The 138,889-nt window shown below is 43.1% G+C and overlaps 4 protein-coding genes, 1 non-coding gene and 1 pseudogene across 10 annotated transcripts; 2 read left to right on the top strand and 4 right to left on the bottom strand.

Annotated features, from left to right (window-relative positions):
* Positions 1–15,445: 15,445 nt before the first annotated feature.
* GTSF1 (gametocyte specific factor 1) lies at positions 15,446–31,987 on the bottom strand. Of its 2 annotated transcripts, none has more exons than XM_016165516.2 (9): positions 31,876–31,987; positions 29,993–30,037; positions 25,713–25,813; positions 23,725–23,851; positions 23,217–23,300; positions 22,696–22,759; positions 21,475–21,569; positions 20,507–20,539; positions 15,446–18,524 (listed from the first exon to the last, which is right to left on the bottom strand). In XM_016165516.2, exons 2-8 carry the CDS (start codon positions 30,006–30,008, stop codon positions 20,523–20,525), a joined length of 504 nt encoding a protein of 167 aa, XP_016021002.1. In that variant the 5' UTR covers positions 30,009–30,037; positions 31,876–31,987; the 3' UTR covers positions 15,446–18,524; positions 20,507–20,522. The 2 variants fall into 2 exon arrangements, with proteins under 2 accessions (XP_016021002.1, XP_016021003.1); XM_016165517.2 differs by having other exon boundaries at positions 31,821–31,912.
* On the bottom strand, positions 28,820–28,926 carry LOC118614430. The gene has a single exon (XR_004956036.1). It is a non-coding gene; the product is annotated as a U6 spliceosomal RNA (small nuclear RNA).
* Positions 31,988–37,758: 5,771 nt separating the features above from the next.
* On the bottom strand, positions 37,759–37,900 carry LOC118614423 (annotated as a pseudogene).
* Positions 37,901–45,720: 7,820 nt separating this feature from the next.
* On the top strand, positions 45,721–87,483 carry NCKAP1L (NCK associated protein 1 like). 2 transcript variants are annotated; one of them, XM_036236501.1, is made up of 31 exons: positions 45,721–45,893; positions 46,938–47,048; positions 47,777–47,863; positions 51,853–51,909; positions 52,403–52,545; positions 53,466–53,556; positions 53,646–53,783; positions 54,573–54,621; positions 54,718–54,874; positions 58,523–58,579; positions 58,869–58,965; positions 59,512–59,621; positions 59,793–59,925; positions 60,272–60,353; positions 60,550–60,608; positions 60,804–60,949; positions 61,967–62,099; positions 62,382–62,501; positions 64,658–64,803; positions 65,098–65,229; positions 67,924–68,142; positions 69,642–69,772; positions 72,456–72,553; positions 72,681–72,774; positions 72,928–73,010; positions 73,306–73,386; positions 75,852–75,945; positions 76,867–76,983; positions 77,319–77,428; positions 79,241–79,330; positions 82,811–87,483. In XM_036236501.1, exons 1-31 carry the CDS (start codon positions 45,792–45,794, stop codon positions 82,940–82,942), a joined length of 3,399 nt encoding a protein of 1,132 aa, XP_036092394.1. In that variant the 5' UTR covers positions 45,721–45,791; the 3' UTR covers positions 82,943–87,483. The 2 variants fall into 2 exon arrangements, with proteins under 2 accessions (XP_036092394.1, XP_036092393.1); XM_036236500.1 differs by having other exon boundaries at positions 45,722–45,893; positions 47,771–47,863; positions 82,811–87,481.
* A 1,181-nt stretch (positions 87,484–88,664) lies between these two features.
* PDE1B (phosphodiesterase 1B) lies at positions 88,665–113,752 on the top strand. Of its 3 annotated transcripts, none has more exons than XM_016165470.2 (16): positions 88,665–88,793; positions 88,881–89,007; positions 103,330–103,443; positions 104,348–104,530; positions 104,700–104,766; positions 105,115–105,231; positions 107,518–107,658; positions 108,054–108,154; positions 108,260–108,385; positions 108,511–108,612; positions 109,586–109,706; positions 110,016–110,097; positions 110,445–110,553; positions 111,070–111,200; positions 111,700–111,819; positions 112,327–113,752. In XM_016165470.2, exons 2-15 carry the CDS (start codon positions 88,898–88,900, stop codon positions 111,801–111,803), a joined length of 1,608 nt encoding a protein of 535 aa, XP_016020956.1. In that variant the 5' UTR covers positions 88,665–88,793; positions 88,881–88,897; the 3' UTR covers positions 111,804–111,819; positions 112,327–113,752. The 3 variants fall into 3 exon arrangements, with proteins under 3 accessions (XP_016020956.1, XP_016020954.1, XP_016020957.1); XM_016165468.2 differs by having other exon boundaries at positions 111,700–111,820; positions 112,332–113,752; XM_016165471.2 differs by lacking the exons at positions 88,665–88,793; positions 88,881–89,007 and adding an exon at positions 98,098–99,059 and having other exon boundaries at positions 111,700–111,820; positions 112,332–113,752.
* A 953-nt stretch (positions 113,753–114,705) lies between these two features.
* PPP1R1A (protein phosphatase 1 regulatory inhibitor subunit 1A) lies at positions 114,706–122,597 on the bottom strand. 2 transcript variants are annotated; one of them, XM_016165475.2, is made up of 8 exons: positions 122,303–122,588; positions 118,577–118,637; positions 117,511–117,548; positions 117,112–117,175; positions 116,375–116,530; positions 115,350–115,447; positions 115,017–115,068; positions 114,706–114,838 (listed from the first exon to the last, which is right to left on the bottom strand). In XM_016165475.2, exons 1-7 carry the CDS (start codon positions 122,384–122,386, stop codon positions 115,060–115,062), a joined length of 510 nt encoding a protein of 169 aa, XP_016020961.1. In that variant the 5' UTR covers positions 122,387–122,588; the 3' UTR covers positions 114,706–114,838; positions 115,017–115,059. The 2 variants fall into 2 exon arrangements, with proteins under 2 accessions (XP_016020961.1, XP_016020962.1); XM_016165476.2 differs by lacking the exon at positions 115,017–115,068 and having other exon boundaries at positions 122,303–122,597.
* Between the last annotated feature and the right edge of the window lie 16,292 nt (positions 122,598–138,889).

Here is a 138,889-nt window from a genome sequence, read left to right as displayed (position 1 = left end):
CAGCCAAAGCAGGAGCTCCTCCCTCTCTACAACATACACACACACAAGGAGGTTGTACTCCTGATTCTAGCCACTTTAATGGTCACAGAAATGTAGGCAGAAGGGGTAGGGTTGGGGTGGAGGATAGAGTGCTGTGACTGTATGGAGAAGGGCTCAAAACAAGTGAGCATCTAGTCCCTTTACCGGTGCTGGCTTTGGGGCCAGGATGAGGGCCTGGGGCCCGCTCTTTGGACTTGGCTGAGTGCCCAGGCCTGGCCTCTGTCTACAGAATCAGACAGGGGCCTTTCCCAATAAGGAGCCTCCCAACTCTGGGACCTCTCCCCTGCTGCCCCCACTCCTCTCCCCTCTAACAGCTCCTCTGCCCTAAAATGGCCATGTTTTCCTTTCCTTCCTCTTTCCCTCCACCATACCTAGGTTTGGGTCCTGGGGGAGACAAGGGGGCTGGGTAAGGGTAAGACTGAACAGGTGCCAGATGGGCGGGTTTGGAGAAGGGTAATGGGATCTCAGGAAGAAAGGGAATAAGGCCACATGACCCAGGTTTGGATGGGGGTGGGGATAGAGGCATAGCTCCCTGGAGTTATATCTTTCCTATAATAATAATAATAACAGATTATGCTATCATACTATTATGTAATAGAAATATACTATTGCACATATTATTATACATATAATACATACTATGTATTCTAAGAGCTTTATCTGTATTAATGCATTTAAATTGGCACTGTCACTTTATGAGGAAGGTACTGTTGACCTATCTGGTAAGATGAGTAAACCGAGGCAGAGAGGTTTAAGTAACTTGCCCAGGGTGAGTGGAAGAGCTGGGGTTCAAACCCAAGTAATCTGGCTTCACTTTAGGGGAATCCAACCCACTCTCTTTGTCTATGGAGTACTTGAGCTTCACTGTCAGAGGTATAAAAAATGCCTAAGTGGCTTATGGAGTGGTGATGCTCAGAGAAACTACCAGTCAAATATGACCCACTATGGATGGGTTTTGGCATAGATTCAGGCTAAAGACACCTAGAGAGCCATCGATCCATTAGAACAACAACAACAACAACAACAACAATTTAAAATAAATCTATTGTTCAGCGATGCGCAAATGATATACAGGTTAGCACAGAAGCAAATAAGTGTTATTGGAGGGAAAGTGGAGGGAATGCAAGAAGGGGCCAAAATAAGACTTAGGGAAGATCTGGGAGAATGAAGAAGAAGAAACTGTAGAGAATGTGTAGAGGGTCTTCCTTGTGCCATTTTCCAGCCTTTTCTTATGTTCCAGGCAGTTAAAAATAGTGATAGTGATTTATTCTACCCAGTGAGGGTGAGAAAAAAAGAAGGGGTTGAGAATTCTTCTAGTCTTGACAGCAGACAAGATCCCCCTGGGATGGATTCAGGTACTTGCTGTGGAAGTTCCAGCTTGAGCAAGACTCGGCCCTTTTCTGGCTCTCAATTTTGTCTTTTCTAAACCAAGGGAGTTGAACTAGATGAGTCCTGAGGTTCCATCTCCAACACATTCAGATTCCTATATAGGAACTCAGTGGGGGAAAACCAGCATGGGGGCTGGAGTCCTTGTGTGGGGTCAGGACTAAACAAACATTTGGTAACTAGGATGAGCTCAGGACTCTGGGGGGAAAAGCTCTGTGTGGGGTGATGGGAAGGAAGCCAGGCCTGGCAAGTCCAGGCCCAGAAAAGTGAATGAATGGACTCATTCATTTGTTCAACTATGTACCTTCAGAAATTAAAACCTAGGAAGGGCAAACTCTCAATTCCCTCCCCAATTCTTGAGGAATTATGGGGAAAATTAGCATTTGAAGATATGTGCCAATGTCACTTGACAAGCACCAAGTACAGACTTAAGCATTTCACACATATCACCTCATTTAACCTCAAACAATTCTGAGGCATTTTATATATCCTTCATATTCATTTCCCTATTTAATCTCAGCAATCCTCTAAAGCTAATAAGACTATTTGATTGATGAGGAATTTGAAAAAGCAGGAAAAGGGGAAATCAGATTTTTGGTAGGATTTTCTGACTGGTAAGGGTGGGAGACCCTGGAAGGAGTTAGGGGACTCTCACTTCCTAGGAAGATTTTTCTTGGTTCTGGGTTCAGGTTTGGCTTAGCTGAAGGGAGAGTGGATGCACTTTTCAGCCCTTGACAGATGGAAGAGGAAGATATACACTAACATCACCAGACATGTTACAAGTCAGGAAAAAATGACTCTGATGTCTGAAACTGTTTTTCAGAAGTCTTTAGTGAAACAATCATAGGGTTTGGGATTACCTTTTATCTGCAAAAGGATCTGGAGAGGCCAGAGGCAGAATTCTGAGTGAACTAGCTGTCATTTGTTTCCACCAACTACTGGCTCAACAGCAGGAGATAAGGAAATTAGATATGGAGTGGGACTTCCCTATTGTTTGGTACTGATAGGGGAACCTTACCTCCTGCGGGTGATTGTAAAGTTAATGCATTCTTCAATCTCCAGTCACCAGGAGGTGGAGGTATGAGTGGTAATGGTGGTGGTGGGGAAGGGGATGGTAGTGGAGATGGGGTGATTGCCTGGTTGACCACTGACCAGCTAGAGGAGCATGAGATTTCTGAGGAGAAAATTTGCCAAAAGAGCACTTGTGGGAAGGGTTCACGAGTTGGGCTCCAGCCGGGGGTGAAGTCAGAGACATAAATCACACCGCCTAACTGCCCATTTCCGCTTTGAGCTCAGTTCCCAGCCAAAAGCCCAGCTATCCTGCCAGAGGAGTGTGTGTGGGTATGGGGGAGGGACCAAGGAGCTGGAAATGGGTGGTTAGAAACTGGAATTAGTGAGAATTATCTGGGAATACTAATCTGGGCTCATTGGTGGCATGAAATGGGCTCAGGCTTGGTAGGGCAGGGATCACAGAGATCTTAACAGTACTGAGTTGTAGACCCCTCATCCCACTTGGGACACACCCACAGCCACACCCGGTCTGCTGAAATCTCTCCCACAAATAACACATCTGGGATGTGCCTAGAGGCACAGACACCTATGTAGACACACTCCTCCCTCTTTCCTCATCCAGCTGTTGCTCACTTTTGCCAGAAAACCCCAGATCTTCTTGCATAGTAAGCTGCTCTAGGAGAAAGGAGTGGAGACTGAGAGATCTAGTGTATCCTGGATCTTCATTAAGAACCATCCTCCTCTAGTGAGCTCATAGGCCCTTATGGTGTCATTTCTTTTGCTTTTCCCCACTGGAAACAGATCTGGCCTATTTTCCTTCTCGCTTTAGAAGAACTTTGGTGGTCTATGGTCCTCCTGGTGTGCAGTACCATAGTGATGGAGGAGATGGAGCAGGAGGCATGAGATGGAGTGTGCATGTTGCGTGGGGTAGGTGTTTGAAGGCAGGAAATTAAGAAAGCAACTCAGACAATGGTGTTTTCCGCTGGCTTGGGTCCAGGTTGCTGGGTTCTGTCTGACCCTAACAGCACCTCCTACTTCCTCCTTTGGTCAGCTTCCCACTCAATGATCATTTGTGGGGAAAGACAGAGGAGGCAGGGTTCCTCTGGAGGAAAGGTACGCCTTCCATCAGTCCTTTTCTAGATGACTGTTCTGGACTGACTACAGGGATGTGGGTGTATATAAGTAACCTCATCCAGCTTGGGACCATCCCACCCATGCCTAGTGTTCTCTTCTGTGTAAAACAGTTTGTCATGGTTCCATTGTGGCATAACTATAAGCATGTTGACATTTAACAGGATCCATGATGCTTCGGTTTAGGGCTAAGTTTGTCCATTCTGTTCTCTGAATTGTGTGCATCCCCATTAGCTTGGAAGCTTTAATGGAACAAGGATTGTGTGTGTGTCAGTTGGTATAGGCTCCACCCAGACCAGCATTAGGAAAATAATATATGTTTCTTGATATGCAAAGTGACAATATGGTAATATTGGAGGAGGGGAAATCTTGAGAATGTGGAAAAATATTTTTTCCAAGAAAAAGGGGTGGGGTAGGGCCACTTAAATAAGGGTAAACTGACATCAAGGCTTACCCACTCTCTCACCTCTGAAAGCCAGAAAAAGCTTCTTTCTAATACATCCTCTATTGCAGTCACTTGAGTCTCAGTTTCAGTACTGTCTCGTTGATGTGCCCAGTTTAGCTTGCCTCCTGTGATTCCAGCATCCGGAATGCGCTGTTCTCTGTATCATTCATCAAGGCCCACCCAAGCCCTGCATATGGTTCCCTAGCTCATTCTAACTTTCAGTAATGGTCCCACTCTTCTAAATTCTTGCACTCGTAGTCTGGACTACATAGTCTAACACTTAATTATACAGGGTATTTACAAAGTCCTTGTGCAACTTAGAAATTTAATACATTTGGATATATGTATGATAGAAGTAACGATATTTCATGAAAACATATTCCATAGAATTTTTAATGCTAACGTTTGCTTTTTTGTTAATGTGCTTTTAATTTGCACAGGAAGGGTGTATGTTATAATGGAAAGAAGACCTGGGTTTCAGTGCTGCCTCCCTCACTTAATAGATATGTGACCTTGGCAAGTTACTTAACCTCCCTGGTCTCAGTATTTTCATCTGTAAAATGGAGATAATACATTCATAGATTTGTTGGGAGAATTAAGCTAACATATGTACAATTACCTACCACAGTGCCTGACAGCAAATATTAAAGCTTCATTTAGTCTGTCTGATGAATCTGAAATCTATACAAAGTCTAATGCGTTCTCTGAATGGAATGTATTTTTCGGGTCAGTTCTTAGCAAAGACATTACTTCCTCCAAGAAGCGTTCCTTAATCCCCCACCCAGTACTCCAGATTTCACTAGTCACAGCATTTATTCCACTGCACTGTATTTCCTTGTTTAATGGTCTCCCCAACTGGACTCAGTTTTGTGAGGTAAGGATCTTGTTTTTCTTTTCCGTGGCCTAGATCGGTAAATATTATTTGAATAAGTTGAGCCTTTTTTAAAATAAAGCAATGGTAAACATAACACACTGATTTCTGAACTGTATGACAAATAATTTAAGGCTTTTGAACAAGGTAGTCTAGTAAGATAGCACTTCTTGCTATTGTGCTTTTAATGTACAGTTAGTTCTTGAAATATATCTGGAAATGTGGTGCAATTACTTGTGAACCTTTGTCACCAAACTTGTCCCCACAGAACTACATTTTGTAGGTGTGGCAGAGATCACTGTCTTCCAGCATCCAGTCTCTTCTTCCGCTTTTTAGTAACATGACCCCTTCCACCCTGCCACCCACACACTGAGTTTTAGCAGAGGACATGGCTACCAGCGAGATACTACTCTGCCCAACTTCTCTTGCATAATAAGTTTTGGTCAATGGGATGTGAGTGATGCATTGTGTGTAACTTCTGGGTCATGTTCTTAAAAAGGAAAGCTGATTGCCTCCTAATTCCTCTTTTTTCCTTCTGCTTGCTGGGCCATGGTGACAAATTAAGCAAGCCACCTTGGTCTAAGAGATGCAAACATTCTCTACCAGTCAAGGATTATCTACTCCATCTACTTCTGCACTATTTATTTGAACCACTCTATTTATGGGTCTCTTCGTTATGGCAGCAGGGACTACATTCTTTGAATAAAGATTAAGATCATGCAATTCATGAAATCTCTCAGTCTACTCTGAAGACTAATGTTTTCAAGGCACTCAAAAATAAAATTAGACCAGGTTTCAATGGAAGTAGAATCTGCTGAAGTCTAGTTTATTTAATGGCATTTTGTGAAAAACTTAAATTTATTCTATCACAAACATATTCAAATTTCCTGCAGGTTTATAAATATCCTACCTCTTCCATTTGGCATAATATATTATTTATGATAACTTTGAAATTCCAGGTGGATTATATGGTAGCCAGTCTCCAAGATGGTCCAACGAGCCTCACCTCCTGGTATTCATGCCCTTTCTGTGTTGCCTTCTTATATTGAATCATAGCTGGCCCATGTGATCAACACGATACCATGGAAGTGGCATATGTAACTTGGCCAGGCTAAATCATAAAAGATGTTGCAGTTTCCGCCTTAGTCTCTTTCTTGGATCACTTGCTGTGAGGGAAGGCAGCTGCCATGTCATGGGGACACTCAAACAGCCCTTTGGAGAGGCCTGTGTGGAGAGGAACTGAGGCCTTCTACCAGAAGCCGGAATTTGCCAGAATTTGAGTTCACTTATGTGAGTCAAGGTGGCCAACCCCAATCAGATTTTTAGATAACTACAGCCTCAGATGACATCTTGACTGAAACCTCATGAGAGACATCAAGCCAGAGCCACCTAAGCTGCTTCTAAGTTCCTGACCCACAGAAACTGTGAGAGAGAATAAATGTTTATTGTTGTTTTAAGTCACTGCATTTTGGGGGTAATTTGTTATGCATTAATAGATAACTAATATAGACTAAAAATTCCTTGAAAGTAGGATTCATCTTATTTTACTTTGAGTTATTGTATCAACCACTTCCCTGCCCCCTGCCTCGTAGATTAGAGCATACTAAAACATTTGGTGGAATGTGAAAGGTGAAATGACATTGCCCTTGAAATTCAGCATAATGCGACTGGGTGAGAAAAACCAAGATGTTAGTCTATTCTGACCATTTTTCTTCCTTGGGGGTATTTAAGATTCCCCAGGGTGGAAATGAGGACAAGGAAGTAGAACTCAAGTCTCGGATGAGTAGTTATTCATTATTCATGAATTTCCCAAAACTCTCGGTTCTCAATTCTTAAGCGGAATATTTTCTTAAGTCTTGGTGTATAGGGAAGCTTTCGTAAATTTGGTAAATAAGGAATTTCCAATATCCTGTGGAAATTCACCTGGACAAAGGAAGTGAGACAATGCCTGGAGGAGAAATAAAGGGATGACTTTCTTCACAGGGTAAATTCAGGCACAGGTCCTTTCCCAGGAACCAGGGGAACACTGAACAAGCAGCCAGAACCAACAGTCGGCTGAGAATCTGAATGTGCAGGAAGAGACCTGAGCGAGGATGGGCAGTTCTGGGGCAATGGAGCTGAGATCAGAGACAGAACCCCGTCAACCCAGTCTCAATATATAGTAATACAATGGATGTTACCCAGATGAGCATCATTTTCTTTTTGACACAGTAGCTTTAGATTCTCTTAGTTACAAGGTTGACTAGAGCTTTCAGTCTTTCAGTGTATAGAGGATTAGGAGCTCTGGACCTCTGACCTTCAAATCTCTGTGGTGGTGGGTGCCTAGCATGGGAATGGAAATAGTGAAAGTAGAGACATTGGGAACTCAGAACTTTCACTTCCCCCACTCCTTAATACATGGTTCCCTTAGCTTAGACATAGTTTATGCCTGGGATCACATGGGGCTTTGTGGCTGCGAGGCTGATCATCAACAAGGGAGTCAATCGCTTCTCAAAATTGAAGAGCAGATGTTGGAGGAGGAAGATAGTCTAGATAGCATCTAATGTCCTCATTGTATATATAAGGAAACCGAGGCCCAGAGAAAATAAATGACTTGCCCAAAGTCATACAGTTAATGCGAGATAGAATCCAGGTGTCCTTATTCCAAATTAGTGCTTTCTACTATGCCACATTTGCCTTCACTCTACTTCCATCATATATTCCATTTTATCCCACTAACTGCTGACTTCATTCTGGGTCATATTAGGAAAGGTCCATTTCCAGATTTTTTTTTTCCCATTAGAAGGGTGAAGAGCCTCTGCTTTTGTTTTTAGGTAAAACAGAGCATTATTCCCTTTTCTTGTCTCCCTTTCTCCTGTTGCTCTCAATCAGGAACTGAGTCTATTTCTCCATACACAGATGGGTTCTCAGGAGTTCTGGGCTTCATTCAGTCTGTGTCAGAGGAAGCCGATGGCACATTGCCTTGGGCTGTGGAAGCACATTGGCAGGCTGATTGTACTCAACTGGTAGTCATGGCTTAGTGCCTACTGGCAAGGAGGGTGCCTATCCATGCATTCACTTGATGCCTGGCATCTGTGGATGCCAAACGACTGACTGGCTGGTTACCTATTCAGTATTTTGCCTGGTCTGTTGGTCCTGGTTTGTGTTATTTTTAGATTTGTATATGTGCGGGGGTTTTAAGAGGGTGGTCCCCCAATAATTTAAGATACTGGCATTTTCAGACTGCCAACCTAGAATCTGTGCTAAACAGCACAGTACTGGGACTTAAGATAAGTGCTTTGAATGTCTCTGTGACTCCCCCACTTCCCATCTTTCTTCCACCATAGAGTTCTTGGTATCACTCCTTCCTAGTCTGATACCAGAAGCTGAAAGGTCACAGTCTCAGGTCAAAGGTTTTAAGAAAAGGAAGAGAAATGGGGTATATGTGGGTTAGGAGTGGGAACTAGAAAGCAGGAAAGGCACCCTGCATACTCTTTAGAAAACTCTGGAAGCTACCTATTTCCCAATAATTTCCACTGTGGTCTCGGCAGCCTTAGTATGTATCTCCACCTGGTGGTCACCAAAGAGATCAACAACCCTGTCTCAGCTCTTTAGAACCTAAGAGACCAAAACTTCACCAATACTCCACCTTTATTTCAAGATTAAATTCTTCCTTCTTAGAATCTGTTGAGGTTACAGTTTGCTCTCCTGGGAGATTGCCTTTTTAGGAGACTGGATAGTAGCAAGACCTGGGTACAATTTCCCCCATACTTGGTCCTTTTTGTATCAAAACACTTCTCAGAGGCTCACTTCCTTGCTATAGTTGCCCTAGGTGTAGGGTGGTCGAAATCTATGCCCCTCCTCATACTGGTTAACTATGTCCACGAACAGAAGCAGCAGGTAGGTGGGGTTACACTTGGGCATAGATCACAGGGTCTGTGTTAGCCTGAGGGGCAGGAAGAAAGAAATCTTAGAGAAAAAATTGCTCTTGTCTGTCTTCTGTCTGATTCAGATATGGGAGAGCCTCAGGGTGTCCTCTACTATTCTCTTCATACTCAACATTCTCTTTATTCTCCTCTTCCCATCCCACTAGCAAAGACAACTTCATTAGAAACCATGAGAAATCAATCATTCGGTCCATGTTGAAACCATGGCCTAGGGAATTCCCTAGAGTCCCTGGGCTCTATCTTCAGAAGTAAAGGTCAATTATAAGTAGTGACTGCTCTCAAATGAATTCTTTAATAGTGAAATGGGACAATGTCAATAAATACCCTCAAAATTGGTCAGAACATACAATAATATCAATTCATGGAGGTTATAGAGTTAGGAAAACAATTCAGATCCAGAAATTTACTCTTCTTCCCAGCTGATACTGTAATCTACCCAGGTTGAAAAAAAAGCAGTCATTAAAAAAATTTGTAGATGCCTGACCTTGAATGAAAGGATGTCTTAAGTATCTTTCAAAGTGTCTTATATGTATTTCGATTTTTTGTTTAAAAGGAAGTAGTCAAGAAATTAAGACAGTGTAGGGATAATCTTATGCTGCATGTACTTCATGTCACCTGTGTTAGGTATCTTCAGTGTATTTGTTATAGCTAAAATGTATGGTTTACTGTTAACATTCTTAAAAATTTGAGTGCAATTTTTTCCCATCTATATCTTTAAATCATCTAGTAATTCAGGTACTATGCCTTTATTATCCTGTTGTTCTAAAATACTACTGTTATACTCTTTACTTTGTGATTCGTGTATAGACTTTTTAAGGACCTGCTTGAGCCCTTAAAAACAAATAGTGTAATTATCTTCCTGGTAAATTCCTAAAAAGACTTTACTTACTCAAAGTGATAAGTGGTTTCAGAAACTTTGTGCATAATTGTATAAGGTATATTATAAAAAATAGATTGTTTGCTGTTTCTAGATTTTCCAATTCAAGAAATCTGGACCAAAGCCTGGGAATTTGCATTTTAAAATAAGTACCCAAGTAATTATGATGTAGGTGATATTTGGATTATGCTTTGACTGCCTGAGGATAGGGCTGTAACTATAACAAATCTTCATGTGAACATCCATTTAATTTGGCTGCATGTAGCAATAGATGTAAAATTGGGGTTTGTATCATCCTTGGCTAAGAACTAAACTCTGCTCATTTATTTTGATCTAATTTATTTTTCTACACCAAGGAGAGGCAGCCCTGGGGCCTCCCTATTTGTTAGAGGCCCTTAGAAAAGCGGCTATATTATACGTTAAGTGGCCTCTTCTTTTGCTACATGAAACATCTCTGTGCAAAGGTTTGATGAAGGCTGTATAATTTTGACATATTGGCCCTGGTGATTCTGCAGTCTTCACTAGAGAGGGCAGAGAAGAAGCTGTTATTTTTCTCTGTCTTTTCAAAACACAATACTAGGAGGGGGAGTAAAGAAAGGGGAGTCAGGGGGTAATCTAGAGATGGTAAACAAGCTTTGAAGCAAACCAAGAAAGTGTATTAGCAGGGGAGAAATGAAGGGCAGCACACAGCTCCTTAACACCACAGTGTTCTCTGAAGACAGCACCAGTTACTGCTGGCTGTCTCCTATTTTGAATGAAATAACAACAACAAAAACAGTATTGGCAAACTGACCCTCAGCTAACATCTGAAGGGTTGTCTGGAAATGGTGTTCTGAAAAGCAGTTTCAGAAGGGAAAAAAAATCAGGCCAAAAAATATAGCAAGCACCACAAATAGCCCGAAGGAGGCTGCAGGGACCTGGTGAAAACTATTTAATCTCTGGCCTAGAGGACACTTTTAATGCACTTTTTATAATAAGACTTGCTTTTGAGGTTATGATGAGCCTTCTAGTTCCTAGAATCAGTGATGATTCTTTGAAGAATTTCTTTGCCTTAACTAAAATCCCAAATGAGGAAATTAGGGAACTCCGAAGTTGCTCTGTGTGTTTTAAAAGACTACATTTAATTCAATGTGAAAGCAGAAAACCATTTCACTTTCTAGGTTACTTTCTTTCCCCATTGCTTCTTTCACCTCACCTGATGGCCTCAGAGAATATTTTCAGGTTGACAGGAAAATTTCACAGAATGGTCAAAAGCAAAGAACTACAAATGTTGCATAATCTTCCTTCTCTTTATTTAAAAATGTTTTTTTTTTTTTTTTTCAATTGAATAGAAAAACACAATTTTAGGGTTGGACTAAATCTTGGAGGTCATCTAGTTCAAACTTTCCTTTATAGAATGAGGCACAGAAAGTTTAACTGATGTTTCCAAGGTCACAGGGCTGTTTGTAGACTGAACTCTACTGACTCCTAGTTCAATGTTACTTCTCTTAACTGCTTTCATAAACACTTTTCTCAAGTAGTTTTCACCTAACCCTGACCTCTTAGTACTCAAGTATTATAGTAACAAATATTTGGCTTTTTTAGGGGGAGGGTGGAGAAGTTGGCACATGGTACTTTTTTCTGTGAACTTTGAGAGTAACTGATTTCCTCTAAAAAAAAAAAAGAGAGAGAGAGAGAGACTGACTTCAATCTTATTACAAAAACAAACATTCGAAAACCCAACGGACCCATGAGCAAACTCTCAATGCTCCAGGTACTGATTATCCAGTTTCCCTTTTCCTTCCTCTGCTGACCATGCATTTGAATGTTTACATTAGTCAGGAATTCTGCAAAAAGTCTGATACTATACATGTTGTGGGATTGTTTGTGGCAGCTTCCTGATCCCTGGATTGTAGCTGTGGTGCTATGTTCTCACACTCAATATTCCAGGGGCTGGAGCTCCCTTGGTGGGTTAGTTTGGTAGCGTTCTAGTAGTCATTCCTAGAGGGCCAATCTACAGTCTGCTCCTTGAGCTAGTCAAATGATTTTGTAAGCACTTAATTCTTAAATTTGCTTTCTGCTTAAAATATACTGAGATACTGAGAGTGGTTTCTGTTTCATTTTAAACCCTAATACAGGCATTTAGAAGAGAATTACAACTCAACTCAGTAAGTGCTGTTAAAAATAGTATGAACAAGAACAGCAGGAGCCTAGACCAGAGAGCTTGGAAAAGTTACCCAAGGAGGTAACATTTGAGTTGGAACTTGAAGATGGAATATGCTAAACAGAAAAGTATTGGGAAGGGGTAGGAATTCCTGTATTTTAGGAAGCAAGGCATGCTATGGTATGGTCATTATAGAACACGACGCGTCAGAGGATGGTAAGTTCACCATGGCTAGACCATGAACAGGGCTGGAAGGGATGATATGGAAGCAATTACGAAATGCAGTGGAATTAAGAATATTGCCTTTAGGGGTAGCAGACCTGACTGCAATTCTATTTCTTCCATATAGTAATTTAGTAACTGTGGTCAAAACCTTGGATATTCTATGGTCCTGTTTCCTCATATACCAAATGGGGACTTAATAATATCTTCTTCATGGGGTTATGTGTAATTAAATTGACAATGCATATGAAGTACTTTGTACAGTGCTTGGCATATACCCAAGTGCTCAAAAAGCCTTTGCTATTATTATTGGGTAAACTGGGAACAGATTACCAAACATCTTGAATGCTATGCTAAGGCAGGTGGAAGATAAACTAAAATGGGGAAAACCTAGTGGCTAAAAGACTTGGGAGGTTGCTCTAATAGTCCAGACAGAGATGTCTGAAATAAGCCAGTGGCAGTGGAAAAAACAAATAAATGGTTGGTTTTAGAACTTAATTGAATTGTCAGGATTTGTTAACTGAAGTGAGAGAATTTTGAAAAGATTGAGTGAACAGTGACATCATTAATTAAGTCATGTATGAGGTTCTAGGTGGTAGCTGAAGCTAAAGGCTCTAAGTGCTTCCAAGTCCAAGGCCTGTTTGAAGAGAGGAGTCTTAAGTAATTTTGTGCATAACATTAATAAGGCTCCTTCTGCAAGCATCATAAGAAACCTGCTGCTTTCTGAATGCCCTGGGGAGGAGGACTAAAATAGACCACTGGTATGGCAAATTAGGAGGTTGAGTGGAGACACTGAGAACAGAGGCAGATTGCAATGAATTAAGGAGTAAGCAGGAACTGGAGATCAAGTATAGACAATTCTTTCAAGAAATCTGGCACCTAAGAAGCAATCGAGCAATAGCTCGAGGGAGTGTAGAAGGTTTTATGTATTGGTTTACTGAACATGTACAATCTTCTAGTATGCAGAAGGTAGAAAGCTAAAAGCTACATTTCCCACATTCCCTTGTAACGAGGGTTCAGATATAAGTTTTGCCAGTCAGATTCAATAGTGTATCACTTATATTCTGAAGTCAGCAGGGGTTAAGTCAGGATGCAGGGCATCCATTTGGGGCTGCTGACAGTAGCAGAGGTAGTGTGCTTCTTGAACTGGCAGCTGCAGTGGCAGCTTCCTAACTATAGTAGAAGTGGCAGCTCCCTGAGCAGTCTTTGGGAGTTATTTTTGGAAATTCAGTCTGGAGTTTGTTTCTTTAGCCTTCTCAACAATTCTGTGATGCCCTGTAACACATCTCTTCCTGCTTAGACAAGCTCCAAAAGACTGTTTTCTGCAACTGAACCCTAATTGATACAGAGGACAGGGTATGCATCTTTTAAAAGAATGAATATAACCTTGTTATTTTTGTAGCTTGAGGTGAAACATTAAAGAAAACCTATTTTTTCAATGAAATATAACACGTATAAAGAAAATGTTAGAGAAATAAAATTAAGGTAAAGAGGAAAGAGAGAATAACTTATAGAAGATATTGGAGGATAGAAAAAATTGGATGTGATAGCCAGCTTTCAAGATGGCCCCCATGATCCTTGACTCCCGGTATTCATGCTCCTGTGAAGTTCCCTCCCACAATGAAAAGGCTCACTGGCGGAACGAAGAGCATACTGTGGAAAAGATGGAGCGTGACTTCTGAAGTTCATAGGTCATAAAAGAATTTACAGCTCCTACCTTGCTCTTAACTTACTCTGAGGGAGGGCAGCTGACATGTTGTGAAGACAATCAGAGAATCCCATATGGGGAGGAACAGAGGCCTTCTGCCATCAGGCAACACTGACTTGTCAAACATGTGAGTCACTTTAGAAGCAAATCCTCCAGTCTCAGTCTTCGGAAAACTGCAGCCCTGGCTGACATCTTGACTGCAACCACATGAAGGGCCCCAAGCCGGGATTATCCAGCTAAGCCACTCATGAATTCTTTACTTATAGAAACTATGAGGGTAATAAACGTTTATTATTTTTTAGCTCACTATGCTTTGGGGAAATTTCTTATGCATTGACAGATAACTAATTCACTGGGATATAGTATAGGAACAAGGATGAGTTAGCCTTGGCGAGAAAGTATACCTCTGAGATAAAGGAAAAGATGTATGCTGTAAGAGTTAAGTCTAGAAATAGGAAAAAGAGGAAGTTAAGTTTGATGACCAGTATTTTCTCTAGAGAGTAACAGGCAAAACCATTGGCTGAAAGTAGGGGTGGGAAGTAGGGACTATACAATTGAGAACAATAAAAAGGGTGCAATGGTAATCTGAAAAAGCCAAACAGAAATGAGTTCCTGAAATCATACATCTGCGGTAGAGTCCGTTGACATATTTATGTGATTTTCTAACATTGTGCTCAATAACCTTGAAGAAACAGAGTAAGAGATAGTGGGTTTCACTTGACTTGGGATTGGTGAAGCGGAGACATTATAACAAAGTGGGGTCAATGGAACCCAAGGTGCTAATTTAGGCCACTAAAGTGACTGACCATGGAGTCCAAGCTGGTAGACATGGAAACAACTTCAGAAGAAAACTCACAGTCTGAGAGGTTGAGTACAAAAGCAACATTTAGGGAAGTAGGATGGTTAGAGAAGCCAAATGCAGTAAACTAGAAAGCAGAAGTCTCAGGTTATGGTGACAGCTCACTACTAACAAGCTGTGTATCTTAAGCAAAGATAAAACTTTCAGGGCCTGTTTTTCCCCCACTCTGGATTAAAATATGTAAAATGTTAAGTAAGAACAGTGGATTGCCTACAGTAAACATGGCACAATTTTAGCCACTATTCTTAAATGTTTTAAAATTGTATATTTAATACATATATAAAGCACTGTAATAAGATAAACACTGGGGAACCCACCACCCAACTTACTAAACAGAATACTACTACACTGTATTTTTTCCTGATCCTAACCCCCTCGGCTTCTCTTCCAGAGATAACCACTATCTTGAATTTTGTGTTTATTCTTCTCTTTTAAAGAAATGTCATGTTGCATATACGTACATGGCCTACTTCTTCATACGTAAATGAAGTTTTGGATTATGTGCTCACTAAGCTCCCTTCAAGCTCTAAGAGCATATGAGATACTCTACATGGGAATCAGTTACGCACTTAGTAGAACCATATCAATGTTTATTTTTCAAGAGTTTTGTAAGGCTAAAACACTGACTCTTCTGTTGAAATCTCCAATTCAACAAAAGGATATCTCAATGGAGCTTTCAATCTCAAGATCAAGACTTTCTATCACTTTCAATTTGCACCTCTGCTGTTATGTTCTACTCTAGAGAAAACCAACACAAGGAGCTAAATATCCTGACTGTCCCAATGAAAACCAGAAACCAAAACCTGAGGAAGCAGAATCCAAACAGATGAACTGGAAAAGCATACTTTATTTCAGTAACAAAATTAAGAGGCACGGTTGGGTTCATACAGTTTTTCATACAACCTGGATTCAACTGTTTGTGTGTCTATATAAATAAAATAAAATAAAACCACCAAACTTGTCTACTTCATGTTTCCTCAAAGGCTCTTACACTATTTTAGTTTTATATAAAACAGTCTTTAAATAAGGTAAACACAAATGCAAATCTGCTGACCATATGGTTGTTCTCTAGGGTTGCTGTTGGCCTAGGATGTTATTCTTCCTAGCTAATAACAAACTTAGATTTTATATCTCACCAGTTACCAAGTTTATAAGAGTTAAGTGAGTTGGACCAGGCAGTGGAATAGCCAGGTAAAGGACAAATGCCCTGTTCATACAAAGGTCTGCATTTTTCAGACCTTAGTGTGGCTGGAATAGAAAAGTCAGCTAAGACTGCTGGTATGAGGTAACAGGTTAATGTGCCTTCAAAGGCTATCACTGTAAAGTAGGATGTTCTGAAGCTTAACAGTACCAGGAAGACAGTGATCAAAAGAATGAGCAGTCACTACAGTATTTTTCTCATGGAATTTAGGTAGTTTTCCTTATTCTGTACATTGTATTGGCACAAGAAAATGAATATTTTCTTAAAGATCTCTTCTTCCCAAGGCCAGTCCTGCTTTGATGATTTAAAATACAGTATATGAATCACCTTGATTTTTAAGATTTCTTTAAAAATGGTAATAATAAGGTATAATTATCTCCTTCGTTTCTTTTTAGTTTAGAGCTTAATGTGAACTGTGAAAAGTACAACCAAAAGACTCTAAGAATGCCAAAACAGGTATATATGTTTTGTCTAAGACACTAACACAAGCAGCTACTGTTATGTCTCACCAATGAAAGAGTACTGTGGAGCATTATTAGAAATCAAATCTAAATATTCTCCTTGTTTAGCTCAGGTACAGCTACCAGGATTGCTAAGCATCATTACCCTCATTTGTTTATTCCTGGTGAGAACATTTGCAAATCACAATGGCACTTCTAGAATCCCTACAGAGAAAGGCAGTCTCCAAAGAGTAAATCTCCCTGGGGTAGAGTCTGGAAGCCCTGCATAAGATTCAATGCAGGACTCAAAGGCTCTCTGGGTTAAGTTTTCGAGAAACACCTCTCCATTTAACCTTTAACTATAACACTTGACTTTAGCTGAAATTAAAATAGAATATTCAGCTGTTTCCCTTCTACTGTTCACATTCCAAAAGGAGGGTATCCTTTGAAAAAAGAGGGTTTCAAAGATGAGTAAGCTTCTCCTCCCAACTTCTGACATAAGAAGCAGAGTCAGTCACTTCTTTGTTCCAGTTTTTGGGAATCTCTAAAAATCTCTAGTAAACAAAGTCCAGACCAGTGAATCCTAGGCCCAAGAAAAATCCCAAAGTAGTCTCTGAAAGCTCCTGGATCAGACAAATTGGCTGCTTTAATCATTCGGTTACTAAAGAAACAACAAGATTATCTATTTTGTGAGTGAACAGGCAGGCATTTTCCTATGTGAATGGCACCCACACTTTAAAAGGTCAGATGTTTTGTGATTAAGTTCTAGTAATCAGGAGCAAAGAGGTGTCTTCCTAAAATAACAATAAGGTTTTTCATTTTTTTCATAAATGATAGATGTTAGCCTATTTCACCCCTCTATTTAAAAAAAAAACAAAGTAACTATTTTCTGCTTAATTCCTTTGTTGAGTTGTATTCAATCAGCTAATTCTTTGCAACGAGACTCATGCCTCTGCTTGTTTTTCCTAAACTAGGCAGTTCTGTCGATACAAAAACATAAATGACCAAAATTAGGGGCATAAAGGGTGTTTTTCCCCCCTTCTCAATACATTACCCATTTTCTCCAGAAGAAATGATCTAGTCAGTCACTTAAGATCACACAGCTAAGAAGCAGAAATACTTTTGTACTGGGGCTTATCTTGAACCTGTTTTAAGAGATTGGAACTAAATAAACAGATACCTATGCTTCATCAGGGGAGAATCCTGTTTTGTGTAAAATTCTTGGAAAAAGGCGCTCCACAGAAGCCCACTCCCCCTTATCTGTTACTCACAAAGCTCGAGAGATCATTTTTTCAACTGTCAGTATGCTTCACTCAAGTTTCTATCTATATCAGATCCTAAATCCCTCCCCAAGCCAGACAGTTTTAAAACCAAACCAAACCAAACTTGAAAACATTCACACAAAAAACAATCCAAACAAACAAAAAACTGTTCTGGGGAGATTACGAAGTCTCCTTGTAAGGGCCAAAAAGATGCTAGGATAGCAAGAGCTCTGGATATTTCAAAATCTAACTTATTATACACATGTCTCACAGTAGTCAGCAGCGCTCTCCCGCATTTAAACTTTGAAACAAATCGAATTTCACACGCAGGTAGAAAACCTATCTCTTCTCCAAGTATATTGGTTCTTCCACTCCACGCCAATCTTCACTCCTATTAATTCACATATAGTTTGACAGCTACTATAATTTCTGGCTGGATGTGGATGAGATAAAATAAATAGAAGAAACCTACCCTAGGTTGGAAGTATTTAGGAAGCAAGATATCCTAAAGATTCTAAACAATAATGGGGTATTTTGCTCTATAAAAGCTATCAATATCTTGGAGACTGGATAAATACATGCACCATTCAGAAAAGGCTCATTCCTACTAATGGTAAAAAGAATTTGGTCCATGTGTGTTAGAGAACACAAATACACAGTTACTTTTTCTAACCCAAATTTCTTGCTTGCTTTAGCTGGATTCTTTAAGATTACTTTAAATATGTTTCGTTAATGTGGAATGGGATGTGATTTCTGATCTTGGGGCTGCAGGTACTTCACCAAATTATCAAGCTATCTATATCAATGGTTTATTTGAAACAGTTCTTCTAAGTATGAGGGTTCTTTCTTGCATCAAATTAGTGAGGGCTCAAAAGGGGGGAGGAAAAAAAGGTACTTGTCAGTTTGAAAGTCACAGTTTATCTTTCTATAATTAGATTAGGAGAAAAACGAAGAACCCACTAGTAGCAGGAAGAAGCAAGAGTCTTCTTCTATGGTCAGGCATCTGTAAGGAAATGAGAAAAACAATTTTTAGTTTCTTTCAATGACAAAAGCACCAACTATGACAATGACCCACAAAACCACAACCCAATTAAAATCTCTTGGGCTGCAGGAGGAATCTGCTGTTGTTAATGGCAAAACATCAAATACCTTCTGACCCTTATCTCTTCAGTACCACTAAGCACATAGAAACCTGTTAAATGAATTAAAAGTATTCTATACAGAAATCAATGTACACTCCTTGTGTCAACAGTTTCATGAGTATGGAGAAAATCAGAATTGACTATACAGGCAATTGACTTCTACAGACAATTCTGGATTAATTCCAATTAACTTATATTGATCTTTTTCTCTTCTCATACACTCTACTACTTATTAATTCAACAATATTTTTTTTGAGCTGTTACAGTGTATCTTAGGTAAACATTAAATAAGTATTACCTACTTTTGAGGCACTTATCTAGTAAAGAGTGAAGGTACTGATAAACACAAATGGGACAAAGCATATTGAGTGCAAGGTGAACAAACTCTTTTCACCATGTGTGCATTCAAAAAATTTTCCACCCACACTTACTTTCCTTAAGGGAATAAGGCATGTCTCCTATTTCTTTTGTATCCTTCGAAAGAAAGTAGAGAATTCTGCAACAATAAGCATTCAAAAAATGATGCTTTATTTTTATTAAGAGGATAAGAAGGTCTGTGGCTGTTTAAGGATTCTTACCTAACCTAGGATAATTTTTTTTCCCTGATTCTTCAGGGGTTACACAGAAAAATAAATTTTCAGCATATAAGGAGTTGAATAGTAAAGAGTTAAGTTTCAAAAGAGAGGAGTGTCTTAAGTGATAGAGAAGTTTTCCTAGTCTTTCACCTTAGAGAAGCCATTTTTATTAGAGAGCTATTCCTACTGTATGAGCACCAAGTATTTTGTATAGTGTGTCAGAGAAGGATTCGAAGTTCACCATTTATCCAGATTTGTGTGTGCTTTCCTGACACACCCCAGTGCTATTGTGTCTCTTTCCCTTCTTGGGGCCAAATGCAATTTTCTGGCTTCCAGATGTATTTAACAATTTGATATCAGAACCTACCAGGATAAATGGCTGGAATCTAGAAGCAACTGATAGATATTGTTGTTCACAGCTAAGGGGTGTTTGCTTTTACAATCTCTTTTTCTACTTCTCACCAGAAGAAACATCGGTTTTTGTACAAAATATACCTTAACTCACAGAAGATCCATCATTATCCAGAGGAAGTGAGTGAACTGAAATTACTCATTCATTCAATAAATATTCACTGAGGGCTGACTATCTGCAAGACAGTGGGGATATAATCCCATCCAAGCCTTTATAATATTCTTTTTGCTAGGAGCAGGTGGCTGGGCAGCCTAAGTCAAGGCGACATTTGAAGCATCAAACCTGGCTCTGCCATGAGTACATAAGGTAACCTCAAGGAAAGGCTTTGTCTATGAAGAGTAAAAGATTTTGGTCTCTTCGTATAGATTTTGTGAAATTCTGTTAAATCAAATATTCAGATAAGATCGACAGTACAAGACTCTTAGAGACCCGAAACTTATAAGTGCTCATTAAAAAGAATACGAATGTTTTGATGAGTGTTAAACTGTACTGAACAGCGAAAGAATTGCAGAGCAGTGAAGCACAGCTGTCTGATTAATCTCAGTCCATTAAAGAGGCGTGATAGATCTAGAATGCAACTTTGATAAAAAAAAAAAAATAAGAAAGAAAAAAGGCAGTGTGTACTAACATTTGAGAAAGCAACTTGGCATGTTAACCGAATTCTAATTTAACAAGTAAATGCCTATTCATTAGTATGTAAAGCCATAATAGAAGTTATATACTTAAAAAACACAGGCACATACAAAGCTTTAATTTGGTACCATAATCTGAAAGGAAATTGGACCTAAACTGCTTTATGTCCAGTTAAATCTTGCTACCATCTGAAGAGATAGTGAAATAAAACTGAAGCACTTACTTGATGAGATATTCAGTTACTGTGCATTTCCATCTACAGAGTAGAAATATTTCAAAATAAATACATCACGTCAATTGAAACTGACTCCATTCCCTATTCTTACTAAACACAAATGACTTATTCTGGGGTGTATTGAATTACAATATAAAAGTAGAAGAATTTAAAATTAGTAATTGGATTCCACTCAAGAGCATGAGAAAAGAAAATAGCCCTTTACTTATCAAGCCTTTTGGCATATGATTTGGTGATCTCATGTTTTGGAAAATACAAGTATCCAAAGGGAAATTTTAAAAAGGGAATCCTCTTGCCATCTGAAAATAAACACTAACAGTAGCAAAGACTGAAACCAAGGGAATCTGAATTTGGGGCAACATTAGGAAAAGAAAGTTTATATTAAATAAAAATGACAATATCCTGGATGTTCCATATGTTAGAATTTCTTTACTAGGCTGGTATGATACAAATTTAGTATCTGTTTGCTCAGCATGGTCTCTGACATCTAAGAAAGACATCCAAATATTCTTCTTATGCTGGTTCTTATGACTTATAACTTTCATTTCTCTCTTCATTTTCGTTTAGATCCCTGCAATCTAATTACTAATCACAATTCCCTACTGACATTATGCCCTGAAAGTCAGGGATGACTTCCTCCTAGCTACAATCAATAGCCTTTTTATTGGTCCCCAAATTTACTCATGGTATTTGATGTCAGTTCACCCCATCTTGAAAATGTTCTCTTGGTTTCTGTGATCTTGTACTTTCCTGTTTATAATTTCCTGTTACCCACCAGAGCTGGCACTAGGGTAAAGTGAGTGAGGTGCTTAGGGTTCAAAACTTAAGGAAGTATCTACTCTAAGGGTTATGGGAGTGGAAGGTATTCAAACTAATCATGTCTCTGGATAATCAAGACTAACTGTATGTATTAGCACAAAGAAAAGAATAAAAGCATTTTGCCTCATCTCACTTACTGTTTTTCCATGGCAGAACATAAGGCAGAGACTTGGGAACGCGCATGCCTGAAGCCAGGTTACTCTTATGTTCCATAACTATGTTGCTTGCAGGGCTGCAAAAAGAAAGATGAATTTGACTATGCCAGCATATCTGTATTCTCCAGGCAGGCACACACTAAACAATCAAAATGTGTGTATGTGTGTGCCTTTTTTTTTTTTTTACTTTGGAGGGAAAAAACCCTACCTTCTGAAATGTAAACACATTTCCATCAAAACATTCTTGCAATTAGAATGATTATCACTTCTCTGGAAAGCTCACTGTTCTTTTCAGGCATTAAGAGGGGTCTAAGCATTTTCATTTTCTAGAAATTGAGATAAACGGCAATGCCATCTACTGTTCAGTTTATGACAGGCTCATCAACTTACTCAATAAACATAAGAGATAAAATACCAAGAAAATCAAACCCAAGGCAACAAATCTCATAAAGCTAAGGCAAAATTAAAATTGTATCAATGGAATTCATCTTTAAGTTTTTCTATCTTAGTGTACGCATAAAATATGATAAATTTACAATTACTGACCTCAGAAATTAAGAAATAAAAATTGATACGCATTCTATTTGGGGAAAAAAATGAAGTCTAGCATCTCATTCCTTCATTTTATAATCCAGAAATATTATCATTTGGGTTTGAAACTTGATCTTCCAAGGTTTGAAGATCAAATAATAATGAGAAATCTCATAGGTTTAAAAATCAGATATGAAACCAATGGGAAGAAGAGATACATTTTCTTCTCTACACATTGGCATTCTGGATTTCCCAATCTCAAATCAAAAACTTTTCAGATTACTTTTTCCTTAGACACTAGTTACTGAGAGTGAAAATGATCCATGTGGTATACAGCTGCAGAATTTGTTCAAAGCATTAAAATATGAACCTAGCAAAACAACAACAACAACAAAGACCTAAGAATATCTAAAGAATGTCCAGCACCACTGCTTCCATTGCTAGACTATAAGCCAGTATTTTTGTGTTTACACAGTGATTAACACAAAGCATGGGACCTTTTTATAAATCAAGGAAGAAATAAGAAAAAAAATCCGCTCAAACAGTATCTAGACTAAGTTACCACAAGTAACATCATTAAGAAAAGAGTCAATTCATGCTTCGGTGGCTTTTTTTGGTAACAAAGCACTCTGATTTTGGGAGGTGGTGCTGAGAATAAGATATTTCATTTACCTGTTTTTGCCACAGTAGTTGGCAGTGCCCCAGACAAATGGAGTGCTGGTCTGTTCCCACAAATCTGCCAAAGGAAGTGAAACATAGTTTGTGGTACAAAACACCAGTTCATACTAGTTGAATTTGTAAGATAGGAAATAATACACCTATGTTTAGAGAAGCAAGTAAAAATTGATCAACTACCCTGCCTAAGTGACACAGTAGCAGGAATTTAATTGAAAGATATAAACACGAGTGACATAAATAATAATAAACGTGCCTAGTAACAGCCAAACACAGATGGCACAACACAATTTATGGAAAGAAACAGATGTAAAGAAGTGCTTTTTCCAATCAAGAGGGATAGGCTGTTCCACATGTCTGCACAGCGATACAAATGTGCTCATTTTGGGGCCCAATAAAAATAATAAAGCATTCTGAACAACATGGTATGTTCATAAAAAAGGAAAATCTTCCTTCTGTCTAAAGCAAATGACTTGAGATTTAGACATTGTAAAGAAAAAGATGTAGAGGCATTTCACCTTTATCCCAGTCTTCATCGCAAGGAGGGCACTGCCATGTGCTCTCAGCCAGAGTCTCTTGTCCAAGGTTCCTAGTTTGGTTGACTGCAAGACAACAGAGATTCTACCATTAGAACAGGACATTGCCAACTTATTATGTTTAAAGGGATTAATGGCTAAGGGGGTTGCAGAGTAGCCTAATGGGTCTTTGTTTCTGAAAAACGGAAGGTATAAAAGATAAGCAGAGTAGTTTTATCCTCTTGTTGACAGAGGACAAGAAAGAAAAGCAGAAACGAAGATGCTCACCAAGTTTATGGTAACAAAATAAATTTTATATTTATATGATTAATAAAATAAGGCGGTTCAGAAGAGAAAGCAGTCTGACAAACACAACCTGACTACTGTTTGCTGCTGAAAAGTATTATACTTCATAAATGATGAAAGCCAAAACTCAAAGTGACAATGTAACATAATATAAATTTAAAGTGGTTAACTCTAGCTCTGAAACATTTCAGCTATTTAGTCTTACCAACGTCTTGCTCTATACAACTTTTGTCATCACAACTTGAGATATGATGACTGATTTCGGCCCGAGGAACCTGGTGGCGAGCATTGAAAGGACAAGTAGCCAATTTGTTTGCGACATCAGGATGATTCTGTTGAACAAAAGTTAAGGGGTCTATCAATTCTCTGGATCTCTTAAAAGTCCAAGGGTAGTGGCTCAGCTTCACTCTATATAAATGGCTCCCCTAAAATCTCTCAATAAACCTGTGCCTTCACTATGACAGGTAAATTCACAGTAGAAAATTAAGAGGGGATTATTTATCACTCATAAAGACCATGTAGTATCTAAAAATCATCAAAACATAAGCCTCTTTGTTATGATTAGAGACTGACAACACAGATATTGGGGTTAAAGCTGCTTAAATTGAGGCAAACAGCAAATTTAGGATTGGGTGTTTGAATCATTTTCCCCCTTTGCTCTTTAGGGTCACAAGATTCAGGTGGCATAGCCTGTAATGGTAGAGCTCTCTGGATATATCTCTGGAAAGCTGATATTCAGAATGAACAGTAACACTAAAACATACTCTTAGTCTGCACTGCAGTAGTGCCCCTGTTATTGTAATATAATAGGGCTAGAAAATAGCTGTTGGAAGGAAGCTGCAGAAGAGGCTAACCAGTGATTTTTCAGATTAACACAGGAACACTTATTTAAGTTAATGATGCCTGAAATGAGGCTCTGAACATTTTGACCTTTATTTCAGCTATTTCTCTAAGGAAAAGTCTAAATGATAGTGTACTCTGCTGACAAAGTTCCTTATTTTAAAACAAAACAAAGTGTTCAAAACCACCCAAATCTTATGGTAAAATACCAGTAATTAAGAAATTTAATAGGGGAAGCAAAAGATATATCACCAATGATACTCAAAGAAGTAAAAATAATGTGAAATGGGGAGAAGGCTGGAAAAAAATAGAGGATGGAGAAAATTGTGAGGGCATTATTTCCACGATTTTCATAAGGGAAACAGACATTCCAATGCAAAAAATATGTGAGCAAAGATTAAGAGCACTAGAAAAGGGGAGATACGACAATGTCTTTAATTCTGCTTGGCTCCCTCTCCCAACCTTTATCTTTGACATATTTGAGAGCCTAGGGGAGGAAGTTATGGTGGTATCTTCTGATTCATATTGTGTAGGTTTGACCGTAAGAAATTTTTGCTAAAAAGATTTGCAAAAACCCTGGAGAAATAATTTAAAAAATGGCATTATAATCATGTCTCCAGGATTGCGGGAGAAATGGCCCTTTAAAGGATGTTAATGCATAAACAAATTGTACACAGTTTGGATTAAATACCAAAATTGTTTCCCAAGCATAGATCCTGGTAGAAGTTTGGCTTCTGTATTTGACATGTGCATTCTAACAACCTTTTCCAAGTGCCTCAGTTAATATACCAACGTGAATGCAGTTTATATAAGGTAAGTCTACACAAGACTGACCAGAGAAAAAAATTCTGATGTTATTTCTGCCCCCAAAGATGCTTACTGTTGAACTCTGGTGAAAGTTATTTTTAGAAACAGTCTTTTTTGGGGCTAAACTCTGGGTGTTTGACTTTTCTAAAATTTCTAAACAAACAAACAAAATCAGAAATCAATGCATTATAGCACTTAATTCTTATCAGGACAATGAACACATCAAGTTCACAAGGGAAGACAGATTTCTCACTGCTAGCAAAAATTTCGATTTCCTGTTTTATAAAGGGTAAGAAGACTCAGAGAAGTTGTTTATAAAGGGTGCTTTGTCACTAGCTGGGATGGAAAAAAATCAGAACAAAAAAACTTTATCCTCAAAATAAGCAAACTCCTTTCTACAAATGTTGGTACAGTCAAAGGTACATACTCAAAACAATTCTGGCATTCAATTAAAACATTTATGTTAAAATCATTTGATATCTACAAAAATTGTTTAAGAGAACTCGGGAGGGCATTATGGAGCAAATTGTGAAAATAATACCCTACCTTTCTGCACTTGATAAGATGATAAGGAAATCTGCAGGCCCTGATCTGGTGATTTTTATCATAGGGGCATTGTAATAGCTTTTCAGGGTCCAGGGAATCGACTGAAAGAGAGAGAGAAACAGGATTAGTATAAAACTTAATAGGTCCTTGCAAAACTATAGCGTTCCAGGCACACTATATTTTCCAACAGAATCTGTAAGAATAGAACAAGACAGTCTGACAACTTGGAATTTAAAAAAAAAGGGTGACTAAACATTTGAAAATGAAAATGTAACCCGAGAAGGTAAAATTGTATTATCACCAAATCTTAATAAGTCCAGCAAAACTAGCAATCATGGGATAAGGTCTAAGTCCATATTTGGTTGTACTTAAACACTGTTGATTTTCATTGTCGGTTATCCTTACTGTAAAACAAAAAGTTAAATAAAATGATATACTCTTTTCCCTTCCTAAAACTGCTAATTTAGGGTCATTCCTATTCTAGCTAACCCAACCAGAGCTTCCCAACAAGTATGTTGAAGGCTGAAATGGATGGTGGGCCAAAATATTAATGCAGGGGTCCACTGCATGTGTGTCCCTATCCTCGACTAGTCCTAGGGCAAGCTGAGAGTAGTTAATCCCATTTCCAGCATCCCTAATTTACTAGTAGGCCATGACATGAAAAAGGTTGGTAAGCACTGCTCTGTATCAGTTACATGTTGTATGGAAGCTTGAGAAATATTAGTTGATAATTTCTTTTTCATGTTTGCTTTAACTTACTACTGTAAGTAGTTCCTGATTTTGGTTACTTTATTTACCTCTGAAATGAAATCAATATTTTTATCAGATAGGTAGTTTTACTTTTTATGTTTTGACACAGATGAGAATTCTTTAATCTGGTGATAATCAAATTGGCCAGATTAAAAAAATAAAATATTCTGCAAAAACAGAACCACTATGGATATATAAAGCTGCTGTGTGAAAGAAAGCCCCTAACCTATATCATACTATTTAAAACTACCCTTACAAGACTATACTTTCAGGGATCATTTCCATAGTTTGGAACTATGAAAATTTCTTTGAACATGTCTCTCAGAGAAGTTTCTCTGAACGTGTAAAACTACTCTTAGGCATTACAAGATGCCCAGGATGAACTCCAAATTTTAACAAGCCTGGTTAAGGAAAGGAAATTAAATGGTTAAGCACATTATGGGGACAAGAGGCAACCTAATAAAATGCTTTTGCCCCACTGAAGGCAATGATAAAAGTGAAATAAGATAAACAATTCACACTTGATAAGAAACTTATAAACCAGGAGACTGCTATGAAAATCAGAAGCCAGTGGGGAATTGAAATAGACAGTTGCACTGGAAGAGTGGTAAACATGGAATAAATTGCAAACCATGATCGCAATGCAAATGAGCCAGAAAGGTGACTTGAAGGAAGAAATGAATAGGGAGGAAAAGTCTTAGAGGACAGGCATGTTTATTATTCCAACCAGGCTCATCCTGACTAGCAATCTTTTCATATTTCTGAAGCTTCAGGACAACCATGGAGAGCTTACAGATGAAATTCTTATTTGTTTCCTTTCATTTAATCCATTCCATCACTAGCAAATGTTAGACCATGTCAGCAGCTGACAGAGTGGACGTACCTTATGATTCATACACATTGTACTACTGCCCATACAGTGGCACACACTAGAGTTGATAATGATAGCTTCCTACCATAATGCTTTACTTTTGGTCTCTGGTAACTTAGGTCAGCTCTAACCTGTTTTTTTAGATTTAAAATTTTATTAAACTTTTAATTAAAAGAATGTAAATGGTGATAAAATATATACAACATAAAATTTACCATCTTAACCATTTTTAAGTATATAGTTCAGTAATGTTAAGAATATTCACAATGTTGCGCAGCCAATCTCCAGAACTTTTTCATCTTGAAAAAATGAAACTCTATACCCAATGAACAACTCATTTCCCTTTTCCACCCAACCATGGCAACCACTACTTTGTTTTTTAGTTTGACTAGTTTAGATATGTCATAGAGTGAAATCACACAGTATGTCTTTTTGTGACTTATTTTACTTAGCATAATGTCCTCAAGGTGCCTCCCCACTGTACCATGCAATAGGATATATTTTTTTTAATATATCCTAGAGCACCTTCTATGTCAGTACATATAAGAAATATTTCATTGCTGCAAATAGATGTACCATAGATTCTTAATCACTTACCTTACTGATGGACATTTAGGTTGTTTCTAGTTTATTACTGTTATATACAATGCCATAACTAACAATCTAGTATATACTTCTTTGTGTATTATATGAGTACCTGTCTTTGGCAGATGCCTAAGAGTGCTACACTGAAGTATCTCTGCATTTAAGGTTATAATTAATAATAAAACTGCTTGGCAAAAAATGTTTGGCTTTCTGGGAATATAACTTAATTTGGAAAACAAAGTAGGCCCTGTGGACAAACTTCCTCCTAATGCATAGACTCAGATGTCCCTTACACCTGTGTAGGGTCTAGAACCCATGGTGAGAAATGGAGGAAACTTCATGCAAATAAGGAACTAGATAAAAGTTCCATCAACTAAGAGGTACAACCCAAAGACAGAAGTTGGAGATCTTTAGGAATTTTCAGCTTAGAGTTTTAAGTCAAGTGGAAAAAAGGTCAAGTATATTCTAAAGCACTGTTTCTCAAACTTTAACATAATTCCCAGGTGTTAAATCACTTGGGGATTGTGTTAAAATGCAGATTCTGATTCAGTAGGTGTGGGATGGGGCCTGAGATTGTGCATTTCTAACATACTTCCAGGTGACATTTTTCTAAGAAAAAAATTATGCCTGAAGAAAGTAACTAAGAATGACAGAGGGGAGGAGTTGCTTTCTAATTTAATAGACAGTAGTAAGCTTCTAGGAATGAATGAATGAAATAAATGAAATCTATCTTACATGGGAACTTCAAATTTTATTATTTTATTATTTTTTTAAAGTTTATTGGGGTAACATTGGTTAATACAATTATATAATTTTCAGCTGTACCTTATAATTTGACATCTACATATTCTATTGTGTGATTACCACCCAGAGTCTAGTTTCCTTCAGGTACCATATATTTAAAAATATGAAAAGCTTCACGAATTTGCATGTCATCCTTGCGCAGGGGCCATGCTAATCTTCTCTGTATCATTCTAATTTTAGTACATGTGCTGCCAAAATGAGCACGGAAATTTCAAATTTTAATTAAAATATTTTAATAACAAATTAAAGGGATGGGGAAAGTTCTAAGGAAGCTGAAGGACCATCAGCATTACCTGAAAACATGTTAGAAATGCAAATTATTGGGTCCCAGACCTTCTGAATCAAAAATTTTCAAGGTGGGGTCCGCCAATATGTGTTTTAATAAGCCCCTCACGTGATTCTGCTGCATGCTAAAGTTTGAGAACCTTTGTAGTTTTTATATGTTGGTGATAAAGATTCTGTCAGACCCTTCTTTGAAGGTAGAATGGAACTAAAATACCCTTTAGTCGGAACTTATTAATTATAAAGAGATTCTGAACAAGGCAGCAAAGTAGGAAACAAAGTAGGCCCTGTTGACAAGTTTCGTCCACTCACTGGCTCAGATGTTCCTCAAATTTAGGTCAAGGCCTAGAAATCATAGTGTCTTGTAGTATCAAGTAGGGCACTGCATATAAACGACATGTAAAACTCTGGTTCTCACTCTGTCCCTAACTATGGAACATTGGGCATATCAATTAATCTAGGTTCTGTTTTCTCAGTTGTAAAATTTGAGTATTAAGTAAAAGAATTTTTCAGGTTTCTTTTGGTTCTACACTTGTATAATGTTAGTGCTGGCTCCTTTTTGACTTCTTGGGCCATCTAAGGTTCCTGGATCACTTGAAAAACATCCTCCTTAGGATTTTTTTAATCCTAAAAACTCAATGTACACCAACAGTACTATATTATCCCTCAAAACAGCTTACTATAACAGGAGAAACTGCAGTCCTGAGGAATTAAAATGCTTCATTTAATAAAAAATATATTTTAACGCAGGTGTCTCAACTACAGCCTTTTCAAAGCCTGATGACTTCTCATGTCTCTTTAACTTTTTAAATTTCAAAGGTCTTATTTCAAATTTGGGAACTTCTCTATATTACTACCACACAGACCTTTTCTCCTCAGCAGTTTAGGAGAAATGTGACTCTTTTCCACACATTAAAGTCTTGTCAGACATAAAACTATATATATAAGTAATTTAACTTATTTTCTAAAAGCAGTAAGGAGTACGTACTGTAAGTTTCTTCCATGTTGGAAATGAAGGAGCTGAATCCAAGTGCTGGGGGGAGGAAAAAAAAGGAGTGATTCAGGGAATTAGAAATGAAATGTATCAAAAGGTGGCCCTAAGAGGTAAAGTCAAATTGGAATTGAAACTACTTAAGTTCAATATAAGAAACCCTTAGTACCCTGTCCTCCAAATATTTTCTTCTTTAAAGCATTCCTTACTACTTTGAAACATTTCAACATCATTGCCTAATTCACACTCTTAGAATAAATTCTAGGGCTCACAAATAGTTAAGAAAAAACAAATATGACTAATTTAAACTGTATTGAGGTGATAAGATGTCAGCCTACTTAAAATGCCATTACAATGGCAGGTCACTCTTGACGATATATTACGGTTTGATGCTATTTTAATATTAGAGAAGGCAAGTTAAGACCAAAAGAATACTGTTACTTAAACTTCAAAATAAACATAGAAAAAGGGTACAATTTTAAAGCTCTTAGAAATATAGTATGGACAGGCAGCCAATCTTGCTCCCCCCTGGGACCTGGGAATGCTGGAAGCCTATGTCAGAAATTATATACACTTAATTTATCCAATATGCCCAGAGAGTCTAGTTTACTATTTCTACAACTTTTCTTAAATATGATTAGGAAGTGCCACACTTTTTCCAGTGATGCCTCACCTCCCCTCTGACCTCCAATCTCCTATGCTAAAATGGATAGACTGTTATTTAATCTCTCTGGTTAATACTCATTCCCTCTATACACTGAGGGAAAACTTTTAAATGTAAAGACTGCTCATTTTATGGATAACACAATCATAAGAGAACAAGTCTGTTAACAGATATGTGGATAAGACAAGAAATGGTTTTGTAGTCTGACTCCTCTTCTACCTGAGATCCCCACCATTGAGCACTGTGATTAAATAAAATTATTATTATAGGAAAAATCTAAATTTATATATAGTCATCTCCATTAGAAACTTCTGAAAAGTTTGGCTTGATTTACAGTTATTGTCTCTAGAGCAACCTCTTCTTTGGCCTCTCGTACAATTCCACACCCCTTCCCCCCATTCTATGACATAAGCAGCCTTGGAATCTATGATAGGAAATACAAGTTATCATCTGGAACTCTAGTTTAGTAATTTGCTGCAGAGCCCATTTGTTAATTACAGTCATTAGTAAAACTGTTGTAAAAAATATTTTTCATGTCTGGAGTAGGAAATTCTGATCTTCCTTTTGACATGTTTTTACATCGTTACTTTATACTTAGTCAATAAAAGTAAAAGAAATTTAGAAGGAAGAACTAAGTATTATGTTCCTTGATTTTAAGGCATTTAAAGAAGTGATCAACACTAATTTCAGCAACTTGTAAGACGCCACTGTATCCTCTGGGGGAGAAAGGACTAATTACAGTAAAGAAAGGGTAATGAAATCGATAGCCTCATCATTCAGCCTTGTCTATTTAAGTATCTTCCACATCAAACTGTTAACAGGTGATTTTTACCTTTTCCCTAGTACTACACGTGGTGAAACGGGAAATTACAGTCTAGATTAGGGCCTGATGTAGCCAGAAGCAACTGGTTAAACTCTTAACCGAACTGAGGACTCAGTAAGTTTTTCTTCCTTTAAACAAAACATTCAGAGTAGATTTAAGCAATGAGACCAAATAGGAGAAGGCAGGAAGGTGGTTATCTCGAAGGGGAGCTAGGGAGGCCCTCGAAGGGACGAAGCAGTGGCAAAACTGCCGGTAACCAAAACAGCTACGTTGAGAACCCACCAGGCGAAAGGCTACGGGCAGAAAACGGAAGAAATTAGATGGTGAAGGGATCCTACCACACAAAGGCGAGTTGTTTGCTGGCCCCAAGCCAGGGCCGGACGCCTTTCCTACCTCGGTCAAGACACGCTCTCTCCACAGTCGCGTCCGCCCCACATCCGCGCCAGAGCAACGCTCACTTCCGGCCCCTGACGTTAGGGGTGGGGCCCCGGGTGGGGCGCCCACTTCCTGTGACGGAGATCTCAATTCTTGTTTGCGCAGGGGGCTAAGCAGTGACCCTCCTCCGGCCCTTCCTATTTTTTAGGCCACACCCCACCTCAGGCCCGTCCTCTTTTAGCGCATCCTCCTGTGGCCCCAGAATGATAATGGCCTTGCGTAGGTGGAACACACATTGCCTTCTTTGCGCTTTGTGGCGGCCATCTTAGAAAAGAGAACGGGTACTTAGAAATGGACCCCGGAGAAAGGAATGTGACGGGTTAGAAGTCCGGGGCAAGTTGGGAAGACGCTTTATGAAAGTTGTCAGCGAAAGTGGTTGAAATTTTGAGGGAGTGGAAGAAGAAAATTGTAAAGGTGATAAGCAGGTAGAACAGTAAAAAAAAAAACAACAAAACAAAAAATCAACCCAGTTACCAAGAACGGGAATCTAGTTGTTTTCGTTTAGCACGTGTTGTGGAATCTCAAAATTCAAAAGTCAATAATAGTACTGAGAATGCTTGGTAGGACGGATACTATAGTTGGATTAAAAGTGAGTTTTAGAGTTAAGGAGAGAGCTTTAAGAAGAGAGTTGGTGAGGTAAAGAGGGCCCGAAAGTTATAACTTGATAGTGAAAACCCAAACTTGTATTATCGAGAGCCTTTGTACTGGAAACTGATACACAGAACAAAACAAAACAAACGTTTAAGCAGTAGTTCCTGTCCCTAAGATGGTTAGATAGGCCCCAAAATGGATGAAAGGTTAAATGGCAGTATAACAGATGCCAAAGTGGTCGAGACTAAATTCATATTAGGAAGAAATCAGCGAGGCCCAAAGTGACCTGGGAAGGCTTTATGGAGAGAAGGGACTTGTGGCCTTTGAAGATTAGAAAAAAAAAGGGAAGTGTTGACATTCTAGGTAGATCTGGTGATGCTATTTTTCAAAACCAAGAAGTGAAAATGTGACATGACAAAATTTTTTGTACTGTCCAAGGTAGAGGAGGCAGTCTGGGAAATCAGCCTGGCTTTTGAAATATTGGGATTTTTGGAATGTTTCCATGGTTTATAGAGCCTAGATGTGACTTAGGAGAATCTATCCTGACAGTAAGAACTGAATGTGGGTTTAGTGAGAAGGATCATAGGAGGAAGACATTTTATTTTTACATGAATAAATCGTAAACATAACTTATCTTTTTTTTTTTTTTTTAATTATCAGCTCTTGGCCTGAAGAGAGTGTGCTTCTTAGCTTTTGGTTCATATTAGGATCCTAAAAAGAAATGTGTTGATGGAACCTGGGCCCAAGCCATTTTTGTAGGCTAATGGTTCTTAATCTTGTTTGCACATTAGAGTCACCTGGGGAGCTTTTAAGACATACTATGCCAATTTCTCATCCTGGATCAATTAATCAGAAAGAACTGGGCATAGCAATTTTTAAAAAGCTACTCAGATGATTCTAATGTGCAGTCAGGGTTGAGAACCACTGACCTAGGCACTGTTTTGAATTTACAAAAGCTATTCTTTTGCCCAGGATGATTCCTGTGAAAGAGGAGCAAGCTGTTAAACTGCTTCTTGAAAGATAATTGCTAAGAATAAAAGCTTCATTGCAAACTAGGCGCAAAACGTTTTAGAAAAGCTGATGTTTTGGCAAATCAGTTTCAGATTGTTATGAACATCTTTATGAAATCTTAAACCTCTGAATTTTTCACAACATCGCTCATGCAAATTGATGGGGTCAGTGTGATTTGAAGCAAAATGTGTTTGTGTTTTTTAGGCTTTGAATTGCAGTAATCTGGTGAAATGATTGACACTTACTGTGACCCATATTTCTTTTTATTCAGATACCTGCAGATTGAAATTTCTGAGGAAGAAAGAGCCAAGGTCTTGAGAAGATGGGGAATGGGTGCCAAACTAGAATCCAAAGTCAGGTTTTACTGCATGCAGTAATGCCTTGCCTTGTCAGGGTGACAGGATCCTCAACTGATAAAGCTGTTTCATTTAGCATCAGCAAACAAGCCCACCGACTTTCAAACAAACAACAACGACGATAACAAAACAAAAACTAAAAACCCAAACTGCCTTTCAGTGCAGTTTTAAAAATAAAAATGCACCACATATTTATTCTTTCTATTCTTAAATGCTTTGTTCATATCTTTCCAACCCAGAAATTTTCTGCTTTATCTGAGATCCCTGCTGAGCTTTCTTTCAGACTGCTTTTTCAGCCAGGCTGAATATATTTGAAAAGGGGGAAAAAACACAATGAGAAACCAAGGCATTTACACAGGGTTATTCTAGAACTGGCTGGGATCAATACACTAAACTGAATCTAATCCTTGCTTGTTCTATCTGGAGATATGCTAGCATTTATCCCTAAATTATAGATTATCTTTTGGAATAAATAATCTTAGTTAAAAACAAACACTGCACTAATGAGTAAACAAACAGATCTGTACTCTAGCGATTGTGAAAGATCTTTATTACAAAATCAGTTTCCTCAGCTTTTAGGATTGAAAGAATTTCAGTAGTCATTGAGATTCTTTAGAGATTTTCAGTGTTTTGGAAAGCCCAGCCTATCAGTAGATTAAATATTAAATTTCTTTGTTTCTGGTTTGAATCCTGTCAACTAAGGCCTGGTTTTCTCATCTAATTATGGTTTCTGATTTGGTAGTTGAGTGTATAATTAAACATAGAAAACTTATTCAATAAATGCAGTTGCAAAATATTTGAAAATAAGAGATCTGTGGGGGAACATAGTTGATGTCCTGATTGATAAGGCTAGATTGGGAAGTATTGCTTTAGAGTAGGGTGAAATGTTGGGGCTGGTTACAAATTTTTAGGCAAAGTAGCAGGGGGAGGTGCTCTCACTAGAGAGCAAATGAAAATCAATTTATGTTTAAAAAAGAGTTGCTAATGAGAGTTTGCCAATAATAGCCAACACCCAGCTCTACAAATACAAGATGATACAGGATGAATGAAAAAAACAGTATTTATTTCTTTATTTTTTTGGTTTATACTTTAAATTCACTGTCTTAGTATGTAAATGTTATATATCTGTGTGATCTACATTGCTTGTAATAGTTACCGGGTTACCTGAGAAATCAGTTTTCTATGTTTTTCTTTGACTTCTAGTTAGTTCCCTTCCCATAGACTCAGAAACAAGTAACTCCTCACACTATTTTTGGTGCTGGCATCTAATATAATATGTAAATTGTAAGTCAAAATTTGTAAATCACTGTTGGTTATCACTTTGGCAAGGCTTAATGAACAGATAAGTAAGGAAATAGGAACTTCTTAAAAGTTAAGTGTTGAAATGGCAGAATCGTGCTAAAGAAATTTTACCTACCAAAAATTGTGTAAAGGACTAGTCTTACATTTTCTTGTGGCCTCTTCTTGCTCTTCTTCTCTCCCAGCTCTTAAACTTTGTGTCATATCAGTGGTTCTCAAAGTGTGGTCCCCAGACCGGCAGCATCTCCATTACTTGGGAACTTGAGAAAAAGCAAATTCTTGGACCTCACTACAGACCTTCTGATTCCAAAACTCAGGGGTGAGATGCCATACATTGGTGTTTTAACAAGCCATCTAAGTGATTTTGATACCAAAGTTTGAGAACCATTACCTTTTACGCTAGTTGTCAACATTGTTCCCTCATAATGAACTATGGCCACTGCACTTCTTAACATAGTGCTGCAAACATAGTAGATATTTGATTATTTAACTTGAGAGTATAGATGTATTATGTCAGGAGCTGCAGCAACTGTAAGACAGTATCTGTCTTGTAAGAGAATATGTGGGAAGAAGAAACTAAAATATTTGAATTTTCTCTTTCCCTGTTTTGTTCCACAGCTGCTTGGAATGCCTGCACAAAAAGGCCTATAATATATGGACCAACAGTAGGTTAAAGATGTGGAACTGATGAGATATGTTTTGGTACCTATCTAGGACATGAGTAATGGGCCTTAACAAATTTTTCTCCCATAGTTCATACTGTGAATGTAAGGGCAGAAACTAAAACCTGATTTAAGGAAGAAACTTTATAGCTGAAGAGTCTTTACTGCTACATAAATATAATTTAAATTGCCTTGATAGGACTTTTTCGTGAAGATGTGTCAACCTGGTTTTTGAGAGGTTGATTTATTCAGTATAAATATTTAGCCCAGAGCACTGAGTCTCTTTTTACCCCATCATCATGTCTATAAAGTATAGTTACTATGCATTCAGCAACTTTGATTTTTTTTGTGGGCATGGGTCTAGTGCTTAAGATCACACCTTTGTTAAAGGACCTTATAGTTTAATAATAAAACTTAAGAATGAAAGGAAGCTAAATGGAGACGTAAGCCACCTGTTATGGTAGCATGGGGGGATAGTTAGGATTTGGAAAATCCAGGCAGGCTTTGAGGTAATTATTTTTAACTTTTTTTTTTTTAAGTATTTTTCCATAAGTTTGTTTAGTCAGTCTGCCTGTCCTCCCTCCCTCCCTCCTTTCTTTTCTTTCTTTCTTTCTTTTCTTTCTTTTCTTTCTTTCTTTCTTTTCTTCAAGGCAACCCTTGGTTGACCTCACAGATTGCAAGGACTTTGTCAGCTTACATTCCCTTATTTTTTTTATTTTTTACACTTATAGCACCTGGTATTCCTAGGACGTCTTCCATTCAAGTAATAACTAGGCCCGGCCCTGTGTTTAGTCTTTCTTGAAGCTTTGACAAAATGTTATGCTAGAGGCCAAAGAAGTGATGTTTTAGTTTCTATTGTGTCTTCCTTCAAGGGCCTCAAACTTCTTGAAGCAAGATTTGAATAGATCTAGCCTCTGTGTTTTGAATGACCCAACTGCCTAATAAGTTATGTTTTATCCCTTGTGAGTAAGGCGGCTGACCTGGTTTGTCTGGTTATCCCAGGATAATTATTACTCCCCCCTTTTATGCTCTGGAGTATCCTGGTTTGGAAGAAAACTTATGCAGTCTCCCAATTAAGGTTGCATGACATTTTTTAGGAGAAGATTCCATATATCTAAAATGTGATAAAGGAAGATATCTTTACATAGATATGCAGCCATGTTCCAAACCCAGCTTGTCAAAAACTATATCCTTTTTTGGACCATTTTTTCATACATTCTTTTGTTTTTATATAGTCTGGTGTTAATATACCAAAGTGTAATTTTTAAAAATTAAAAATATGTGTAAGGCCTTAGTCCATAGATAATTATATTATGTAAATTAAGGGAGAAAGTCAGTAGTCCTTTGTACAAAGTATATTAGAATGTGCTAGATAATATAAGTGTCTCATTTTAATCCATTCTATTTTCTGCTTTAACTGAAGAAAAAAATCATTTGAAAAAGGATCTAGAGAATACTTAGGTAAAGATAAGACTCCTAAGGGCATAAAAATATTCACTTGACTACAACTTTTGCTTTTAACTCTTAAGTCTAAATATACCTGAACTAATCAGTAAACTAGTAAAAACCAAGTCATTATTTTAAAATTAGCTAGTTGCATTTAAAAATTTACAAGTTAAGAGGAACTAATTTTTGTCCTGTTGTAAATTGTGTCTTGGTTCAGTTTAAGCATCAAGTATTTGAATATCTACTAGATGCACAGCACCAGGCTAGTGGTATAGCAAATATACAGCAGCATATGATTCTGGCTTCCCTCATGAAGGTTTATGCTATGGTTGAGATTGGAGACAGGAAAGGTTTAAATGAGGTGAGGATTAAAAATTGGCCTTTCAAAAAAGCTAGATTAGGAATTTGGTTAAAGGGCAAAGGGGTGGTGACATTTTATAATGAACAGAGTGAGAAAGAATAAGGCATATTCAAGATGGAAGTAAACTGATTTCCACAGAGTTATGTAGATATGGAGCCATGTTCCAAACTCAGCTTGTCATAAAAATTATATCCTTTAAGTATAGAAGGTTTGTATAGATACTACACTTGATCTTAGCAAAAAGGCCGAGAAGCGATGGAAGGTTTGTGCAGAAAATTGATTGAAGAAGCTTGATCTCATGGTCATATGTATAGTAAATGAGTTGGAGGTAGGAGAAAAAATTGGAGGATAAAGAACCTAATTAAGGAATAGCATTATAGCTCACACAGTGACTGTATTTCTCCTACTAAGGAAAATAGGCAAATAAACTCTCTAGCCTTTTGAGTGACAAATGAGGGTATGAAAAAAAGAATAAAAACCGAAATGAATCTTGTCATAGGAAAAATATTCCCTATTTAAATAAATAAAAACGTGTTAAGATGGCAATAATGACAGTAGTTGTTACCTAAAACCTGACAGGATTTTTCCAAAGTTTTAAAAAAAGGTTTAATAGTACATCTTCTATCTGCTGTCTTTTCATCCACAACCTCTCCATCAGTTTTTCTGACCTATGGGTAGAAAGAGAACATTGAGGTAGTACCATTTTGATAGCAAGTGTTTTTATGGAGGACCTAAGCTTGATATACGTTAGTAGCATTTCAAATAGAATTTCAGACAGCTCTTTCCCCAAATTCTGATTTCAAACTATCAGGACATTTCTTGAATTCTTCTATTGTGAGGGGAAGGATATTTTAGAATAGAAAATATTATTTATTTTTTAAAGAAGAAAAGTCGTAAGTTGTCTAAGAATCTCTGAAGATTTAGAATATAATATTTGTGTTATTAATAAAAACTACATTAATATATTAAGTACTCTGTTAATATATGTTAAAACTATATTAGTTTAAAAAGTTAATCTACCTTTTCTCCAGGACTTATGATTATTAGGATGTTTATCATCCATAGTCTCTTTTTTTATGTCTCTTGGGTCACTGTAAGGGATGACCAAAAGAGGAAAGTTAGTTGAAAACCAGAACTACAGAATTAGTTTAGTTAACCAGTTCCAGGAGATTAAAGTAACTATCAAAAATAGTTGACATTACTAAATATCATAGTAGGACTTACTGATTTTGTGTTAGCTTCTGTTTTATATAGTTCCTCTGCACCTTCCCTTCTTGTGTATGTCATGGGTTACTCAATTGTTGGCTCCTATAACTGCTGGATGTGCCCTTCAGGCTTCTTTGGTTGGGGGTCCTGACCTGGTTCATGTACAGTATACTAATTCTTTCCCTTTCATCATTTTAAGAATTGGTTTTTCATTCTTTGAAACTCTTACACAGAATCAAGAACCTAGTGTAATCAAGTCCTTGATGGATTAAAGTCCTAAGTGGAGTCTTAGAAGGAGAAATGGGAGTACTCAGAGCTCACAAATAATGCTCTTTCAAAATTTGTAATTGAAGCTTAGGTATCTGCTATGCCTATATTTAGTGGCCATCTCAATTTGAGTGTCCAACTTAAAGGTATTCTGTTCTCTCTTCCAATAACTTCTATAAGATAATTTATCTTACCTTTCACAAACCAGCATTTTGGGAGCAAATGTCTTCAGAACAAATGAAGGAGAATGATGTGTGTTATCTAGAATGAAGGAAAAGGAGGAAAAAGTAACACATGTACTAAGCATTTTTATATTGTTGCAGAGGCTAGTTGGCAGCAGAGATTTGAGTCTCCTTTTCATAGTTGTTACTGGGAAGTGGCTGCTCTGCCAGAGGCTGCATTCCCACCTCCTTTACTTTTAGGTATGGTCATGTGACTAGTTTTGTCAATGGAATGTGAGTCAAGTTTTCTCTTTTGGGCTGACATGGTTAAGAGGCAACTACACCTTTTCCATTCTCTCTTTTTGACAGCTTGAGAAGCTAAGTGTGAAAGGTGACAGTTGCAAGATGAAAGGAGCCTATGTTCTCAAATCACCACCCCCACCAAATACTTGTACTGGGATTGTATATGAGGAAATTTCTGTTGTAGTAAACCATGATATTAATACAGTCTGGACTTTATCTGTTAAAGGAGCTTGCATTCCTCTAACATACAAAATCTTAATTTATTATTAATCTACATGATGAAGCAGATATTTTTCCTTTTATAGATGAGGAAGATGTGTTTGAGAAGTAACTTTCCTCTAGGCCAGAGCAGGTATTGAACCTAGATCTGATTGAAATCTAGTGAGTTCTCTATTATAACATGTTGCATCTTAGAGAAAGGGTGTTACTTAAGATAGGATAAATCCCAGCCTTCTAGATTACAAGTTTTGGTTTAAAACCATTAATTTTGTTTATGGACAGTGACCAGGTATAGGTAAGATAAGAAGACTTTTAACTGTCATAAGTGAATTTAGATTTTAATTAAGATTTATTTTTACTGGGTTGCCCCTTCAGAGACAGATGAATTCTCAGATTTACTATTTTGATTGTTTTGGTGAAAGATTTTGTGGGAGGAGTAGTAAGGTAATTGTTAGAGCTGCAGTACTTATTAGCTATGAAGGACTTAGGATCCAAGCCTTCGTTTATGACTGTGTTCACCATTTCACCCTTGCTCACCTATGTTCCAGATGTCAGGGTCAGGAATCTGATTGGGAACACTAGGAAGTTTTTCATTTGGTTTCAAATTTGGAGTAATAACTTTTGGAAGATTAAATGGCTCTGAAATAAAGCAAACCGGAAGTTATAGAAGCAGAGTAGAAATGTGTTTTTATTTTTCATTCCTCTCATTTGGCCAAGACTTCCATAACTATGAAATATGGAGATCATGGAGCAATAGATCTTGATGCCACTTATATGCCTCCCAAATAAAAAAAAAACTTACCTTCATCGATGGCAGTTCTACTGAGACAGTTAGACTCATGTTCCTTGAGCTTTTTGATTGGGACTACATGACAAGCATTATATTTGCAGTTAGCCATCTTTTTAGCTATCTTTGGATTTTTCTAAAAGGAAAAGTTCTCATTAAATGGCTGTTAAGTTTTGCCTGTATCCCACCCTCCATTCATTTCTGGAAATGCTGAAGACATACCATGTTCCAACACTAAGAACAGCTAGTTGCTATGGTCAGAAACTTGTTCTTTTTTTTTTTTTTTTTTTTAAGTCTTTAACTTTTTGTATTCTGAGCTAATTTTTCTCCCTCCAGTGACTTAATGGTTCTTATGAGGAAAACTTACCTTTCTACATGAGGCCAGGTGGTATTGTAACCTGCTAGCTGGCATCCTGTGGTTTGGGTCATAAGGACATATTTCTAAGGCTTCTTGCTCCATGAGGCCTAAACAACAGAAACCATAAGTTGGCAGAGAAAATGTTGCCATTTAAGATCAGATGGTCTTGACATAGGCTTATTTTCTGTTCTCAAAAGAAAAGTGGTATGAAAGATATAATAACAAAAGCAATGGCTTAGCCAGTATATAATAGAAGAAATTAACTGCTTATGTACCTTGGAAGACTGAAAACTAACATTTGTACATATTTTTAGTTTTATAGGTTGTTTTAAATAGAGTGCTTTACCCCCAAACAGAGTATTGAACAGGAAGGACTCCTTGGTAAACTCACAGTACTGGGGTAAGATGAAGTTTTAACACCAATAAGCTTGAGGGATGGGGAAAGCATGGCTGGAGCACCTGGTTTTTTTACTGTTCAGCATCGTTCCCTTCCATCTCTTCTCCAAACCTGTCTAAATTAACCTCTTTGCCAGACAAAGATGCTACTTGTCAGATAGATCAGCATAGCTACTTTTGGGGACAGCAGATCAGAAGAATGAACAGTAAGTTCCATGTTCAAGTTCATACTACTTTATAATTTTCTGAGAATGCTAGTCTGAAGTCATTAAAGTTGTAGGTATTAACATATGAAGGCTCCCAGAAGTGAACTAAGAATATACCATCTCAAATCTTCTGCGTTTTACTGCCAATAGGAGGCCTACTTTCCGTTATGGCTAGCTGTCTTTAGCTATCCTAGCAAACATTCACTTCAATGACTCCCAAGTTTCCAGGCAACAGCTGCAGCTGAGATTTCTGCAAAGCAGGGGCAGCATAGTCTGACAAGGGGGAAAAAGAAGATCAAGGCAGACTGGCATAAGCAGCAGGGATAGAAAAGTGCCTAGAGTTGTCCATTTCAATTATGCTTTGCATCATGCCTAGGGCATGGAGGAAGGGCACAGAACTAGACTGTTAAATGCCAGATTTTCCTGAGGGCATTTAGGTGGCTAAGTCCAGGGATTTAGACTCAGGTTCCTTTCAAGAACACAAGCCAGGGTGGTTCTTTAAAGCTCACGCTGCATATTAATGATTATATTAGAGCCATGAACACTTATTATGAAGTGAATTGGCTCTCTGGAAAATAAAAGCTGCAGTATAATCCAATATTGTATGCAGTTATCTTTAGATTCTTCAACATAATGGGAAAAGGGCCTTAATACCTCAATGTGGTCCTCGGATAACCCCAAACCCTTATTTTAGTTAGCAGCCTAGAAAAGTATCAAGTTTGACCAGGTTCATAAGGGCTGGTCTTAATAAACAAAAATGTTTCAGAATAGATAGGGAGAATTGACAGCTTTGGATTATTCACCTAACTATTGATAGTGGACTATCCGAGTAGGGAGGCCAAGACTATAATGAAGGCCATCTGGTTTAATACGTGTTAGCTTTGGCAAGATCTTGATGCTACCTTGACACTAAAGGATCTTGACACCTACCTTATTCTTGAAGCATTTCTCTCAAGAGTCCAAAGGAAAGAATCACTTGATGATAGAAACAATTCTTCTGTAAGGGCAAAACAAGGCAAATAGCTGAAATTTAAGGAGAGGGAAAGCATAGTACCTTTAGTCAAGTGATACCAATCAACTTTTTGCTCAGGCTACTCAATTCCTCTTCTCCCACCGTATGTTCTATGGTTTTTCAGAGGTTGGAAGTTTTTGATGTTATAGTTAAGTCTTGGAGAAGTGGTTCTCTTGTGTGTGAGAAACACTGAGTACTTTTCAAGTGACAGATCCTTTGACCCCACTCCAGAACTACTGGGTTAGAATCTTCACAAATGGAGTCTGGCTAACTGTGGCTGTAAAAGAGTTCCACAGGGGATTCTGATTTGTAGCTAAGGTTACTAGGGTCTGCTCTGGGGTAATTAAACTACCTTTAGATGGTTTCCAGGAGGAACTGCCACATGATCTCTTTGATGCAGTTTCTCTAAAGACTACCAATTGGCACGATTAATCCCATTTTTAAACCTGGCCTTTTTCTTTACGGAGTGCCAAATAGAATTCCACAGAAAGTGACAAGCTCATATACACTAAAAAAAAAAGTATTGTTGGCATTCCTAATTCAATGCACAGGTCTTGAACCAAATGTTTATGTACACCACATAATTTAATCACTTCCATAGTTGTATGAAGAATGACCACCATTTCATAGATTAGGAAACCAACTCAGTGGTGATAGCCTAAAGTTACAAAGCTAGTACGTGTTTGAGTACCATTATTATTTGAGGTAATACATGTAAAACACTTATAAAAGTACCTGATATAAAGTAAATAGCTAGGTCATCACTTTACATGCAGTAACTTATTTCATACTTAAGATAGCCTTATGAGATAGGAACATTAACAGTTTTATCTTCATTTTATAGACAGGGAAACTGGTTTGTAAAACTGAGCTGGTAAGTGATCGTTGGGATGTGAATTCAAGCTATCTGGCTCTAGAACCTGGGCTCTTAGAATTTAAATTGTAAGTCTCAGTCCACTGTACTCAAGTATGTTTGAACCCAAAGTTCTGTCTGATGCCAAAATTTAGGCTTTTCTAATATACCAAGTACAGGCAAATAAGTGTTTTCAGGCTCTAGCAATCTTACAGTTCAGTGGGGGTGGCAATATAGTATGAAATGGGAAATTAAAGGTGGACCCTAATTTAGATGTAAAGTATGTGGTATAGACAAGTGTGTAGGAGTTCAGCAAATGCTGGCCTTGGCACTATATTTGAGCTAGATCTAGAAGATTGACTAGATTTGAATCAACAAGATGGAAAGCATGTATAGGTGAGAAAGGCAGAAATGAATATAGCATATACACAGTAGACTGAGAACATGGTCCCTACTGGGTAGGGAAGTACATATTGGGAGACAGTAGAAAATAAGATTGTCTTGGTATGGAGAGTTCTTCAGCACAATTTTCAGGATGAGGATAAGAAATGTAAGTGAGGAAGATTCAATAGAACTATACAAACCTGTAAGAAGGCTGCTGTTACATTGCTGCTCAGCTTCCTAGATGTTGGTATCTTACTGCTTGCTCTTTATTCTCTCCCATCAAGGTGAAAGACCAGTAGAAATCCCACAAATCTCTTTAGTGGAGCCTGGGTTTCTTTGATAACAGCAAATGATTCAGATCTTCAGGACCAGTATCATCTAATGCCAGGCACATAGCTTTCTAAGGACACAACACACTAAATAAACTGGAAGGCAGATTCTGTTTTCCAGACATGCAAATTTTCCCTTAGAGATGTTTGAAATTTCATGTGTTAAGCATTGACATCTTCCTGTTTTGTTAAAAAAATACTTTCTCTTGGGAGCAAACATGTTAAGTTTCTTAAATAGTAATGCTAGTCAGCTCCCTGCTCCCTATGTCTCAGGATATACTGGGACATTGTCAGAGCCCTGGATATGGAAAGTGGCAATGTTTTAAAAGTGAGGAAAAAGCATTGGAAAGGAAGTAGCTATGAAGACAACTCTGTTTGATTTAGAATTTTTCTGAGGACTGTCTGCCTTGAAAGACAATTGAAAGTGAGTTGGTTTTCTTGAGCTAGGGAGTTATAGCTTGGTTGGAATGGCAAGAATATTTTAGTGCTAAAATTCACCCAATCTTCTAAGATTAAAGTCTGTTTATTTCTCCTTGTTAATTTTCAGTTAATTTGGTTCTTCTTCATGGGGCCTATTTCCCAATTTAGTTTTAATGATTCAACAAATAAACTAGCATATTTATTGAGTGGCTGTGTCCAGGAGATGGTGTTCTATCTAGATCAGCATTTCTTAATACATGTCTGATGAAACACTTTTACCAAAACCTCCTAGGATTCTTATAAATGCAGACTTCTGGAACCCAATGCAGACCTACCAACCCAAATCTCAGGAGATAGGGATTGATCTCAGTTTCATGAACACCTTTTAGAATCAATTGACTAGAGCAGTGATTCTCAAAACTTGAGAGTGCTTTGGAATCACTTCGAGACTTGTTAAAACGAAGTGCTGGATCCTACCCCAGAGTTTTGGATTCATTAGGTCTGCAGTGGATCTGAGAATTTGTATGTCTAAAAAGTTTCCAGGTAAAGCTTATATGACTACACTTTGAGAGTCACTATACTAGAGCATTGTGAGGGATATAAAGAAGTAGTAGATACAATTCTTATCATTAAGGAGCTTATGATGTAGTTGGGGGAGATAAGACATGTATTTAAAAATATGACAAGGAATATGTTGACATTGGATGGGGTAATTAGGAGGAGCTGGGACTTAATCTGGACCCTAAAGGATGGATGGGCCTAAGGTTCAGGAGAGAATAACATAGGCATTCTTAATTGGGATATAAAAGAGAGAAAGTATAAAAGTGTATGGGGGCGGGGTGGCCAATACTTGTTTGTCTGGTATAGAATTTTATATAGGACACTAGTGAGGGGTAAGGCCAAAAGGGTTGGTGCCAGACTGTGAAGAGCCTTGAAAGCCTATCTTTCTCACCCATCTCCACCCATTTCAGTTTTAGTTCACCCATTTTACAGTCTTAGCTGCACAGCTAGAAAGAGGAAGTCTCCCCTGCTGACTGTGCAGCACAAGAGGAAGCACAAGAAAGATTCTGAGGTCCTCAGAGCTGTAATGACTGCTTTTACCCATGAGCCAATAGTAAAGGCAACAGGAAGACCAGCGTACCAACCAGGCTGAGTCCCTTTACCCAGAGGGTGTCCCCACCCAAACTGAAAGTATTTGGGGAGATCAGGCTTTGCTATCTGGATGTTCGGCTCTCTCAGTGGCCATCATGTCTTTGACCTCTGCCTACCAGCATAAATTAGCAGAAAAGCTCACTATCCTGAATGATCGAGGTCAGGGGGTTCTTATCCGTATGTATAACATCAAAAAGGTAAGTATGAGCAACTGGACTAGTACTAATTATTCCGGCAGTAGTCAGATAGGGAACACTGAGGCTGCCAGGTCCAGCAGTTAGACTTTCTTCTCTTTCCTGCTGGCTTAACTGGCCTTCAGTCACTTGGATTACATAGGCAAAGCAAAAAACAAGGCTTTTTTTTTTAGGGCTTCCCCTTTCTATGTATGATTCTCACCCCAACGAGGGACTCTGTTTTCTGCTGTGATGGGGGTTAGGGCGGGTAGTAAACAATTGTGTTATGAGTCACTTAGATAGTGGTCTGGGGTCTAGAATTCTGGGTCTTATTGTTTATTGCTGACTGCCCACACTGTGAATCAGATATCCAAAGTTGAGTCTCAGCAAAAACTTCCATACAAGTACTTCCCAAAAAGGAAAAAATAGCTTCAATATTTACATTTAAAAAAAGGGTAGATGCCTTGCGAAGTACTTAGAGTCTGAGACAGTTCATGTTGTATTTGTGTGTTTAGGATAGGAACTGTGGAATTGAGAGAAGCTGGTGGTAGGGGGAGTAAAGAGATAAAGACAGGGGTGCAAGTGGGGAGTTTCTGGAAGAGAAAATAGTGGACTTGGGAGGGAAATTTTGTGCATTTTTTAATAAAACAAATCACCAAGAACATGGTTTCTTTGCCCCCATGTCTCCTGTAAATGCTCTTTGGATTGATTTACTTATATAATGGACATAATTATGACACCGAGTCTCTCATACAGTCTTAACTGCTGAGCAGCTGCTTTTCTTACTCCTTCCGGCTTCAGCTGAGGGGTGGGGAAAGCTTCCTCTTTGTGCTGGGGCCAAGCAGACATTAAGCTTTACATGACAAGACAAGATGCCTGGGTTATTTAGCCGTTTTGATAGTTGGCTTAATGTCCTGGAACTTGTTCCTGACCTACTCTATACTTTTATGATGAATTCCCAGATTTCCTTTTCTTAAGAGAAATGTGTGAGAATGAATGATACAGGAAGAGGTATGTTTCTGAGGGGCAGGAGAAAGGGTTGAAATATAGTGTGGTTTATCTGTGCAGACATGTTCAGACTCCAAATCCAAGCCACCTTTTTTACTGGAAAAGTCCATGGAATCATCTCTCAAGTACATCAACAAGAAATTTCCTAACATAGATGTCCGAAACAGCACGGTGAGAATGGGGTCTCTCTTCTCTCCTTCTCTGAAATAACACTATGCTTGAATGGCTTACACTCTCCTTTCTGACTGCCTTTCTTTCAACTTGGCAGGGAATGAATGCCTTCTTTAGTTTTCCTAGGCTCAATCACAGGGCTTTAGGTCATTGGAGTCTTGAGAATTATGAGATAAGATGGGATTCTCTCAGGGTAAGTGGGAGCAAACATTGCCCCCTTTTCCCATTACAAGAGTCATAAGAGAACCTAATTCATAAGCTGTCTTTGAAGAGAGAGAGCTCTATCAATCCAGCAGGGTACATATAATTTTTTATTGTTCCTGCTTCCCACTCAGTGTTTTTCCTTGCTAATTGTTTTAGAATTATGTGTCTGATGGGATATCCCTTACTTCTCCCTTATGAAATGTTGGCACTAGATTTCTTACTATCTTACCTGTAACATCTTCTCATTCTGCTTCTTTCAACTTTATTAAACCTCTAAGGAACTTGAAATCCCCTCTCCTTTAGAATTCTGTATCTAGTCAGGATCTCATGCAACAATCCTACCTCCTAGATAATCTCCTCTGTTTAAAGACCTTTAGAGCACTGAAGATTTTCCAGCTTCCTCTGTCAGTGTATTTCAATTGTCTTTAAGAATGTTTTAGGCATAACTCCTATTCTTCTTGGGTTATTTTGATGACTTGTCTTCTTACTTTTAAAAATTTGTTTTATGTTTCTCTTAGCAACAGTTAGGACCAGTACATCGGGAAAAAGCTGAGATAATTAGATTCCTCACCAATTACTACCAGTCATTTGTGGATGTCATGGAATTTCGGGTGAGCTCTCTCTAGCCAATGTCCCCAGTGTAGGTATTGTCCTTCTGAGGCTATTCCATCTTTAATAAATGTTCATTTATGTTGCTTAATACTGTTTCTTGAAAAAATAAAATGTACTAATATAAGGATATCTAAGTTGTATTGTTAAATGAAAATAAGTTGCAGAATAGTGTATGATACAATTATATATATATTTTAAAAGATACGTAAACTTATATACTACACATAGTGTTAGTATATACATAGGAAAGATTTGGAATATTATACATTAAACTGAAAAATAACTACCTTTAGGAATGTATTATGATTGGTTTTACTTTCTTAAACTATATGTTTTTGTATTATTTGAGTTAAAATTTTAAATATTATTCCCCAATACTTTATTACAAATTTACTGAAAAATTCCAAGTGTAGTATATTTAATATTGTTCTACTCTTCTACTGGATTTTTAAGTTGTTAGTATTTTGTCGCATTTGTTTATCTTTACTTTTTTGCTTGAACCATTTGAGTTAGTTGCAGACATCATGATGTTTCCCTTCCTCAATACTTTAGCATACATCTGCTAAGAACATTTGCTTATATAATCCTAATACAATTATCATACTCAGGAAATGTAAAATTGTTACAATATTATTAGTTAATATGTAGTCCATATTCATATTCCTCTAGTTGTCTCAAAGATCATACATTGGGTTTGTCATGTCTCTGTTCTTTAATCTAGTATAATTTCCAGCCTTTTTTTTGTCTTTTGTGACACTGACCTTTTTGAAGAGTCCAGACTATTTTTTTTTTTCAGACTATTGTTTTTGAGCATATCCCTCGATTTGTCTGACTGTTAACAGAGTTTGGTAGCAACACTACATGAATAATATTTTATTTGAGTTTTATTTTTTTATTTTTATTTTTTATTATTTATTCTTATTTATGCCTACAGCACCTAGTCTTCCTAGGTGGTCTCCCATCGAAGTGCTAACCAGGCCCAACCATGCTTAGCTTCTCAGATCAGACATTGGGCTTGTTCGGGGTGGCATGGCCATAGAATATGCACCACGGCTCCCCTGGGGTGCAAATCCAGGACCTTCTGCATGTAAAGCAGATGCGCTAACCGCTACATTACGGAACCACATCCATATTTGAGTTTTAAACAATGAGCATGTATTATTTTTGTAAATGTAAACAACCTAAAACTATTTAGTACAATATTTTTGAAGGGACAGATTGATAATGTGTTTCAAAAATCTTAAAAGTACGTACTTTTTAATGTAGCAATTTGACTTCTAGAAATTTGTCTTAAGGAAACGATAAAATAAATGCACAAAGGTATATATACAAGAATATACTTTGTTGCATTATTTTTGATGTGACAACTTGATAATCGATATATCTAGTTTTGTTAAAAGGTCAGTGTATGTCTATAAATGAATACAGCTGTTAAAACAGCTGTTAAAAATAATATATATATATTAATTGGCATGGAAAAATGTTCTTCACATGTCCTTTAGTGTAAAAGCAAATTACATACATTTTAACTTAAGACATAAAATGTCCCTAAAATGTATATTTATATAGATAAACATGCATATACAGAAGATTAGAACTTCTGATTGGTGGGATTATGAGCGGTTTTAAAAACTAATTAAAATTATACTGGTCTGTATTGTTTTTTTTGGTAATGAACATGTATTTTTAAAGCATTCAAGAAATAACACAAATTTTAGCTATCTGTGCAATCCGAGTTAGTGTTGGCATTATAATATTTCTTCAGATGACACAAAAGCATGGGATCCTGCCTTGGGTGCCCTGCATCTACCCTAGGGAGCTAATTCAGGCCATTCATCAGATCACACAATGAAGAGAGAAGTGGGAAATGGAAGACTGTAAGGTCTGTAGAAGGGTCAGGTCAAAGGTTAATAATCTTGGAATTGAGAGTAGTGATTAAGAAGAAGGTAGGCAGTAGTGGAGATAGTAGAAAGAATGCTGAAAGCATATTTAAAAAAGCCTCTTTCTAGGAAAGTTGGGGTCCAACTAAGATTTTAGGACACTTTCTGGTTGCTGCAGTGGTAAAGTCTGAGCCCAAGGTGTTTGGTGAAGCTCATTTAGGGCAGGAAGGGACATAGAGACACTGGAGGTGTATTGTGCATTGTAAAGACACTGGAGGTGTATTGTGCATTGTAAACCAACAGACCTGGTTTCAGATCTCAGCTTTACCACTTACGAGATGTATGACTTTAGACAAGAAACTCTTAAAATCTCAGTTTCTTTAACTATAAAATGGGGAAATAAGATTTACTATATGGGATATTTGTGAGAATTAAATGAAATAATGCATGTAAAACATCTAGCTCAGTGTTTAGCATATAGTAAAGTAATAGGACAACAAATGTTAATTCCATTTCCTTCTGATTTTTGTCTTTAGAGTAAAAGACCTCTATGGTGATATTGGCTGTGTAAGTGGCTGAAAGTGAACCTCAGCTATATTTCCTGAGAATTGGGTTGCATGAAGGAATTGTTGAAGGACCCTCCTAGCAAATGAGGCAGCATAGACCTAGACAGAGGACTACAAGTCATGTAGCATAGAGGGAAGATCAGGGGCTCTGGATTCTAATTCTGATACTATTTATGTCTTACCAGCTTTGTGATCTTGGTCAAGTTTCTTAACTGCTCTTAGCCTCAGTTTCCCTATATGTGTATTTAGATACAGCCTTTTTGGGAAGATAATTTGGAAACATTTTTTCCTGTACATTTTAAATATGTTCGACAAATGCATATACCTGTATAACGACTACCACCGCATTCAAAGTATAGAAAATTTCCATCGCCCCAAATGATCCCTGTGCCTTTTTCTTTTTCCCATCAATCTCTACCTCCTCGACTCCTGGCCCCAAGCAACCTCTCATCTGCTTTCCAGATTACATTTATTTTCCCCCCTAGAGGTTCATATAATTAGAATCTATACAGCATGTATTCTTTTGTGTCTGGCTTCTTTCACTCAGCATAAAAATTTTGAAATTTATCTATGTGGTTTCATGTATCTGTGATTCATTTCCTATTTTTGCTGAGTACTATTCCATTGTATGGATACGATTTGTTTGTCCGTTTACCTGCTGATGGACATCTGGGTTGTATCCAGTTTTTGGCCTTTACGTGAGTCGCTATAAACGTTTGAGTACAAATCATCGTGGGGGCATAGTTTTTATTTCACTTAGGTAAGTAACCTAGAAGTCGAATTATAAATCATATGGTATGTGTATGTTTAATTTTATAAGAAACTGCCAAACTTTTTCCCAATGCGACTGTTCCATTTTCCCCTCCCATCAGTAATAAACATATTAGTGTTCCATTTGCTCTATGTACCAGGTTGTTAAACTGGTTTATCTGAAGGTTGGGGCAGGCTGGAGGGTGGCTGCTGATGAGGGAAGGAGGTGTCCACAATAAAACTGCAGATTTACATTGGTAAAATTACGTGGAATGAGGGTTAAATAAAGTATATGCAAGTTACTTAGTAAGAACTTAGCACATAATAGGTGGTCAGTAAATAGGAACACATGGAAAGTTGGGTTGTTTTCCCATTTGTAATTTCTGAGAACAGCACCTGGAATTCAAGAACAGATTGACTTTGGGATTCATCAATAAAAATGAGTCAGATATTTGTCATTTTAGAAACAGCCTATCAAATGACCTTCATTTTGTAACCTTTTTTTTGTGTGTGTGGAGAACGGAGGCACTGGCATGATAAGATCAGGGAGAGTGTGTATAATATAGTAGTGACATGTACCTGTGGAAACAAGGGCATTCGGCAAGGTAAGCACAATAGCGGCCCACTGATAGCTTATGAAGGAGGAAGATCCTCTATTCAGCAATGCCTCCCTTATGTTACTCAGTGGTTTCCTGGACTGATAAGGGAGAATACCCTTCCCTTCAAATTCTGGTAGTATAAGTCATCTTCTCTTTATTCTTTATTGACTCTCATCTCCAATTCTGCTCTTAGGATCATGTATATGAACTTCTCAACACCATTGATGCCTGCCAGTGCCATTTTGATATTGTAAGATTCTTTGTGATTCTCTTCTATCCATAGAAAATATCTCAGTTGGAACTGTGTGGGATGGGGTAGGATTGGAGGAATAGCTATTCCTCCAGGACTATATAATACATAATAATATATGTAATATACTACAGAATAAATGAATGGCTATTCATTCAAGGAGTATAATTCTTTTGTTAAAAAGTCCTAAAATTAAAGTATGTTTACATGTGAAGCAGATCAGCAATGTGATTTATTTAATACAAAAATTAAACAAAAATGTTATCTCACTTCCTCCAACCCCTAAATGCTACCTATTTTCCTGGCCTCCTTATAACCTGAGCTCACTTTTGGCCCCTGATTTTTGTTCCAATTTTCTCCTAAATTTTCAGTCCTGTGAGTTCCTCCTTCTAAACAGACCCTTTTCAGAGTATTTAGCACTGCCTGGAATGGTTGGGATAGTAAGGCTGAATTGGCCTCACTGCTCTTGGGTTCCTATGTATTTTCCTTGTAGAGTCTCAACTTTGACTTCACTCGGAGTTACCTGGACTTGATTGTGACTTACACCTCAGTTATTTTACTTCTGTCACGGATTGAGGATCGACGGGTACTAATTGGCGTGTACAACTGTGCCCATGAAATGATGCACGGGCATACGTGAGTTAAGGGGAATAAGAGATGAAGAATCTCATACATGGTGCTATGAGTAGAGGGTGGACACTAAGGAAATAGATACCGTACTTTCTCATATGAGAACCTCTAATCTACATGATGACCAAAGCAGGCAAAATAAAATGACTTAGAATATTTGTGAGGACATACACAACAACTGTACCTTTATATATAGTTAACTCTTAAATATCTGCTAGTGAGGTATTACCTTATTTGCATTGTTTCTGATCAGTTTTTAATCCTAGGCTGGCTTTCCCTCTGTTTTTCAGGTTATTGCAAAAGGCAATTTTTTTTTTTTCGTATTGGTAGGAATAATGTTAGCAAGGTAAAACCATTAGAGGTAAGCAATGTATGATAATACATTTGAAGTCAAATGTAAATGGATTTTGGATTATCTGCAATTCTGTGCTCTTCCATTAGTGAAAATAAAAGTATCTAAGGGCTGAAAAAATGAAGTCCAGAGTGATAAGAGTAGGCTGTGGCACATTGTTCAATGCATGATGTGTTCTTCAGTGTGTCTACCTAGGCACATGCATATATATCCTTTTGAGTTGTATATTGCCTTTTGGGTTGTATACAGATTTGGGTCCAGGCATATTACTTGATTTACAACTAATCAATATGAATTTATAGAGTACCTATCATGTGTCCAACCCTATTTTGGGTGCTTATGAGGAAGAAACTTTCATGCACCTGCTCAAAATTATGTGGTTCTATCTTACCATAGCTTAATATACCTGGGCCTGGAATGCGTTATCTATATATGTAATTCATAGTTTAGTATGTATACCTTTGTAGATGATAAAGAATGCCCATGCACATATCTTTATCCTATGTGCAAGCAAGCACATTTATATCATGGTTAAAGGAAGCCTGTAATTCCTCTTTCCTATGCTTTCTTCCAGTGACTCCAGTTTTGCCCGTTTGGGTCAGATGATCTTGGAGTATGACCATCCTCTGAAGAAGCTGACAGAGGAATTTGGGCCTCACACTAAGGCAAGTTCCCTGACAAAGTAGGGAATTCATCAGGCCAAAGTATATTTTCATCATCACCGACATTAAGGATTCATTTGTTTTCCCCACAGGCTGTGAGTGGAGCCCTTCTCTCTTTGTATTTTCTCTTCTTCAGAAGGACCCAGGGCGCTGATCAGTGGCGCAATGCCCAACTTCTAAGTCTCATCAGCACACCCCCTGCCATGATTAACCCTACTAATTCAGACACAGTGAGTTCCCTCTTTCTACTTTCATTGGAGCCTTCTCTTTGTCAAGGTCATCTCTGGAAAGGGTGCTTCTTTCAGAAAATATCAATTCTAAGAATGTTTTAGCTCACGGCCTCTAAGTTGATCATCTCTTGTAGCTTAAAAAAAAAAAAAATCCTGGTTGGGTTGGATCTATTTGGACCAGGTTTAGTGTGTGCCTGCCCATAGAAGGAATTTAGTAAATGGATGAAACTGAGTTGTTAGGCACCTATTCAGCCCTGTAGGAACCTGAGCATAGACATCAATTAATTTGTAAATGTTTTTATTTAACTACTGTGGGTCCAATGTCCTGCTTCAAAGAACTTACAGTTTAGTAGGGAAGATATGCCATGTAGTCATAAAAACACAGCTGATAGTACAAGATGAATGAGGATTGCTAACTGAGTGATTAATCTTTTAAGTAGTAAAAGAATCTGAAGGAGAGAGAAATCATGAGAAGGGTTTGAATGTTGCTTTCCTGTTATTAAAAGTATCTGAACTGTTGAAGAGAAGTTAAATTAAACCTTTTTTTTGTCCTAACTTCCATGCCAAGCTTCTTTCCCTTTTCTCAGCTATATTCTTTTTCCTCAATTCGCTCCCAGTGCCTCACCTCCATTAATGGCAGGTTTCCCAGATGTTGGCTTATCAAAGTACTGTAATCCGGTCTGGTAAAATAAAAGTTGGTTTTGGTACTCACATTTTAGCTTGACTACTGGTCTTTAGGGGAAGACCAATTAAATAACTGCTTCACCACTTCGGTCTCTCTTCCCACAGATGGCCTGTGAGTACCTGTCTGTGGAAGTGATGGAGCGCTGGATTATCAGTAAGTTTTGTGGGACAGGTGGAAAGAGACAGAGCAGCATGTTACATGAATAGCAAGTTTTGAAATCTTCTTCTGTACTGTTTTACCCACTTGCAGTTGGGTTTCTTCTTTGTCATGGATGCCTCAACTCCAATGGCCAGTGCCAGAAGCTGTGGAAGCTGTGTCTGCAGGGTTCCCTGTACATCACCCTCATCCGGGAGGATGTGCTACAGGTGCACAAGGTTACTGAGGACCTGTTTAGCAGTTTGAAAGGGTGAGACGTGAGAGCAAATCTCATTTTCTTTTGGGATTTTTAGCTCCTCCTCACATCCTTTTTCAATCTCCATGAGTGTCCTGAGTATGAATAGTAAAGATTAATTCTAATTATTGAAAAAATATTTATTGAATACCTACTATTTACTAGACACATCACTGGATTTTAGGGATATATTAATTAATAGCATAGAGATTGGAGCATGGACTCTGGAGCCAGACTACCTGGGTCTGAATTCCAGCCATACCACTTACCAGCTGTGATTTTCGGCAAAGTACTTAACTTCTTTATTCCATACCTTAATTTCCTCATATATAAGATGGGGATAATAATAGTACTTCTCTGTGACCTACCTCATAGAGTTGTTAAGAAGAATGAAAGAATAACTATTTATAAAGCACATAGAAAAGTGCGGTACCTTGTAAGTGCAATATATATATGCTTATTAAATAAGAAAAGATAGAATCTGCTTTCAGGGAGCTTACAAATTGAGGAAAACAGACAAACTGTTATGATTTAGGAAGAGATTATGATGTATAAACACAAAATGCTATGGAAGCATTTAGAAGGACACTTAAACTGGCCTTGGAGGATACAGAAAAACCTGGAGACAGATCTGAAGAATTAAACAGGTGATTGTGTGTGTGTGTGTGTAGTTGTGCAAAGGCAAGAATGTTGCTTAGGGCAGAGAAACTATCAAGATTTCGAGGCAAGAGGGAGCATGTCAAGTTCTAAGAATTGTATGTAGTTCAGTGCATGGGCAGCTGGGTTATAAAAGTGGGGACTTTGAAACAGATTTAGAGAGGTAATCAGCGCCTCGTATGTTCTATTCTATGGAGTTTGAACCTGTCCTAAAAAGAGTAGAGATCATTGAGTCATTTCAAACAGGAGAGTGACATGAACATATTTACATTTTTAGAAAAAATATCACTCTGGCTACAGGGAAGAAAAGAGATTAGATGCACAAAAGCAGAAGGAGAGGTTAAATAAGTAAATTAGGAGGAACTGAGGATGAAGTCAAGATTTCTGGTATGGATACGGCAAGTTTGTGGGGGAAAGATTATAAATTAGTTTTGCGCAGTTTGAATTTGAAGTAGCTGTAGGACACTGAGGATAGGTGCATGTTAGACCTTTTACTTTGAGGTTCTTGAATTAGAAGTGAGATCTGGTTTCAGATAAAGACTAGTGAAATGGTAATCAAAGCCATAGTAGTAGTGAGGTTGCTCAAGGAAAACATGTAGAGTGAGAAGAGACTTGGACAGAACATCTGGGAATACTGATACCTAAGGGCCAGCAGAAGCAGAGAAATCAGTGAGGGATGTTGAGAAGAAGAGAGAAAGCAGAAGTGAGGAAGACAACACTCCAAGAAGGAAGGACTGCTTATCTATTTTAGATGATGTTGTAAGGTCAAATAAAATGAGGACTGAAAAATGTTTATTGGATTCGAGTATACAGATGGTCTTAGCACCCTTCTTGTGAACAACTTCAGAAGTTGAAAGCTTGGTTGCAGTGGGTTTAGGTGCAAATGGCAAATAAGAAATTTAATGGGTAACTCTTTCAAGAAGTTTAACTGTGAAGGGAAGAATAGAGAGAGCACTACAAAGAGAAAGAGGTGTGGGATTAAGGAAAGGGTCAAATACCTTTATTATTTTTTATAGTTGCAAAACTAACATCCAGAAATGTACACCAGAATACACCAGAATAGTTTGGTGTATGCCTTCCAGATGCCCGTGTTTATATATAAACATGTAAGTAAAGGTGTGCATGTATTTTCAACCTTATGTGGGCAATTTTTAAAAAGCAGTGGATCTACATTCTACATTATTTTCTGCAGTTTGCTTTTTTTTTTTTGCTTACTGTATTTTGGATAGATTTGTATATTAGCCAACAGAGACTTATTATTTTTAACAGTGAAATAGTCTTTCATTATGTGGTTGTAACATAATTTATTTACCCAATACCCTGTTGATGGATATTTGACCTGTTTCCACTCTTAAAAACCATAATTATAAACAATGCTGTAATGAACATCCTTAGACATATATCTTTATTAACATTTCTACAGGGTAATCTCAGAAGTGAAATTGTTGAGGTAAAGGATATGCCTTATTTCTAATTTTAATAGCTTACCAAATTGCCCTCTAAACAACTATATTATTGACAGTTTATGGGAATATTTGTTCTTCATATTCTCATAAAAGAAATCATTGCCAAAATTAAGAGAGAGTAATTTAAGATTAATAAAATTTGAAGATATAGGAGGTGGATTTGGAGCTATAGAATTCTGTATCTATATATCTAGATATATAGAAAAACTTTCAAATGATTATTGCTTTTAAGGAATAGAAGGGATGTTTGAAGAGTGTTCAGTTCCCCATCACTAAGAACAACTAACATATAAGATTTATAGTTTAGGGAGTCTTTGACATAAGTGATCTAATTTAATCTTCACAATAATTATACGCAGATGTAAGTATTAATATCTTTTTTTTTAATATAAATGAGAAAATAGAGGCTCAGTCTCAATGGCATTCAGTTAAGAGGTGGAATTAGGAAATAATTCCAGATTTTTCAACTCTTTAATTATCTTTCCATCATACCATGTAGAGGTTGAAATAATTATCTGCCAGTGTAGTTAAATCCTGATTTAATTAAGACACTTTCCAGCTCTAAATTTCTTTAATTCTGTGCTAAGTTCAATATGGGAGTGGTTTGGTGAAGGGAAATGAAAGGTTATAAAGTTCAACTAATGTGATAGCAATAGTGATGCAGGACAAGAGGAGACATATAAGGAACATAGAAAGCAAAGAGCCTAAGGTAATATGGTCACTCATAGAAAAAAAAAAGAGGTCTTGTGAGGAAAGTCAAATATTACAGGAATAATGAAAAGACTATTTAATTTGGTGATTTGAAAGTTCATATTGGCCTTAGAAAGAGCAATTTGTTTGGTGTCAAAGGCCTTTGGGTTTCAAGGGTCAGTGAAAAGTGAAGAAGTAAAAGACTATAAGTGTCTCTTTGGAAGAGTTTCATGGTGTGGGAGAACAGGCAAAGGTTAATAGATTGTCATGGGAAAGTAAGGGTCTTTTTAGAATAAGGAAGGCTTTGAACTGCTTTGTTGGGAGAAGAGAATAAGCCAGTGGAGAGGGAGAGATTAAAGTGACAAAAGGATAACTGATAAATTAAATTCTAAGAGGTGAGGGATGAGAATAGGACCCCAGGTAGAGCTGGAGTAACTATTTTACTTGAGAGCTGCGCCTGTGTCATATTTATGCACGCTTCTTTTATTATCCTCAAATCTGGAAGAGAACTTTGTCTTGAAGGTGTTAAGGTAGGAGCATAGAATAACAAGTCTAGTCCCAGGTTTGCCATTAAAACCCTATGTGACCTTAAGCAAGTCATCCCTCACCCCCCAGGTATTATTTCTTTCATCTGCAAAATAATGAAGAGAACTGAATGGTCTCTATGCTATATGAGTCTCTTATTAAAAGGCCAGGCCAGGGTGAAAAGTAGAGTTTGGAAAGATCCTGATAGTGAGGGTTTCACATACTCCCCCAGGCTGTAGTTTGTAATCTCTGAGGACTCAGAAGGTGGGACAAGACCTCTAACCAATGGCATGGCCAACCCTGTTGTGTTTGTGTCAATCCTTAGATATGGCAAGCGAGTGGCAGACATAAAGGAAAGCAAGGATCATGTAATTGCGAACAGGTAAAGGTGGGGAACGGGTTCTCCGAGAGGGGATGGAATAGGAATCGCTCCTAATCTTTGTTCTCACCTAAGCCACCTCCAGTTTCTGTACAGCCAGCCTTATTGCCTCAACCCAAGAACTTGCTGCTGCTCTGCAGATTCTTGTGTTTTCTCACAGAGTCTAACGGTAGAATTGAGCCTTTCTCTGCCTGACACCCCTTCTTAAATTCAGCTCTCTTCTGTGCTGCCTTTGGAGGACTTTTAAGGATCAGAGAGGCCATGTTCTCTAGTTTCCATATTTTTTTCTCAGTGGCCAGTTTCACTGTCAACGACGCCAATTTCTTCGGATGGCAGTGAAGGAGCTGGTAACCGTGTTAACAGATGAACCAGGACTACTGGGTCCCAAGGCAAGAGAATGAAATGTTGGGAGGGTGAAAATGATAAAAGACTCTATGTGGGTGGTGACTTGGCATTCATGAGTTTTTACATTTCTGAGTCTTCCGATATCTGTTTGTATATGGATATACTAATTCCCTCGAATCTTCTGGAGTATCCCAAACTTTTTGTATATATATATTTTTGGAATTATCATAGCATATCATGTATTTTGGCTATTTGTATACTTGCTTTATCCTCTATTTGAGTGTGAACTAATGGAAGATAAAATTTGCTTTTTTTTTAAATCACATAAATGCCTAGTAAATATTTCTAAAATTTAATTTGATAGGGAGGAAAGAGTATTTACTGTGAGCTAATGTCAATATATGTACATGTCTGATTCTGTCACATAGTTTTTTGTGGATCTCTGTTTATTGGACACTATTGTTGGTGTGGCTACAATTATATCTATATATATATTATGGTATACCAGTTTTCTGTGTGCTTCGAAATCTATTTTTTTTTAATTCTATTTTTTAAGTTTAAAATTCTCATAGTTCCTGTCCTCTCCTTAGGTCCTTTATGCTTTCATGGCCCTGTCTTTCATTCGTGATGAGGTCACCTGGCTGGTTCGTCACACAGAAAATGTCACCAAGACAAAGACACCTGAGGACTATGTTGACTCGTTAGTACCTGCCATAGTTAAGAATCTTGACCTCACATGGGCTGGGAAAAGGGACAGGGAGGCATCAAATGACCTCAGGAGGTTTCAGTTTCTGCCCTGTTATCACTCTCTTTGTCTCAGTTCATATTTCTAATCTCATACATCTCTCTCTTCTCATCCTTGACTTTGTAGGAGCATTGCAGAACTGCTTTTCTTGTTGGAGGAGATTAGGGCTCTTGTCCGAAGACATGTCAAAGTGATACAGCAATACCACATTCAGTACCTGGCCAGATTTGATGCTCTTGTGCTCAGTGACACCATTCAAGTATGTTTAATTAATCATGCCTTGGAAATTTCAGGGTGATCCCTGGTCATTTTACCCTGGGGAATCACTCTGGCTGAATTTCAGAAAGTCCAATTTTCCCCACTACATTTGTTAAAAGAAGAAAAAAAGACTAATAATCTTGGCAGTCTCCCTGCAACCCAGCCACCCACCCCAAAATGAAGCTACAGAGAAAAATAAAGAGAAATTAAGTGTTAGCATGGCAGGGAACCCAGGAGGTTTCCTCCATCTCTGGCTTGGCTTTTTCTGTGACACTTAGCAATTCTTTCTACCTTCATACACTGACTGCATGTCGCCCACTTGACGGTAATTCCAGCTTCTCTCTTAGAACCTGTCTGTGTGTCCTGAGGAGGAGTCCATCATCATGTCCTCATTCGTCAGTACTCTCTCCTCTCTGAATCTCAAACAAGGTAACTGGAGGAAGTGGAGGAGGCAGGGTATATATGAGGGTAAACATCTTTTTTTTTTTTTTTTTTTTTTTCCAGAATTGTTGATCTCTTGAGCCAGGGAATGGACAGATAACTTTGGAGAGATCTTACCATTCTATGCAGTTGGATATAGGGTGCTGCTTTATTGTTTCCTTTCAAACTCCTGTTTTTCTTGCAGTTGATAATGGAGACAAATTCGAATTCTCTGGATTGAGGCTGGACTGGTTCCGCCTACAGGTAGGTCTGTCCTGTTAATGGTCTTCCTCCCCCACAATCCCTTCTCTTTTATTTTCTAAGCTCTGCTATATGGAGTGATTCAACATTGAAAACTGCTAAGTAGACAGGAAAAACCCTAGACAAACTGTAGCTCCAAGACTGTTTTTTCCCCATTTATCTTGTTCTTCTCTACTCTTTTCCAAACTCCAACCACAGGCGTACACCAGTGTGGCTAAGGCTCCCCTGCACCTGCATGAAAACCCTGACTTAGCCAAGGTGATGAACCTCATTGTCTTTCATTCCCGAATGTTGGATTCAGTAGAGAAAATGCTGGTGGAAACTTCTGACTTGTCTACTTTCTGGTATGTCCTGATAAGGCGCTCTTTATCAATTCACCTGATCTCTTGCACAGCCTCTGTGGAGGACTATAATTCCCCCAGATGAATGAAAAAGTCGTGTGGTTTTTTGAAATCTCCTTAAAGGCAGATACTCGACCTTTATAGTTCACTCATTCCAGCTTCCACCTAGTGGTAGGAATTTGAAGTTGGTGCCCTTTTGTTCTTTCCTAAAGGAAGTCATTTAGACTTTACGCAGCCTTTTCTTCTCTGGGATAATTCATCAATACATATTTTCCTTACTGTTATCTTTGGAACTTCCTTTTATTCTTGAGACATTGTTATTTGGAAAAGACATGCAAAACTTGGGGGCTTAGTGGGGAGAACTGAAAATAATTGAGAGGACTGGAAAATAGGGCCTTTGTAGAATAAAAATCAGTCTTCATTAGTATTATTCAGAATTTATTAAATGTCCACCATTGTGCATAGCTCTACCCTTTGAGGGGTCAAATAAACTACATAGTATGTTGTCTCTGTTCTCTATATTGAATATAGGTGGGGACACCCACCTATAACACCCACGTGTGAAAGGGACATCAACATAATACTGGCAGATGTAAGAATGTGTAAAAAGAGTTCATGATATTGAAAGGATTAGGGTTGAGGAAAGATCAGTCTCATGGAATTAATCTGAGAAAGTTTTCTGGAGCCTGAGTGTTCAATTTTAGGAGTAATATAAGTTAGCAGTACAGAAGGACTTCTATATTAGGGGGAATGGCCCAAATCATGCAAAGGTTCTGAGGAAGGAATAGCAAATTTTGTGCAAGGAAAGGAAAGAAGATTATCACTAAACTTGCCTAGGGTCCAGTATAAAAGTCTGAAAGCGTAACATTTCTTGAGTTCTTTTCTATGTTAAGAATAAGAAACTTAAGAACGGAGTGGTGAATATCAACAAATGTTTGTTGAAAGAATGAATATTCTCTGCGTTTCAAAGGGGCTAGCTCCTAAACCTTGGTTTTAAGTCTCCTTCCCTTTTATCTTCAGCTTTCATCTCCGTACCTTTGAGAAGATGTTTGCTACGACCCTGGAGGAACCTAACATGTTACGTTATGCCATTGCCTTCCCCCTGATTTGTGCTCACTTTGTCCACTGCACTCATGAGATGTGCCCAGAGGAGGTGGGTACTTTGAGCTCCAAACTCTGTCATCAACCTAATCACATCTCTTTTCTATTCCTTCAAAACACAATTCCAAGGGGTTATTTTGATCCTGAGAAGGGCACAAACATAGGTATATGAATCCCTAAATGTCTCAGCTTTGTGTAAACTGTGTCCTCCCTCTGAGTCTCAGATTCTTCTGTAGAAGGAGTGGGTAGCTCAGGCCAGGGGAGCAGAGCAGTATTATGAAGAAGTGGCTGTCTTGAAGATGATAATTTTTTCTGTGATTCCTCTTTTCCAAAGTACCCCCATCTGAAGAACCATGGCCTTCATCACTGCAACTCCTTCCTGGAAGAGTTGGCTAAACAGACCAGTAACTGTGTCCTGGAGATCTGTGCTGAGCAGCGAAACTTGAGTGAGCAGGTAGGCTGAGTCCTCTCTCTGTTTAAGTTTTCTCTTTGCCATGCTTCGGTGCCTACCTGTTTGTCTACCTTTGCCTTCCTTTCAAATGCCCAGTTCTCTAAACCCTTTCTCTCAAGTAGGGTTAGAACTTTTGTGTACTTGAGTTTATGGCAGGATTCTTTTCTTAGTATGGTCTCTTAAGTCTTTACTCCCTTAGGACTAGATAGAGGTGTCTAAAAATACTTATTTGAACAGCTGCACTCCAACAAAATCTGTGCTGTCATTGAAGAGTTCTGAGAGATGAGATAACTTTCTAGTTTACTTCCCCTCTTCTCACTGCCCTGTGTATACAGTATTAGGACAGTGGCCCCCAGATCACCTGTCTTTTCTCACCTTTCTGTTATTCTGCACCTTAATCTGTGTCTGTCTGTGAACATTTTTAGGCACCTCCTCTGTGTTTATCCTTAAGGCTGCTTTCTTGTTTTTGTCTGCTTGTTCTCCCTGCCCCTCCCCTTCTTTGACTGACTCCCAGCACCTGGTCATGATTAGCTCAACCTAAATTTCAGAAAATTCGAAAATGAGGAACTTGTTCTGCTGTTGTCCTGGAGTCTTTTAGGTTACCCAGACTAACCCACCCCTTCCTGGATTTGAGTCAGGCTTTGAAGCAACTTTGGTAGACGAGGAGCCTGGTTGTGTCTGTGTGTGTACATATGCATAGTTATATTATTACTTAACTTTTCCATTTCCTCATACATGAAGTGGGGATAAAATAGTTTTTTTTCTTATAGGTATCATAAAGATTAAATAAAATAAAGTATATTATTTATTTGGTATAGAACTCTCAATAGATGTTAGGTGTTATATTACTTATTTGGTACTTAGTGGGTGCTGAGCTGGATTTTGGAATAAGGTCCCAGAAAGAAGATATATTTCTGCCCTGGGGGAATGTCCCAGTTTATGGGAAAAAAAGAGTACAAAAACATGTGTGGAACACACTTAAATAATGTAAGGAAGATATGCAAATGAGCACTATTATGGGTATATTCATCACTCAGTTTGAATATCTACTACGTGCAAGGGACACAGTTAGAAAGTTGCTCAATGCTGAATCATGGATGACTAAAACATGATTTCCATAACTGTTTTCACACACATCAGAAGTTTTGCAAACAAATGAATATTGGTCCCTCCAAAGTTATCATTTTGAATAAATAATTAGTGATGTTGCCATTACTAATGGAGTTACATTTTTGGCACTACTCTCAGAATCTACCACAGACACTTCAGCATAATTTTAAGGTTGACACATCTCTATCCATTAAGTTAGACTTGACTTTTTTGAAACAGTAAGAGTTTGGACTTAAAAAAACAAAATGTGACTATAAAGTAACACCACCAGTTTTCCCATGGCTCTTATGCTGCTCTAAGAGTGATTCCAAATGAGGAGTTTCCAGACATGCTCTGCACATACTCAGCAGCATTTGACTGAAAGGAGAGAATTCCGAGGTGATTACCTTGAAGGAGATACCTGAATATATAAATCTACTTTAGATTTTCTGTATGGCTAACTGGGGTATATCAGTGAAGAGAAGATATGCAGGATTGATGTGTAAAGTAACTAGTAAGAAATATATCTTATCTAAGAAAAAGAGAGAGAGAGAAAACAAAGAAGTGGAAAGAGAGTGCTGGCCACATTGTGAGCTCTGAGTCTTCGGCAGGCTGTGGTAGTGTGGTTAACTGTCTCCACGGGACCAAATATGAAGGAATGCAGCAGATGAGATAGTTGTTCCATGCCAGCAAAAAAAAATAACTATCTTCCCAGGCTAGAAGACCCTAGAAAGTGCAGTGGGTTGCAGCTCTTAGATCTTACTCTTTTTACTTCATTTTTTCCATCAGGAAAGATTCTCTTTCAGGATGTGGGTGGGAGATTGATGATCTGATCCCTGAAAGACATTGGCACCTTGAGACTTTGAGCCTAAACATGGGGAGATATTTAATAAAAACTAAAAGCAGCAAGCACTTTGCAAATATACCCCCATTAGAGAAGGAGATGCTGGAAGGAAGAAGAGAAAGGTAGAAAGAAAAAGAACAGAAAATAATGAAGAAACGTTAGATGGGCTGCTCAGCAGTTTTAGGAACAATCTCATTTCTCCATTCACTTGTATTTGTTTCTAAAGCTTCTACCTAAGCACTGTGCCACGACCATCAGCAAGGCCAAGAACAAGAAAACCATGAAGCAGAGGCAGACTCCTAGAAAAGGAGAGCCTGAGAGGGACAAGCCAGGAGCTGAGAGTCACAGGAAGAACCGCAGCATTGTCACCAAGTGAGGATCTGGGCCAACTGGGCACTGCATCAAAAAAGGGAGATCAGGGAAGATGGAAGGTGATACAGCAAAAGAATGCGGAATTGGTGGGGAATGACAGATATGGAAAAGCACTTAAATGTGAATTTTCTACTTTGCTTTTGAAGTCAGTATCAACTTGTACTATTTAGGCTGAGTGTTTCTAGAAGATAAAAGGGGTCCAAGGGTCACGGGCCTGACAAATCCTTCCCAGATAATAGTAGGCAGTGCCAGACCTATAATCAAAGCTCATTTTACTTTCTCAATTTTACCCAGCATGGATAAGCTACATGTAAACTTGACAGAATTGGCACTGACAATGAATCATGTACACAGCTTCTCTGTATTTGAACACACTATCTTCCCTTCTGAGTATCTCAGCAGCCATCTGGAGGCCAGACTCAACAGGTATCGCTCTTTCTTTGTCGTCTACGTTTGTATAGTATGGTTAGTCTCAAATTTGGGTTCCATTAGATTCATCTTGGCAGTCATACTACACCCTGGAGCTTTTGACGCAGTCAATCTGGCATAGGTTCCCAAGCATCTTTATTAAAAGCAAATAAACAAAGAACTCCAAACCATTACTGGTGGTTTTGATGAATAACCAGAGTTGATCACCACTGGTTTAGTAGGATGAGCAGAGTCTTTGCAGTCAGCAGAACTGTATTGAGATCCTGGCCATTGGCTAAGACACAGGAGCAGGTTATTTGACTTGTTTAGGCCTTAGTTTCCTACCCTGTGAAGTAAGGATAATGATACTTACCTTATAGATAGATAATTGGGAATTACCTGTAAATGAGCATTGGTAGAAAATTAAAGATTCTAATAGTACAGTTCCTGGCATATAATAGACCTTGATAAAATAGATTAACTTCCCTCCACTTTGTCCGTCATTCCATTGCTCCCAAAGTAGGAGAAACATTCCTTATACTGGAGTTGGGCACTACAGGCAGCAATCGGGGGAATGAGGGGAAGAATTATATTGAATAATCTTCTAGTCTTCTCTGTTTTCTTTTGAAATATGTAGTATATTCACTCATTCATTCAACAAATATTTATTGAACAGCTACTTTGTGTGTCAGCAGTGTTCTAGAAGCTGTTAATACAGCAGTATACAAAACAGATAAAACTCTCTATCCCCATTACGCTTATTTTCTGAGAGAGATAGACAAACAAAATAAGATAGAATAGATGATAGATGAGATAGTGATAAGTGCTAAGCAGAAAAATAAAGTAGAAAGGGAGATAGGAAGTGTGTGTGTGTGTGTAGGGGGGGGTTGTCATTTTATATGGGTGGCCAAGGAAGACTTGCTTGAGAAAGTGACATTTGAGTAAGCTCCTGAAAGAAGTGAGGAAGCCAAGCATGTGACTGTCTGGGGAAAGAATATCTGAAGCAGAGGAAACAGCAAGTACAAAGGCTCTGAGGTGGGAGCATGCCTGGTATGTTCAGGGGACTTGGAGGTGACCATCGTGGATGGAACAGAATGAGCCAGGGTAGGACGTGCGGTGAGAGAGACTGGAGGAGTAGCATACTGTCCAGATGCTTCTCTGTCATTGTAGGGAATAGCTTTTATTCTGAGGGAGTGGGGAGCCTTGGTAGAGTTTGAGCAGAGCAGTACAAGATTTGACTCAGTATTTCAATAGGATCACTCTGGTTGCACTAAAGGGGCAAGGACAGAAATAGGGAGAAATTAGGAGTCTGTGTTTAGATTGTAGGAGATACAGATTTATTTTTCAATTAGGTTTTTGCTTTGGTGTCAGTAAAATTCGTTTTTATTCTGTACACATTAACTATATGGAAGGGAGTATCTCAGGTGCATACACAACATCAAGATGAGGACAAGTTGATAACCGTCCATGTATAAATATTCAGAAGCTGGCGGTGGTTTTTAGGCCCTAGAGTAGCATGGGTGTGATATTCTAGTTTTCCCTGCATATTCCTAATATTTTCTTCACTGACATCATTGTTCCTAAAGCCCTAGGGTTGGCCTAGTGGTTTGGCCTCAGTGAAAATTCTAAAATAGATTAGGCCTGCCCCCAGTCTGTCCTTTTCATATTATTTTCCCCCAAGTGGTACCGCCTCACTTTTTCTTTTCCTCTGGGGACCAGGCCCTTTAGTTCTCTTCCTCTCCCCTGTCCCTAAGCATTTTGCCAAAAACAAAGAACTCCCCAAACAGGAAGACTCTCATGCATATTAAGGTGCAAATGACTGACAAAAGCTTTGACAAAGTGGGATGTTCCTCTTTTCCTACTGTTTACCTTTTAATGAGGAAAAATGCCTTAGGTCAAAGGACTAACTGAATTCTCAGGTTCCTGGGGAAGGTATTTTGGAAGAAGATGGGGGTCCAGTTGGGGGAGGTGATCCTGTGTGCCCCTAAAATAATACAGTAAGTCCTCACTTAACATTGTTGATAGGTTCTGTGACTTTAAGTGAAACAAAATATAACAAAACCAATTTTACCATATAAACAAGAGTTAAGTTTCTGTGGCAGTTCATCAATGTTATAATAAGACAACATTATTTGAAGACCTGTATAGTGTGAACGGTTATCCCACCTTCCCTAGGGTTGGCCATAGCTGCATGCCAGCCAGCTGTGATCTCCATCAGCTCTGGCATCTTATGGCTACTAGGGACTGAATTGCACTTCCAAGATTTCTAGGTGTGGTTTTCTGACAGTGGTTGGAACTAATTTTTTTCCAAGGAGAAAAGACAGATGTTGGCCCTGAGAATGCAGATGGTGTGACCCCTCAGGTAGAGTTAGAGGTATTTGGGAGCCCAGGTCTTTTAACACTTAAACTAATTTCTCTAGAGGAGACGGAAGAGCATAGTGGTTAGGAATCAAATGCTGCTGGACTCAAGTCCCAGCTCTGCCATTTGCCAGCTGTGTGGTCTTCACGGATAGCAAATATCTTACTAGCTCTGTCTCAGTTTCTTCATCCATAAAATGGGGATAATAATTGTACCTACCTTATTGGGTTGCTATGAGGTTGAAATGAGATAACACATGTAGTAAATTCATAGCGCAGCATCTGGAACACAGATAAATGCAATAACGCTTACTATATTTATCATTTATCGTTGTAATTATTTTTGTCACTTAGAGCCATTGTGTGGCTGGCTGGCTACAACGCCATGACCCAGGAAATTGCAAGGCCTTCTGAGCTATTGGCAGGAGTCAAAGCGTACATCAGTTTCATTCAGTCACTGGCCCAGTTTTTGGGTGCAGATGTTTCCCGAGTCATCCGCAATGCCCTCCTGCAGCAGACACAGCCGCTGGACTCGTGTGGGGAGCAGACTATCACCACTCTTTACACAAATTGGTCAGTGTTGCTTATCCTCACTCTGCCTTACCTCATTGTTAGCACTTTTTTCTTTACACAGCAGGACTTCGGTTTAGGCGTTTTAATTCCCAGGGTCACAGACCTCCAAAGGGAGGCTCTGAGGCTCTTTTCAGCTTGAGGATTGGAGCAATAAGCTGGGGCAAACCAGATCTCCTTCTGTCCTCCATGAGGTTTCTTTCTAATCTTCCATGTAACATCCGCTGACCTACTCTGTAGCAATCTGACCTTTTTTCTCTTAATCTCCACTTTTTAATCTTCCTTTTCTGGATTCTAACTGTTTTAATTTCAAATGATCTCTCTCTTTCCGAAGTTTCCTTGTTTCTCTTTGTGCCTAGCTTCTTCCTTTGAAAACCATTCTAATACCTTCTCTCTGGATCATTATCTCTTCATCCGCAGACAAGATCATGTCTCTAGTAGATTGTTCTTAATAGGGAAGGAGCCTCCCCCAAACCAGAGAAGGTAGCAATTAGCAATATTTCCTTAGAGATTTAAGGGTGGAAAGGAGCCAGATTTCTACCTCTTCAAGCCACTGGGTGGCGCTCTTAATCCAATATAAGCTCAGCAGGAGACAGGCTGCAAAGAATCCCATGAGTACGGGGAAAGACAGACAAGGTTTGCAAATGCAGATGCCAAGAGAGACCTGGGAGGTAAAGTAATGGGTGTTGTGGGCTAGGTGGGAACTTCAGGTAATTGGGGAGGGCATGCCTCTTTGGAAGAGGCAGCTGCCACTTAGCTCCACTTGATCGCTGACCCACTAAATCTTTATTTTTAATGTAAAATCTCAGTTTCAGAAATTTAACAACTAATTCAAATTTGAAAAATCACTTTTGATGGCTGGGTTTGGCCCACCGTGGTTAGCTTGTGACTTCTGTAAAACCTAAGCCCAGAGCTAGTGCCCAGGTGAGTGGAATGAGTTGGCCAAGCCTTCCTCTGCTGACACTGGCTGGAGGCCTTCTGAACTTGCCCAGAGGTCCAGAGAAAATATTTAGAGACTGGATGACCAGTGTTCATGGGGCTTCTCTCTATCCAGGAGATTTGACTTGAGATTCACTTCCAGGATCCTAGGTCCTCAGTCTAACATTCTCATTGGAGAGGTTGAGGCTACATATATTTCACAGGAGCCCAATTAGTAGGAACTTTTTTCTTGTCATCTTGGGCTTGTCTAATAAAACAGAGAAAGGACAAGGGTGAGGGGAGTCTAGTAGTAGGAGGAAAGCAAGGGCCGAAGGAAGGGAGTGCAGGCCATTACATTTAATAGCCCAGCGAAATACCCTGCAGATTAGAATCGAAGTGGAATTACGTTACTGCTAGTTGTTTTTGAGCCAATGGTTTGGGGTGTTAGAGTGTTGTACTGGCTTCTTTAGTGTCTTCTCCCCACCCCAGCCTTTGGTGGAAGCCTCTGTTCCAGAGCCCAGTGGTAGTGGTAGGGAGAAGAGACTGAACATTAATCTTTTGTGCTTTTTTGGCCAACTCTGTAGGTACTTAGAAAGTCTGCTTAGGCAGGCGAGCGGTGGGACCATCATCCTCTCCCCAGCCATGCAGGCCTTCATCAGCCTTCCCAGAGAAGGGGAACAAAACTTCAGCGCAGAGGAGTTTTCTGACATCTCTGGTGAGCCCAGGGTCTGGTCTCCTTGTCAAGGAGCTGAGCCTTTCCCCCTCAATACAGCATCTCAGCCTATGGATTCCATTTAAATTCTCCCAGCTTCTCAGTAGTTCATTCTATACTCTCCTCGGCATCTCTGCTAGATTCCACCTTAGGGGTAACAAAAAGAGATTTTGAGTGAGACCCAGAATTGAGGAATGGCCTGGGGGTTAAAGGTGGAGAGGGAAAAAAAGGAGAGTTAGGAGTTAGGTAGGGGCACTCAAGTCACTGAAAGGATTCATTCTTTGAAGGACAGGAAATGATTATTTTCCATTTCCACAAAGAATAAGAGTGGGACATATAATGAAAGGTAAAGGATAAATGTAAAGAGGACATTCCCATTCTTGAAACTATTAAACAGTGGTCTAATGTTGTGGCATCTTTTTCTTAGGGATAAATTTTAGAGCCTTAGCCAGTGCTTAGATTACTGATATTTAATGATAATGAGATAATAGATGGCCTTTATGGTGGGCTAAGTTCTCAATGTCCTCATGTATTAACTTATTTAATCTTCACAAGAGCCTTGAGGTAGATACTCTTATTATCCTCATTTTACAGATAAGAACACTGAGACAAGGAGCTTGTCTAAGGTCACACATTCATAAATGATAGAACTGGGATTTTAACTCAGGGCAGTCAAATTCCAGAAGCTGGGTACTTTAATGTACTGCTGCTTCCCAGTGTATAGAAGTGCTTTTGTGTCTCAAGAGGACCAGGTAAGTACTGTGTAGTGGATGAGTTGGGAAATCATTCTCTTTTTAAAGAGGACTTTGAGCCAAAACCCTTTTTCGTAGATTTGTTTTACTGACTGACTGGTTGATGGACTCTCCTAACTGCTTTCTCTTTCCTTTCCCTTCCATATAAATCATGGATCCTTCATGGTATCTAGGACAGGAAGGAGATGCTTCAGTGACCCTGCCCTTTCCATTCTTCCCCTTCCTTGGGGGTGTTATGAAAATCAGAGTACACAGTTCTGTTTTCTAGCTCTGCCTTTTTCCTCCCCTTATTCTCTGACTCTATCAGTAAGATGACCCTACTCTTCATCTGCTAGAGGTTTTAGATGTGTCCCCTTCTCATCAACTCCACCCACAGACTGTAGGCAGCATCTAAAATCAGCTTTAGGTCTTGCTGGCTGACAACTGACAAGCAGCAGGAGGTAATGCTGATTCCCCCTTCTACCACCCCCACCCCAATTTCCCTGGGTTACCATGGTGATGGGGCAATGCTACTACAAAAATAGATAGATGAAAAGAGGAGGATGCCCTAGGGTTACTAGCCTGGAGTAGAGAAGACTAGAGTAAGGAGGTTTGGCAGATCCAATCCTCTTCTCTGTTGGCTCCAGAAAATGCAATTCGGCCCCTTTTCCCCTTTATCAGCCACTTTAGAATTATCTAAGTTGACTATCTAGGAAATCCTTTTCTAGTTCTTAGCTCAATCTTCCTACTGTAAATAGGTGACTGTAAAAATGTATTACTCTGGACAAAGCTCTGTGTCTATTGCTGTGACCTGTTCTACATCCTCTGTCATTGGTGGAGGTGGAGGTCAACTGGTACTACCCTCAAAAACTCAGACATGGAGCCTTGATTTTCTTTTCCCTCTGATCTCGTATTAGCTATGTTAAACCCACCTTTCTTTACTGGTCTCTTGTTGCTTCTGGTCTTTTATGGTTTTCTCTGCTGAGAGGGCCGATAACCAAAGATCAGAGCTAGAGCTCCTGCCTGTCTGAATCTGTCATTAGTGTTTCTAACATGGGATTTCCCCAGGCAGTTTTATTTGATTTGCAAAGAGCTGGAAGCAGTCTGGGTAGGGAGGGATAAGGCACTGGGGCAAACTGGAGGAAAGAGGATTTAGAGGAAAAAGCAATTGGGACTCTGGGGATATGTGTTGATTTTGAAAAAAGAAAAAAGTAGCGTATGGAGGAGAAAACTTGTACTGGGAAGCATTAAATAAGGGAAGTGGAGGGAGGAACATAGAAAAAGCCAGACCTTGGATAAGAAACTAGTTATGGCATCTGCTGGGACACAGGAAGGGGCAATAAGGCATTGTGCTAGGTTTCTGGTATCAGCTTTTGACTTGGTTGAGTGACCTTGGATGAGTACTTAACATCTCTTTGTCTGTTATACCACATACCTCAGAGGGCTGTTAATAACTATTATCATAAAAATCCTTCATTCATACATATATTTATAGTGTTCTAAGTTTTTTATAATGTATCTTATTCATTCTCATATCAACTCTCTGAGATATTCAGGACAGATATTAATTTCTTCATTTTACAGAGCAGTAAACTGAGGCTAGAGAGGGTCTTACACCTAATAAAGCTACTATAGCTGATCCAGTAAGAATAAAACCCAGATACCACATAAAAGGACTTGAGAAAGTAGAGATTCTTATAAAAATGTAAAATAAATAGTTATCATTTGTGGAAAGTCTTGGTGTGAGTACCAGTGAGGGGAGAGAGTAAATTGTCCTACAGGTAGGCCATACCTATCACCTGAATGCAAGATATCAGTTCACTTTTGTTCTCCAACTTCCTACTTCCTTTCCTTGCTGAAAAACATTTTAAATGTTCAAATTAATCCCCTAGCTCTTATGCAAATGCTCCAGTGCCCTTTGAGTCCCACCTGGGACATCTGTAACTCTATTCCAGAGATGCGGGCCTTGGCCGAACTCTTGGGGCCGTATGGCATGAAGTTCCTGAGTGAAAACCTAATGTGGCATGTGACCTCTCAGATTGTGGAACTGAAGGTACAGTGGAAGCAAGCCCCGGGCAAAAAGTTTAGCTTCAGGGAAGAAGGTTAGGAGTGCAGACTGGGGACAGATGTACCATGGGTCTCGTTTCTTCCTTCTTAATGTCTCTGTGTCCCGGCTGCAGAAGCTGGTGGTAGAAAACATGGACGTACTTGTTCAGATCCGATCAAATTTTGGCAAGGCGGACTTGATGGCTACTCTGCTGCCCCAGTTGATGGGTGAGCACCTCCCCTAAACGGAGAAGGAACTGTGGGAAAAGCACTGTGGATGACAGGGATTTTGAGGGATCTGGGGGCCAGGCTGGGTCTGAAGCAGCAAAGCCATCACTATCCTCATATGTTCTCTTCTCTAACACTTGTCTTTCTCCTTAGGGGCTGATAATGTGCTGAAGCGCATGACCATCATTGGAGTTATCCTCAGTTTTAGGGCCATGGCTCAAGAGGGACTTCGGGAGGTCAGTTGGGGGAGGGGCTGTTACAGAATCAAAGATACTTCCATGGGTAGGGAAATTATGAGAAGTCGTAGAAAGAGTTGGTGAGCATCAAGGAGAAAGGAGCTTAATTTGATAGAAGTCCTGAAAGATCTCTGGGGATAAATCAGCCAAGGAAACCTGGAGGCATGAGGAAAGGGGTGGGAAGCTGGCTACGTTCTTGTTTAAGCCGAGGCCCCCCTTTTCTGCTTTGTTTTCACCTATCTTTGAAGGCACTGGCCACTGTTCTGTGGATTCATTTATCTTCTCTTTCCTCCAGGTTTTCTCCTCCCACTGCCCATTTCTTATGGGTCCCATTGAATGCCTGAAGGAGTTTGTCACTCCAGACACAGACATCAAGGTATGGGGGAGTGCAAAGTGGAATCCAATTAGGAGATTTGTTAGAAAAGGATGTAGGTAGCTAGGATCTTGTAAGGGAGAAAGGGCTCTGAAGAATACTGTAGGGAGAAGAGCCAAGGAAACACTGGGGGAGAGTTTGTGATGAGGGACAGAGGCATTGGTTATACAAATATTCTTGGGGAGAGAAGGCAGAGCTGGGGCAACATGCAAGAATGAAGAGAAGTGGGAACCTGGGAGACCCTGTTTGGCTGGGAAACATAATTGGAGAGAGAGGGGTAAGCTTTAGGACTGTATTTGTAAGTTTTCTAAGGTTACCTAGATGTGCACCCAAGTCCCCTCTTTAGTAAGTTGCTTAGATACTTTTTGTAAAAAGATTGTTCCTTTCATTCTCACCTACCCCGCCTGCCCTCAGAGTTTCCTTTCTTTCTCTGGCCTTTTCTTCCTCCCAGTTCTGAAACTTTCTGGTTCTTCTCTCTGTTTCACCTGCCACAGGCCCCATTTACTACAGAGATGGAGAAAGAGGGGCTTTTGTAGGCACCCCAAGTTAAACATCCATTCCTTCCCTCCCCTACTTTTCAATATCTTGTCTTTTGAATCACCTGGAACAAACAAGTATGTTATGCCGGAAATACATCTGAAGGCTGGCAACAAGGGTCTTCAAATGCACAGGGCAGGCTACTCCTCTTATTGATTCCTTTAAAAAAGGGAGATCTGTAATAAGAGGCAACTGGCTAGCAGGAAAAATTAAAGTTAGATGTTAAGAAAAATGTTCTTACCTTGAGATCAAGAGTTGTGAAATATCCTCTTCTGTCTGTGTAAAATCAGCTGAGAGTCAGGTGGTCATGGGAGCCATGAGGGGGCGATGTTCCATTGAGATGGCTGCCCCTTTCAACCAGTCATCTTTTTACAATGAGCTGCTGATGTTGGGGCTGAATGCTATAGCCTGTCAGGCGCTTGTCTAGCTGATATCTCCCTGGTAGCCTCAAGTTTTAGGCTCTGCCTGACTGTTAAAATAAGCAGGTAAGGTGGAGGAGAGGCGGATGGCCTGTCCATTGGAGATTCTGTTACTACCTCAGAGGGGTGAGAAGATTAGGATAAGAGAATAAAAGACCCCTTCAACCATCCTTTTCTTCCTCCAGAAAACCACAGATCATGGGCCAGGTCACTGACCTTCCAGGCCATGGTTGCCACAGGCAGGGCCATCTAGTTAGTAGAAAATTTAAATAAAGGGCAGAGCAGAATGTGGCTAAGGTTTGCCTTCTGTGTGGAGTACCACATGCGAAGTGTGTATATATTGTTATTGTTTGTGGGGTTCTTTGCATGCAATACTCTACTTAGTTGTTTACTGCTGAAACAGTTATCCTTATTCTGTCAGAATATTTTAAAGTCTTTTTTTTTTTCTTCTCTAATCTCAAAAGGGGTCTAAGGACTTGGTGTGTGTGTGTGGATGGAGTTTGGGGCTATATCTTAGGAACCTGATTCTAAGTACAATGAGGAATTCAGATATCAATCAATAAATATTAATTGAGTGCTCCTATGTGCTTAGCATTGTGTTAAAAACTAGAGAAGATAAAAAGAAATGCAAAGTTCCTAGTTTTGAGATAAAGGAAAAGGAGGAAAAGGAGTAATGTTTATTAGTCTTTTAGTGACTCTGTTAGTCCCTAGGGTAGCTGTTTTACATGTGTAGTTTAATTCAATCTTCACAACGACTCCGTGAGGTAAATACTGTTATCCCGGTTTTGTAGGTGAGAAAACTAAGGCTCAAGTACTTTAAGTAATTTTAGCTAAGGTCACACATTTAGTAAGTGGTGGTGCTAGGATTTGAATCCAGAACTTCTCACTCCGAACAAAACCTTTTTCTATCTTCTTCAGGCCACGGGGTCTAAAAAAAATTATAATCTAGTTGGTGAGGTAAGCCATATGTCTCACCTCCTATCTGAAAAGATAACTGAAGTTACTAGATGCTGTGTGTGATCAGTGCTAAGTCAGTGGTACCAATTTAAGGAGGGAGTTATGGGTTTGGGTTGAAGTAATCAGGGAGGGCTTCACAGAGCATACGAGATTTGCGAGATTTGCATTAAGTCTTAAGGGATGGGTGTCACCTAACTATAAGTAGAGGAAAAGAAAGGACACTTTGAAAGAGGGAAGCACATGACCAAGTATGGAAGTATGGAAGTAAGTTATAGTTTGGAGAGTGAATAATTACCCTGGCTGCCTTGACTTTAGGAGTGTTTTGGCAAATAAGGTTGAGAAAGTAAATTTGCATTCTGGAATATGTGAATGCCAAGCTAAAGCATTTGGGTTTTTTTCCCCTGATTGTTAGCGAGAGCTATGAAAGAAATACCTAGACAAGGTGATAGTATACCAAAGTTTAAAATTTGTGATCTAGGAATCCTGATTACCCGTAGCTTCTGTCACGTACTTCTCTTTGGGGAATTGTCTCCAGGATATTTTCTTCTTTACCAGGTGACCCTGAGTGTCTTTGAGCTGGCATCTGCTGCAGGAGTGGGCTGTGACATTGACCCGACCTTGGTGGCTGCCATTGCTAATCTGAAAGCTGGTAAAATTGGAGAAAGTGGGCAAGGGATGGCTTGGGCCATATTTTTAGGTGGGAAAATATCAATGTCAAAAAAGCCTTTTGTTTGGGATTATGAATTCAAGGAACATAAGCTAGGTGCTAAGGAAAGACTTAAAGTGTGGTCCCTAACCCCCACAAAATACTTACACAGGCAATTTAGATTTCTAATAAGATTCCAACCAGTTAACCTGTCAATCAACTAAAAAGTATTAAGTGAGAATCTGTTTGATGCTCAGCAAGAGCTCAAAAGAATTTACAATCTGGTTGGGGAAATAAGATTGATGCAAATGAAACAATGAGAGAACAATACACTAGTAGTATATGATTTCATGCTGAGTTGTGTGGTGCAGTGTTTGAGTTCCCCCAGAGTGATCTTGTGCTCTATCCTCCCATATAATCACCTTGACACTATTCATTTCTTCCCCAGGTCTCAAACTTGTCTATCATATTTTCCATTACACATTTCCTCTGATTAGCACATTCATACTTATACACACACAGAATAGGATAGAACCAAGGGGCTGGTATTAAGCTCTTTCAAAATTGCCAGACGGGCCCTCCCTCTTCTATCTTGGTTTTGGTGAGACTCCCTTCTCTCTTTCCTGCCTCTCCACCCCATCACAGGTGTCAGAGTATCCTCAGACTGCTTGTCAGCACAGCCCTTCATTAAGAGCTTTGCTCAGTCACAAGAGGAGGCCTCCAGGACTCAGGCCCCTCACTATAAGTAGAAGCTAGTCCTGTCCCTGTCAGCAATAATGACTTGCCTGTGGTGCTTTATAAAGTGTTTATATAGATACTTTCTCATGTGATCCTCACAGTAATTCTGTAAAGTAAGACCCCTATAGAAGATAACTCCTGTTTGTTGACCTTACTTTTCCTCTTTTCCTTTTTTCTTCTTACCAGATACTTCATCCCCTGAGGAGGAATATAAGGTGGCCTGCCTGCTTTTGATCTTTCTTGCAGTTTCCCTCCCACTCCTTGCCACAGACCCTTCTTCCTTCTATTGCATTGAGAAGGATGGTAAGTAAGGAATAGGTTTGAGGAACAAGTGCTATTTAGTTTAATGTCCTGGTATAGGGAGATGAGACAAAGATATTTCTTTATCTGGAAAATACAGACTTCTGACTTAGGTGTAAAGTTGAGTTTCGCTTGAGACACTTGAGAATGAACTACCCATACAATTCAATTCCAGTGAAATTTTATAGGAATATCCTTCTCCTCATTCCCAAATGCCTCTAAGTCCTTTGGATATCAAATAGGGGTGGCCCAGCCTGAAAAAATAACTTACCAGCTGGGGTCAGCCTAGAGTGACTCACTTAATTTTGTTTCTCTCCCTTCTATCAATAATAAACTAGGTTACAACAACAATATTCACTGCTTGACCAAAGCCATCATCCAGGTGTCTGCTGCTCTCTTTACACTCTACAATAAGAACATTGAAACCCACCTCAAGGAATTTCTGGTGGTGAGTAGGTCTAGGTGATAAGGAAGAAGGTCACAAAGTTTGGTGAGAATTGGTTTGACTTAAATCCATACACAGTTATTGTTGAGCAGTCCTTGGAGTCTAACCTTTCACCTAATTCATTAAGTAGCGAGAAGCAGAAATTTCTTCTAAATTCCCTAACATCTGGTATTTCAGCCTCTGCCCAAAATACTTGGAAAGAGTATTGGACTAAGAGTCAGAAAATCAGAGTTCTAGTTCTGGATCTGCCACTAAGAAGTTGTGTGACATATGAAAAACCAAACTTTTGGGGGCTCAGTCTTTCTATTTATTAAATAGAGTGATTAAACTGAATCCATGATTCACTACCCTGGTGTCATTAGAATGTCCAGAGGAGCTTGTTCAAACACAGATTGTTGATCCTTATACCAGATCTACTAAATTAGAATATCCTAGGGTGAGTCCAGGCCTGTTTTTAATAAGGTCTCCATGGGATCTGATGCACAATAAAGTTGGAGACACACTGAGTTTTATAATCTATCAGGCTCTTTCCAACTCTAATATTGACAAAAAGTCAAACTTTTTTTCAAATTCTCAAACTTTAGCATAAATCAGAATCACTTAGAGAATTTTTGAATCAGTAGATTAGAGGGAGGCTGTAAAATTTGCATCTCCATTAAATGTCCCTGTGATGTTGATGTTGCTCATCCTGGTTTCTAATTCTGAGACTCTCTGGTCTAGATTTCTAGGGACTGGTGCTCATAACCAGGTGGCTGATTTTACTGTAGGTTATGTCCAATTTGTTTGAAAAATAAAAAGCACTTTTAAAAAATTTCAGCCCAAGTTTGACTGCATGTAACTATCAACATTGATTTTAGCCTCTGCAAAAACACAAAATAAGTAATCTTTCTATTGTCAAAAGAGGCCCGGAATTTTCTATTCTAAATCCTCTGCAGAGGAATCCCCTTCATATACTTCTGAGACATGGTCCATTACCTGCTGCCTGCTTGAGCATTCTCAGCAATAGAGAGCTTATTCCTTTGCAAAGTATGATCCTGATTTAAGAAATAGAGCCTCACTTGTCTCCTTTCAGGAAGAAACACAGTAGATTATATTCTCTTGGGAATCATACCATTGTCTTGAGAAGTACATATCAGGGACTTAGAAGCTTAGTGAGTGGGTTTCTATTAAACTCGGACAGCCAGTCAGACAGAATACGCTCTGTGCATCTTAGATATAAGGAGGACTCATACCAGATCTCTAAGATGGGGTGAGGAGGGAATTTTCTCCCCTCCTTTTCCTTTTTTACCTTCTTTGTTTGCTAAATGGGCCTGGGATGCAATTAATTACATTTCTTCCTCCCTCTTTGATTTGTTGGGGACCTGGAGGCAAATGGAGAGGACAGCTATTCAGGAGTGAACAGGAGGAGAATACCAAGAGCATTGTGTCTGAATCAGAGGCCTAGCTCTGTCTCTAGGCGGGTGGAGAGTCAGCAGTAAACAGCCTGATGATAGTGGTGTCTGGAGGCTGCCTAGGAAAAGATATTAATCTTCTGGCATACAATATTGCCTGCCTTTGTTTTAGGTTCTTTCCTTGCCCCTGCAACCTCTCCCCCAGCACCCCTGGCAACCTCCTGTTATCTGTACTGGCTGGTTTATAGGCAATGTGCGTCTGGGAAACCTAGGGAATTTGCCACTTTTCCACCCTGATCCTTCAGGAACATCCCAGTACTTCTTAACTTTCCTCTTTGACTTTTCCTTAACTGCATGTAGCCTAAGGCTGCCCAACTCTGATCTCCATAAAAATCTGCTTTCCTTACAAATTCTTCCTTTACAGGTGGCCTCTGTTAGCCTATTACAGCTGGGCCAGGAGACTGACAAGATTAAAACCAGAAATCGGGAATCTATTTCTCTGCTCATGCGCTTGGTATGTATCTCTTTTAAGTTGGTCTGGGGAATTAGAGAGGGAGGGCTAGAGGGAGACTCTTCTTTAGGGTCTTTGGGTCCCTGCCATTGTCATCGCCCAAAAGCATTAACTAATAACTTAATTCCTCCTGACCTCCTGGGTCTAGTCCTCACTTTCTGGTTAACATTCTAGACTTACCCTGTAATCTCAAGGTAGAGTGTTCAAAGACTTCTCTGTAGGACAAGGCCTTCCTGGCCCCTTTTCCTGCGATGTTCTTGAGTCTGACCTGTTAGGGCAGCTGTGTCCCTTTTCCATTACTACCTGTCCAGTACATGTTTGGTTTTACCTGACTACTTCCTACTACTGTATTTCTTGTTCGTAAGAGTACTATAAATAGGGTCCTGAATAGCACAGAGCTGAACTGAGGGAGGAGGGAAGGCTCAGAGGAGGAAAGGATTTTAGATGAAAAGCTATAAGGCAGGGACCCAGGGGGGCCATGCATCAGGAAGCTCCTGCTATCTCTTCTCTGTTCTTTCTAAGTTGTGGGCTTTTTCCTACTTGGGCAGAAAGTTCTGGGAACTGTGACTTGGTTAATTAAAAAAAATCTTTTCCTCATGACCCTGTTTTCCTCCTTGACACACTTATTCTTTTGCTCTAAAAGTCTGATTCTCCTGGTTAGTACTGTACTTAGACATGGACCAAAGAGCTCCTGCCCTGGGCCCTGTGTTAAAGAGGCCCTCCTCTGGCCTGTTGGCGAGGAGATGCCCACCTACATACAGCCTGTGCCCCACCTCGAAGCCCAACTAAATATTTCTGGGACCTTAGAATTCTCTGCCAAGCACCTCCAGCCCACTTGTAGGGCTTGTGCGGAACTTCTTTCCTAAGTCCATTCTACCGAGGCAGACTGCTGCTGGTGGATATGCCTCTAGTTCCCAAGGAATGTATGGTTAGAGCTTGGCTGTGGAGCTAGGAAGTCTACGTGTGTATACAAAACCCTTCAAAACAGGGGCTGGTTCCCACTCCCCTATTCTGGTGGAGAGCTCTGAGGAGTCTAAGAATTCTTAATTCAAACCTGGCTTTCCATAACATTATAAAGGTATATTGTGAAGGTCGAAAGATAGAACATAAGAATTTATTTGAGTTATTTAGTCATATGGTATGTGCGCCTCCATTTCGACTCTTGGCCCAGGATCACAAATAGTAGGGGCAGGCATGCCTGGGACTTCCTCCTGGGTCTCCTTTAAATACATGGGCACTGAGTAGTATCTGTGTCTTAGTTTCTCCTTCTAGAAAAAGGCCTAGGTTGGGCTGATTTAGGATTATGACAGAGAAGAGGAGAGAATGGAAAAGTGTATAGGGGTGTGGGTGTGGTGAGGGGTGAGAGGGCAGAGGAGGCAAATGGCAAATGCCTGTCGTGTGCTGGACAGAGAGCACAGTCATTGGAGCAGCATGACCTTGGGCAAGTCAATTACCTTTGTGAAAAGCCAATGCTTTATTCATAAAAGTGGGCAATAATCTTATGATAACAGTGGTTAGGATTCATGAGATTGTATACATGAAAGTACATAATAGATGCTCAACAAATGTTAGTTCCCTCTCTCTGCTGTTCATTTTGTTTTCTGGGTGGTTAGACATGCCTCTTCACTTCCGTAGGCAGCTTTCTCTTCTGTAAGGTTGGAGGTGATTCTGTATTACCACACAGCCCTGCCACCTCCTTCTGCTTTGCTTCTCTGCCCCACAACAAAATGTGAGAAGGTGTCTGCTCCTTGTGGCATCACAGTGAGGCCTGCAGAGTGGCTGGAACAGAGCTAGGATCAGACGCTTTTTGTTGCAGAGAGAGACAGAGGGACTAGCTGCTGCAAAGCAATTTAAATGCAAATGTTTCCACAGAGAAATTAGAAATGACTGAAGGGGAAAGAGCTGTATTCTGAGTTAAGAGGCTACTCATGTAGCCCCAAATCCTGGCCAAGCACTTAACTTCCTGGGGTCTTTCTCTCTTGGCTATTAAGCCTGGGCAGTGCCCACCCCCAGTGTTGCTAGCCTGTTCCTGGTGTGGGTTTCACAGGGGAAGGAGATGACTCATAGGATCGTGGAATCTTAGATGTCAGAATGAGGCCAGAACCTGGCAATTTGTCCAGTCCTTATAATTCATAGGTGAGGAAACCGAGGACAGGGAGGGAAAGATGATATTAAAGGTCTCTCCTAAAATATATGGGCAGATTTGAGATTAGAACCTAGGTTTCTAGGCCTTCATTCTAGGGCTGCTTCCACTACTATGAATCTTCTCCAGTTAGGATCCCTGTTGTTTTCTGTGCTTAATGGAACAGAGAATAGGAAGTCTTGGGCCAGTAGATTCTTCTTGAAGCTGTCACTCATTTTCCTATACTTGAGGGTCGTATGTATCCTGGAAAAGAGATCTTATCTCTCTCCTGGCTTAAGGTTTGAAAGTCTCGCCTAGCAAAAAATTATTTCTGTTATCCAACCTAAGATCAGAGCTACGGTTTTACTGGCAGATTTCCTTGCCTTCGGCCTGCAGCATCTGCTCTTCTGAGGCTGCGTGTATTGTGTACATGTTTGAGAATAGCAGAATCTTACAAATGTTAAAACCTGAAAGGACTTCAGAGAGAGAAACATGTTAGAGTAGATAGAGTAAGTTTTCTTTTCTGAGTGAATTTTCAGGACTTGTAACACCAGCCAAATTGGAGAGGGCCAATCTGTATGAATTGTCAGAAGATATGGACACTTCTCTCCAGAGTGTGTGTTTTGGTCCTAAACCTCTTGATGAGAAGAGTACCAAAGGAAATACACCCTGTTGCTTCCTCAGGGATGGGGACCCTCCAGCCCAATATTATGTCATGTTGCTCTTGACTAACACACTCCGCCTCAGTCTGATCCAGGCATCTTGATCTATCTTTCTGCTTGGCTGTGGGGGGCTACTGGGATTACCACGACACACAGGCTTCTAATTAAACTAATTAATCATGCCTGCTCCTTTATGCAGTATCTTTACTGTTCCATAAGCACTGTACTGAGGGAGGGAGGACACTGAGGCTCAGCACAAGAGGACCCATGTGGATTCCAGGCCCCTCTTTCTGGCCCTGAAGTGGTGATTGTTTGTTTCTCTGCCAAGCTTTGTCATTAGCACTTTTATTCATCCTTACCTGCATCTGTGCCGCCTACCCACATATGATTTAGCATCCAAAACAGGAGAGAATGGGATTTTTTTCTGCTACAAGGGAAGTGATTCTTTCCTGCCTTTAGCTTCTGAGCCTCTCATAACCCTGAGGTGGGGGAAGGGGGCCGTTATAATGGAGCCTGAGAGGCCACATTGCTTTCCTAGAGCTAAATCAAGTGGGGAGGAAGGGGGAGTGTGATTTGAAACCCTGTTCACTTGTAACTCTGAGGGCTTCAGAGGGCCAAGGGGACAGAATAAAGAGGAACAGGGTGTCACAGAGGTATGTCCTCCCTAAGGTTCTCATCTCTTGGCCCTTTCTCTTCCAGGTGGTAGAGGAGTCTTCCTTCCTGACCCTAGACATGCTGGAGTCCTGTTTCCCTTATGTCCTGCTTCGAAATGCCTATCGGGAGGTATCCCGGTCCTTCCACCTGAACCGAGTGTCAGCCAGTACCCACTAAAGGAGCCTTTGGACCTGTCTAAACCCATGCTGTACTGGAAGCTGTGGCCATTTTCTGAAGGGGTGGGGATGGGGTGGGGGTCTGAAGCCAGAGCTGATGAGCAGGCATATAGAGGAATAGTCCAGTGCTGAGAAATCACAGAGAAGTGAGACAGGCTTGGGGGATGGACAGTTTATGGAAAAAGGGGAATGGGGCCATGTGTGTGAATTTTTACAATGAAAAAATTGAGTGACATACAAATATGTTTTCTATGTTCTGGTGACTAGAGCTTGAGCTCTGACTGGCATGGGTTTCTCTGACCTTCATCACTATTTTAGGATAATGCTGGCGGACAGAGATGATCAATCATCATATTAAACCATAATGAGCTTCTAATCCTCCCACTGGAGCTGCTATTGTCTCCTGCACATTCATTAGGACGATTACCTCCTCTCTTCCTTTTCCAGATGTGTTCAGCAAGCATTCAGCCTACTCCTACTATAAAATTATAGCAAAGGAACCCCTTTTTTTTCCATTCTGGGGGCTCTTTCAGGAGTCATGGGTCTCATCCTCTGCTTCTAGCTCTACTGCCTGCAGTGGCAATGAGGACGTGCTCTTGAGAGATTTTCACTGCCCCAAACCACATCTTGTGGGTAACAAGTAAGTTCTCTCATCTCTTTAACCTTAACCTCTCCTGCTTTTTCTCTGACATCACCACAACCCAGAGCAGAGGGTCAGTCTAGGTAATTCTAAGGCATAAGACAACTAATTGGACCAGAGTCGTGCAGTTTTCTCTCCTGGATTATTTGGGGGTACTCTTTCTCCTATCTGGAAGGACTAATTTAACCCAAATCCCCTTGTCATCCTGGGTACAGCCATTGCTCCAGGCAGGGATTTCCTTCTAGATCTGAAATTTCATAAACTTCATTAGGTTATAGGGCTCTGAGTGTGGGTATACTTAAGGGAGTACAAGCTATTTCAACTTAGCCCTTTTCTGCACTAATTAGAATTTCAAGTGTCAAAAAGCCTGGGGCATTCAAGATAGCACTAAACTAGGTTTAGTTAACTCCATGGCAGGAAACAGTGGCCTCCATCCATCACTTCTGTGCACCCACTGCCAGGAAGGCTGCAGCAACAGATCATATATGTCACAGGTTTAAAGTGGTTGGAATGGGCAAACATAATTAACTACTTGATTGATCAGGGTCATGTCCACACTTTCACCATAATAGGGAAGCAATTGTTGGTTTTCAGCAAAACCGTTGGCCTTCATTAAAGCTATTTGATAGCTGTTCTTGGATTCTGTATATGTGTGTTTGATCTTAATTTCTCGAGATGTAGGCTTAGTCAATACTTTTTAAACTTGGTGCCCATAACCAGTACACAGTTTTTTCTTAGTAAGAATTGTCTGCTCTTTGGGATAGAAGTAACAGAGAATCCTGCTTCATGCATCAGCAAGTTGTCCTTCTTTGCTATGAAAAGGAAATTATGTTCTAAGGGGTGATTCAGGGTCAGGTCTACTGGGGGCAAAGTTGACGAGGAACAGAGGTTCAGAAATACCTGAACAACTACTCTTAAACACTTATATCTCTGCTGGGATCACCATCTGGAGGAGATGGAGACCCCTTTTCCACCTATATGTGAAACTGCTGAAGAGGAGCCTCCCAGAGGACAGAAGACAAGTTGCATTAGGGGACTAGAGAGTAGACATAATACCTTTCATTTTTTTTTAAATTAAAAATTTTGAGATAGTTAATCCAATAAAATGCAGAGCGATCTTGTTATCTTTACCAGTTTCTCTCAAAGGTAACATCTTGCAAAACGACAGTAGACTATCATAACTAGGATATTGACATTGATACAATCTATTTTATTTAGATTTCCCCAGTTTTACTACACTTATTTCTCTGCGTGTATGTATTTAGTTCTGAACAGCTATCACATGTAGTTTCGTGTATCTGCCACCTCAGTCAAGATAGAGAACAGTTCCCTCGCCACAAGGATCCCTCATGCTGCCTTTTTTATAAACACGCCCATTTCCTTCCTGCAACCTTCTATCCCTTCCCAAACCCTGGTAACATAAATCTGTTCTTTGTCACTAAAATTTTGTAATATTTTTAATAAACATATAATTACATATATATTTCTCTACCACATACACTTTGTCATAGTGTTCTTGCATCCTTATAACATTTCTGCAAGGTAGCCATGGAAGGCTTTCTTATTTCAGGCTGGTAAACAGATTCAGAGATGTTAAATGACTTAATGAAGGTCACATGTTTAGCAGTACATATAGAGCTGGGACCGAAGTCCTAGACCTTTTCTCCCTGACCAGACTACCTTTTCATCTGGGAAGACTTAGTTGTTAAAATCCAGAGACCCTAGAATGAGCAATAATAGGAGGTAAGGACATGATGGCCTTTACCACCTGAAACCAAAGGTCAATATCTACAGGCATCAGAATTTTAGGCAGTTTGCTTCTTGGGCCAGGAGGATCTCTGAATCCTTGCAGCCTAGGACACAATTGACCATGAACTGCTTTCTGCTCTCAGATCCCCAGTTTGCTTTATTCAGGCCTAAGAGGAACTGAGGAATAAATATCTGGGAGAAATTCTGACCTTGATTGCTTTGTCTTGCAGGCAGAGTAGGTTCTAGCCTCAGCATTTTCATTAGTGCAGTGTTTTCATTAAAATCTCCATTAACTTGTTTGCAGCAATGAGATGGAATTATCACTCCTTCCAGGCCTGGGGTGAGGTGCTTGCAGAGGAGCTCCCATACCTTTGGGTGGTGAAGGCACTACCAGTATTCAGCCCAGTGGGAAGTTGAGGGCAGTCTCTCAGAGCAGGGGTGCCGGGCCCTGGATGAGGGGGTCTTAACTCTTTGGCACTTTGCCTGGGAGGAAGAGAACAACTGCGGTTTGAGCTTGCAACCCAGGAGGGAGGGAGGTCCCAGCTAGGGACAAGACTTCCTTAACCTTAGGTCCTCATGCTTATTATCAGTTCTTCTCAAACAAAGTTTGACTTTGAGAAGAAGCTGGCACATGGTTGAAATGTATTCACATGGTTAGGGGGGAAGAATGTTCTAGTCCTCCTCCCCACAGGGCCTCCTGCTCCTCCTAAGTACCTGTCATCAAGGGAGATAAAGATGAATTCCCCCTCAGCCCCCACACCTCAATGAGTTGTCAAGTATTCTCCCTCCCACCTGGATAGGAAGCAGGAGCAGCAGGCCATGTTGCAGGTTGAGGAAGTCAGAAGTTAACTTGAGCTGAGTTTGCAGCTCTGGAGAGATTGAGGAGCAGGCTTTTCTCTTGTCACTTTGGAAAGAGAGGATTGTGAGGCTGCCCCTTTAAATAGCATTCCTGTAGGAGGCAGATCACATCCATCCGTCACCACTGCCAAAATATCATTTTTGGTCTCTATCAAACTCAGAGCTTTTTGGAAGGGATCGTGGGGTTAGGGGAGTGAAGGAGGCATGGCTTGCAAGGGGCAGGAGGCAGTTTGGAAGCTGAAAAGGAGAGGAATGAGGTAGAGCAGAAGGAGCCTGGGAAAAGTGGGGGACAGGAGATGGGAAAGACAGGGAGAGAAGAATAGTGGGTCTTTTGAGCCTATGAATGGATCAGATATACCTTGTTCTCAACTCTCTAGAGAGAGGGTGAGACAGAAATTGTATTGGATTATAACAAGAGGAATGAAGTTGAGGTTAAACGCCAGGACTGGTGACTAGAGAAAGAGAAAAAGAGCCTTAGAATGGAAAATAACTAGAAAAAAATGGAGAGACTTGGCCCTGGCTTCTTTTCTTGCTTTCTGTGGGACTACATAATTTTCCTGGACTTAGTTTCCCCATTTGTTAAATGAAGAGGGTTAGATGAGATGGAGTCTAAAGTCTCTTTTTTTGAGGAGTGAATTTTTTAAAAAATGGGTTAGAAGATGGGGGCCTAGGAGAACAGGGATGGGATATATCACTGTGTTGACAAGAAATGTTGAGAGATTCCTCTGGAAGTAATATCTCCTCTTTCCCAAGTCTTCTAGTTAAAATACCTGACTAATTTGGGACTCACTTTAGATCTAATCCTAATTTGCAATTCTTTTGTAGTTTCCAGCCCATTCTTTTTCAATTGATAAGGAAGGCAATTGCTTTCAAGTTTTGAGACCTGGATTGTGTAGGAGTCTCACTAAGGAGAGTCTCAGATGCTACTATGTCTTGGTCGGGACTGTTCTAGGCAAGGAGAGGAAAGGGGGATGTATGCTGAAGTTAGATGGACAAAGAGGGGAACTCTCAGTAATCTTTCCTCTTTTTCTCCATCTCTGACTCTGCCATCTCTACCTCAGCACTTCTGGGAGCTGGTTCTGCTGATACTTCTCTGTCCTGCTAGATCTGAAGGCCTGATCTAACCTAATTGCCTAAGAAGCAATTCTTTTATATCGGGAGTCTTCGACCTGCTACCTCACTCCTTTTTTTTTTTTCTCCTCCAGTGCCTGGAAAGTGGGGAGACTCCATTCGAAATTTTGAATGAAATAAAAACTTTTTCCTGATCACTCCTCCTTCCAATCTCTAGAGTTCTTGAAAAAGTAAAAAAAACCTCAGAATGGAAAAGCACTAGAAAAAAGTTGGGAGACTTGGCCCTGACTTTGTTGGGATCACATTCTGGGACCCTGGGTTGGTTAGTGACTACATCTCCACTTTCTGTTTATGTAGGATTTTCCCCAATGCCAAAGTGGGTGGTCATTAAGGACAACTCTAAGGAATGCTAAGGTCCCTGCCAGAGTCCAAAGCAAGACTCATTTTGATGGAAGAGGCTTTGTGGGGTTACAAGGTTTTGAGTTCAAATTCCAGGTCATTTATTCTAAAAATGTTTTAAGCAGCAAGGCTGTTTTGTGCTGGACCTTCAGCCATTGGATTTTTTTTACTGAAGAGAATAGAGGAAATAACCTGGAGAGGCTGCCAGACCGGTAGAGATGACATTAGGAATGATTTCCTGGCCCTTGTGGAGTTAACATTTAATCCAAAGAAGACGTGGTGGTGCCTGCTCTGGTGGATTCTTTCTGGGGAGCTTTAGACTTGGGAGAAACTTCCACAGCCTAGAGGGAAGTTAGAGACCTTAGGGGGAAGGCCACAGCAATGGAGATATGTCAGGAAAACCTATCTAAGGGAACTGAGAAAAGGAGTGGGGCACAATCGCAACTCAGAGCAAACCTTGAACTTTTCCCTTCAAAGACAGGAGTGCAAGTGTGAGGGTCTGGTCTTAGGTTGTGTTCTGATGGTGGGTGGCTTCACTCCGCCAGAGTGTCAAGGCCCCGAGGCAGAGATGTGGACTACTTACCTACCCCTCTTTCACACATGGGACTCTAGGCACTTGTGAGTACATGAAACTACATGCACGTACACAGAAACTCAAAACACACACGAAGGGAACGCACGCAGCGCCCACGCCAAAGTCCTGTCGCCGCCGCCTGCGCTGCACTCTGTAAACACGCACTCACATCCACCCGCGCAGGGCATGAGCAGCCACTCGTCCCGGGCGCCTGGCTGCGTGTGCCCGCCCTTGGGCGCTTCTGTCTGTGTGTGCCCTCGCTTCCAATCGTTCCTCTGGGAGGGGGAGGAGTGTGAGACGAGCGGGCAGGCAGAGGAGAAGGTGCGGGGGTGGGGTGGTGCGGGGGGGGGGGTGAGCAGAGGGAGGGGGAACCGGCCGGGGGAGGAGGAGAGACGAAAGGAGGCGGCTCTGGCAGCGCGCGGCGGCGGCGGCGCGGAGAGCTTGGACTGGGAGCCCAGAGCTCGGCTGGGCAGCGGGAGAGGAGGAGCCGCAGGAACTGCAGCTCTGCCAGCTTGGGCCGAATCTAGAGACACCGGCCTGGCTGGTACACGCCAGCCGCAGGTGGGAAGGGTCTGGGATGGGGGTGAGAATCTTACAGCTAGAGTCTGAGGTTGAGCCGCGGTGCTGTTTCCTCCCTCTGTTCCATAGACAGAGGCTGAGTGAGCATGGAGCTGTCCCCTCGAAGCCCTCCTGAGATGCTGGAGTCAGATTGCCCGTTGCCCCTGGAGCTGAAGTCAGCTCCCAGCAAGAAGATGTGGATTAAGCTTCGGTCGCTGTGAGTCCCCGGTCGGGAGTGGGGGGAAGGGATCTTAGGGATCCTGGAAGTGGGGGGTGGGGTGCGTGCGTGCGTGTGTGTGTGTGTGTGTGTGTGTGTGTGTGTGGAGGGGAACGGCTGGAGCCGGGCTGGTGGTTTCTGTCTGGCACACATGTTGACAGGTGCGAGGAAATAAGCCGCTCTGACACGAATGGCCAGGCCACATGTGCAAGGCATGTGCTGAGCAAGCTGGCTGGTTGGAGCAGGTTTAGGAGTTGCAAAGCTAACAATGTGCCTGTGGACCTCCCGGGTGACACATGCAGTGTGGAGAGGCAGCCCAGGATGTGCGGTGCGGTGCGGTGTGGCAGAGCCGCAGACGGCCAACATTCAGGAGGTGCCAGGCTGACTCACACGTATCCATGTGCAGGGTTGTGCAGATGTGTGTGACACATCACATGTGTGTGCATGAGTGTGGGTCACAGAGATGTTTGTAAAGCGATTGCATACAGATGCAGATGTAGTGCATGGGGATACTTGTGCCAACCTGTGGGTCATATATGCCTCTGTTGGGATTGGTGGTTACCATCTCCTGCATCTGACATGGGTTGGGAGAGGTGGGTGCTCCATATCTGAGTTGCTCATCTCTGTTGGGGCCTGGAACCTTACTCTGCATATTAATAATGGGGGACCCACCTGGGATCTGGAGAAGAGGTAGAACTCCTACTTGGGATCTAGAGGAGGGATCTGGAGCCCGAATGTGGAATCTGGAGCCCCTACCTGGAAGCTGGGGTGGTGGTGAAGAAAGACTGACAGGCAAGGTAACTGTCAAAGCGTTTTTGTTGCTGTAGGATCTCCTAAGGATCTACGAGCATATTTAGGCATTTTATTATTGCACGACAAGGGCATGTGGGAAGGAATAAATGGGGAAAGGAAGGACTCCAGTGTTTCATACTCCAGTCCCAAGGGAGGGAAGGAACTTTTCTTTCTGCTCTTCAGAGAAGAAGAGGAGATGGTCAAAGACAAGCCATGCACCATGTTTATCTCTCAGTCAGCTAGCTGCCAGGGTTAACCTCTGCAGTCTGTTGATTCTTAAACAGAGAACAAGGGAAGGTGCTCCTCTGCCTGATATGACTCCCCATGGCCCCAGGAAAGAGACTGTAGATGTTTAGTGAGGAAATACAGGGAACACAGCCCCTTACCCCAGTATCCTCAATAGTGAACACTGAAGCTTTCTGGGCTCTGGCAGAGGAAGAGATGGGGGTAGGGGATGAATGGATGCTTATGATTGTGTTGTTTTTAAAATACTTCACCTGTGGAGATAAGATGATGCCTTTTTACTGGGCCAGTGGGTCTGATTTATACTAGCTGCTTAGAAAGGCCCGAGGGAGAACTGAGGCAATAGTGGCAACAAGGCTTGGAGTCCAAATGTGTTTTGCAGTTCACCCCCTTTGCTGCCTTGAGCCAATGCAATTTGCGGGTTCTCTGAAGCGCAGCCTTGGAATGAGTTCTGGGATGAAGAAATGGAAAACCAGATTGAACTGATTTTTGCTGGGAGGAGCACTGGGTGATTCTTGAAAGAATGCTCCATTAATGGTAACTAAGCTGGGAAGAAGGGCAGGTAAGGAAGTGGTTGAAAGGCAAAGAAGGGGCCTTAGGGTTCATAAATGGGAAAATTCAAGGTGTCACAGGATGGCTTCCCCACAGCACTAGTGGCTCGTCATATATTTCACTTGTCTCCATTCCAGGTACACAGGCCCTGCAAAAGAGCAGGTTTCACTATTTCCCACACCTTTCTAACCAAAAGGCTTTTTAGGAAGCAAATTACTATATCTTCCTTTAGTGTGAGAAGTTCTCAATGGTGAGAGAAGAGGATCCCCAGAGGAGTCATCGAAACCTGGGAAAAGGAGGCAGTAGAGGCAGCTGCCCCTAAAAAGTACATTAGCTGAGATGTCCTTACAGGAGATGATCATGGACAAGGATCACTAATCATATTGATTAGATTATCCTGGTCCTCACTCAGTTCAGCAATCTGGACCCTAAGAGTGCTAGTTATATGTGATAACTTACCCAGAAACATACCAGTTCCTCATTATTAATCACCAGGAACAGATTTCCAATCTCACTTTTTTGAAGCAGAGAAAGATCTTGGTATCGAGGGAAATCCCAAGTTGATGGCTTACTGGACTTGGCCCTGTTCGAATATTGAGGAGACTTTGCCCATCAGATGAAGGGGAAAAAAAAGATTTAGAACTTTTGCTGAGTGTGAGACAAACTTCCCAATTCTCATTGTCCCATTGTTTCTGAAGAGGTGAACAAAGAAGGCATTCTCTCTTATAAATGGAAATAGAACACCTTTTCGCCCAACCCCAATCTCTACCTGTCTCCAAATGGGCCTGAATGAGAAGGGGTTGTTCAGTCTGGAAATAAGGGAGTGGGTGGGCACGATTATCTCAGGACTAGTTACTGAATAGAAATGAAAGCAGATGAACTGTGTATATGCCTTGATTCCCCTACTCGACATATCAGATATCCCCCGCCCCCAGCTGCTCTTTTAATTTCTAATCTAGGACATCAAGACTCTCTTCAGGGAGGCCAGGCCTGGTGTTTTTGCCTCTGGTTAAAAAGCCTGTATAATATAATTGTGCAGGGCAGTTTCTTCTTGGGAAGGGCATCCAGGAATTCAGTTTCCCACACTAGCACACTGCCAAAGATAAATTCAGAATCTGGAGCATATGAACCGGAGAGTATCTAACTGCAGGATTTGACCTCTACTTAGCAAGAAAATTTTCCTAACTAAGCAGATTCAAGCTGAGGCATGAGAGAGGTTGGGACAGGTGGTATGGAGACGATGGGTTGACTAGGATGATTTTCAACATCTCTAACCCTAAAATGAATGATCTGACTTGCCTACGCCCCACCTCCTCTCCAAGACCAGCAGGTCTTGAGGAGTGTGGGGGAGGGTCAGTAGGAGTAGAAGGGATTTTCTGTGTCTTCTGTGAATCAAGAAAACTATGAGCAGAGATTGGTTTGCCATCCTTAGCTTATTCATTCACTCGGTAACTATTAATTGGATATCTTCTGTGGGCCCGGTGATGTGCTGGATGCTAGGGATATAGTGATGGACACAGTCCCTGCACCTAAGGAGCTTATGATTTAGTTCAGCTCCATCAAGTGGAGTGGAGAGTAGAGGAGACACCCCGTTCCTCATTTTGCTACACCTACCCAAGTGGGTTACACACACAGGGAAAATCATATATATTTATGAGTTCTTGCTCTTCCAGGGTAATACAGGCATCACTCTCCTCTCCCTACTGGTTTCTCTTGAAATTTTACAGACAGAACTTCTCTCTTCCTTTGGGATAGCACAGACACAACCTCTTTCTCTTCTTTCTTTACATGGTACACACTCAGGACTTCCAAAATCTAAGCTCAATGTCTTAAGCTGCAGTTCAAGGTCACTACAGCTGAGCTGGAGCAAGGACCTAGTTGGGGATTATTTTTTCCTGTCTTTGTTTCATCAGAGTCTAGTGCGGTACTGGAGCACAATAGGCATTCAATAAATAAAAGAATGAACAAATGAATTAATGAATATATGTGTATATGTCATAGAGCTCAGTTCTGACTCTGATTCTATGGTGTATGTGTGTGTTTCTGCGTGCAGAACGGGGAGTAGGAATTGGGGGTGGAAGACAGGTGGCTGTTGCTTTTTGAGAAGGTGATGTTCAAAAGGTGCAGGGTTTAAGTACCTCAGAACAAAGCCTGGAACTGAAGGAGTTACAGAGAGGGTACAGAAATGACGTTATTGTGAATGAAATGTATCAGAATGATTGTGAATGCCTGATATGTATATATATATGTGTCTGGGTAAAGGTCGATGTACCTGCCAGGGACAGTTTGTGGAGTCAGAGCTCCATGACAATGTCTCTTGGCTTTTATATTTATAAATGGCATGTGTGGTAATAAATATGTTGAGACGATGTGCTGATTTCAGGTACACTGAATACCTGAAATTATTCTATCTGTGAATGAGATGATGTATATGTGTATGTGAGGATGTGTATAGGTAATGGGGTAATACGTATGTGTGATCTCGTGTGTTTGTGACGTACTCACAGGTTTTGACAATCCTTGGGATATCAAATGGGCAGGAGGAGGAGGCTGAGGGACTGCACTGGGTGTCTCACTGATTTATCCCACCTTTTGTCCTCATTTTGTGTATGCCCTATGAGTGATCTGTGCCTCTTGTCAGTTTTGAAAACCGTGCTGCTGTCTTCCTTCCTCTGCTTATGGCTGTGGAACTCTTGCGAAGACTGCAGGATAAACTGTGGCTCCCTAAACCTCTGCAGAAAAAGGAGCATCATTTCTCCCAAGACTCGGTGGGGAGATTTTCAGTGCCTTCCTCCCTGCATCAGCCCTTCTTTATTTCCAACCATAGCAAAGGGAATCTCTCCTCCCTGGGTTTTATACTGGTTCTCCTATCAGATGGCCCCCATCTCTTTATTTCTTCCATCAGCATTGTCTTGAATGAGGCATCTCTGGATGGTACAGGGTGGAAAATTCCTGCACTAAGGTGAAGGGAGGGGCAAGGATAGGGAAAATCAAATTCAGACCAAAGGAAGAACCTCATAAACTTCTGGTCAGGATAGGTAGCTGGAGGGAATCAGGGAGGCAGGGTGGTTGTAGTGGAAGCACGTTGGGACTATTGGGAGTATTGAGTTTGAGTTCCTATTTCCATTCTGCATGATCTTGAAGTCACACGGTCTCTCTGAATCTCAGTTCTTCATTTGATATCATCCATGTGAAAGTGGCTTTTAAGTGATAAAGTCTGGAGTTCTTTCAGCATAGGAGAACTTGCTGTGTGAACAGGCAGGAGAATGGGAATGAATGGGTGACCATTGGTTTGGATGGGGAGAAAAATAAAGTTTCAAGAGGCAGGAATACAAATTATTTAGTATAAATAATTCTATTTTAGAGAATCTCTAAAGTTCCTTAGAACCCAAATATCACTCTGCTCACTCAGGAGCCCCAGGAGGCTAGATGGAAAGACTGAGAGATTCCACATTTGAGATTGCATTTATCACCTTTTCCAGGGAGGCGAATTAGGTTGGGGATACTATGGGAAATCAGGTGAGAGACTCAGCAGGTGAGAAGCCTGGATAGCTCTAGATTCTTTCCACCTGCCTGCTGCCCAGGGAGTTCCTGAAATCAGTGAAGTGAGTGTTTGTCCCCCATCTTCCCCTCTTTTTTGGGCCACTTTCATCAGACCAGGATGGAGAAGCTGGGAACCTTCCCTTTCTTATGAGTCTTTAAAAGAATCGCTGAGGATTTGTTTCCAACTTCTCTGCTCCCGGTTTTCCTCTTCTTTATTTCTTCCTACATCCTTCCCTCTGTCCCTTTCCTCCTTTGTGCCCATCTTTCTTTGGTTCCTCTTTCTCTGCTAGGCTCCATTTTGCTCTCTCTTTGGTCCCACTTCCTCTCTCTCTCTTCCTCAGTACTCCTACTCCTCTTGCACCTTGGCTAGGAAACTGGGGCTCCCCCCTCACCCAGGTGTTATTGTGGTGATGATGGCGCATGGTAAGTTTGCTATAGGCACACTTTGGGGCCACCTTACGAGTCTTGCCTCAACGCTTGGATTCTGCAACACTTTTCTTTTGCCTTCTCAGTGACCTCATCCTCTTAGCTCTGCAGAGGGAGCCAAGTAATTGCCTTTGGATCTCAGGGGGCCGATTTTTCTCAGGTATGGAAGTTGAGTAGCTATTTTCCAATTCTCTTCAGGACAACAGCAGAGAAAGAGGGACAAAACCAGTACAGCAGGTGGGGTGAAGGTGAGACAACTGGGAGAGTAGAAGTTGTTAGGTAATGAGATTGTCCCCTAAGAGAGGAAGACTTAATGGTTCAAGAGAAGTGAGAAAGAATCCTGGGAACACTGAGTGGGGCTAAGACGGAAATTGAAGGGGAAGAAAGGCTACCGAGAAGGGAAAAGGAGAAAACTGAGATGTTATCCATTCAAAGCAGGGAGGTCCCTAATGCCAGTGCCCTTGCCCCTCTGTCCCTAATAGCACCCCCATCTCCAGTCCTGCAGCTATCCCTCTCCCCTCAGCTCCTGCGGCATCTGTGGAGCTTATCCCTGTCTGGGAAGAAAACATCAGGTTAGGATTCTGCTTCAGCATCCCAGACCTGGCAGAAGTCCACTGAGGGAGTGGTAATGGGGTTTTGGTGGAGAAGCAGGCTCGGTGGGAAAAGAGCCAGGGCATATCCAGGGGGACGTCTGGGGGCATGGGCTGGGAGAAGAGCTAGAAGGGTAGAGGGGGGCTTCAGGTGGTGCTGTTGGATAAAGCCAGGCTCAGGTCAGTTGCTTCTGCAGCTGCAATGAGAAGTCAGATTTGCAAATAATTATGGTGGCTGCAGTAGGATGATTAGGCTGCCAGCTGCTGTTGGCACCATGTAGGTTTAGAAGGAAGGTAGGCTTCCAGGGGGCTTAGTGACTCTCCAGCAGGAGGGACCTGGAGGCCAGAGAAGCTTCTCCTTTCATTTTTATTCCTTGGTTTCCCTGCTCTCCTGTTTATCAGCTCTTGTGTATCTAACTTGGCACCATCTCCCTAGTTCTCTTCTCTATGCCCACCTTGTTTGGAAACTTCTTGGGGCCTGGGCTGAGTGAGCACATGTGCCTATAGTGTTGCCAAGTTCCTTAAACGCTGGCAGTCTCTCTACCAAGCAGTAGCTTTAGAAATTCCAATCTGAAAAAAATAAAATAAATCAAACTGTACCAGACGCACCCTGAAGACTTATCTGCCCTGTCTGTTCTCTTTCTTTCTGTTTTATTTGAAATGCCAAGAAAATTTGCTGTTTTTTTGATTGCAGCAAGATGGATTGAAGATAGATACGCAGGAGAACTTCCTGGAAAGTTCCTGGAGGTTAGAATATGACCTTTCTATGATAAAGAAGAAAGCCACTCTCCTCATTTAGGCATCAGCTTAGGAATGAGTTGGGGGAAGCGGTGAGCCAGTCAGGATGAACCTGAACTGAGGATGAATTAAGACCCAGGTATCCTACTTCACTAGTGCCTCCAACCCAGGCACTGAATCCGAGAACCATAAAGTGTTACAGGGGAGGAAACTGATGCCCAGAGATAGTTGGTAAGGTGGAGAGCAGGGCTGGGACCAGAGCCAAATTCCACTGATCCACAATTTAGTGCTATTCCTATCACACCTGCAGTCCGTCCTTTGCCAAGCTTCCAACTTACTCCCATCCCAAGCCATCTTCAACATCTGTTAGGCCCCCTGGAAGCAGGGCATCTGCTGGCAACATCTGTTGAAATATGGTTTGGAGGGCTGGTGGGGTGGTCCATGTGGAAGTGGTTAATAAGCAGAATTAAATAGTTCAGGAAGGGAGAAGAGGGGTGGTCAAGGGAACCGGAGAAAGTTCTTCTGGACTGGGTCCTGGGATCATTCTCTCTCATCTGTCTTCCTCTGACTTTCTTGCCCACCCCTCCCAGTTTCTCTGTCTCTCAAGGGCTACAGCCTGAAGGAGAAGTGACTCATTGTGTACTTGGCTGGGAGCTGGGATATTGGGTTCTTATTAGTCTGGGCTAAGGCTCAAGTTGCTTAGATTACCCCCTTCCTCATCTGACTTGAGCTGTGCTGTGCTATTGCTAGGAACACCTATCTGGTCAGGAGGCAGAGGGGGCTTTGCCTTCAGACACAAGCAAGGTGAGAGCTGACTCCTCTCCCTCTTCTTCAGTGTTTCTCAGACCCCTTTTCACAGCACCTTTCGAATCGCCCTTCCCTCCCTGCCTCTTAGGTACCTTGTTTCTCTCATCTCCCTGATTTCTGTCCTTCCTGCTCACCTGATTTCTGTCCTTCCCCCATCACCCTCTAGTCTTCCATGGGCCCTGCCCCATTCTCTCCCCACCCTCACTCCACCCAGCTCTTCTGTCCAGTGCCTAGAGACTGCTGCCATGTCAACCTGAAGCCTGCCACATCCCAGGATGGCACCCCAGCTCTGCCACCAGGGGGGCTATTTTTATCTCTGGAGCCACCCCCGCCACTGTGCCCAGCCAGCTGCAATAACTGGGACTGCTTGTATAGCAATGGGAAACCAGGGGAGTGAGGGCAACAGCAGTGCTTGGGTAAGGTAGAGATCTGGTTGTTCTTGCCTTCTGCAGCTCCATGCTTTGTATATTCCCCAGCTTCTGCTTCCACTGCCTCCTGGCCCCTGTGGAATAAGGAGCCAGGGAGAATCTCAGACATCCGGAGTGGTGGTACAAGGTGGCAGGGCCTGGAGTGAGGGCCTGGAGTTAGGGGAAGGAGGGGAGCTGGCCCGGCTTGATGTTTGTTGCTGTACCAGGCTGTGTGCAGCTGGCTACCACCTGCCCTCACTCCCACCCTTCCATCCCTATCCCTCAAGCAAGCAGGTCCACAGAACAGGCCAAATGATGTCTTGTCCCTCATCTCCTAGATGGCAGTTCTGAGTCTCTGACTCTGGGTCTAGTCCTTTCTTTCAAAAAACACTAACACATGTGTACGCGTGTGTGTGTGTGGGGGGTGCAGGGTGGTGGGGCACAGAGAAAATAGATAGAAAGTCTAGGGTGTCCTTTCCTGCAAACTCTGCAGCAGCTCTGCCTCATGGCTAACAGTTCACTAGAAAACAACTCGTTGTTATTTAACCTTCACTCCTCTCGTTGCTGCTGAAGCCCACTTCCACTTGTCTCAGTACTCAGTGGAGCTGAGAAACAGCAGGTTTCCAAACTTCATTTGTTTATAATCCTTCAAGGCTCTGGCACAGTGACAAGGTATTTTAATTTCTCCCTGCTTTTTGGGGCTGTGGGGAGGAGACTTCCCGTCATAAAATCCTGGCTCTTGGCCTGTTTCTTCTCTTTTCCCCTTTTCCTGTCATATTCATCTTTACTAGTTCCCTGTCATCGTTTCCACATTACCCCCAGGCCTAGACCCTAGATTAAGGAGACTGTAGTCACGCAACTCTTTCGTGGATGCGTTTGGCTTCATCCCCGGCTCCTCTTTGGCCCCGCCCAGCTCCTCGGCTGACCAATCGCTGCCCCAAAGCACTTGTATTGGTGACGTCACCTCTCAGCCAATCTGGAGGCGGGCTGGCGCTGTGTGCGCACGTCCTCTTTGAGCCGCAGAGGCCAGGTTCTTTCATCTCCAACTTGAGCAAAAAGAGCAAAGCCTGGAGGTGATAGAGGGGTCCCAGTCCCCAGGCCTTTTCTTGGCCTTCCCGTCACTTGTCTTCTCCCTCTGGGCTGGATTACCTCTCTCCAGTTAATTCATAGTTATCCTCCCATCCCCTTTTTTTCGGGTGAGAAAACCGGGGCTGGCAATGTTAACGTGACTTGCCCGACCTCTTGGTGTCTGTGAGCAAGTGTTTTCACTGCTTCGGGTGGGGAATGGGGGATAAGGGCTTCCCTCTTGGTTGAGAGGGTCTCTGGGTAAGGACACCCTGATCGGTAAGCCCCTACCCTGCAGTTTCTAATTCCCTTCCCGTCTTTCTTCCATTCTTTCAGGTGAGTTAACTCTCAATCTGAAAAAGACCCTGGGAGGGAACTGAATCTGTTCTAGCCCCTCTGGTGAACACTTGCAGGGCCTCTTCCCCTCCCACTGCGGACTTTCTACAACAGATTCAGGATGTACCCTTATGCCTCCTGCTAACCCTTTTCAGAGAGGAGCCCCACCTCCTCAGATCAGGGGCCTGGCCTGTGCTATTTCTGTCCTTTCTTGGATTCTTCTGAAAACAGATTCTTGTTTCAGTCTGATTCAGATGTGAAACTTTTCCCGCGGCCTCTCACCCAGTTGCTGTGGGCTGGTCTCTGCCTCATCGGTCACTTCCTCCTCCAGCCAGGCTCCTCCTGTTTCCCTCCCCAAAGTTCTCTCTGGTCAGTCACTCAATTCTGCTGAGACTTGAGGAGCAAGCAAGTCAGTGGACTAAGAGGGAGTCATTTCCCTCAAGGGCCGTGGGCCCTGGGGGCGGCATTTTGATGCTCCAAATTAGGAAACTTTGATTCTCATGGCAAACCCTGTTCCTGTGCAGAGGAGCCACCTCCAGGGCTCCATCCTCAGGTAGGAGCCAGGGAGGAGGAAGGGAGAGGGGCCGAGGAGGAGAGGTTGCTGTGGGTCCACCAGTTGTAATTTGGTGGACGAGAGGAATCAAGACTTGACAGTCCGTGTGTGTGTGTGCGCGCGCGCGCGCGCGCAAGCTTCTCTACCTCTCACTCCATTCATCTTGCCCTTCACCGTATTCTCTTCTATTATTCATCTCCCTTTCCTTTTTAGTACTCTTGGCTATGGCAGGTGACTTAGCAGAGTTTCCCCCCTTTCTCTCTTTTCTGACCCCTAGCATCCTTAGGACCTCACATTCCTCTGAAATCTCTTTATCTAGTCTTAAGAACCCAAAAGGGAAATAGGATTCTTCTTACAACTCCCAGCCTTGTGGCTTGAGGCTGCTCTGTGCTGAGCCTTGTACTTACTTCACAGTGATCTTTTTGGGAATGTGCGTTCTGGAAGTAGTGGCAGGAGTATTTGGAAATCACCAGATCATCAGCCATGGTGGCGATTCCAAGAAATGAACTGGCGGGGGCTGGGGAAACCGAGCTCTTCTGGGATGTTGGAATTATCACAGCCTGGAACCTTCCAGCTGGCTGCCTAGAGCTGGGAGACACTGGGGCCTTTCAGGGGTCAGGATCTGAGGCTTTCCCCATGGTCCAGGGATTGAAGGTAAAGGAGGAAGAAATGGTGATGGCGAAACAGGGCTAGGGTTAGAGGTGGAAGGAATGTCAGGGAAACTCCCAGTTTTCCTTAAGTCTGGATATGGACTGGACAGGGAAAGGAACCATTCCCTGCCAGATTCTTTGAGGACTGAACCAGAGGGGTTAGATTAAAACTGAGATGGGGAGTAGGACTTCCTGCAGAAGAATGATGAGGTGAGGACTTTAGGTGAATCAGGGAGATCTTAACTCTGAGAGACTTTAGAATCAGAAAAGCTCCTGCCAGGTCAGAAAGTGCAGTGTGGGGGGTTATATAACTTCAAGAAGGTGAAATTAAGCACCTGAATCCTGCTAGCTACCAGAGTCTAGGTCCCCTTTCTTGGATTCCCCATTTGTCAGATGCTATTTAATCTTTCCCTCCCTCCTCATAGTGTCTGGATTGTGTTGGGTTCAGAATTCAACAGAAGCTATTAAAGAACTGGACAAGATCTAGAGGCAGAGGCAGGGGGAACTTGGAAGGAGGGGTGTGTTGAAAGCCAGCCTACGATCTCACTCTTCTCCCCCAGGCTTTCCATTAGAGGGAAATCCTGGCTCCGAGATTTCAACTGTGAGCTCTGGCCGATAGTTCTTCATCTAACTAATCTACCTCCTTTCCCTTTTATTTACTTAATGAACATTTACTGAGCAAGTATTATATGCTCTGCGTACTGCAGCCAGTATAAACAAGTCACTGGCAGTGCTGTCAAGACACTCTCAGTCTACTACAAGTCAACAGACACCAACACTTCATGAAGGTTGGATGACTAAGGTTGAAGAAGCTGTGAAGGAATGGGTTTCAGCCTCTCTAAACTGATCATGTGATTGAGATTCCTCTGCCAAATACCTTTAGTGTTAGGGGCACAGTTAAAGCTCTAGTAGTGTGAGCTCTAGGCTTGCTGACCTGACCAAGATTGATGAGCCGTGTTACGTTGAACAAGTCACTCAACTTCCCTCATAAGGTGATTATGAGGCTCAAATGAGGTTGATAATTGTACCGGAGAGGTCGTGTCCATTATCATTCTCCCATTTCCTCCTTGGGGGCTTCCTATATACCAGTCTTCATCTAAACTAGATTCAGTCTTCTGGGGTTAGGATAGAGAAGGCAGATGCTGGTGGATTTGAAGGGAGCAAGCTGTGAGCTGGGTAGTGCCAGAGTGATGCTAGTCAGTTAATTCGGGTTCAAATGACATTTATAGAAACCTATTGTGTGTGTCAGGCCTTTGCATACCTTATTTCATTTAATCCTCTTAAGAGCCCTTTGCAGGTGGTTTCAGTATCATCCTCACTATTTTACAGATGAAGAAACTGAGACTCTAAATTAAAGGTTCTCAAACTTTAGTATGCATGAGAATCATCTGGGATGTTTGTTAAATGCAGATCCCTGGACCATCCCCTCAGAAATTCTGGTTCCATAGGTATGTAATCAGGCCTAGAATCTAAAATTTTCACAAGTATCCCAGTTGATTCTGATGCAAGTAGTCACATTTTGGTAGATAAAAGGTTAATAATTAGTGACTTGCCCAAGGACTCAGAGCCAAGAAGTGATAAGTTTGAATCCAGGATTGCTGCTTCCCTGACCCATGCCTGGAGCCTTGGTTTCTGCATCTAGGAAATAGGGATTTGCAATTCCTTCTCTCCTCCCTCCCTTCCTCTTGGCCCATTGTGAGGATAAAATGAGATAATGTAATAGAAAGTGCTTTTTAAAATGTAGAGCTGGCAGCATTGTTAGTGATTATGCGAATACATGCAAATGAATATCCGTAGGCTTGACTGTTCACTTTAGGAGCCTGTGCTGGGATGTGTGATTCAAGAGGTGGGTCGAGGAAGAAACTTTGGTGGACGGCATTGACCCTTAGGGGCAGTGTTTTCAGTTGTAGGAAGGGCTGAAGTGGAAGTTTAGGGCTGCAATGGGAATCTAAGGGGGAGATGGGGCTGGAGGCCTTTCTTCCTGGGTTGTGAGTCCCCAGATTCAAGGGCTTCTGGCCACAGGGACTGACCAGGAGAGGAAGCCCGACTTGAGGGTGAGCCCCAAAGGCAGAGTGTACCTCTTTGTTCTGTGATCTCTGGGGCAGCACTCATGGAGATGCTGGCTCCGGCCTCCCTTTCTAGCTCATTGGCCAGGAAGCCTTTTCTGTTGTCTCGCCTTTATTCCTACCAAAGCTAGAGCTGGGTCTGAGCTTTACCGAACCCAGCCTCTTGTTAAATGACCTGCTATTTCCACATAGAGCGGGTGCTGCAGAAAGGTTGGAAGTGAGATTTGAAGTTAAGTCTGCTGAGGAGGCTGCAGTGTCCCCCTCCCATTTCCCCTCTTCCCCTTCTGCTCCATTTGCATTCAGCTATGTCTTCTTCACAGACCACTGGTCCCTGAGGTGAGAGTTGTTTTGTTATGCTTCCTGGGGCTGGCTATTTTGGGCACCCCTATTCCAAAGCCTCTAAGACCCTGGGATTCTAGAGCTGCTTCTGTTCAGGAATGCCATTGTTCTCCCTCCTCCAGCATCCCTGGGAATTGATGCTAATTTCTGCTTTTGGTCCCTGACTCATTCTCTTCTCCCTGACTCAGAGGGTGACCTTGGGTTTCTGAAGCCCCTCTCAGTGGGGAATTGTGATGGCCACCTTTTCACCCCCATCTTGGTTTTAGGTAGGGTGGAGAGGGCTGGGGGAAGGAGTGAGGGGAATGTTTTATTACTTTCTTTAAAATCACCATCTAAGATCGGAGAGCTTTGTTTGCTTTGTGACTGCCTGGGTTGGACTCCCCGGACTTCTAAGAAGTTTCCCAGTTAATCACCAACCCCCGGAATTCAAGAGTACAAACTATGAGGGATTGTCCCTTCAGGCAAAGAATCCTGTGAGACTCCTGGCCCCACCTCCACCTTTGGCTCTGGGAGAAGCTGTTCAGGGCTGAGGCAGGGGATGGGTACTGGCACCCTTTGACAAAATGAACCTGGACAGGTAGGGGTTAATCCTGCTTTGCCCTGGTTGTTAGATTCTGGAATCATAATCCATTAGCTCTGCCTGGATGGAGTGAGGCCAGGCGAAAGTATTCAGATTTCTCTTTGTTCTGTGTCTTTGCTATCCCTTCCAGGGACAGAGTGGCTATGGACATGTACCCCCTTCTCTACTATGACTGAGAGATAAAATGAAAGACTCTTGGGTACTCTTTTGATTGCTATTGGTCCCAGAGCCCTCTCTCAGGGGGGAAATAGCAGTTTCAGCTCTTGGTTATTCCGACTATGAAACAGACCACCTCCAAAACATCACCCAAAAGCTTATACCTGTCTAATTCTGCTGGGCCCTGGGCAGTCTAAACAAGAGTGTTCAGGAAACACTGACTAAAGGGGGAGTGTTAAGAAATCGGAGATGGGTGGGGAAAATCCTGGGATTAAATTTAGGGAGTAGATAAATTTAATACAGGCAGTGGCAGTAGCCTGACATGAAAAACATTAGCTGCTATTATTCTTACTGCGAGAATGATTAATGATTTATGGAAGATGGAAGCTGTTTCTATAAAATGAACTCTATGAGAAAGTATCCTGTCCTCATGGCAAGGTAACAGCGCTTAAGCGGGATATCTGTGCCCTCCTCCCCAGGCTACGCTACATGGTGAAGCAATTGGAGAATGGGGAGGTCAACATTGAGGAGCTGAAGAAAAACTTGGAGTACACAGCTTCCCTACTGGAGGCCGTCTATATAGATGAGACTCGGTGAGAGCGGTGATGCTGCGCCTCGGGGAGGGACCTACCCACAAAGGAGGAAGACACCATACAGACACAGTGACCCAGAGACTGGGAGTCAGACAGGAAGCTAGGGACAGAGACTGTGACAGGGCCAGAGCAGGAAGGAAGAGTGGAAGGGGCAGATAGAAAGAGGTCAAAATATTGGCAGAGATTAAAGAGGCAGAGGAACACACACGGAGTTTCAGAGACAAAGACAAACGCAGAGAGAAGACTGTTACCTTAAAGCTCATCTAGTCCCAACCTTCTTCCCAGTGTGAGATCCCTCCAGACCTGTGCTGCGCAGTATGGAAACTGCTGGTCACGTGTGGCTATTGGAGCTTAAAATGTGGCAAGTGTGAATTAAGACGTGTATATATTTGTAAAATACATGCTGGATTTCTAAGGCTTAGAAAAAAGAATAATATAGCTCATCTATGTTTATATATATATTTTACTGATTCCATGTTGAAATGGTAATATTTTGGGCACATTAGGTTAAAGAAAATTTATCATTAAAATGAATTTCACCTGTTTCTTTTTACCTTTCTAATGTGACTACTGGAAAATTAGAAGTTCCTTATATGTGGCTTGCATTTTATTTCTGGACAGTGCTACTGGTCCATATAGCATCCTTGACAGGTGGTATTCTAGTCTCTGCTTGAACATTTCCAGAGTTGGGGTGCTCACTACCTCATATAGTGACCTGTTTCATTATTAGGGGCATCATATAGAGAAACAAATAAAAACAGTGAGAGAAAAGCAAGGGGGTGTCCAAGAAGGGAAAGAGCTAGCCTGGGAGTTACTGAGGTGTGGGGTGTGGCTGGGCCCAGGGTTTGCAGGTTGTGGAAGCACTTGCTGTCTTTCCTCTGTGATGCCCCTTCTGGGGCCTCAGGCAAATCTTGGACACGGAGGACGAGTTGCAGGAGCTTCGGTCAGATGCTGTGCCTTCCGAGGTGCGGGACTGGCTGGCCTCCACCTTCACCCAGCAGGCCCGGGCCAAAGGCCGACGGGCAGAGGAGAAGCCCAAGTTCCGCAGCATAGTGCACGCTGTGCAGGCCGGGATCTTCGTGGAACGGTAAGGCTCACCCACGCTTGGCCTTCCTCTGCCCTCTTTCCAGGTCCCTCTTTCCCGGCCACCCTGATCTTCCAGGCCCCCATTAGCAGTGTGGCCTCACATGCCCACCTGATCAGATCCCACTCCCTAGACCTTCACACCTGGGCTTCTTTTCATTATTCTCCCTTAGGATGTTCCGGAGAACATACACCTCGGTGGGCCCCACTCATTCCACTGCGGTCCTCAAGTGTCTCAAGGTGATCCCTGGGTTTTTGGAAATGAGGAGAAGGTTGGGGGGTGGAAATAGCCATTGGGACTTTCAGACTCTTTAAGGGGTGATTATGGGGTGATTTTTGCCTTCCTGTTTAACTGTCGTTTTCATGTTCTTCAAAACAAATGTTGCCCACTCCAGAGGCAAACTCCTGCTTTCTTTTTTCTCCCATACTGAGAGAGATCTGGGAAGAAAGAGGCCCACTCCACTGCCTCTTTGTTTACCTGCTTCCTAAGACTCTTTGGGAAGTCCTCCTTGAAGTCTAACTGCAACCCTTGCTGCTGCTAGATGCTCCTCTCGGAGTTTCCCAGCCTAGTCTGTTGTTTCTTCACAGAACCTGGACCTCTGGTGCTTCGATGTCTTTTCCTTGAACCAGGCAGCAGATGACCACGCCCTGAGGACCATTGTCTTTGAGTTGCTGACTCGGCATAACCTCATCAGCCGCTTTAAGGTTGGGCAGCATCCTACCCCTGCCTCTGGGCATCATTCTCCACCCCCATCACTTCTGTTCTAGAAGATTCCCAACAGGTAGATTCACAGGCTCCCTCTTTTGGTCTCACCATCAGGGAAGTCTCCTCATGTTCACCCCAGTCTAGGCTTTCTTTCACTTGCCATAGTGCTGGCCTCTGACTTCATTTACTGCTTCCTAGGGGAAGATTCTAGGTCTGCAACCATCTAGCCTAGACTTCTGCTCTCTTTGCCTTTGCTCTTCCCTCTAACTTGACTTCTCCAGGCTGGCTTGATGTTCACCCCGCTGTTTCAGCTGTCCTGCCTCCTGTCCGAGGACACTGGAGGCCTAGAGTCCAGATGCTATCAGCCCTTTGGGACTAGAGTTTCTCCATTTGTTTCCTGGGGTAAGGGGAGGGAATAAAATTGGCCATTTCTCTCTCCCACCCCTCCCCAGCACTAGTCTCTGTCCAAGGAACCTTATGGAGAGGATCAGCTTTTGGCAGGGCTGGGTAGGGTTGTATGAGGAGAAGGAGGGTGTGTGAACTCCATTTGCTCTTCAGTTTGGCTGGCCAGGAAGAATATGGGATAAAAGTCCTCTCTAGACTCTGTGTCAGGAGGGAGCATCTTTTGGGAATAGAGGCTGGAAAAAACCCCTTCCATGTGGAAAAACCATGAGGGGGGTTAAAGAGTTGCAGTGGGAGTGTTTGGTCAGCACCTAGGCGGGGCTGGGCAGTAGATGTTAGAGGGGAGGAAAACGTGTGAGTTCTGAGGGGTGCGTGTGGGGGGATCGAGGAGTCCAGTTGGAGGGGCTCCTCCCAGAGGGCTTTGGAAGATCACCCCTTCATCCTCTGCCTTCATTAACAGACCATCAGTGCATGTAAGCCTCTTCTTTACCCTGACTCCTCCTTTCACAACAACTTCCAAGAGGGTTTGCAGAACTTTCCTGAGATGCTCAGTTGGGATTTTCTTTACTGCCTTCCTAGGGCCTGTCCTTCTGCAGTTTCCTTTTCCCTTCCTTCAATCCCGCCCTCTCCAGCACAGAGAATAGCAGGGCCTTCTTTTTCCAGCTCATGTTTCTCCAAACTGGTTTGCAGATATACTCCAGACACCAGCTTCTCTTAAACTCTGTTTCCTTACCCGGAAGGACTGGTTTTAAGGGGACCCTAAGAGTAATTGCATCAGGTTGGGTTTGGCCCAGCCCCTGTCTGCCTCACTCCAAGGCAGTTAGAGAGAGAGGGGAGCTTATTGCTTTAGTGTTCACTCATGGTAGTGCTCCCAGTTGAAGCCACCCTTCTCAAGCTTTCCATTCCTTTCTTGGGCACCCAGCCCCTCCCCTGCTCCTCCCCTCCCCTTCCCTTCCCTCCAGGGACGCCATGGCAACTCTAAAGCAAGGGCAGTTGTCATGGAAACAGTCCTTTAAAATTCCCTGAATTTGGGGCACAGCCCTCCAGGGGTGGGGGTGGGGACGTTAGGGTCTGACTGATGAGTGGAGCGTCTTCTGTGTCTCTCACTGTAGCTCCTCTCTACATACACTCCCTCAGGTCCTGATCCTTACTCTCCTCCCAGCCTCAGGAGATTCAGGGACAGGTGCAGATACCAGCCTTGCCCTCTGGGAGCCTTGACTTTTGAAAGAGAAAGACATACCATACCCCAAGGGCATATGCAAGACAGAGACAGAATTGAAAATAGCTGGACAGAGCCGTGACTCCTGATGTGTGTATGTGTGTGTGCATGTGTGTGCGTGTGTGCGTGTGGACGCACACATGTGCATGTGCATGTGTGTGTGGTGGGGGAAGGCTTCAGAGGAGGGTTTAATCCGCATCTGGCTGGAAGGGTCCTCTCTATGTCATCTTATCCTTTCTCCTGCTTCGGAGCCCTCTATATGAGATTGAATTGGGGATGGGGTGAGGTAGTTGGAAGGTAAGAGGGAAGTTTTCTTTTTTTTTTCTGAAAAATCTCCAGGGAAATAATAATAATTATAGCTACTCTTTAGAGAGCACTTACTAAGTGGCTTGTACTTATCTCATTAAATTCAAGGTAGGTGGTGTTATCGTCATCTTGCAATTAAGTCTGAGGCGCAGGGAGGCACGTGACTTGCCCAAGGTCGCATAGTCAGCAGGTGGTAGAGCCAGGATGTGAGCCCAGGTTCACCTAACTGCTGAGCGAGTGCCCTCTCCCTATGCCACACTGCCTTTTAAAGAAAGATGGCATTGTCGATCTCAGTCTTGGGCTGTCTGCCATTTCCACGGATCCTCCGTGCATCTCGATTTCCTCCCTTTTATTGCAGATTCCCACTGTGTTTTTGATGACTTTCCTGGATGCATTGGAGACAGGCTATGGGAAGTACAAGAACCCTTACCATAACCAGATCCATGCCGCTGATGTTACCCAGACAGTCCATTGCTTCTTGCTCCGCACAGGGATGGTGGTAGGTACTCCGAAGAACACTCTTCTGTGATTCAGGGTTTTATGGCTACAGAACTGGGATATCTAAACTATATTCTCATTTCCCTTCTTCTTTGTTTGGTTCTTCTCCTTTGGCATCCCACAGTTTTCAGAGTCAAATTTGACTTACTCTAGAGAATTTCTGGGTGGACCATAACTTCATGGGATGTGTGCTGGGATGCAATGGGAATGTTGCAGGTTGGGATGGAGGAGGGTCTTTGGCCATTCCGGGAGCTGATAAGCCTGGCTGCATTAGTCCAAGAGTTGACCTTTAAGAATAGAAGGGATGCCCTGAGTAGTCTAGCTCGTGTCTAGAGGTCTTTGGGCAGTGACGGGCAGGAGGTTGGCTCCCTCTCATCCTCTGTCTTTTTTCCCCAGCACTGCCTGTCAGAGATTGAGGTCTTGGCCATCATCTTTGCAGCAGCCATTCATGACTATGAGCACACAGGCACGACCAACAGCTTCCATATCCAGACCAAGTGAGGGATGGGACATGGCAGGGCAGGAGGGGCCAAGTGGAGGTGGGGAGGTTGCCAGAGTCCCCACTTACAGGTGACCAGACACAATGACATTTGACTTTGCAGGTCAGAATGTGCCATCCTATACAATGATCGCTCAGTACTGGAGAATCACCACATCAGTTCTGTTTTCCGAATGATGCAGGATGACGAGATGAACATTTTCATCAACTTAACCAAGGATGAGTTTGTGTGAGCAGAAACCAGGAGTGGGTGTTCATAAAAGACCCCTCACACCAACCTTCTCATCCTGCTTCCTGGACCTCCTGCCTAGCAGTGTTGTAGGGCTGATCACTTTTCTGGTTCTGTTCATTCAGAGAACTGCGGGCCCTGGTCATCGAGATGGTGTTGGCCACAGACATGTCTTGCCATTTCCAGCAAGTGAAGTCCATGAAGACAGCCTTGCAGCAGCTGGAGAGGTGGCATCTGGTGGGGTGTGGCCAGGGCTAGGCAAGAGTGAGGGGTGTGTAAATTGGGGGCCATCTATATGAGTAGTTCGGGCGCCAAGTCTTTATTCAGATGTAGAAGCTTTCCTGCTCCAGGTAGCTGAGCATATCTCTGTGTATACGTGTGTGAGAGACGTGTGTGTGCACATGGCCCCAGGTGTATGCACAACCCAGGCAGCCGGTCTTCTGGAGAGCACTTTGGGCTATGAGTCTGAGATGGGTGTTCTCATCTCAGCTTCAGGACAGGCTTATTTTGGAATTTTGGGAAAATCATTCAACTCTTCTGGACAGTCAGCCCTTATCTGTGAAATGTGAAAATGACACGTCGCCCACCTCAATAGCTTCCTAACAGAGTCACGTGGGGTTAAAGAAAGCAAGCACGGAACAAATGCCATAATTAAATCTAATGTTTAGAAGTGTATGAGAGAGAACAGACTACATTCGTGTCCTGAAGGTGTATGTTAATGTATGGTGTCTATGTGCGGGAGAGTGTGCAATGTCAGAGCATATCACTGTCGGAAAATAATAATAACAATAATAATCATAGTTGGTATCTACTGAACACTTATGTGCCATTCTTCTAAATACTTAAATGTTGAATGTCATTTAATTCTCAGAACAGTTCTATGTGGCAGATTCTGTTATTATTGCCACTTAAGACTGAGTAAAACTAAATATGGAAATTTTAAGTAGCTTGCTCTGTGTCACACAGCTAGTGTGTAATAGATATAGTGGGGATCCGAACCAAGATCTCTGATTCCAAAGGTTTGGGCTGCTTCTTCTCTATATAAGTGCACATATGTGTGTGTGTGTTGGGGAGGCTCAGAGTATCTTTGAAGTTACCTGAGAGCATCTGAGTGAGGGCATGAGATGGGAAGTTAGGATGGTTCAGGTTTCCTTTTCCTAAAAGATTACTCTCTTTTCTCTTGCCATCTGCCTCCACCAGGATTGACAAGTCCAAGGCCCTGTCTCTACTGCTCCATGCTGCTGACATCAGCCACCCAACTAAGCAGTGGTCGGTTCACAGCCGCTGGACCAAGGCTCTCATGGAGGAATTCTTCCGCCAGGTAGCATGGCATCTTTGCCCACCTCCTGCTCATGGGACCTTCTCTCCTCTTTGTTCTTCAAGTTCCCTACTCCTTCCGATCTTCATTCAGCTACTGCTACCTGTAGCTTCTAACTTGACCCCAAACCCATGGGATAAAATGTGATCATCCTAAAAGCTGAACAGTAGCTGACGACAGGTGCATCCCATTTGCATTGTCACTCATTTCCAGGTCACAGGCACAACCTCCTACCACCTCCAGCTGTAGCCTGGACCTGGTAGGTAGACTGAGGTATCTTCTCCAGGTTTCCTACCCTGTCTTCTCTTACAGGGCGACAAGGAGGCAGAACTGGGCCTGCCATTTTCTCCACTGTGTGATCGCACTTCCACTCTCGTGGCACAGTCCCAGATTGGTGAGTGATCTTTCCCTCAGGGAGGAGAGGACTAATAAGGGGAAAAGATGCTGTCTGGGCCTAGGCCAGGATTGCCCCAAGTCCCCAATTTTCAAAACCATTCTTCCTATAGAGGCAAGCTTGCTGTGCTAGGGCGTGGAGTCCTGGGGTGGAAGGCCAGGGGGGTGCGATGGTGGGGAGGAGTTCTCTGCAGTCACAAAGACATCATCCCAAAGGCTTCCCCTGTTGGGAACTTTTCAGCCCCAGGTTACTGTTTTACAGGTAGCCAAGGTTATGGCCATGCCAGCCGTATCCACTACCTAACCTTCTGGTAAGACATCTCCACGGAGTTATCTTCTTCACTACAGGTTTCATTGACTTCATTGTGGAGCCCACATTCTCTGTGCTAACTGATGTGGCTGAGAAGAGTGTCCAGCCCCTGGGGGATGAGGACTCCAAGTCTAAAAACCAGCCCAGGTGAGGATGCTGGGGTAGCCAGGTCTCCCTGTTCTGTAGGAGGGAAGTTGGACTCACAGAAAGGGCCCACTTGCAGGGAGCAGGTACAACCATGACAGGGTTGATGGAGAAGCAGGCTACTCCAAAAGTGGGAGCCCCTCTGCTGTGTGTCACACACACAGGTGGAAGGATGGGACCATGGGACCAGGAAGGTGTGACCTGAATCTCTGTTCCCCTCTACCATAATTTTATCTCTTCCATTAGCTCTTGTCTTTATTGCTTTTCTGCTAATCTTGTTTTTAGTTTTCTTCTAGTAAGTGGGAAGGTGTAAAGAAGGAGGGATGTAATTGGGGGAAACAGGACAGGGACTTGGAGGGTACCTAGCAGAGGGAAAAGAGGAGAAAGATGAGGCTCCCTAAGTTTCCTCCTGGTGTTCTATCCCCTCCACTCTGAGGGCTGTGAAGGCAATTCTGGAGTGGGCTGGGTCTCACCTCTGAAGTCGCATGTGTGTGCTTGGGGGCGGGGGGCTGTTTCTAGCTTCCAGTGGCGCCAGCCTTCTCTGGACGTGGAAGTGGGAGACCCCAACCCTGATGTGGTCAGCTTCCGCTCCACCTGGACCAAATACATTCAGGAGAACAAGCAGAAATGGAAGGAACGGGCAGCAAGTGGTAGGTACCTTTTAGGGGGATGAGGCCTTAGAGGGAGGGTAGCTAATAAGCAGTAGCAGGTCCATTTTCCTTAAGACTCTGGAGCAACCCTTTGTTTGACTCTTAGAGGTGGGAATGGAGCTGATGAGACTAAAGTTAGAGCACAGGGAAGACTAACTAGCTGATTGGCCTGGACTGTTCTAGAATAAGGACTGGAGAGAGGATAGGGACAGTTATATTCCACAACCCAAAGGGTCCTATGTTCATTGTGGTTTGTGAATGGTGCTCCTGCAGATTTGGGTAGCTTGGTGGTCCTGGCTGAGAAATCTCTTCCTTTATGTGGGGGTCAAGGGTTGTGAATTTTAACAAGGCTGGAGAGGCTGTCCCCAAGTGGGCAGGGGTTGAATGTAGCTCAGCTTGAAGGCAGGAAGATGCACGAGAATCCCTTACTTTTCTCCACATACTCCTTGGGTTCTGGGGAACTTGGTCTGGTCCCGACTTCTTTCATGCCCCTCTGCAGGCATCACCAACCAGATGTCCATTGACGAGCTGTCTCCCTGTGAGGAGGAAGCCCCACCCTCTCCCACTGAAGATGAACACAACCAGAATGGGAATCTGGACTAGCCTGGGGCTGGCCCAGGTGAGCCTGTTGTGCTGGCGCATGGAGGGTCTCGAGGATGTGCAAGGAGTAGGGAGAGCTGGTTGTCCAACATGACATCTTTGAAGAGTCATCTTTGGGGTTCACTGGATGTGAGGTTTTCCCTCCCTCCTTCAAGGCAAGAAAGTGGAGGGAGTGAATACATAGAACCGAGCCAGGACATGGGTGGGAAACAGGGAAATCCTTCTGGTTCTTCTGTCCCAGTCCCTGCAGGAACAAAGCAGGTAGCTCCTCAGAGCAGGGTAGGGCTTGATCAAGGCTACAGCCAGCCTGTGAGCACCTTTGTGAGGGTTTGGAGTAAATAACCAGCCAGGGTACAAGGCTCTGTGAAGTGAGTTGGCATGACTTTGATTGCAGCCCCTGCTCACACCTTGGCTGGGTACCCTTCTGTACTTCTGAGTGGGGATCCAGGTGGGACTTGGAGAATGTAAGTCAGGCTGGAGATGAAGGCAAAGATCAATGCACTGAGGTTTCTCCCTCTTTTCCCAGGACCTACCTCCCTGAGTCCAAAGTGTTCGATGTCATCAGCACCATCCATCGGGACTGGCTCCCCCATCTGCTCCAAGGGAGCATGGAGGTTGAGGAACAGACAACCCACCCGAAGGCCAAATGCCAGAGATCGTGGGGTTGGGGGAAGGGCCCCTCCCCACCCGTCACCCATTGGGGCGCACTTTAATCTCCCGGCAGCAAGACTGGGGAACTTCAGGCTCACAAAAGTCACTGTGCCCATCCCCCTGCCTCTGGACTCCCCCCATGGCCAGATGGCTGGCTGGGAAGGGGGGCTTCCTGGAGGCTTCCCAGGGCCTGGGGGGAGGGCCACAGATGCCAGCCCCCTGGGCTCTCCCCCATCCTTTTTGCCTCCAAGTTTCTAAGCAATACATTTTGGGGGTTCCCTCAGCCCCCTACCCCAGATCTTAGCTGAAAGGTCTGGGTTCCCCTTTTCCTCCCCTGGGAAGGGCTGGAATAGGATAGAAAGCTGGGGGGTTTCAGAGCCCTAGGTGTGGGGAAGGGAGTGGGCTCCTTCAGGGCATGGTATCTTTCTAGGGCCTGGGAATGTGGGGGGGGGGCAGCCTCTTTACCCCAGACCCACACTGCTCCAGCCCCAACCCCAACCTGACCCCCCTCCCCCACAGTCTTCCCTCTCTCCCATTCTGAAATGGTGACTGAGGGAAGAGAGGGGTCATTGGCAGGGACAGAGACGAGGACTTCCTGGGGTCTCTAAGAGCTTGGGACTTGTTTAGACCCCTGGGGCTTGTCACCTGTCCTGGCTCAGGCCTGAGCCCTTTGCCTCCTTCCACTCCCTGGGTCTGGGGGGCTTCCATCCGACTAATGTCTGTAAAGTGCTTTAAGGTCTCCCCAGCAAAGCACCTTCAGGATGCATCTTATGAACACAGGCAGGAGAGACCAGCTGTCCTGGGGTCAAAGGTGCATGGTGAGGGGAGAGGTATTATCCAGTAATACTGTGTTGCTCACAGTGGGTCCCTCCCATGTCTCCCCCTCCCAGCACTGGCCCAGCTGCAGGCACCAAGAGGCCCCTCCCCTGAGACAAATGGGAGTGGTGAGTGGAAGGCAGATGGGGAGGGGTTCTGGGCTGCTGCTGTCATGTCCTCTGAAGAGAGCCCAGCGAGGTCCCCTGCCCCTTCCTCTCCTCAGGCTCCTCTCACCCTGCCTTGTCCCAGGAAAGGCCTAAGTCCAGGTGACTTCCCTCCTCCTATCTTGTAAATACCAACCACGCATTTGTACAGTGGGCTTTGTTCATGTGAAGTCCATATTCATGGTCTCTTAGACCCGCTACCCTGCCACCTGTCCCTCCTACCCCGCCCCGAGTGGGGCGGAGACGCATGTGACTCACCCATTCCCTTGGCCTCCCAGAACCCTGCTATAGTCAGAGATCAATAAAGAAGGGAGACCAGGCCTGGCCGTGTTTGGTGTTCTCTGGGTGGGAGTCCACCGTGCTTCTTCATGTACACGCTGTCTCTTTTAAGCTTGGTAAAAATCCTGGTGCAGTTGGTGTTTTCTCTGTTATCTATACAGTGGGCAAGCCGAGGCCCAGAGAGGTGAGGTCTTGCCTGAGGGCAAGTAGGGAAAGCAGAAATGGGACCTTACACTTCCGAGTTTTTGCTTTCTCTCCATCACACTGCTTCTTAAGAAAGGAGGGGTAAATCTTGCCTTCTCTCTCCTCCTCTCCCCTCCACCACATGGAAAAATCAAAAGCAGTGGGCAGGATAGGCCTGGCCATGGGGTTTGAGGATGTTTCTCTACCTATGCTCAGCTTTTGTCTTTTACCCTGGTCCCTCTGCGCCTAGGACAAGGGGGAGAGGTAACCTTCCCAGTTCCCAGCAAGGACCTCTTTGTTAATAGCCATGGCGCTGTCAATCAATCCATCTTTGCTAATGTGTTGGGATAGGGGTGGTGGTCTCACAGCTGTAGGAGGGAACACATCCTGGAACTTGGGAATCACTAAGCCTTGGAGGGCAGGCAAGGAAGGAGGCATCCACACCACACCCAGTGCCAGGGTGCAGTTCCATGTTTTGCCCAGCAGACAGCGCCCATAGCAGTTACAGCTGGACAGACCTTAGAGCTTCAAGTTTCTCAGCTGCAGGGCAGCCCTGACAGGTGGTGGTATCTTCTTCAACAAGAAAACAGAACCTGGGGCCATCCTTCTTTCTTGGTCTATTGAAAGTTAGTGCTCCCACCTATCTGACTTCTATCTCTCTTCCCGCAACCTGTAAGAGCAGGGTTGGGGAAGAACCCCCTTCTCAGAACCCCCTTCCAGAGGCAGTTGAGCAGAAGGGTAGGGAGCTGCAGAAAGGGCAAAACAAGAAGGGAGGGAGAAAATGTTCTCCAAGTCAGGAAAGAAGGAAAATGCCAAGGGCCTAAAACCAAATTTATCACTTTTTAAAAATGAGATTTTCCCCAAAAGGAAATAAGAAACAAATCCAGTGTCCACACACACCCCAAGTGCAGTCTTGACTCTCGGATACCTCCTTCACTTTCAGACCTGTTGTGGGGGAGGGGGCAGATAGAGAGGGTGAGTGAGAGGCCAGAGGGCCTGTTGTCCCCTCCCCGGCTTCCCAACCATCCTGTTAGTCAAGCATCTGATTTCTGACATCTGACACAAGTCCCCGCCCCTTGCCCAGTCTATGCAGGGGAGGAAGGACCGGAAAATCAAAGCTTACCAGGTTATTTCATCAATGCCTCTGCTCCAGGCAGGACCACTGCTCACCTAGCCTGGACAGATGAAGACCTCCCTTTATTAGAAAACCTATGGTTTACTTCCATTACCTATTCTAGGAGACAAAAGACCTAACAGAGTCTAACCTCAATCCCTCCTGCTGCAACTTCTCATTTTTCCATGAGAGGACAAGCATGTCCTCTTGCCATAGAGAATAGCTCCTCAGTGACTGAAGCTGGTGCTTTGCTCTCTTTTCCCTGACATCAAATCATAGGCCTCACCCTCATCCATACAGCCTGCTCTTCTGTAGGCCAGCAGCCCAGTCCTGGTGGCTTACCGAGTTGGCTCCCTGGGAATCCAGTGGTGCTGTACGGGTTGAGGGTTCTTCTGTGCTTGATTTCTCAGTGCTTCTCTCCTGAGTTTTTGGGGCGGATTCTAAGGAGGGATAATGGGGGCAGGAGGGAGAGGTGGTATTTGTGAGGTCTTGTAGAGGGTAGTGCTTCTGCTCACCCCATCCCATATTGCAAGACCCCCAAGAGGTGTCAAGACCAAGCTGGGACAATTGGACAAGAACAACAGGGTTTTCCCTGATCACAATTCCTACTATAGGTTCAAGATGCTTAAAAATATTTTGTTTTTATAGGCAATCAAATTGAAGGGAAAAAAAACCTCTAAAAAAAGTTTAAAAATTTGGGTACAATCTTGGTATGTGGGTAAATCTGACCTGAACTGATGTGAAGCTATTTATAGTCTATTTATTCTACTTAGTGGGCCCATTCATTTCACTGTAGAAATATTAATGTGTTTGATTACAAGATGCTTTGTTGGGACTATTATGTAATATAGTGTATACATACTATATCACCTTCATAAAAGGGGAGAAATTCTGACTTCTGGAATATAATAAGATAAGGGATTAAGATGTGTATTAACAGCACCCCAGCAGCTTCCATTTATTGCATGCTTTGTATCTGTCAGCTACTGGACTAAGAACCAGTCTCGTTTAATTTTCACAAACAACCCAGTGAAACAGGCACCATCATTGTTATTTTGTAGACTGAGGTTCAGAAAAGTTGTTCAAGGCCTCTGGGCCAATAAAGGGACAGAACCAGGATTCTACCCTGTGAGCGCTTTTCCCTTTATGAGGGCTCCCCCATACACCCACAATAGGGAGCTCTGAAGTCCAGTTAGGAGGGGTTGGTGTCAGTAAAAAAAAGTGAAGAATGCAAATACATGTAATATATGCATATATATCCATATTGTGAATATAGTTCCTGGCTACACTAGAGGCTTCCCCACAATGGGTACGGCGTGCCTCCTCCTGCGCTGGCCCTCCCCCGACCCCTCCCAGTCTGAACATACTTGGTGCTTTCCCAGAGGTGTCCAGCCTTGACTCCGCTTCTGTGTCTGTGATCCCGGGTGTGTAGGTCTCCTGGGTCCCTGTGCTCTCAGCGGCTCCCTCAGGCTCCTCTCCCTGCTGCTGTTGCCCCAGGTGATGTTCAACCATCATCTGGAGCTCTGGGGACACAGAGAAAGGGAGGGAACATTGGACATGACTTCCCAGAGCCCCTCTGTGGACCCTCAGCTTCAACAGCCCCACTCAAGGGCAGTTACACACTGCTGGGAGGTTTGACTTTCCCATCCCCTGAGATCTGAACAAGGAGGGACATTTGCTAGGCAATAAATAAGGAGAGACTAAAGCTAGACAATAAAATGTACTTCCTTCAAAGGTAAGAAAGGTGTAGGGAAGAGCCTTTAAGAACAAAAGATCCTTCTAACTTGCTGAGACACTTGGTCTTCCTTGGGAAAAAGGAGAAAAGACTCAAATTAGAGTCAAGAAATATTTGCGTTCCTTCTATGTGCTATGCACTGTGCTGGGCGAGTTCACATATTTTTTTAACTTGACTGTCATAGTGAGTTAGTAGTCAGCACTCAGTAGGTTAAGCAGGTTCTCCAAGGCCACCCAGTTAGTCAGTCAGAGGTGGACATTTTAATAAGTACTGTCTTAATGACTCCCAAGGATTCCTCCCAACAGGGTCAGTAGGTCTACTGCACAGCCTCAGACTCGGAGGGGAAATAAGGGAGAAGGATCTTCGAACCTTTCATTGTGGGTGTGGTCCTCGTCACCTTCTTCCGTTGCCGTGGAGACATGGCCAAAGTAGACTGCAAGGGACACAGCGCACATGTGGGGGTGTCAGCCCTCTCTCCTGCCTCTTCTGCCTTGCCATGCTTTTAGATTGCAGAATGGGGGTAGGTGTGGACTTCAGAAAGTGGGGGAAGAAAATTCCTGCTTCTTCAGTATCCCCCCTCCCCACAATGGTGAGCAAGGAGACTGTGTGTGGGGGATGTGGAGGGGGGATGTGTGTATTTCCACTCATAAACATTTTGGGGGTGCATGGAGAGAGTCAAAGGTGCTACAGATGGAGGATTCTGAGGAATAATCTCCTGATGGGTCTGTGGGTTCCCTGGGATGGGCTGAGTGGGATGGGCCAGCTCACCTTGAGAAGCGGGTTGGGGATCCGATCTTCATCTACCTCTGAGGGGAATAGGGAAAGGAGAAAGTGATGAGGATGGGAAATCCAGGGGGTCCCCACAGAGCTGACTTCCCAAGGGGGGGGGGCGCCTCTGCAATCACTTCCTTTCTGATCTGACCCTCACATCTGCCCCTAGGAAGCTGGCCCTGCTAGCTGCCCCAGGCCTACTCCCTCCAACTCCCTCCCGCTCTGCTGGGTGGCTTTACCCCTGTAAGGCCTGTCCTTGACTCTGTACAGGTCCATCTGTGTCTACATCCTTGCCTCAGACCTGCAGGTTCCTGAAGGCAGGATTTATGGTCCCTTTACTCTTTTACTCCCTCTAAAGTATCCATATCTCTTTCTCCTTCTACCCATTCTCCCCACCCCAGGTCCAGAACTGAACCTTGCATAGGAGGGAACACTGGAAAAAGAATAGCAAATTTATCCTGTGCAGAGGTTGGGAATATACAGTTTTCAGTAGTTAGAGGATATCTGGAGACTTGGGCATCCTGAATTCCCCTCTAGGTTATTAGCATGACCACCTCTCTTCTGCTGCCCTGTCAAGCTCCCCTGCCATTCTCTGAGACCTTGTTCTCCCCAGACCTGGATGGGGACACTGGTGACCTGTATGCCAGCTGCTCCCTGAGCCGTTTCTAACCTTCTTCCCCTCTGGGGGCTGTGAAGAGAGCCGATAGGCGGTCTCTCCCCCTCACAGCTGTCACTGCCTCTAGGGGTGGGGGTAGCAGCATTTCAGTTGCTGGAGAAACCTGGAAGACTGTTGCGCAGCAACCAGCACTCAGTTGACCACCCCAATTCCTGGGGGTCTTAGGAACTTAGGAAGGGGGTCTCCCTCTCCTTCCTAGCATAGCTCTGTCTTCCCAAAGGAAAGGAAATCCTCTTGGTAATCCAGCCACCATTTTCCTGCCTTTGGGACTGTGGAAATCTCTGACTTCTCAGATCTGCCCTTCTATCTAGCACCCCACCTTCTCTCACTGGACCCAGCTGTCTTCGGTAGCCCCCACTCCCTTCAGCAACCCATCCTTGGGGTTACCTGGGGATGACTGGTCGCTGGTCAGCACTAGAGTGGCAGGGGTGGGGCGGCGTCTCCGAATCTGAGGGAAGAGGTCAAGTACACACTGAAGCATCAAAACCCCACCCAACACCACTCAGCAATATAATCCAGGTCGGTCAATCAACATACTTCAAAAAATGTCATGTTACACTGAACCCACTATCCAAGGGTGGACTTCTCGGGCTCATCCCTTTTCCCTGGAGACCCAAAAGACCACCCTACTTTCTGCATCTCCTCCCCCATTTCTGTCTCTGCATCTTCCCAGTCCTGACCCCAGCTCTCCGTCTCAGCAGCTATATCTACTCTAATGCATCGATCTCTGGCCCACTGTCCTTCCGTCCATCCTGGATCAATGGTCAGAAATAACCTGAGAGGGCACAGGCTTTTCCCTCAGTCTCCCAGCCCCCCCCACCCCCCACAGAGATTAACCATTTGTGGGCCATCACCTAGAGAGAGCACTCCTCCATCCCTGCCCAGCATGGGAGGACAGTTCGGAGAGGGCAGGTCTGATGAGCAGTCCCTTCACCCGTGCCCCTCACTCCCTAATGTCCTCCATATCTTTGAACACACTGCCTTTCTGATTTGTTAGGAAATATGGTCTGGGGAAATCCTTGTCATGGTACATATAAATGAGAAGGATCCCTAGGCAGGACCCTGGTCAGGGCCTAAAGCTTAGCTAAAAAAATTTTATCCTGGGCTCCTGATTCCATTCTAAGAAATTAACATATGAGATCTTTTTCCCCTTTGCTGTTCTTTTATCATGCTGCCAATAAAGTTGATTGTTGTTGAAAGTAATCCAAGGACAGATGGGACATGTAGTTTTTTCCCCTTTCTCTGAAGGATTTAGAGGCGTGGAAGTGAGGGGAAAGGTGGGGTAGGAGTCGCTGCAGCTTCCTGCAGGGCAGCAGAGAGGAGAGATTGGGAAAGAAGCTAAAATTATCCAGGGCTGAGAGGAGTAGGATAAGGACATTGAGTGATCAAATTCCTGTCTTTGTCCATTATTTAGTATCATTACTATTGGGGGTGAGGGTGGTAAGACGTCTGCCCTTCTCTATGCCCAGAAAGTGGGTACCAGCCATAGCAATAGGGGCAGTGTTAGTCTGAGAGGAAACTCTTCCCGAAGAAATGGGATGCATTGAATGGGGGTATGTCGAGGTAGGGCACTATTTTCTCAGGAGAATCTAGTGGCATTTCTTTTTGGTGACATTTCAAGGTCCCTGGCAGTACCAGTCCTGTGTGTACACACATATACACATGCACTGCACAAAAATTAGCTATGTGTTTATCTCTGACTATTCCTGGTGCAAATGTGCTGGGTGCCAGCAGGCAGGCATGTGTGCTTCATGTATGTGGGTGGGGGCCATCCTTCTCCTAGGAGCAAACTTTTTCTCTATTTCTTTCCTGGCTTGGGGGAGGGGGCTGGCTGTGGAAGAGACAGGGAGAGGGTGGTGTGGGGATTAGTGGGAGTTGGGAGCCGGAGAAGGAGACTGAGAGTATGACAGAAAGGGCCTTTGAAAGGGCAGCAGGGCTCTATGATCTTGCACAGGTCCCTTTGTTGGCCAATCTCCTTGCCTTGGACAAGATTTCCAAGCACTCAGCATCCTTGAGAATTGTGAGAATTGTGAGGGAGCAAAGTCAGACATCCCAAAGTACCTCGCAGGCACCTGAACTACTAGGAAATGAGTAAATGCTCTCTTTTCTTTTTCTTGCACTTATCCCAAATCTTAGCTCTCAAGGACAGCTGGTGCCTTCACCTCTGATTTATTTCCAAACCAGTCATGCAAGGGACCTGGTAGTTGTGGGCACCCACATTTCTTGCCACTCCGTGCTCTGTAACTCAGAGCTTCCAACCCTTTTGGCTCTCCCATGTACGTCAGCCTAGGAACTCCTGCCGAGCCTGGAATTTTTAGCCTACACCCTTGGGTAATACAGCAGGAGGGGCTGAGGTTAGACTGCAGGTAGAATTTCAGGCCTACCAGACAGATTTCTAAAGGTTGGAGAAAAGCAGGTACAAGTCCCAGCCCTCTTTTCTCTCTGGCTCCTTAGCCCTACTTCTTCCTCTCCACCACCTCCTTGGTCCCTGAACCAGTTGGCCTATAGCCACTTCCCCCAATACACACCTACACTTGCCTCCTCTAACATAGAACAAATGCAGGTGTCAGGGAATGACACCTTTCTGTGCCAGTAGAAGGCAGTTCTGCTTGAAACCTCACCCCTGACACCTACAGTCCACACTCTTGGGCCCTTTTCCCTGGGTCTGAGGTTATCTTTGCCAGTTCCCTGACTCTAGTCATAACAACCTTGTGCCCTGACCCCACGGAACACTCTATTATATGCTCACGGCTGTCGCCCTCCTCATCCTCAAGGGATTTGAGGTTTCACCACAATCCCTCTACTGTCCCACATTAGAGGTCTGGAGATGTGGCTCCCCAGGCCAGGGAGAGGATAGAGACACAGGTACCCAACCCCTACCCATACTTGGGGAGCTGAAGTTACAGGGAGAGAGTATGTACCCTCCCTTTCCCTTCCCACGCAGACCTCATTCTACCAAACATCTGGAACAACAGAAAGAACGCAGCCCATCCTTGAGGGGTCACAGTGCTTTCTCAGGTGGGAAGGCCCAGCAGAGCCCTGGCAGCCAGGTGGGGGAAGCAGAGAACTGACCTTGTGGGAATGGATACTCTTTAGGAAGAGAGATGTCCAGGCAAATGGACAGAGAACACAAAGGAGATGGAGCAATGAGCAAATGAGCAAATATTTGGCAAATGGGCGGTAGTAGTGACCATGGGTGATCACCCTATCCACACACGCTCACTCTCCCTGAGACACACACTTGCTCACACACTCTCATATGCTGCCGCCTCTGCCAGGCTGTTCTGAGCTAAAAATAGGCCAGGCCAGGAGGCTGGGCCGGGCCCTGGACTCCCACCCCTTCCTCGATCCAAGGCCAGCACAGAGCTTCTCCCCTATCTATCACTCAGCTTGGACCCCCCGCCCCTAGAAAGCCTCAGATTGCGACTTCCCAGTGCCGTTCTCCTCATGCCACCCCCACTCCGGCTCCAAAGGGCAGTAGTTTGGAAAAAGGACCCACGTGTCTAGACTTGCAGAAGAGGGGAGCGTCAGCTTGCTGACTCCATCACCCCTCTTCCCAGAAGCCCCAGCCCCCCCAGTGTTCCTCAGCCCCTTCTTGTTCTCACTCTCTGGAGTCCAGCAGGGTCGCCTGCAGTTGGGAGAGGACTGGAAGGGCTATTTTTCTTCTTTTCACTCTTAAAGCACAGTACTCCCTCCATTACTTAACCTCTCCCCTAACCCCTCCCGCGCTGCTGTGGGTACCCTCCGGCGCCCGCACCCAACTCAGAAACTCTGGCGGGGGGGTTGACTGGGTGGGGGCTTAAGATTGACGAAGGCGGGAGGGGTCGTGTCCTCAGGCAGCCCCCTCCCCCAGGGCTAGGGAAGCAGAGAGCGACTCTCGCGGGGACCAGCTTCAAGTGAAGGCCCTCGTCCTTCTGTCCGTCTCCGAGAAGCACAGATAGGGACGTGTGGCTCCGACGATGGGGGAGGGGAAGGAAGACCCTCAAATTGAGCGTGCCCGCCCTCAGAAGCACACTGCTAGGGGAGGACCAACCAGGGATCTCGAATCCCACAGTCTAGGGGCCCCTAGTCCTTCGCCAGTCGAGTGCCCTGCTGCCCCGCCCTGCTCCGCACCTGCTCCGCCGCCTCCGGGTCAAGGTGTGGCTCTAGCAGCGGGACCGTGAACTGGATCTTCCGGGGACTGTTGTCTGGCTCCATGGCTGGGCGGCGGCCGCTGGCCCCGCGCTGCGGCGGGCGGGAAGGCGGCGGGACTCGGGGCTGGGGCGGGCGCGCTCCCTCTCCGCTCCGCTCAGCTCCGGCCCCGGCCCCAGCCCGGCGCGCTCAGCTCGCGGCTCCCGGCTCGGCGCTCCCAGCTCTCAGCCCTGGGGATTCTGCGGCCGCCGATTGGCTCCGCACGCATCCCTCACAGCCCCCCTTCCTCCCCCAGCCCGGAGTCTTAACCCCGTCGTGGCTGCGCCGCCAGCTGCGGGGGTCCCCGCCCAGTGGGCGGGCGAGCGGGGTGTGGCCGCGTCCCAGCCGTGGTTGACAGCCCAGGCAGGTATGAAGGTTGTCCTCGGAGTTCTGGGGAGAGATGGGGGTGGGGAGCGGTTCCCAAGAACTTCTCCACGCCCAGGCAGGCTTTAGGGGCTGGGAAGGTGGAGGGGCGCTGCGAGACGGGAGGCAGGAAACACCAGAGGAAGATTTCATTTATGATCTTAAAGGGGGTTGTCTCAGAGAGAAAAGAAAAAAGGGGATTTAGGCATGCAGCAGGAGAGATTAAGGCTAGGCATGGAGAGGGACTTTCCTATGCAAAGACACCAGAGCGGAGGTGGAAACTTGGAGGGGAGGTATGGTTTGTGTCACTCGGGGCGGGGCCGGGAGGGGAACCGAAGACCTTAGAGGGTCTCCAGAGGCCAGAGCCTCTCCTCGAAGTGCTGATCGCAGTGGGCGGAGGGCTCAGGGAGAGAGGACCATCTGGGACTCAGCAGAAGGAGTAATGGGGGTGGTGAGCCAATAATGCTTGTGAAATAGATTTCTCTTTCCGCTTGCTAAATTGTGGGGATGGGAAAGCAGGTGAAAGGCCTTCAAGGGGAAGATGCTGAGGGATGGAGAGGGAAACTCCTCTGGTGGGGTGCATGGTGTTGGTTTCCAGTTTCACTACTGGTGGAATAATGAAATGATCTGCTGTAACTGAAGGGTTGGAGACCAGGCTATGTGAAGAACTTACTAGTCTGGTATTGGACCAAGATGTCAATCAGTACCAGAGAGTGAGGGAGATAAGATATTCATAGGAGCTGTGGGCCTTATGCCAGGGGCTGGACACCACTGCACAGAGGGAGGAGAGGTGCTGGGGCCCTGGGGAGAGGCAGCGCTAGGTGCATTCTAGGGGGAGGAGAAGGCTGGGGGTGGGGAGGAGAAGGGGAGGGAGGGGCCCAGCAGTGGCCAGGGCCAGATATCTGTTTCCTTCGCCTTAAGCCCCTTAAACCGAGCAACTGGCAAATTCCATACAGATCAAAGCCTGCTTCCCTGGGGATCCTATGATCATCCTCTCCTCTAAGGGGTCAGCCTCAACCCTAAGTTGCCTCTTCTCCCAAGAAGCCCTTCCTTGGCCTACCTTTCACATGGCCCCTTACCCTGTTACCTCCCAAAATAACCTTCCCTGCCCTCCCTGCTGCCATATCCCTTTACACATGCCAGGCCCAGCTCAGTTTTCTCAGGGCAAACCTGGGACCCAGTGGCCAGACAGACCTCTGTTTTCTATTAACTGGCTGGCCCCTGTTTTGCTGTCACCTGGACTCCAGGGCCCCCTTCCCCCAGCTTGCACTTGCAAAACCCCTTGTTCTCTTTTTGATGTAGCAGGGTCAGCCTGGGAAACAGCGAGGTGGACTCTGTAGCCCTGCCCCACATCGTTTTCTCCCTACCCCTGAGAGATGACAGTGGAGGGAGGGGGTGTGAGGGCACTGAAGCCAAGAGGATAAGGCCAGGGTGGGGGTTAGGGACACAGGGGTCCAATCGGGCCCAGGTGCTTGCTCTGGCTTTCTCTCCACTCACCCACCTCCTAACCACACATATGCAAAGCAGGGTCCAAAGTATCCTTTAAAGAGGTGGCTTGTCTATCTCCTATCCCCTTCCATCAGGACCCTAGAACCTGAAGCCAAGATTCTCACACCCCTATCTCTGGGGCCTCAGGCTCCCCTCACTGAGCCTTGATTTCCTCATTTGTACAATGGGTAGAAGAGTCCCTGTCTGATAGGGTTAGTTAGTATCATATGAGGTAAGGTTCCTGGCACATCGAGCCCTCGATGAATTGATAGCTGCAATTTTTCTTGCCTTGTTATCTCTTAGTAGGACGGTAGAGTTAGGAGAGTCACCTCTCTAGGCTCTCCAAAGAAGACCCTCCACCCCCACCCCAGTCATCCAGTTTGCCTAGGCCTCTTTCATAGTTCCTTTTTCCTCTCAAATTCGGTCTGGTCATGGAAATTTCTCCCAAGGTCGTGTTGTTTTCTCAAGCTCCAGAGTCTCAGACTCTTTGCCCCGAAAGCTATAGGTCAGGAGAGGGGCCCAGAGAGCTCAGGCTTTGGAGAGATGACTGATGGGGGGCCGTGTAGGAAGAGGGGTTCCAGGAGCAGCTGGTGCTGGGTTGAGGCAGAGGAGGAGAGAGCAGGGAGGAGAGGGAGGGGAGACAGCTCCTGGTACTGGCTTCTGGAGGAGGCTGGGGTGGGCGGCTAAGCATTTATGGGTAGTGGGGAGGTGGTGTGTGACTAGCTGCAGCCTTTGGTCCTGGGGCCTCCACTGTGAGCTGGCTTGGGTCTGTCTGTGAAGGTGTGAGTGCATCATTTTGACCTTTTTTATATCCAGAGCTGGATGAGTGACTGAGCACCTCTTGGGCTTGTGGGTGGAAAAAGGTGTGGGTTGCTCACCCACAGGGCTGGGGAGTTGCAGAGCATCCCATGCCTGCTCTTGGAGCCCTTCCTAGAATAAGTAAGAGTTGGAGCCTGCCTGTTCCAGCCCTTTCCCCTGGCTCGTATGTGTCTGTGCAAGGTGTGCTCATGTGTGCAAGCATTTATGTCCCCACTGCAGTCACAGCCCCTGCCGGAGCAACAGCAGCTGTTCCGCATGGTGCACTTCTGGGTCTATGAAATATTTAAGGTTACGGGGATGTGACTTAGTGATGCAGTCACTTAACAGCTTCCACCTGCCCTTATTTTCAGAGCTGGACTCTGGGTTAATGGGCTGCTCTTTGTTGTTCTCAGCACTTTCTGCTTTTATTTATCTACCCTCCTCGCCCCCACTAACGTTCTTTTGCATTATCACTAGTCCTCATAACCAACCAGGAGTCAGCTAGTATATGATCTTTATTTCACTTTTGAAGGGCAGGGTTGTGTAGGGAGGTGATTCTGGAATGGGCCGCCTGGGTTGGGATTTGGGAGGTCAGAGTTCAATTTCTCTTTCTGCTGCCAACTCTCTGGGGCACTCTGGGGCAATCACCTCCCCCCGCCTCCCCGCCCCCCACCCGCCAACACATACACACTGATCTCTTTCCTTATCTGTAAAACAAAGGGATCCTGTGACTGCACAGGTTTCTTCCAGTTCTAATATTTTGTCATCCTGAGTCGGGGTGCTCCAGTTGCATAGGCAGGGAATCTCAGAACCAGGGTGAGAACCCCAGGCGTCCTGGCCCCAACCTCTACCTTTGCATTTCTCCCTGCCTGGCCCATGTGCGCCAGGCTTGTTGAATACAAGATGCATGCACACTTCCACATACGTGGCTCTGAGGAGGTGAGGCTAGAGACTGGTTTTATACATCAAGGAGCAGTGGCCCATCCAAATGGTCCCCCTGGGAAGCCATACACTCATACCAATTTGCTGCAATTGCTCCAGCATTTCTGGAAACTCTTTTGGCATCGTCTCAGAACTTGAAGCTTATGCTCTGAAAGTCCTTGTTGGGGAGTAAAACTTTGTCCTTCGGGGCCACTTGGCTCTTGGGGAAATGAGTGAGAGTCTTCTGGGGCCATACCTTGTGAAGGAGGAAGGCCAAGTGGTACTGGCTCCTAAAGTGGGGAGCAGAGCTTGATCTGGAATGGAGGAGTGGGTACCCTGCAGTGAGGCTCTGTGTTCTTGGTGTTCCAAAGCCCATCTAGAAGGCCTCTCAGCAAGAGGTCACCAGAGCTTCTTGTGAGCAGTGGCAGCATAGTGAGGTAGAGGTGTGACTTCTCAGGGACTGACTGGGAAGGCTCAGCCTCCTCCAACTGTGTAGGTCCTGGTTTGCCTGTGAAAAAGCTCATTGTGGCACGTCGTGGCAGTCTTGCCAGGCTTGGGTGCACACCCCCCTGCAGCTGGCACTCTCGGGAATGGGGCCAGAGCTGGTGATTCAAAGAGAGGGGCTGCTCATTTCCAAAGTGCTTTGCCTCTTCTTGAACCACAAACCGGTAGAGGTGGAAGAGTCAATCTAAGCCCCTCGAGCTAGAGAGGGGAAATTGAGGCCAAGAGAGAGGAAGCAGCTCTCCCCAGCACTAAAACCTATGCCAACACTTTCCCCAATAAACCAGATTTGGTGTCTATGGCAAGGTGATGGCTGAACCCGAAGCAGGGCACAGACCAGATGATCTTCTAACTCTTTTGACTCTGTGATCATCACCAGTCCAGAAGGCTCAATTCTCAGCTAGCCTCTTCTACCCCCAACTCTCTAACACCTTGAATTTATTCTTCCAACTAGTACTTATTGGGTATTCCTAGGTTCCAGGCCTTATGTTAAGCACTGGGGATACAGTGGAGCATGATGTAGGTACAGTCTCTGTCCACTGGCATCTTACAGCCTAGCAGGGGTTGGTGTGGAGTAGGGTGATGAAGTAATTACAAATGATGACCATTACAAAAGTGGAAGTATAAAAATGAGGCACATCCAGGAGGGTCAGCAGGACTTCTGACCGGCTCAGGTGCACTGCCCACCCGTGCTGGCTCCTTCCGGTGTGGTGGTTAAACTCCCAGCCTCTGGAACAGTCTGCCGGGGCTCAAATCCCGGCTCTGTTACTTAGTAGCTCTGTGACCTTGGCACGTTGCTTAACCTCTCTGAGCCTCAGTTTCCTCACCTGTAAATAACACTTATCTCTATTATTATAGTGAGAGATAGGATGAGGTAATGGCCACAAAGAACCTAGCGCAGTGCCTAGCACCCATTAAACATTGAGAAATGGATATGAATAGTGAGAAATTCATCTTAGCAAATGTTTCTTTTGACTCTGGGAAAACCAGGGTTGAAGAAATGGAGATTTCAGAACTTTCAAAACTGGGGGAGGGGGTGACCGTAGGACACCCCTGCCTCTTTCCAGCCAGATCTTGCTCTTCCCCACTCTTGTCCGAGCAGCTGTTCTTGATGGCCAGCTGTGTCCTCATCAGCATGGATGATCATCATGCCCTGCTAATTAACACCCGCCCTGTTAATGATTAAATCTAATGACTTTGACTTGGGGGTGGCATGGAAAATTCCCTGGCCACAGGATGGGATGAGGGTAGGTTACCGGGGGTAGGAGGGAAGGGCCTCCTGGGCTCTGGACATTTTGTTGATGGTAGGAGGCTTGGGGAGCAGATTTTCAGGTTTTCTCCCAGGGCTGCTCAGCAGGGGAGTGTGGTTGGGGAGGTCATTTGAAAATTACAGACCAATCTCCTCCCCCACTCCTCCCAGGCTTGGCAGAGGGCGCTGGGCCCAAGCCTTGGCATTCCTCTTGATTGCTGCTGCGGCTAGAAGGACTGGAAGGTGTGTTAGTTTTCTAGGGCCGCTGTAATAAAGTACCATAAACTGAGTGGCTTAAAACAACAGGGATTCATTCTTTCACCGTTCTGGAGGCTGGCAGTTTGAAATTAAGGTGTCAGGAGGGCCATGCTCCCTCTGAAGGCTCTAGAGAAGAATCCTTCCTTGCCTCTCCCACTCCCGGTAGCCCCAGGTGTTCGGTTTGTGGCAGCAAAACTCCAGTCTCTGCTTCTGTCTTTACGTGGCCCTCCTCTATGTGTGTCTCCGTGTCCTTTCTTCTTATTATAAAGACATCAGTCACTGGATTTAGGACCCGCCTTAAATCTAGGACACTTTCATCTCAAGATCCTTAATCACTTTTTACAAATAAAGTCATATTTTGAGGTTCTGTGTGGACACGCATTTTTTGGAGGCACTGTTCAACCCACTACAGACAGTGAGAGTGCTGGCGAGTACTCGAGGAGGCCATGCTGGAGGTGACACGGGAGGCCAGAGGCACGTGTCTCTCCTCCTCCCCAGGAAGTGGAGGAAGTGCTCAGGACCCCTGGGTGGGGCTAGGCAGGGGTTCAAGGGGTCTATAAAGGGAGGCTACTGATGGCAAAGCGAAGAAGGGATGGGAGCAGCGTTGCTCTAAATTGTGGGAAAAAAGGCCGATGGGACTTGGAAAGGAAAATCCCGGGTCCCTGTAATATAGTCCTGCTGCAAGGGAGTACATATAATATAACCTGCATTATATTATGTGTTGTTCATACTATTGCATATATTATATATTATATGCTATATTATATATTGCGTGACAACCATAACACGATAATATAATACATTATTATAAATTATGCCATATAATAACAAAATAAAGTTGCGTTATGATTACATGATGAGTTTGGTTTCATGAAACAATTCTGTATACTTTATTGAGTCAGTGGGCAGGGGTAATCTTTTCCCTTGCTTCTGGGTAAGAATCCAGGAAAGCCTTTTAACTACCCTGCTCTCAGGTGAGAGATTGGCTCAGTTCAGAAAGTAGAATGACCAGGCTGATATATGAATCAAAACCTGAAACCATTTAAGGGGTTGCTCTTCTGGAGCCTGCGGGGTCCTGCTGCAGATGTAGCTGTGGAAAGGGGCGAGTGGCTGGCTTTGGTTCTGTTCGTCTGTCATGTCCCCCAGCCCTGCCCTTCACCCACTCTCAGTAGATGCTGTTTCTGAGGAGGTGGAGTGGTACAGAGCAGACAGGAACGGGTAGGTGAGTTTTTACCTCAGTTGGCACTCAGCTTCCTCCTCCATCAGCTGGTAGTGCCCTCGCCCCTTCCTCTCTGATTTTCTCTGGTGACTACTCTCTCACAGGGCACTTTCTTGGCTCCTCAGAGACTGGCTGTCAGCCCCATTCACCTGTGTTCCCTTATTCCAGAAACTGGAGCCTTCTCCCTCGGCTTCTGTGGTCCCTTTGTCCCCTTGGGTGCTGTCCCCTATTGGACAGCACCCAAGATGGAAAAATGGGGATAGATCTATTTCTCTCCCAGGACCTATAGCCAGTTCTTTAGCTGCCAAACTTTGTCAGCCTACAGTGGGCCAGAGCACCAGCTCTTCCGGCCTGCCCACATGGCTGTTCCTAGGTCTTTCTCTCTCCTTCTAAACTTCTGGGTGGCACCCAGGCTCCAGACACTCTGCCTAGCTTTCAGGGCCACATATTCAGCTCTTGGGGTAACCCATGCAAGCATTCAGTAGGTTTGCTGTAAGGAGGGGGTAGGTCCCTCTCTCCTTTTTGGGGAGAGGGGTTGAGAATTGCAGCACAGCTTTCTCTATACATTTCCTGCTCACAAAATCCTCCCTTCTTTCCATACTATGACACCTTTTTATATCCTCAATCTGGCTAAGGGGGTCAGAAACTAGTTCTTAAAAATTTCTTTTGAAATTCTTCACAGGATGATTTGGCACCTCACTTTGAAATCTCATCTACTGTATCTTGGTGCTGAGTTGAAATTCTAATTTTAGTATTCTGCTACATAAGCATCTGGGCCAGTTAAGATTGTGCCAGGAAGAGAGGAGCATCAGGTTCTAAATCCATCTAGTTGACTTCTCTCTGTCAGGAGAGAGGACTCCAAACAAAGGCCCCTGAGTCAGAATGGCCACCAGAGGGCAGCAGATCCTGCTTCAAACGCCTTTCTTGGATTTACTGGAACTAGATTATATTTCATTCAATTCCCAGAGACTAGGTGGCATGCAGGTCCTGGGCCATCAGGGAGGGCCTCAACTCTCCTTGTATCTCAACTGCTCCCCAGTGTTGGCCCTGATTTCTGACCTTCTGCAGTCTAACCACCATTCTTCCAGGCGAAGTGTCAAAAACGTCAGTCCGCATTTGATAGTAATGGCCATTGACTAAACACCTGCATTGCAGTGGGCCCTGAGATTAAAGCCGCACACTTAAGCCCGGACAATCCCAGCCAGGGAGGAAGGCCTGTGAACAGACACAAAACGTGCAAAATAGAAACTGCTATTGTAGAGGCAGAAATAAGGGCTTTGTGAACCCATAGAAACAGAGAGCAGGCTGGTGCTTGCCAGTGGCATGGGTAGGGGAAATGGGTGAAGGAGGTCAAAAGGTATAAATCCGCAGTTATAAGATAAATAAGTCCTGGGGTCGTAATGTACAGCATGGTGACTACAGTTAACAATATTTTATTGTATATTTGAAAGTTGCTAAGAGAGCCAACCTTAAAAGTTATCATCATACACACACAAATTTGTAACTACATGAGGTGATGGATGTGCTTACTAAACTTATTGTGGCAATCATTTCACAATATATACATATATCTAATCATTACATTGTACACCTTTAACTTATACAATGTTAAATGTGGATTATATCTCAATAAAGCTAAAAAAAATAAGGGAAGCACTGAGGAAGGAGTAGGAGCAGAAGGCAGCTTTATGGAGGGAGAATTGAAGTTCGAGTTTTTTTTTAAGGATGAGTAGGACTTTTGGGAAGAAGCGTGAGAATAAGGAGGAGGTAGATTGACAAATGCTGGGAGAAAAGAGAGTTGACAGGTGACAGAGAAGGTGGAGAGTAGCAGAAAGTGGTGGGTTGTCAGGACCATGTTTGAGGACTGAAGGGAGACTAGGGCTTAGTGGGGGTACTTTGGGAAGGCTCCATTTTCTGCTATTATCAGAAGCAGAGCTTCCCTTTGAATTCCCCAGTCTCCAGACAGAGGATCTGAGGCTAGATGACTGCCAGATTTTATTGACTTTAGAAATTGTCAGAGAAAACGGGAAGATGGAAGCCTTGAGCTTCTCAGGGAAGAAATTCTCGAAGGATTTGATGTTGTGTAGCTGGAATAAAAAGGCTTCGGTTAGGGGTGGAGTGATCTTGGCGTAACAGGGGATGCGAGGGTGTGTGGGCTCTGGATGGAGTTAGACCGGCCCTTGGAACAAATCTTGATTCTCCCAATATCTGAGTGACCCTTGGCTGATTGCTTTATTTCTCAAGTTTATTTCCTAATCTCCAGAATGGGAATAATAATTTCTACATACTAGGGATGCTGCAAGTTTTGAATGAGATGATATACATAAAACACTTAGCATGGGGCCTGCCTGGTAAGCACTTGTTAAATGGTAGCATTTATTATTAGAATGATAATTGCCTTCAGATGTCTCAAAGGTTGTCACATGGAAACCACTGACTTATCTGTTCTGCTCCACCAGGTTGAACTAGAGATGCAAGTGTGAGGGGAACAGATTCAGGCTGGCTGGGAGGAAGAATGCTCTCACAATCAGAGCCACCCAAGCCTGGAAGAGGCTGCATTGTGTGCAAGGAGATCTCTGTCACATGAAATACCCAAGGGGCGGTCTGGGGGATCTGATCTTTACATTACACCCCAAGCTTAACCTTAAAGGGCCCTTTCTAACTCAATTCTTTGGGATTTTTTGGGTTGTTCTGAAACAGCATTAGCACAGATTCTGTGATTACCCTTGGAGGAGAAGGGCCCCTGGGACGGGGGAGATGGAGCCGGCAATAGAGAGAATCAGTACCTCTCCTGGTCTAGGGCTGGATTACCTGAGGTCTTAGCTATCCGGTCTCCTTGGGTGAGGGGAGGGCATTCAGGAGGCTCTGTGGAGGTTGTCTCGTCCCTCCTCCTGCCTCCATATTCTGTGTAGGAATTTTGGAGCAGTCGGGGAAATTCTTCTTTAAGACCCTTCTATCACACTCAGTAAAAGTTCCATTCTGGGGCCCCCTTACTTGTACATGCGTTGAGAAGCCCTTCCTGAGACATAACCTCAGTCTTCCTCAACTACAGTGTATAGGCCTCTGATACTGGATCTTGTTCTCTGGGGATGTGGTCTTCTCCTGACCTCTGCATTAACTCTGTAGAGGTGGGAACAGGAACGCTGAGCCTTTGAGCAAAGGCTTCTCAGTCCTTCCCAGAATCTTTTCTTCCTCAACCACTTTGAGGGAGGGAGACCCTATCTGGCACCCTTTCCCAGTGCCCCTTCCCATTAGAGGTGAAGACTCTGCTCCTTTCTTCACCAGAGGGATGGGTGTCAGAGCGAACCCCTCTAGTGTCTTTCTGTCTCTTACTTGGTCCTTCCTAGGAAAGAAGTCGATAATTTCACCAGTTCATTTATTTATTCATATTCATTCAATATACTCATAAATTCAATTCAGATGCATTCACTGAACTCCAACTGTTTGCCGAATAATTGCCGTTCAAGGTACTAGAGAGAAAATGGTGAATACTGATTGTTGACGTGTTCCCAGGTTTCATGGAGCTCACATTTTTTTGTGAGGCACAAAGTATATACACAAGAAAATGATTGTATAAATAAGAGAGTTTCAATGCATGATTAAGTGCAGTGAGGGAATAAACAGATGAGGGAGAGAAGTAAGTGGCGGGAGGGCAGATTGGGTGGCCAGGAAAGCACTCTCTGAGAGGAGACATTTGAGCTGAGGCCCGAAGAATGAGAGGGAGTCAGCTATGCAAAGTGCAGGAGGAACAGAGTTCTAAGCAAGGAGAACAGCAAATATGAAAGCCCTGAGCTGGGAATAGACCATGTGACCCAAAACCAACGTATGGAGCTGGAGCGTGGAATGAGATGAGGTTGGGGGGCATAGGTAGACTCCAGACCATGTAGGGCTTATGGGCCCCAGTAAGGAGTTTGGATTTTGTCTGAAGTGGACTTGAAAAAACACCTAATGGTTTTAAGCAGCACACTGACTAACATGATTTAATGTGTACCTTAAACAGATCATTTATCTAAATGCTGAATGGAGGGTGGACTGGATTGGGTAAGAGTGGAGGCAGAGAGAAGTTAGTCAGAAAGCCATTGCGGAAGTCTGAGCCATAATCATGGTGGTGGAACTAGGGTAGTGGCAGTGGGGTTGGGGAGAAAGGGATGAAATCAAGGTATAATTTGGATAGATTCTAAGCTGATGTTGGGATTGAGGGAAAGGCATAAATAATGACTGACTCTTTGGCTTTTGGCTTGAATACTTGCGTATACGGAGGTTATATTTAATGCGATAGGAAGATGAGATGGATAAGTATATTAAGATACTATTTCAGGTACAGGTCATAATACCATGTCATAAACAGAAGTTAAACAGGGGTAATATGGTGTCTCCACAATATTTCAGACCCAGGCTCTTTTTATTTTGTAACTCTTTCTTTTTTAATATGTGGCTTCCATTTAGTGGCCTATGATGGCTGCTCTGGCTCCCACCTCTTCGCGTAATTCCAGTTGGTGGGAAGAGGAGAAAAGAACAGAGGAGGACATGCTCCTTTTCCATCAAGGACGCCACCCATAATTTGCCCTTATCACATTTCCCTGGCCATATCTAGCTGCAAGGAAGTCTGGAAAATGTAGTCATTAGCTACGTGGAAAAAAACAGTGGAGTCAGTAGATTGGAGGTCCGGATAAGGTCAAGGAGTTATTACAACTGGACTTCTAGGGTAAAAGAGATGTATGGTTAGGAGGTTGTAGACAGAGGATGAGATTCTTGAATTGGAGATTTTGGAAGTTACTGTAGCAAAGTGTAGGCTTAGGTACACATGTCAAGGACTGAGAGGCCAGAGTGTAGGAAAGGTCATCTGTATGAGTGTTGAACATCATCAAGAATGATGACAGGGGTAAGCGAGGAGAGGAAGACCAGGAGCTGAGGTCAGGAGTGAATGAGGGAGGGATACCAGGAGGAGAGGCAGCCTGTGCTCTGAACTTCAAAGAAGGGGAGTTTTTGAAAATGGAAGAAGGAGCAGTGGTATAGAAATAGCAATGGGAAGCAAGGAGGACTCCTTTTCCCACCTTCTGGCTCTGATGCTAAGGGAAGAAGCAGCTTCCACTTGAAAGCCTTGTAGAGGCTGTGGGATTCTTAGGAAATTTAAAAATGTCATTTAAGAATAGGAATAGAGAAAACATTCAAAACGAGATGTTGGCAATACCAAAGAGTTTGTTGATCAGAGATCAGGAATTCTAGAGGGCACAATAAAAGGGCTTGGAAGAAAGAGGCTGGGCAGAGGATTGGCTCGGATTAGTTGCATGGAGATGGCAGTCTGTTTAACAGAGTCCTAGAGGCTTTGGCTTGGCTCTGGTGATGATTGAGAGAAACAGAATAGATATGACAGGAAGGACTTGTTTTGCTTGCCTTCCTCTAAGAGTGGGTGAGATGGGGTATAGACCTCAGTAATTAGCTGGATGGTCTGGGCACTCTGCTGACTGATACCTGTGGTACCAAGGACTAAAGGGATGTGAGTGGTGGCAGATCCAATGTGAGCAGGAGATGTGTGGTAGCATAGTGGCCCCTAAAGATGTCTATGTCCTAATCCTCAAAGCCTGTGATTATGTTAAATTATCTGGCAAAAGGGGAATAAGGTTGCAGATTGAATTAAGTTTGCTAATCAGCTGGCTTTAAAATAGGGAGTCCATTCTAGATTATCTAGGTGGGTCCAATGTAATCCCAAGGGTCCTTAAATGTGGAAGAGGGATTCAGAAGAGGGATCCAGGTTGATGGCAAAGGGAGAAGAACTTGGTTGGATGTTGTCTGCTTTATGGGGCCATGAACCAAGGAATGTGGGTGCTCTCTAGAAGCTGGAAAGGACACAGATATGGATTCTCCCTTAGAGGCTCCAGAAAGGATTGTGGGTTTTCTGCCTAGTGAAACCCATCTTGGACTTTTGACTTCCAGGACTATAGGATAATATATTTGTGTTGTTTTAAGCCAGTCCGTTTGGGACATTTTGTAATAGAAAATGAATACAAGATGAAGGGATTTCCTGTTCCGGGTGACTGCTCCCTCCTGCAGGGTGAGATGATGTGGCAGCTGGAAAGACGGAGTGTTTACTGGACATGTTTCACCAGGGAGAGGAGATAACACATTAACAGGAATTTAACAGACTAGCGTTGGCTCTTTCTCTGCTGTCCTTTCCTGATGCGAACAGGGCTTCCTGCTGTCTCCTCTGCCGGGGAATGTCTGCTGTTTCCCTCTGTTTAATGGCTCAGGCAGGGAGGAAGAAGAGCAGGCTCGTTTTGGACTTGTGTCTTGATTGCGTTTTCCGGTTCAGTTCGCTAGAGAGGTCAGAGTTCTCTGGCACTTATCTGGCCATTTATAAAACAGACACTTTGGTCTCCTTTTGCCCTTTGTTCCAGGGGTGCCTTCTCCATTGGCCAGATTCAGAGGGGCAGAGGGACGACATGCTGGTGGGCCACTCTGGAGCCTTGCCTGTAAAATCAAGGGCTGACCTAGGGTCACTCCAGTACCTTGGATTTTAATAGGCAAAGACAGGGAAGATAATTCTAACTTGCAGCTTGCTGGGTGCAGTTGAAGCTGAAATGAAATGATTCCAATTCCACGTGGGTACAGCACACAGGAATATTAAATGTTGCCTCCGTATTTTTTGTGCTAGTCTTGAGTAAGTGATGTTAGGTTGTCTGTCCCAGATCCTGACCGTCTACTTTGTTTTGAACTGCATTTAGGATGACAGAAAGAATGATGGAGGGAGGTTATTTATGGCCTGCCCACAGGCTCCTGGAATGATTTTCTACCACACAGTCTCAAGTTGGCTCTGGGCTGTACATTTATTAGGCCCTGGCCAGGGCTGCGGATTTCAGGGCTGTGGGGTTAATCACAGAAGTGTGGTGGCTTTCATACACGTGAAAAGGACCGGGAACTCTTATATAGAGGAAATGCCAGGGTGGTGAAAGCAGAGAAACACTCATGAAATTCTTGCGAACCTGAAGAATCAGGGAGAAACGAGCACGTCTTGTACCTGGAACACTCTGTCTCTAGAAGTTAGGCTTACTCATGGAATCAAGGAGACACGGGCCCCATGTGAGATAGAAGTCTTGGTTTTGCAGGGAGACAAACCAGCAAAAAAAGGAAAGAAAAAAGAAGGAAGTTCTGTCGATTGAACTGGAGGAAAAGAGATTTTTTGCGGGGAGAAATGTCAAGTTTCTAGAGGTTGCGCTCGATTGAGATATAGTAAAAGAGAAAGGAAATATTTTCACATCTAAATGTTTTTAAGGACAAACTAGAAAAGAGCAGAATGTTTGCTCATTTCTAGATCAGGAAGAATGAGTGGGGTGTGGAGAGATTTAACAATGATGCAAAGTGAAGTGAGGCCGCTAGAGGGAGCGTGGACCCAGGAAACTGGTGTAGACAGTGGCTTGCTTGATGTGAGGGAAGAAAAGACCAGGAGGTTTGGAAGCCAGTATTGTTAGATAAGTTTGAAAGAGACAGTTATTTGGGGGCTTGGGGAGGTATTGCCCATGCTGAGGGGACGTGCCCAGGGATCTGTGGTCAGGACCCTCCCTGTACTTACTGAGAAGATGAAACATGCACTAAAGGAAACTGATGCTGGAAAGAAACAGATCCGGGTTAAATCAGGACTATTGGAAGCATTATTTTAAATTTCTAAATATCACAAGATGTCAGAAAGGTCTCCAGTGCCTCACTTTGAGAGAAGAGACAGCTGGCGTGCCCCTACCCTCTAATGGGAAACTCAGTGTCCAAATTAAGCTTTCCGTGGGAGATGGCGATGAAAGAATGCCCAAACCTAGAGAAATATTTTATAAGAGTTTATTTGAGTCAAAAATTTGAGGACATGCCCAGAAGCAAGTTCCCAATGGATTACGAAAATGGTCCAGAAGATGGCAGTTTTGTAGCTCATTCTTTACATTTAAAATCAAAGGAAAACGAAGGAAGTGTACTTGAAACCCACTGGTGACAGATTAAGGAGGTGGGCGAAAGCAAAGTGGGGACACTTCTAGGATTACATAACAAGCAAACTGGAGGAACATATACTTCTTTTACTTAGGTGGGCACAGGACATTTAACATTGAACATTCACAGCAAACAGAGATAGTGTGTGGGTGGCACCACACCAACAAAGGGTTTTGTGCTCTGTGCTCTGGTGCTGATGGTTGTGCGTTCGAGGGGCCTGGAAAAGAAAATTACTCTAACATGCTAAAGGTGCATTGTCCTAGATGTGTAAAAACATTGGACAGGGCTTGCTTTAGGTAAAGACTGACCTTTGCTAAGGAAGCTATAGGCCTGGAACGTGATCTGCCTGGTTAGGAATTTATGATCAGATTAGCCTGTGTGGTTATTTTGGATCACTGAGCTCATCAGGCCTTCCAAGTGGTCACCCCTGAGCTTGTCAGTTTTCTTACAGAGCCCCTTTTTTGTTCACAGAGATTTCTTCCAACTGAGGTTTAAGTTCACGTGTTGGGAACTCCGAAGAGCTGGCACAGACTGAGAGCATGCTGGCAAGGCGAAGTCAAGTTTTCCTCTGTTCTCTCAGACACCACTAAGTTTCTGCCACATTGTGTAGCTGGCATTAGCAACTTGACTCTGGCTGAGCTCAAGTGCCCTGTGTGTCAGCAAGAGACTGTCATCAAGATGTCTTGCTGTCACTTCTTGTGTTCCAGTGCTTTCTGCCCTGGTTAAGAAAGCCTAATCCTGGCCTCCTGTGCTGCCGTGAGCTGCCAGCTGGAAAGGACACACCCGAGGGGCACGAATGAGACCAGCTCATCCCTCGCCAGCAGCACCGCTGAGAACCTCCTTGGGGAAGACTCACACGAGGCGGCTGTGGCTGGGTGTCAGCCCTCCACATCTTTCTCTTGTCCCTTAAATTCTCATCAAAGGTTTCTTTGCCCTGACCCCCTAAAACTTTCACAAAAAACATTCATTAGGTTCCAGGAACATAGTTGAGAGTATACTTCTGTTTCTAAGTTTTGCTGGTGTAGAGCTGGGGCTGCAGTATCCTGTGTCCTAGTTACTCTGATTTTGAAAAAGAGGGACCCACGAGCTACTTGAGGATGGATTACGTCAACTTTGGAGGGGCTGGAGGAACTGCTAACATTTAAGAGAGGAAAGGCCAAGGTGTAGCCAGTCTCCTGCTTCCAGGGATAACAGCCTTGCCCCCTGATCCCACGGAACACTCTCTATACTCATGGCTGTCGCCTTCCTCATCCTCAGGAGATTTGAGGTTTCACCACAATCCCTCTACTGTCCCACATTAGAGGTCTGGAGATGTGGCTCCTCAGGCCAGGGAGAGGATTGAGACACAGGTACCTAACCCCTACGCATACTTGGGGAGCTGAAGTTATAGGGAGAGCGTGTGTACCCTCCCTTTCCCTTTCCACGCAGACCTTATTCTACCAAATAGCTCGAACAACAGAAAGAACGCAGCCCATCCAGAGGGGTCGCCGTGTTTTATTCAGGTGGGAAGGCCCAGCAGAGCCCTGGCAGCCAGATGGGGGAAGTAGAGAACTGACCTTGTGGGAATGGATACTCTTTAGGAAGCGGGATGTCCAGGCAAATGGACATACCTAGATTTTTTTTTGGAATGAGACCTCCTGGCTCAGAATGAGCAGAATAAAAAATTGGGAAGGGAAGAATTTTGGACTTTAATTTCCTTGCATATTAATTGCAAAGAAAGTGAATTTAAAGTTTGTTCTTATTACTTTTGGAATTAGGAAGGGGT

This window comes from Rousettus aegyptiacus, unplaced genomic scaffold (assembly GCF_014176215.1).
Source record: "Rousettus aegyptiacus isolate mRouAeg1 unplaced genomic scaffold, mRouAeg1.p scaffold_m13_p_2, whole genome shotgun sequence".
NCBI lineage: Eukaryota > Metazoa > Chordata > Mammalia > Chiroptera > Pteropodidae > Rousettus > Rousettus aegyptiacus.
The sequence above is the reverse complement of the archived record's forward strand: the minus strand, read 5'-3'. Positions and strand labels throughout refer to the sequence as shown.

Bases quoted from the DNA above. Each gene is read 5' to 3' on its own strand.
- NCKAP1L (XM_036236500.1), top strand. From the start codon at position 45,792: ATGTCTTTGACCTCTGCCTACCAGCATAAATTAGCAGAAAAGCTCACT. The intron at 60,354-60,549 runs GTAACTGGAGGA...TTTTTCTTGCAG, and splicing joins CTCTCTGAATCTCAAACAAG to TTGATAATGGAGACAAATTC. The intron at 73,011-73,305 runs GTCAGTTGGGGG...TCTTTCCTCCAG, and splicing joins CTCAAGAGGGACTTCGGGAG to GTTTTCTCCTCCCACTGCCC.
- PPP1R1A (XM_016165475.2), bottom strand. From the start codon at position 122,386: ATGGAGCCAGACAACAGTCCCCGGAAGATCCAGTTCACGGTCCCGCTG. The intron at 117,549-118,576 runs GTAACCCCAAGG...TATTCCCCTCAG, and splicing joins CAGCGACCAGTCATCCCCAG to AGGTAGATGAAGATCGGATC. The intron at 116,531-117,111 runs GTTCGAAGATCC...CTGTGTCCCCAG, and splicing joins GACCACACCCACAATGAAAG to AGCTCCAGATGATGGTTGAA.
- PDE1B (XM_016165470.2), top strand. From the start codon at position 88,898: ATGGAGCTGTCCCCTCGAAGCCCTCCTGAGATGCTGGAGTCAGATTGC. The intron at 109,707-110,015 runs GTAGCATGGCAT...CTTCTCTTACAG, and splicing joins TGGAGGAATTCTTCCGCCAG to GGCGACAAGGAGGCAGAACT. The intron at 110,554-111,069 runs GTGAGGATGCTG...GGCTGTTTCTAG, and splicing joins AAGTCTAAAAACCAGCCCAG to CTTCCAGTGGCGCCAGCCTT.
- GTSF1 (XM_016165516.2), bottom strand. The intron at 23,852-25,712 runs GTAGGGTATTAT...TTTGTTCAACAG, and splicing joins ATCTTATCAAGTGCAGAAAG to AATCATCCTGATGTCGCAAA. The intron at 21,570-22,695 runs GTAAATGAAATA...TTCTTTTTGCAG, and splicing joins AACTACTGTGGCAAAAACAG to CCCTGCAAGCAACATAGTTA.